Source organism: Nerophis lumbriciformis, linkage group LG20, assembly GCF_033978685.3.
Source record: "Nerophis lumbriciformis linkage group LG20, RoL_Nlum_v2.1, whole genome shotgun sequence".
Taxonomy (NCBI): domain Eukaryota; kingdom Metazoa; phylum Chordata; class Actinopteri; order Syngnathiformes; family Syngnathidae; genus Nerophis; species Nerophis lumbriciformis.
In genome coordinates this window covers 34486684-34612500 of record NC_084567.2, presented here as the reverse complement: position 1 = coordinate 34612500, position 125817 = coordinate 34486684, and the positions used below count along the sequence as shown (strand labels likewise).

Sequence of the window (125817 nt, the reverse complement as noted above, 5' to 3'; positions counted from 1 at the left end):
AATAAACTGGGTTGTTATTTGTCAAAATAATTGTATCTAAGTTATCACAAAACTTTGTGTTGCCATGAGTTCCCGGCGAGAAGACAAAAGCTGTCTTTCATCCTACCAAGAAGAAGGCTTGTAAAACTCCACTGTGTAGGATGGGAAGCGACATGAAGGTGTTCTGTTTCTTTGATGTATTGTAATCCACAGGAAGATTTTGTCTAGACCCAAGATCTACAAAGCGGAGAGGAAGCAGGGCCCAACTTCTTTACAACTGTTTTAATCAAAGGCGATGGCTGTTTACGACCCCTCTCCCTTGGAAACAGCTGTTGCCATGTAATCAGGGAAAGTCAAAAAAAAAGAGGCGTACAGTCTTTCGTCAGAGCGTGGAACACTGTACAAGGGTACAGGTTTACGCGTTTCTTCTCACTGAGCCAATTTTTATTCTGTCTCTGTTTAATTCCTTGCTTCTTGTCTTGTTTAATAGATGTCATCAGTGTTTGAACCTGACATTATTCTTCAATATCTTTATAATAGTTTCATATTCCAGGTATTCCTTATTGTGACATTAGTCCATTTGCATTTTTAATTCATTTTTTCATTAGTTTTAAGAAATTGCAGTTTTTGTATCACAACCCCACTTAATGACCTGAAGCGGTTTCTATGGAATCTTCTATGAACCTTTAATTCAAAGCAACTCTGACTGTCACACTACCCACTATGTTGCTGTGCAAAATGACCTCCTGGGTGGTGAGACTGCTGACATCACATGTGTGAGTGGGATAGTATTGACAGTAGGGTTGTCCCCATACCAATATTTTGGTACCGGCACCGGTACTAAAATGTATTTCGATACTTTTCTAAATAAAGGGGACCACAAAAAATGTCATCATTGGCTTTATTTTAACAAAATGCCTTAGTGTACATTAAACATATGTTTCTTATTGCAATTTTGTTCTAAAATAAAATAGTGAACATACTAGACAACTCGTCATTTAGTAGTAAGTAAACAAACAAAGGCTCCTAATTAGTCTGCTGACGTATGCAGTAACATATTGTGTCATTTATCATTCTATTATTTTGTCAAAATTATCAAGGACAAGCTCTAAAAATGTATTATTAATCTACTTGTTCATTTACTGTTAATATCTGCTTACTTTCTCTTTTAACATGTTCTATCTACACTTCTGTTAAAATGTAACAATCACATATCCTTCTGTTGTTTGGATACTTTACATTAGTTTTGGATGATACCACAAATTTAGGTATCAATACGATACCAAGTAGTTACAGGATCATACATTGGTCATATCCTCATGTGTCCAGGGACGTATTTCCTGAGTTTATAAACATAATATACATTTAAAAAAAAGGAAAAAAGATTTTGTGACGATAAAAAAAATTGTTTAAAAAAAAAATATATATATATATATATATATATATATATATATATATATATATATTTTTTTTTTTTCTTTTTTTTTTTTTTCTTCTCTATCTTTGTTGTTGTTGTTGTTGTTGTTTTTTATCCAATTTGATTTTATTGTTGGGATTTTGTACGGTGTCCTTGAGTGCCCAGAAAGGCGCCTTATAAATAAAATGTATTTTATATATATATATATATATATATATATATATATATATATATATATATATATATATATATATATATATATATATATATATATATATATATATGTGTATTATATATATATTTATATATATATATATATATGTATTATATATATATATGTATATATATATATATATATATATATATATACATAGTATGTATATATATATACATATATATATACGTATATATATATATATATGTATATATATATTTACATATATATATATATATTTACATATATATATATATATATATATATATATATATATATACATACATACATACATACATACATATATACATACTATGTATATATACATATATACATTCATATATATATATAATTTGTTGATTATTTAGTTTTTTTTTAAAGTATCTACTTAAAAAAATAGGTTATTTTAGGGCTGTACATTTTCTGTCGTAAGCGCAGCCACAGCCTAAAAAACATTTAGAAAAATTAATAAATTTAAAAATATGTTTTATATTTGTTAAAAATAAATTCATTCATGAAAATGATCAATTGTTTTATACATACATATATACATACATATATATATTTTTTTGATTATTTTGTTTTTATTAAAGAATTAACTTTTTGAAAAAATTGGTTATTTTAGGGCTGTACATTTTCAAAAGATAAATGATGATACTTTTTGAAAGGTTGAGGGTGTGGGTTTCATTTGCAATCTGGGTACCCCTCCACCAACAAATGGTTTGCAGACATATGCAGAAAGTGGATTTCAAATATGACTGTGGAGCAAAATGTATGCAAAATATACATCAAATCTGAGGTTATCAAATTCTTTGATAAGCTATTGTCCAGAGAGTTCTTGGCCATAAAAGGGTGTTGTAGTTGTAGATTGCATAAGTTCCCTTTAAAGTATGACCAAGACACAACTTTTTGTGACCCAAAGAATAAGTGTCAGCTTGTTAGAAATCTGCCGGCTCCACAGTGTCGCTGCTGGAGGTGGATGTGATGTTTTTTTTCCCCCTGTGGAGGTGGTTCTAAAAATATAGTGTTGTTTTTGTTGGTGTCAATAATGATATGTTCAGGGGGACGAAGGCGTAAGTAGTAGCTTTTGTCATTTAATTACATTAGAATGTGTTTTTTTTTATTGCACATTATCAAAAAGTCCTAAATTACATCTTAATAAATTAGAATATCTGATTTTTGGGGAATTTTGCCTATCATTCACAATCATTATGAAAGGCGGATGGATTTAAAAAAAAAAAGCATTCTAAATATTAAATAAACGAAAATAAAAGTCCCCTTACAGCGGAGCCAATGGGAACTACACTATTTTGCTCATAAAATCCGACAAATAACCATTCAAAAAGCGCCAACAATATTCCATTTACATTTCGTGACTTGATTATTAACCGAGTATTAGTGATATTGTTATTATAAGTGCTGACGCAGACAAACTATTTTGAATGGCGCGGTGATCACTTCCGTGTGTCCCTATGTCAGAATAATTGTATCTAAGTTATATCACAATACTTTGTGTTGAAATGAGTTCCCGGCGAGAAGACAAAAGCTGTCTTTGAACCTACCAAGAAGAAGGCTTGTAAAACTCCACTGTGTAGGATGGGAAGCAACATGAAGGTGTTCTCTGTTTCTTTCATGTATTGTAATCAACAGAAAGATATTGTCTTGACCCAAGAACTACAAAAGCGAAGAGGAAGCAGGACCAGACTGCCCTCCAGGCGCCGCTTCTTTGAACTGTTTTACGACCTTTTCTTTGGAACTGTTCTGTAACCAAAGGCAACGCTGTTTACGACCCACGTCCCTTAGAAACAGCTGTTGCCATGTAATCGGGGAAAGTCCAAAAAAAAAAGAGGTGGCGTACAATCTTTCGCCAGAGCGTGCTGAGACACTGTCCAAGGGTACAGTGTCCAGGCGTCTCTCCTCAAATTGAGCCAAATTGAATTATGTCTCTGTTTAATTCCTTGCTCCTTGTCTCGTTTAATAGATGTCATCAGTGTTTGAACCTGACACCCTATGTTTACATTATCGAGTGTTCTGCTGCTTTCTCGCTTCCCTTTAAGTTTATTTTACATCATACTCTCACTTGAAAAAAAATGGCTGAGGATATAATCCAAGAAGTCGGGACACTTTGACAGCCGTTTCGGACCTGGAACTGACGGGATGACCCTCAGTCTCTTAATTCCCTGTTTCTTCGCGAGTATTTTATGAGACATTTTTAATCTAAATGGGAATATATGAACATCCAAGCAGTGGGCATCCTAATGACAGCAGACCTTGTACAGTAAGTGATGTTTTATTATGTTTGTTGGCTCTCATGAAGTATGCAGTGAGTAATAATCAGTGATGAAGCAAAAAATAAACAAACATTGTGATGCGTTTTAGAAATGAATGGTTAGAATTATCAAAATACGTAAATATTGTTACTATAAATGTGCTTGTTACTACCTTACATATATAATTACAACATGTATATAAAACCTTAATGGAGGTGTTTGGATGTTTTTTAGGCGTATCCGCAGAATTGAAAGGCTCCATTGTAAGCAGACTTTTGATCGCATCTATTTAATTTTTGACGAGTTCAATTCAGACTGAGACCAATTAAACACTGCAAACACAAGATATTTAATGCTCGAACTGAGAAACTAGTTTTTGTTTTTTTGCAAATAATCATTAACTTAGAATTTAATAGCAGCAACACATTGCAAAAAAAATTACCACTGTGTTACATGGCCTTTCCTTTTAACAACACTCAGTAATTGTTTGGGAACTGAGGAGACCAATTTTTTTGATGCAGTATCGCCTGAGGGATCGAAGGTCACGGGCATTCAATGTTGGTTTTCAGCCTTGCCGCTTACGTGCAGTGATTTCTCCAGATTCTCAGAACTCTGCGCCTTGAACAGTCCGGATGGTTCTTTTCCTCTTTGGTCCGGAGGACACGACGTCCACAGTTTCCAAAAACAATTTGAAATGTGTACTCGTCAGACCACAGAACACTTTTCCACTTTGCATCAGTCCATCTTAGATGAGCTCGGGGCCCAGCGAAGCCGGCGGCGTTTCTGGGTGTTGTTGATAAATGGCTTTGGCTTTGCGTAGTAGAGTTTTAACTTGCACTTACAGATGTAGTGACGAACTGTAGTTACTGACAGTGGTTTTCTGAAGTGTTCCTGAGCCCATGTGGTGATATCCTTTACACACTGATGTTGGTTTTTGATGCAGTACCGCCTGAGGGATCGAACATCCCTAATATCATCGCTTACTTGCAATGACTTCTCCAGATTTTCTTAACCTTTAGATGATATTACAGACCGTAGATGGTGAAATCCCTAAATTCTGTCATGTCTGTGTAATCATGTTTTGTTTTGTTTAGGTATTGGACTCTTTAGTTTCTGGCTTTTCACTCCCTTGTCTTGTTTCCATGATTACCCATTAGTTTCACCTGTTCCACGTTTGGACTCATTGTGCACTCTTGTTTGTCACCATAGCAACCCATTAGTTTTCACCTGTCACGTCACGCACCTGTTTCACGTTTTGAGTCACGCACCTGTTTTCGTTAATCATGTCTGTAGTATTTAAGTTCATTGTTTTCAGTTTGTCTTTCTGGTGACATCCCGCATTCATGCTCTGCACATTTCTGACACTTTTTTCATGTCCATCGTTCATGCTGCTCCTTTTGTCCATGCCAAGTAAGTTTTGTTTATTAATGCCACAGTTCGTGTTTTTTGTTGTTGTTCATAGTTTCTGCCTTTGTGCAAGTATTTGTTTTCATAGCCAAGTTGTTTCTCCGCCACTGTGCGCGCTTTTCGTTTGTACTTTTTTATAATTAATTAAATAAATATGTTCTCACATTCCCGTCTCGCTCGAGCCAACTTTCCGTTGCCTTCTAGAAAAACTAAACCCCAGGACCAAGTCATGACAAATTCCTTGCAATAGCTGGTTGAGAAATGTCGTTCTTAAACTGTTTGGACAATTTGCTCACGCATTTGTTGACAAAGTGGTGACCCTCGCCCCGTCCTTGTTTGTGTATGACTGAGCATTTCATGGCAGCTGCTTTTATACCCAATCATGGCACCCACCTGTTCCCAATTAGCCCGTCCACCTGTGGGATGTTCCAAATAAGTGTTTGATGAGCATTCCCCAACTTTCTCAGTCTTTTTTGCCACTTGTGCCAGCTTTTTTAAAACATTGTCGCAGGCGTCAAATTCCAAATGAGCTAATATTTGCTGGTTTTTTTTTTGCAAATAATAATTAACTTAGAATTTCATGGCTGCAACACGTGCCAAAGTAGTTGGGAAAGGGCATGTTCACCACTGTGTTACATGGCCTTTCCTTTTAACAACACTCAGTAAACGTTTGGGAACTGAGGAGACACATTTTTTAAGCTTCTCAGGTGGAATTCTTTCCCATTCTTGCTTGATGTACAGCTTAAGTTGTTCAACAGTCCGGGGGTCTCCGTTGTGGTATTTTAGGCTTCATAATGCGCCACACATTTTCAATGGGAGACAGGTCTGGACTACAGGCAGGCCAGTCTAGTACCCGCACTCTTTTACTATGAAGCCACGTGGCTTGGCATTGTCTTGCTGAAATAAGCAGGGGCGTCCATGGTAACGTTGCTTGGATGGCAACATATGTTGCTCCAAAACCTGTATGTACCTTTCAGCATTAATGGCGCCTTCACAGATGTGTAAGTTACCCATGTCTTGGGCACTAATACACCCCCATACCATCACAGATGCTGGCTTTTCAACTTTGAGCCTATAACAATCCGGATGGTTCTTTTCCTCTTTGGTCCCGAGGACACGACGTCCACAGTTTCCAAAAACAATTTGAAATGTGGACTCCTAAGACCACAGAACACTTTTCCACTTTGTATCAGTCCATCTTAGATGAGCTCAGGCCCAGTGAAGCCGACGGCGTTTCTGGGTGTTGTTGATAAACGGTTTCCGCCTTGCATAGGAGAGTTTTAACTTGTACTTACAGATGTAGCGACCAACTGTAGTTACTGACAGTGGGTTTCTGAAGTGTTCCTGAGCCCATGTGGTGATATCCTTTACACACTGATGTCGCTTGTTGATGCAGTACAGCCTGAGGGATCGAAGGTCACGGGCTTAGCTGCTTACGTGCAGTGATTTCTCCAGATTCTCTGAACCCTTTGATGATAATACGGACCGTAGATGGTGAAATCCCTAAATTCCTTGCAATAGCTGGTTGAGAAAAGGTTTTTCTTAAACTGTTCAACAATTTGCTCACGCATTTGTTGACAAAATGGTGACCCTCGGCCCATCCTTGTTTGTGAATGACTGAGCATTTCATGGAATCTACTTTTATACCCAATCATGTCACCCACCTGTTCCCAATTAGCCCGTTCACCTGTGGGATGTTCCAAATAAGTGTTTGATGAGCATTCCTCAACTTTCTCAGTCTTTTTTGCCACTTGTGCCAGCTTTTTTAAAACATTGTCACAGGCGTCAAATTCCAAAAAATAACAACATTTACCAGTTCGAACGTTAAGTATCTTGTCTTTGCAGTCTATTCAATTGAATATAGGTTGAAAAGGATTTGCAAATCATTGTATTCTGTTTTTATTTACCATTTACACAACGTGCAAAATACTCATTTAAATAAGGCAGTCTGCACCACTTTTTAATTGCACACACAGTCTTAGTAAATCACACGCAACACGCCCACTAGTAGTACAAAGTTATTAGAACAAATATTCACGTATGATGGCTTTTATGGTAAGCATTGTGCTAATTTCCCGTGTTTTAGTCATGAAACCGGAGCACACACAGAAAACACAAGAGCCTCCGGGAGAGTTAATGCCATGCATTTATTTCAGCACTGTGACATACCCCTCACATGATCAGGTTCCATGTCACACCATAAATTATTCACAGAGAGAACCCGGTTTTTCAAAACACACATACATGAAGCTCTAGTTGTTATGCGCACAAAACCTTCGTAGAAACATCATAGAATCTTCGTCTCAACAACACCCGGTTGCATTCTCGCAGCAGATTATCATGGCCGGTGCTTTCACCGCATCGAGGGGATTTCGGCAACGCGATATATGGCATTATATACATGTCACGAACAGGGTCACGTCCTTATTCACACTACATCTGGAAAAAAAACAACTAAGATTTAGTAATGAGAGGATAAGCTGGAATATACAGGAATAAATACAGATTTGTAATGCATTATAATAAATTAGACTAGTTTGTATAGCAGCTCTATTACATATATTTCTGTTTGATATACTGAACGCTTTCTTGCCTGCAAGGTTTGTGTCCTCCCCCGTGCTGAAACGGAATTTGCGTGTGCCTCAGTGTGCTGTGATTAACAAACTCGATAGCAAATAAACACGACGGTAGCAAACAGCTCTCACGGAGACGGAATGAGGCTGTGAAAGAGAGTGATGTACCCGCACGGAGGGGTTAGTTCAACCCGAGGGGGGGCGGGAGGGGGTCGTGGAAACTGGAGTTTGTCGTTTGAAAAGTGCCAGCAGCCCAATAGCTGGTGTGCACCACCTTCCTCCAACTTTACGCCATATTTTTTTCGACTTCTTTCCCTCCTCGTCCGTCCGCTCCGTGCTCGTCAGCTTATTGGCTGCAAGATCCCACGCAGGTGTTTGATCTGCCGCCTTCGGTCCAGCCTCGCTCGCGGTGTCGTCACGTCACTCCCCCCCCCCCCCCCAGACTCGATTGGTTTATCCCTCCTCCGCCCCTTTCTCTGCAGTGCAGTGCAGTGCAGGGTCCTGGACTATAGGGGAAGACGGATGTGCATGGACGGGCTGTTGGGACGCGCGGCCAGAATGTAGATGGCGCTCTCCCTTAGAAAGTCCGCCCACGTCGTCGCCCTATTGGACAGAGAGTATATTAAAAACACAACTCAATTTCACTAGGGGCCGTATCATAGGCGCCGATCTACATTTCTGCCAGTGGGTGCTCGGTGTGTTTGCATTAGTGTTGTCCCGGTACCAATATTTTGGTACTGGTACCTATACCTATACCAGGGGTCGGCAACCCGCGGCTCTCTGATCACTCTGATGCGGCTCAGCAGCTTATTTGCTGAACCCCCCAATTTTCCCGTGAGACTTCCGGATTTCAGTGCCTCTCGCAGACTCCCGGGATTAATATTCACCGATTTTCACCCTTACAGCTATAATAAGGGCGTGCCATGATGGTACGACATTTGGCGCCCTCTACAATCTGTATTAACAGCGTGCCAGCCCAACACTTGTTATACATTGTACGTCTTTTGCTTGCACACGTACGCGACAGCAAGGCATACTTGGTCAACAGCCACACAGGTTACACTGACGGTGACCATATAAAACAACTTTAACACTCTTACTAATAATGCGCCACACTTTGAACCAAAACCAAAACAAGAATGACAAACACATTTCGGGAGAACATCTGCACCGTAACACAACATAAACACAACAGGACAAACACCCAGAATCCCATGCAGCCCTGACTCTTCCGGGCTACATTATACACCCCTGCTACCACCAAACCCCGCCCCCACCCCAAGCCTGCTCCTTCACACATCAACCCCCCCCCCCCCTCTCTGTGCGTCGGTTGAGGTGGGCGGGGTTTGGTAGCGGGGGTGTATAATGTAGCCCGGAAGAGTTAGGGCTGCATGGGATTCTGGGTATTTGTCCTGTTGTGTTTATGTTGTGTTACGGTGCAGATGTCCTCCCGAAATGTGTTTGTCATTCGTGTTTGGTGTGGGTTCACAGTGTGGCGCATTATTACCAAACTCTGGAACGATCTCCCTCTCCATGTGAGACAGGCCCCTTCTTTGGCTATTTTCAAGACCCTTCTTAAAACCCATTTTTATTCACTGGCTTTTAACCCAGCATGAGACTTTGAACTGTTTTTAGCTTTTAACTTTTTGAACTGTTTTTAACTTTTAAACTGTTTTTATCTAACAAACTGTTCTTAGGGTAATTTATATTTGCTTTTTAATTGTGTATTTTTATTTCTGTTTTAAATGTTATTTTTTAGTCTGTCCTTTGCCTCTATTTCTTTGTGGTGTACAGCCCTTTGTTTTTCAACTGTGCTTGTTTTTAAAGGGCTTCATAAATAAAGTTGGTATGGTATGGTATGGTATTAGTAAGAGTGTTAAAGTTTTTTTTTTATACCGCGACCGTCAGTGTAACCTGTGTGGTTGTTGACCAAGTATGCCTTGCTGTCATCTACGTGAGCAAGCGAAAGCCCCACTCAACATGTGGCTGATCAGGCACGCTGATGGTAGAGGGCGCTATATGCTGTACCATCACGGCACGCATGACGCTGACAACCGCTACACATTTAAAACCCGCGTGCCGCACCAGCTTAAAAATTCCGTAAAAAGGTGTGGGCATCGTGTCTGAGACCCCTGATTTATACATAGCACAAAGTAAAAAAAAAAACTTTGTATGCAGTGTTATTTCATTTAACATTTCAAAAAGTTCTGCGGCTCCTGTTGTTTTCTATAATTTGTGAAACTGGTCAAAATGGCTCTTTGACTGGTAAAAGTTGCCGACCCCTGACCTACACCAACACCTATACCAGGGGTCGGCAACCCGCGGCTCCGGAGCCGCATGCGGCTCTTTGACCACTCTGATGCGGCTCAGCTGCATTCTTGCCAACCCTCCCGATTTTTCCGGGAGACTTCCAGATTTCACTGCCTCTCCTAGGGCAAACATTCTCCGATTTTCACCCGGACAACAACCGTGATGGAACTGCATTTTGCGTCCTCTACAACCTGTCGTCGCGTCCGCTTTTTCACCTAAGAAACAGCGTGCCGGCCCAGTCACATTTTGTATGCGGCGTCTGCTCACACACTAAGAGACAGCAAGGCATACTTGTTCAACAGCCATACAGATCACACTGAGGGTGGCCGTATAAACAACTATAACACTCTTACTAATATGCGCCACACTGTGAACCCACACCAAACAAGAATGACAAACACATTTCGGGAGAACATCCACACCGTAACACAACATAAACACAACAGAACAAATACCCAGAATCCCATGCATCCCTAACTACATTACACACCCTGCTACCACCAAACCCCGCCCACCTCAATCTACGCACGGGGGGTGGGGGGATGTTGTTGATGTGTGGGGGGGCAGGGTTGGGGTGGCAGGCTTTGGTGGTAGCGGGGGTGTATAAAGTAGCCCGGAAGAGTCAGGGCTGCATGGGATTCTGGGTGTTTGTTCTGTTGTATTTATGTTGTGTTAAGGTGCAGATGTTCTCCCGAAATGTGTTTGTCATTCTTGTTTGGTTTTGGTTCAAAGTGTGGCGCATTATTAGTAAGAGTGTTAAAGTTGTTTTATATGACCACCGTCAGTGTAACCTGTGTGGCTGTTGACAAAGTATGCCTTGCTGTCACGTACGTGTGCAAGCAGAAGATGTATATTGTATAACAAGTGTTGGGCTGTCACGTTGTTAATACAGATTGTAGAGGGCGCCAAATGTTGTACCATCATGGCACGCCCTTATTATAGCTGTAAGGGTGAAAATTGGTGAATATTAATCCCAAGAGGAACTGAAATCCGGAAGTCTCACGGGAAAATTGGGGGGTTCAGCAAGTAAGCTGCTGAGCCGCATCAGAGTGATCAGAGAGCTGCATGCGGCTCCGGAGCCGCGGGTTGCCGACCCCTGACCTATACCTATACCAACACCTATACCAGGGGTCGGCAACCCGCGGCTCCGGAGCCGCATACGGCTCTTTGACCACTCTGATGCGGCTCAGCTGCATTCTTGCCAACCTTCCCGATTTTTCCGGGAGACTTCCAGATTTCACTGCCTCTCCTAGGGCAAACATTCTCCGATTTTCACCCGGACAACAAAATTGAGGGCGTGCCGTGATGGAACTGCATTTTGCGTCCTCTACAACCTGTCGTCGCGTCCGCTTTTTCACCTAAGAAACAGCGTGCCGGCCCAGTCACATTTTGTATGCGGCGTCTGCTCACACACTAAGTGACAGCAAGGCATACTTGTTCAACAGCCATACAGATCACACTGAGGGTGGCCGTATAAACAACTATAACACTCTTACTAATATGCGCCACACTGTGAACCCACACCAAACAAGAATGACAAACACATTTCGGGAGAACATCCACACCGTAACACAACAGAACAAATACCCAGAATCCCATGCATCCCTAACTACATCACACACCCTGCTACCACCAAACCCCGCCCACCTCAATCTACGCACGGGGGGTGGGAGGGTGTTGTTGATGTGTGGCGGGGGCAGGGTTGGGGTGGCGGGCTTTGGTGGTAGCGGGGGTGTATAACGTAGCCCGGAAGAGTTAGGGATGCATGGGATTCTGGGTATTTGTTCTGTTGTGTTACGGTGCGGATGTTCTCCCGAAATGTGTTTGTCATTCTTGTTTGGTGTGGGTTCACAGTGTGGCGCATATTAGTAAGAGTGTTAAAGTTGTTTATATCGCCACCCTCAGTGTGGTCTGTATGGCTGTTAACCAAGTATGGATTGCATTCACTTATGTGTGTCTGCAGAAGCCTCATATAACACGTAACTGGGCTGGCAAGCTGTTTGTTCAAGCCGTAGAGGGCGCTAAAGGTAGTGACATCACGGCACGCCCTTATTATTGTTGTTGTTTGGGTGAAAATCAGCATACATTCAAGAGAATAGTTTCCATGAAATTCGGGAGTCTACCGGAAAAATCGGAAGGGTTGGCAAGTGTGACGCTGTCAAGTGCCCTTCATATAAAACTCGCGGGCCGCACTAACATTACATTTCCATATTAAGGTGCGGGCCGCGTGTCTGAGACCCCTGGTTTATACATAGCACAAAGCAAAAAAAAACGTTGTATGTAGTGTTATTTCATTTTAAATTTCAAAAGAGTTTTGTGGCTCCCATTGTTTTCTTTAATTTGTGGAAACGGGTCAAAATGGCTCTTTGAGTGGTAAAAGTTGCCGACCCCTGACCTATACCTATACCTATACCAGGGGTCGGTAACCCGCGGTTCTTGCGGCTCTTTAGCGCCGCCCTAGTGGCTCTCTGGAGCTTTTTCAGAAATGTATGAAAAATGGAAAAAGATGAGGGGAAAACAATCTATTTTTTGTTTTAATATGGTTTCTGTAGGAGGACAAACATGACACAAACCTCCCTAATTGTTATAAAGCACACTGTTTATATTAAACATGCTTCACTGATTCGAGTATTTGGCGAGCGCCGTTTTGTCCTACTAATTTTGGTGGTCCTTGAACTCACCGTAGTTTGTTTACATGTATAACTTTCTAGGACGTGTTTTATGCCACTTCTTTTTCTGTCTCATTTTGTCCACCAAACTTTTAAGGTTGTGCATGAAAGGTGAGTTTTGTTGATGTTATTGACTTGTGTGGAGTGCTAATCAGACATATTTGGTCACTGCATGACTGCAAGCTAATCGATGCTAACATGCTATTTAGGCTAGCTATATGTACATATTGCATCATAATGCCTCATTTGTAGCTATATTTGAGGTCATTTAGTTTCCTTTAAGTCCTCTTAATTCAATTTATATCTCATGACACACTATCTGTATGTAATATGGCTTTTAATTTTTTGCGGCTCCAGACACTTTTTTTTTTGTATTTTTGGTCCAATATGGCTCTTTCAACATTTTGGGTTGCCGACCCCTGACCTATACCTATACCTATACCTATACCTATACCTATACCTGCTCAGTGGCCTGAGATCGGTAGGTTGTGAGTTCAAACCCCAGCCGAGTCATACCAAAGACTATAAAAATGGGACCCATTGGCACTCAGCATCAAGGGTTGGAATTGGGGGTTAAATCACGTTTATCAACATAGCAGGAATAGAAACCGGAACCAACCATTTAATGGTGATTTTAGCCAGAGACATACAAAGAATGGGTGATTTTATTTTATTTTTTACCTTTATTAACATTGTTTTCCTGCATTTGTGCATATTCATCTTTAGGTTCTTCAGTTTTCATAGGATTTAATAGCAGCAAAAGCGTCGTGTATGGATCAATCATCAATCAATCAAAGTTTGTTTACATAGACCTTAAAGGGGAACATTATCACAATTTCAGAATGGTTAAAACCATTAAAAATCAGTTCCCAGTGGCTTATTATATTTTTCGAAGTTTTAAAAAATTTTTTTACCCATCCCTAAAAAAAAGCTTCAAAGTGCCTGATTTTAACCATCGTTATATACACCCGTCCATTTTCCTGTGACGTCACATAGTGAAGCCAACACAAACAAACATGGCGGATAGAACAGCAAGCTATAGCGACATTAGCTCGGATTCAGACTCGGATTTCAGCGGCTTAAGCGATTCAACAGATTACGCATGTATTGAAACGGATGGTTGTAGTGTGGAGGCAGGTAGCGAAAACGAAATTGAAGAAGAAACTGAAGCTATTGAGCCATATCGGTTTGAACCGTATACAAGCGAAACCGACAAAAACGACACGACAGCCAGCGACACGGGAGAAAGCGAGGACAAATTCGGCGATTGCCTTCTAACCAACGATTGGTATGTGTTTGTTTGGCATTAAAGGAAACTAACAACTATGAACTAGATTTACAGCATATGAAATACATTTGGCAACAACATGCACTTTGAGAGTGCAGACAGCCCAATTTTCATCAATTAATATATTCTGTAGACATACCCTCATCCGTTCTTTTTTCCTGAAAGCTGATCTGTCCAGTTTTGGAGTTGATGTCAGCAGGCCAGGGAAGCTAGGGTCGATATTCTCTTGATCATCTTCGGTGGCATAAGGGACGGTGTGAGCCAAGACATCCAGGGGGTTTAGCTCGCTCGTCTGCGGGAACAAACTGCCGCCATTGCTTGCCGTGCTACCGAGGTCCTTTGTCCCTGAATTGCTCACACACTCCGGCAGATTCAATGGGGGTCTGGCGGCAGATTTCTTTGACTTTATCGTTGGAAATGCATCTGCTTTGAGTGTCGCAGGATATCCACACATTCTTGCCATCTCTGTCGTAGCATAGCTTTCGTCGGTAAAGTGTGCGGAACAAACGTCCAATTTCTTGCCACTTTCGCATCTTTGGGCCACTGGTGCAACTTGAATCCGTCCCTGTTCGTGTTGTTACACCCTCCGACAACACACCGACGAGGCATGATGTCTCCAAGGTACGGAAAACAGTCGAAAAAACGGAAAATAACAGAGCTGATTTGACTCGGTGTTTGAGAAAATGGCGGATTGCTTCCCGATGACGTCATCGCTCCGAGAGCGAATATTAGAAAGGCGTTTAATTCGCCAAAATTCACCCATTTAGAGTTCGGAAATCGGTTAAAAAAATATACGGTCTTTTTTCTGCAACATCAAGGTATATATTGACGCTTAAATAGGTCTGGTGACAATGTTCCCCTTTAATCACAAGTGTCTCAAAGGGCTGCGCAAGCCACAACGACATCAGATCCCACATCAGGGCGAGAAAAAACTCCACCCGATGGACTACAATGAAGATCTGTGGTGTTGTTCATAGGCTGGGCTTTAGGGGTCTCTTGAGGTTCCTGGTTCCATCCCCAGCTTCTACCAACCTCCTCACAGTTTGAGTACTGTGAGGAGGCGTGGCCGGGCGGACCTGCAGCGAGGCGGGGCACGCCGGGGGCCGGCTCCGAGATGGGCGACAGGTGCGTCGATGGCCCACCTGGGCGCAGTTGTCTCATCGCCTGTCACTGTATAAAAGGGCAGCAGCCGAGAAGGACGTGGTTGGTGAAGTCGGAGTGGATGGCCGAGAACAAACCCGAGACGGAGACGAAGACGTGGGAGGCTGAAAAGCGACCGGAAGAGCGAGACGGGGAGAAGAGGCGAGTGCTGAAAAGCGACCAGAGAAGGAGTTTTATTGAAAAATAAACAAAATCTCCAAACCGTCAAGCCTCTCATGTCCGTCATTGGTGGTCCGAAGAACCCGGAGGAGCAAGACCTCTACAAGTCGAGATGCTATTATTTATTTAGATTATTATATTATTATTTAGATTATTATATTATTATAGATAATTAGAGATGCTACCTCAGTAGAAGCATTTAAGTCCCATCTTAAAACTCATTTGTATACTCTAGCCTTTAAATAGCCCCCCTGTTAGACCAGTTGATCTGCCGTTTCTTTTCTTCTCTCCTCTGCTCCCCTCTATCCCTTGTGGAGGGGGGGTGGGCACAGGTCCGGTGGCCATGGATGAAGTGCTGGCTTGTCCAGAGTCGGGACCCGGGGTGGACCGCTCGCCTGTGCATTGGCTGGGAACATCTCTGCGCTGCTGACCCGTCTCCGCTCGGGATGGTGTCCTGCTGGCCCCACTATGGACTGGACTCTTACTATTATGTTGGATCCACTATGGACTGGACTCTCACAATATTATGTCAGACCCACTCGACATCCATTGCTTTCGGTCTCCCCTAGAGGGGGGGGTGGGGGGGGGGGGGGTTACCCATATATGCGGTCCTCTCCAAGGTTTCTCATAGTCATTCACATCGACGTCCCACTGGGGTGAGTTTTTCCTTGCCCTTATGTGGGCTTTGTACCGAGGATGTCGTTGTGGCTTGTGCAGCCCTTTGAGACACTTGTGATTTAGGGTTATATAAATAAACATTGATTGATTGATTGATTGAAGTCAATCAATCAATGTTTATTTATATAGCCCTAAATCAAGAAGGTAGAAAAGCGCTATACAAGAATAACCCATTTACCATTTACCATTTACCTCTTGCATCCAAGTGTTCACCACGCAAAACCAAAACAAATGCCATAGAAGATCCCCTTATAACTATCTGTTGGCGTCCCGATGGGTAAATTCGTATAATTATACCTGGGCAGCACGGTGGGACAGGGGTTAGTGCGTGTGCCTCACAATAAGAAGGTCCTGGGTTCGATCCCTGGGCTTGAGGTCTTTCTGTGTGGAGTTTGCATATTCTCTGCATGGGTTCCCTCCGGATACTCCGGCTTCCTCCCACCTCCAAAGACATGCACCTGGGGAAAGCTCGGTTGGTAGAGTGGCCGTGCCAGCAACTTGAGGGTTCCAGGTTCGATCCCCGCTTCACTGCCGTTGTGTCCTTGGGCAAGACACTTTACCCACCTGCTCCCAGTACCACCCACACTGGTTTAAATGTAACTTAGATATTGGGTTTCACTATGTAAAAGCGCTTTGAGTCACTAGTCACTACCTACTCAGTGGCCTAGTGGTTAGAGTGTCCGCCCTGAGATCGGTAGGTTGTGAGTTCAAACCCCGGCCGAGTCATACCAAAGACTATAAAAATGGGACCCATTACCTCCCTGCTTGGCACTCAGCATCAAGGGTTGGAATTGGGGGTTAAATCACCAAAATGATTCCCGGGCGCGGCCACCGCTGCTGCCCACTGCTCCCCTCACCTCCCAGGGGGTGATTAAGGGTGATGGGTCAAATGCAGAGAATAATCTCGCCACACCTAGTGTGTGTGTGACAATCATTGGTACTTTAACTTTAACTTTAACTTTTAGAGAAAAAGCGCTATATAAATATAATTCACTTCACTTCACTTCATAGGTTGATTGGCAACACTAAATTGGCCCTAGTGTGTGAATGTTGGCCCCTAGTCTGTCTGTGTTGGCCCTGGTGGCGACTTGTCCAGGGTGCACCCCCTGCCTTCTGCCCGAGTTCAGCTGGGACAGGCTCCAGGATCACCCGTGACCCCCGAAAGGGACAAACGGTAAAAAAAAAATGGATGGAATAATGATACCCACTCATTCCTTCACATCTGTGGTTCCCTTTTCTTCTTTTTCCCAGCTGTGGTCTTTTGAGTTTTCCTTGCTTGTTTGTAAAGCCCTTTGAGACACTTGTGGTTAGGGCTACATAAATAATTTGTAATTAATTAATAGAGGGAAAAAGACAAGTGAGTTAGTTTCTCTGTGTCTTATCTCAGTTGTTCAAAATATTCACATATATCCTGATAGAGGATTACAGCCATAAAATGTGCTGAACACTCAAACAACGGATACCGTCTGTATCGTCAACTCTTTGTATCACGTACGGAATATAATGCTTTTTACACTGTATGGCGGGGCTTTTCAACTACATAATGAAGAGGGCCGCAGTATCAGGAGCACAAGGGCTCAGGGGCCGTACATCAAAATGTGGATGTTTCCTCAAAAAGTGCCTCCACAGTTTAAATTCCTTTGATACTGCATTTACTTAATTACAAGGTAAACACATTGGCTTTCACACTGCACTGTCAATACATTTCCAGCATGTGCAGCTATACAGATAGTTAACAGCATGAAACAGAAGCGCTGTGAGTTTTGTTAAGGATTGATGTTCCCTCTGTTGAATTATATTCCTTTCTAAGTTTTATTTCTTTACACTTCTTCCTTAATTTAGGTTTGTAGGACTGAAAATATAAACATAAAATAAACATTACAAAAGTATGAAGGCTGGAATATACTCTCGCGTCTCGTTGCTTGTGTCACCCCCAACGGCGTCTTGTCTGATTTAGAATTCTTCCTTCTGCAGAGTGCAGCTGGTAGGCTTCAGCCCCCCCGCGACCCAGAGTATGTTGAGCCATTACCCCCTTGTTATGTTGGTTTGAGATGGATAGATAGGTATCTACATACATATCATAAATATATATATATATATATATATATATATATATATATATATATATATATATATATATATATATATATATATATATATATATATATATATATATATATATAAAAATATATATATATATATATTTATATATATATATATATGTATATATTAATATATATTATATATGTATATGTACACATACATATATATACACATACATGCATATGTAATATATATACATACATACATATACATATATAATATATATATATATATATATACACACATATATATATACACATTATTATATACATATATATACACACATTATTATATACATTATAATATATATATATAATATATATATATATATTATATATATATGTATATATTAATATATATCATATATATGTATATGTACACATACATATATACACATACATGCATATGTAATATATATACATACATACATATACATATATAATATATATATATATACACACATATATATATACACATTATTATATACATATACATATATATACACACATTATTATATACATTATATAATATATATATATATATATTATATATGTATATATTAATATATATTATATATACATATATATGTATATGTACACATACATATATATACACATACATGCATATGTAATATATATACATACATACATACATACATATATATAATATATATATATATATTGATATATATTATATATATATGTATATATTAATATATATTATATATATGTATATGTACACATACATATATATATACACATACATGCATATGTAATATATATACATACATACATATACATATATAATATATATGTATACACACACATATATATATATACACATGCATATGTAATATATATACATACATACATATACATATATAATATATATGTATACACACACATATATATATATATACACATTATTATATACATATACATATGTATACACACATTATTATATACATTATTATATATATATATATATATATATATATATATATATATATATATATATATATATATATATATATATATATATATATATATATATACAGTATATACACATATACACATACATATTATAGTGTCTTCAAAGTGTGCAGTTTTTTACTAGAATAGGGACTTACCTGTTGTCGTCGGTCTTGCTTCGTTCACTCCCGGAGCTGACCGGACTGCTCTCACAAATGGGGCCAACATGACTTATACTTGTCCCAAAAAGACAACAACAGACAACACACACACACACACACACACACACACACACACACACACACACACACACACACACACACACACACACACACACACAGATAAGTCATTATTCACTGCCACAATCAATTGGATGAACAAACGTTGTCTCATAATCCAAACAATAAATGCTGACTTTTAATTTTTTATATTTGGAATTCATTTAATTTATTTCTCATTTTTGAGAGAAAAAACCTTGGTGAATGTTGACAAGTGCTCACATCTAGGATAGCTTTTTATTTTGTGTCAGCTTTAGTGTGTAAATCTCTTAATTAATTCAGAATATAACACTTTGCAATATGACACAGGTGTCAAACTCAAGGCCCGGGGGCCAGATGTGGCCAGCCACTTCATTTTAATTTGGCCTTCAAAAGCCTGGAAATAATAAGTTCAATAAAGTACTGTAACTTTTAATACTAAATGTGTTATTTCTTTCTATTTTGGTAGAAAAAAATATATATACTCCATGTAACCACAATATGGCAATATTTATTATGTTAACTTAAATATTGCCTAATTATGCAAAAATATTTATCAAACATTCAAACCATTTTTTAAATAGAAATAAATACTAATAATAATGATTTCAAAGCAAGTTATCCATCAAAATTTGCAATGTAAAAGTAGCAATAGATACTGTGTTTTTTAGGGCATTTTTGTCTAAATAAAAAAAAACAGTACTTTTTTTACTTTAATAAACGGTGGTGCCGTTTTGGCATTTACAGTAATACACTGAAAAATCTACAGTGGTTGATTTGGGGTAAAAAAAATAAAAAATTAAAAAATAAATAAAAATATGGCAGCTCAGGTGACCAAATTTTACTGTAAAATTGCAGGTTTTATTTACAGTAAAAAAACAAATGTAAATTTTACAGTTAAATTATGGCAACTGAGCTGCCTTTTTTAACCATAAAAACAGCAGTACTGTTTTTCCATTGACAGTAATATACACTACATTTTAAGGTGAAATTATTGCAACTTACCATATTTTTTTGACATTTTAGTTTTTAAAAAATCTACTTATAAGATGCATTAAAAAAAATTGTGTAATAATAGTATTCACTGTTAGAAGCGGCCGCCTTTGGCCAAACATAATTGCAATGTGGCCCTCACTGAAAATGACTTTGACACCTCTGCAATATGAGATAGTGAATTTTGAATGAAGGAATTTAAAATGATGAAAACAATTATATTCTATACAAGCTGCCTGTGTCTGCAGGAGCAAAGGTCACCGCCTCTGTCTATGGTGCTGAGGACAGAGCACCATCAGACGGGGGCGTGGCAGTGCTGACGGCGAGACACAGCTGGCAGGTGATTAGATTTCACAGGTGATACGTGTTAATCTAATCATCTGTTGTCTTTATGTAAAAGTAGCAACAGATTTCATGGTAAAATTGTGAAATTTATTGCGGTTTTTACAGCACTTTTGTCTAAATTAAAAAAACAGTACTTTTTTTTTACTGTAATTAACTGCGGTGCCGTTTTGGCATTTACACTAATACACCGAAAAAATGTACAGTTGTTGATTCGGGGTAAAAAAACAAAGAAAAGAACAAACAAACTGGCAGCTCAGGTGCCAAAATTGTACTGTAAAATTGCAGGTTTTTATTTACAGTAAAAAAACAAATGTAAATTTTACAGTAAAATTATGGCAACTGAGCTGCCTTTTTTAACCATAAAAACAGCAGTACTGTTTTTCCATTTACAGTAAATTACACTACATTTTAAGGTGAACTTATTGCAATTTACTATATTTTTTTGACATTTTAGTTAAAAAAAAATCTACTTATAAAATGCATTAAAAAAAATTGTGTAATAATAGTATTCACTGTTAGAAGCGGCCGCCTTTGGCCAAACATAATTGCGATGTGGCCCTCACTGAAAATGACTTTGACACCTCTGCAATATGAGATAGTGAATTTTGAATGAAGGAATTTAAAATGATGAAAACAATTATATTCTATACAAGCTGCCTGTTTCTGCAGGAGCAAAGGTCACCGCCTCTGTCCATGGTGCTGAGGACAGGGCACCATCAAACGGGGGCGTGGCAGTGCTGACGGCGAGACACAGCTGGCAGGTGATTAGATTTCACAGGTGGTACGTGTTAATCTAATCATCTGTTGTCTTTATGTAAAAGTAGCAACAGATTTCATGGTAAAATTGTGAAATTTACTGCGGTTTTTACAGCATTTTTGTCTCAATTAAAAAAACAGTACTTTTTTTTACTGTAATAAACTGCGGTGCCGTTTTGGCATTTACACTAATACACCGAAAAAATGTACAGTTGTTGATTCGGGCTAAAAAAAAAATGAAAAAAACAAACAAACTGGCAGCTCAGGTGCCAAAATTGTACTGTAAAATTGCAGGTTTTTATTTACAGTAAAAAAACAAATGTAAATTTTACAGTAAAATTATGGCAACTGAGCTGCCTTTTTTAACCATAAAAACAGCAGTACTGTTTTTCCATTTACAGTAATATACACTACATTTTAAGGTGAAATTATTGCAATTTACTATATTTTTTTGACATTTTAGTTTTTAAAAAATCTACTTATAAGATGCATTAAAACAATAGTGTAATAATAGTATTCACTGTTAGAAGCGGCCGCCTGGGGCCAAACATACCGTATTTTTCTGACTATGTCGCAGTTTTTTTCATAGTTTGGCCGGGCTCCAGTGCGACTTATATATGTTTTTTTCCTTCTTTATTATGCATTTTCGGCAGGTGCGACTTATACTCCGAAAAATACGGTAATTGCAATGTGGCCCTCAGTAAAAATGACTTTGACACCTCTGCAATATGAGATAGTGAATTTTGAATGAAGGAATTTAAAATGATGAAAACAATTATATTCTATACAAGCTGCCTGTGGGGGGAGATGTGGCCAGCGCTGTCTGCAGGAGCAAAGGTCACCGCCTCTGTCCATGGTGCTGAGGACAGAGCACCATCAGACGGGGGCGTGGCAGTGCTGACGGCGAGACACAGCTGGCAGGTGATTAGATTTCACAGGAGGTACGTGTTAATCTAATCATCTGTTGTCTTTAACAGTAAGCGGCCGGGAGCAGGAGAGGGGAAAGGATACGGACGTGGCTGAAAAGTCGCGTCTTGCTGGAGAGAGGACTTTATTTAAAACCTTGTGATTATTAAAACCTTGTTAAAACCTGCACGCGGGGCTCCTGTGCCGTGTCTGACAGTGGGACTGCGAGGAAGCAACTTCCACACTGCCTTTTGTAGTTTGACATCCTGTGTTAATAACTATTTTACTTCATTTTTTTTTTGTTACTACATTTAACCAGGTTTTATAAACCCAGCAATGCACTGTGAGAAATAGTCTGCCACATCTATATGAGTCAACACTGTCTTGGCATTTTGCAGCCTGAACTGTCTGACCTTAAAAATAACTCAATTTCATGATCAAACTATGGCTCTGTAACGCAGCCATCAAATCAACATTTTTTGACAATTTATTTTCAACTTATGGAGCTTTAATTAAGTTGCAATTTAGTGCGATGTGCACACGCCCTGTCTTGCCTCATAGTGTCTCCTTAAATTAATAAACGGTGTCCAGCAGCAGATCTAATAGGATATAAGAGCAGCTGATAATGTGAAGGGCTCACACTTCATTTCACGTCTGTGTGATTGCAGCATGCTGGTCAAGAGTATAAATGGAAAAGGTTGTCTGAGCGCACTTGAGCACTGCCTGGAGTGGAGGGAGAAGAGACGAGTCATGCACGGTGCTGAGTCACACTCACCCACAACTTAAAGGAGCGCAGAGTCCCATTAGTCTGTGCGGTGGTGGTGGTGGTGGTGGTGGTCAACAGGTGAGCAGCATGGGATGGAATGGCATGTGGAATCATACAGCACAAGATGAATGGAGAGCGTGAAGGTCAGTGGTGAAAAGGGCTCATGCACAGTTAATATGGGGGATTTTACAGAAGCAAAGGATGAGATATGACTTCCACTAGTGACACACAACATACAAACAGAGAGTACTGTATTTTCCGGACCATAAGGCGCACCGGATTATAAACAAACTGCCGATGAGCGGGTCTATTCACGTCTTTTTTCATACAAAGGCACACCGGATTATAAGGCGCATTAAAGGGGTCATATTATGATTTTTTTCTAAATTCAAAACACTATTTTGTGGTCTACATAACATATAGTGGTGGTTATTTGGTCAAAATGTTGCATAGATTATGTTTTACAGATCATCTTCAAGTCGCTTCAGGATGCGGCGTTTTGTGGGCGGTCTTATTTACGTGGCTCACCTTCGACAGCGTCTTCTCCCCCGTCATCTTTGTTGTAGCGGTGTAGCGTGCAAGGACGGGAGTGGAAGAAGTGTCAAAAGATGGCGCTAACTGTTTTAATGACATTCAGACTTCACTTCAATCCAATAACGTCCAATCCGTGGCTCACTAGTGCAACAACAACGCCGGAAATGTGTCCCGTGAAAAAACGTCCGACCGGAGCTCTCTAATAACTAAAGTTCCTTGGGTGAATAATGTAAACTCACTATACCGGTATGTTTTAGTGCTTTCATGGCGAGTTTACTGACAGATATAAGTAAGAACTTTACACTACTTTATATTAGAAATGGCGACAGCGGAGGATGAATGTCCCATAATAAGAAGATAGAGAAAAAGAAGTAGCTTATCGCAGATTTTCAGGACTTATGCAGATCCCAAATACAGATCAGCAGGTACCAGAAGGTAAGAAAGTTGCTTTTGCATATCATTGCAAAACAAAACACCAAATAATATGTCTTACCTTATACACACATCATAATAATACTCGTATGTTGAAGCACAGTACAATTTATCAAGCGGTGCGGCTTCGTAGCTTACCAAAGTCGTACTAAAACATTTTGATAGATTTTTGAGCGCCGTGTGTAATGTTCTATATTTTCTTTTTTTTTTTTTTTTTTTTTTTATGTCCTGTCCAGCTTCTCAGGCAAATCATATAGTTGATGTAGATGCCCATGTCGGCTGTTCAGATTTACTTTACAAAAGAGAAGTGTAGGATACTTCTCTTGTTGCCTTATTTGTATTTGACTTTATTAAATGTATTTATATTATCATTTAGTGCAGCCGGGCCGGAGCAGGAGGGGATAGAAAGAGAAAAAAAAAAGAAGACAGAGGGGGAAATTGTGGGGACAAGAGGGGGATTAGACAGAGAGACAAAAACAACAACAGCAAACAACAACAACAACAACAATAGAGCAACATCAGCAAATATGACATGTACAAATATGATGGTAAAAGTAATAGCAAATAAGCAGTTAGCGAAAAAAAAAAAATAATACAGAAATGACAATGAGCATTATTACACTACAAATGGATCAATACAAATACCAATAGAAATAGCGCTATTGATAATGAACAATACCAATAATTTACCTTTATTATCAACAATACAGTTGTTTAAATGCAACAATACATATACGTAATGATAACTTGAGATACGAAAGAATGCAGAAAAATGGAGGGGGAGAAAGAGAAGCAACCTACATTAACCTTGTAGATTGTTATAGTCACAATAGGTTAAGCTTTGTCAGTGTGCCATGTGTTACACCCAGTTTACCCTAGGGCAACAACGTTAATATATGTTTGATGAAACGTGATTATGTGCATGAGTGTAAGTATGCATATGTACTTGTATATGTACAGAATGTGTATATGTGTTTGTACAATGAATGTATATGTACAGAATGTGTATATGTGTTTGTACAGTGAATGTATATGTACAGTATGTGTATGTGTATGTTTGTATATTGAATGTGCGTGTGGATGTACGAACATTAGGTAGGTAAATATGTACTGTATTTGTGTATGTATGTGGGAGCGTAGGTACCTATGTACGTATGTGAGCATATGTGAATTTGCATGTACAATACATTCGACTCCCAGAGTGCGTGGGAGCCAGAGCACGGCCCCATCACCCCCGAGAGCCCAACCCACAAACAGGAGGCGTGGTGCCCAGGGAACCAGGGACCACCGCCCCCACGCAGCCAAGCCGGCCAGCGACAGGAACCCCAGAGCCCGACCCACCGTACCGCCCACAAGGGCCAGCAGCAGGCCGCAGACAGACGCACCCGGCAGAGGACAGGGCACGAGAAAAGCAGGGGACAGCCAGACCCCAAGCCAGCGAGAGACCACACCCCACACGGGCAGAAAGGCGAGACGCCCCGCCCGAGGGACCCAGAGACTCCCCGCAACCGGACGGGAAGACCGCCCCCGCCCCACCGGCAACCGGGCCCCCACGAGCCCACCCCCCACCCCCGGAGAGCGCGGCGAGGCCAGCCCCCGGCCACCCCACCCAAACCGGCCGCCGCAGGACCACCCAGGCACAGGGCCACGGGAACCACCCACCCCACCCGCAGGGACCCCAACGATGGAGATGGAACAACCAGCAACCGCCCCGCCGAGCCCCCCCCCTGAGGGAGGGGAAAAATTAAAAAATAATATTAATAAAATATATCATCTTCAAGTCGCTTCAGGATGCGCCGTTTTGTGGGCGGTCTTATTAACGTGGCTCACCTTCGTCATCTTTGTTGTAGCTGTGTAGCGTGCAAGGACGGGGGTGGAAGAAGTGTCAAAAGATGGCGCTAACTGTTTTAATGACATTCAGACTTTACTTCAATCCAATAACGTCCAATCCGTGGCTCACTAGTGCAACAACAACGCCGGAAATGTGTCCCGTGAAAAAACGTCCGACCGGAGCTCTCTAATAACTAAAGTTCCTTGGGTGAATAATGTAAACTCACTATACCGGTATGTTTTAGTGCTTTCATGGCGAGTTTACTGACAGATATAAGTAAGAACTTTACACTACTTTATATTAGAAATGGCGACAGCGGAGGATGAATGTCCCATAATAAGAAGATAGAGAAAAAGAAGTAGCTTATCGCAGATTTTCAGGACTTATGCAGATCCCAAATACAGATCAGCAGGTACCAGAAGGTAAGAAAGTTGCTTTTGCATATCATTGCAAAACAAAACACCAAATAATATGTCTTACCTTATACACACATCATAATAATACTTGTATGTTGAAGCACAGTACAATTTATCAAGCGGTGCGGCTTCGTAGCTTACCAAAGTCGTACTAAAACATTTTGATAGATTTTTGAGCGCCGTGTGTAATGTTCTATATTTTCAATGGAACATATAAAATGTTGGTGTTGTTTACTTGAGTCATATTGCAGTCTACACGTATCGCTTAAGTGTGACTGCCATCTACTGGTCACACTTATCATTTCACCATGTACCAAATAAAATAGCTTCGAGGTCGGTAAGCAAAACCAGAATCATTCGGTACATTAGGCGCACCGGGTTAGAAGGCGCACTGTCAAGTTTTGAGAAAAAAAAAAGTGTGGAGGGAGGTGTGGCCAGCGCTGCCTGCAGGAGCAAAGGTCACCGCCTCTGTCCATGTTGCTGAGGACAGAGCACCATCAGACAGGGGCGTGGCAGTGCTGACGGCGAGACACAGCTGGCAGGTGATTAGATTTCACAGGTGGTACGTGTTAACCTAATCATTTGTTGTCTTTAACAGTAAGCGGCCGGGAGCAGGAGGGGAGAGAGGATACGGACGTGGCTGAAAAGTCGCGTCCTGCGGGAGAGAATACTTGTGATAAAAATCTATGTACATTAAAACTTTGTTCAAACTTTGCACGCCTGGCTCCTGTGAAGTGCATGTCAGTGGAACCGCTAGGAAGCGACTTCCACAAAAGGATTTTAAGTGCACCTTATAGTCCGGAAAATACGGTAATATTAATATTGAAGAGTATTGGACTTAGTATAGAACCTTGCGGAACACCTTACACACAACGCTATGGGCTGTGTGGGACTCAAATGGAGGAGAACGACCACCCGTCTCCCGAACCATGCCGTGACAGGCTATGTTTGCAAGCTCTTGGTTTGAGCAAAATAAAGCGCAAAGCAATGAATGAGCGGTTCCAATCTCTCGTGCACGACAGGACAGCTATGCTGAAAAAAATAAATTAGCGAAAAAAACACTTTTCTGTAAATTAGAAATATTGCCACATTTAAATCTTCACACTCCTACTAATCACTCTCAGACAAAAATTACAGATTTCAGCTAAAACGTCTGTGTTTGCTTTTTGTGTGATTTCCTACGTAATTGTCGAATATAACATTATTCACAGACGCATGTGCCTCAAACTGCAGTCACGTTAGCATGCAAACGGCCTTGAAAAGAGAGAAAATGAAAGCGGAGACTGTGGATTAAAGGCTAATTCATAATGGTGAGTCATTTGTAGGAGTCCACAATGTTAATAGCCGAGGTCAGCTCTGTTGTAAATGAATGGCCAATGTCAGAAAAATTGTATGTAAATGATCAAAAAACGTTCCGTTCTCTGAGTTCCCAGTGAACAGACAAGAGGCTGTCTTTGTTGCACCAAGCCAAAGGCTTGGAAAATTCCGCTGTGTACGATGGGAGGAGACGGGAGGGGTTATCTATTTCGATCCAAGACCTGCCCATGCTCGATCCAGGACCAGTCCAAGCCCGAGGCATCTTTTTATTTTGTGTTAATGTGACCGAAAACAATGGCTGTTTACATACCCCCCCATTCCTTTAGAAACAGCTGTTGTTATGTAAACAGGGAAAGTCCAAATAAAAAGAGGTGGCGTACAATCTGTAGACTGTACAAGAGTACAGCCCAGACGTTTCTCCTCAAGTTGAGCCAAATTTAATTCTGTCTCTGTTTGATTCCTTGCTTCTTGTCTCGTTTAATAGATGTCATCAGTGTTTGAACCTGACAGCCACCTTTACACAACAGTTGAAACAGTTTTAAACAATTTAAAGCTATTTCTGTTCAGTCCCATGGGATCGTTTCAGATCTCAGTTTAAGTACAAAGTCTTTTAGTCATTTTAGGTAAAGTCTCATCTGTTTGATTAATGACTATTTTAGCAGAGTGACTGACAATCTTGTTTTAATAACATACAGTAAGTGCCATTTTTTATTTGACCTCTTTTTCAAAGTAATGCACATATTTGAGTTCAGTTTGCATTGCTTCATGAACTATGAACTGTATCCAATATGTAAATTAATTCATTTTATTTATATTTTATGGTCTACCTCCATATGAATGTGATCTGTGGTCAATGATATATATTTTACTACATTTTTGTGCATTATTAACCACATTATTTTCAAGTTATTTTATGCAAAATTCTCACATATTTAAAAATAGAAAAATTAATTGCTTGTTTGATTTATGAATATTATCTTTGTACATAGAAACTTAGCTGGATGTTATGTTAAGGATTAAATTTATTTTTGGTGCAGTCACTGATATTGTAGCTTCCATTTCGAAAATGTATCTTTTTGAGCTAGTTTATAAAAACATGAAATGAAAAAGTAAAATAGTCAATGATGCATCGGCATGCTGTGATGATACTTACTTACTTACTTTATTTGTCGCCATGGAGGCGAGGATTAGTGATTTAGAAGTAGCTAAAACACTGCCAACTGCGGATGGCTTTTAGCTGCGAGCTCGGTATCCATGTCTTAAAGTGAAGTGATGTGAATTATATTTATATAGCGCTTTTCTCTAGTGACTCAAAGCGCTATTACATAGTGAAACCCAATATCTAAGTTCCATTTAAACCAGTGTGGGTGGCACTGGGAGCAGGTGGGTAAAGTGTCTTGCCCAAGGACACAACGGCAGTGACTCGGATGGTGGAAGAGGGGATCGAACCTGGAACCCTCAAGTTGCTGGCACGGACACTCTACCAACCGAGCCATGCCGCCCCAAGCACCTCTTCCTGAGGGTGTTTCAGTGTTATAACTTCACCTTTATCTTTAGTTTTTAGGCCAAAATGCGTCCGTTCTCCCTCTTCTGTCTACACACTGTTTGTAAGTACTCCGTGATTTTGCGCTGCCGAACATGCTCCTCTGCTTGTAAACGACGCGCTGTCATGCCCGTTAAAATTGTTTAAAATAAATACATATGGGTAACCGGTACTTTTCAAACAGAGTATAGTACCGTTTTTGATTCATTAGTACCGCGATACTATACTAGTACCGGTATACCGTACAACCCTAGTTTAAATTGACCGTAATGTAGCACGTGTATTCAATTAATATAGGAAGCTGGTTTTAGATTCATTTTTCAGTGTAAACAACATTGAAGTACAATAACTAATAGAAAGCATGTTGAAAATTAGTCATCATTAATGCTAACTCCTTTGTCACAAATTCAATATTTAAAGTACAGTATTTTTCGGACTATAAGTCGCAGTTTTTTTCATAGTTTGGCCGGGGGTGCGACTTATACTCAGGAGCGACTTATGTGTGAAATTATTAACACATTACCGTAAAATATCAAATAATATTATTTAGCTCATTCACGTAAGAGACTAGACCAGGGGTCGGCAACCCGCAGCTCCGGAGCCGCATGCGGCTCTTTGATCACTCTGATGCGGCTCAGCAGCTTACTTGCCGAACCCCCCGATTTTCCCGTGAGACTTCCGGAATTCAGTGACTCTCGCAGAAAACTCCCGGGATTAATATTCACCCTTACATCTATAATAAGGGCGTGCCATGATGGTACAACATTTGACGCCCTCTACAAACTGTATTAATAGTGTGCCAGCCCAACCACTTGTTATACAGTATGCATCTTCTGCTTGCACACGTACGTGACAGCAATGCATACTTGGTCAACAGCCACACAGGTTACACTGACGGTGACCATATATAACAACTTTAACACTCTTACTAATAATGCGCCGCACTGTGAACCCACACCAAACAAGAATGACAAACACATTTCGGGAGAACATCTGCACCGTAACACAACATAAACACAACAGGACAAATACCCAGAATCCCATGCAGCCCTGACTCTTCCGGGCTACATTATACACCCCTGCTACCACCAAACCCCGCCCCCACCCCAACCCTGCTCCCTCACACATCAACCCCCCCCCCCCCCTCTCTGTGCGTCGGTTGAGGTGGGCGGGGTTTGGTAGCGGGGGGTGTATAATGTATCCCGGAAGAGTTAGGGCTGCATGGGATTCTGGGTATTTGTCCTGTTGTGTTTATGTTGTGTTACGGTGCAGATGTTCTCCCGAAATTTGTTTGTCATTCTTGTTTGGTGTGGGTTCACAGAGTGGCGCATTATTAGTAAGAGTGTTAAAGTTTTTTTTTTTATACCGCCACCGTCAGTGTGAGCTGTGTGGTTGTTGACCAAGCATGCCTTGCTGTTATCTACGTGAGCTAAGCGGAAGCCTCATACATATATGCTGTACCAACACGGCACGAATGACGCTGACAAGCGCCATTCATTTAGAATCCGTGGGCCGCACCAGCTTTCAAATTCCACATAAAGGTGTGGGCAGCGTGTCTGAGACACCTGGTTTATACATAGCACAAAGCAAAAAAAAACTTCGTATGCAGTGTTATTTCATTTAAAATTTCAAAAAAATTTTGCGGCTCCCATTGTTTTCTATAATTTGTGAAACTGGTCAAAATGGCTCTTTGACTGGTAAAGGTTGCCGACCCCTGGACTAGACGTATAAGATTTCATGGGATTTAGCGATTAGGAGTGACAGATTGTTTGGTAAACGTATAGCATGTTCTATATGTTATAGTTATTTGAATGACTCTTACCATAATATGTTACGTTAACATACCAGGCACGTTCTCAGTTGGTTATTTATGCCTCATATAACGTACACTTATTCAGCCTGTTGTTCACTATTCTTTATTTATTTTAAATTGCCTTTCAAATGTCTCTTCTTGGTGTTGGGTTTTATCAAATAAATTTCCCCAAAAAATGCGACATATACTCCAGTGCGACTTATATATGTTTTTTTCCTTCTTTATTATGCATTTTCGGCCGGTGCGACTTATACTCAGGAGCGACTTATAGTCCGAAAAATACGGTAGCTTTGCTTTAAAGGTAAATGAGCTCTCAAAAGCCAACTATTTACCTTCTTTGTTTTCCAACTAGTTTGCATCTTTATGAATGAGAACGTGCACGTAATGTATGTATTGTGTTGCCTTCAAAATGAAAGACTCACCTCACATTGCAGGACTGCGAATCTTTGTTGAGCTTGTTGAACCATGATTGTTGGGCCTGGCGACATTCTGCTCTTGTGATCAACCCATCCTCATCCAAGTCCAGGCCCAGGAACACTGACCGAGCGGTGTCTCTTTCCTTGGCGGTCAGCAGGCGCACCAGTGAGTTCTACAAAAATCAGAACCTGTCTGTAATTAGTTCCTTATTGACCGAAGATATAAAACAACATCATTTTAAACACTAACACTTAAGGTGTGACTAGATTGTTTAAAAAAGGACTTTGCAAATTGCATTGAAACACAAAATGAACCTGGTGCTGACAATCAGCAAGGGCACCACTGAACTGAGCACAATACATCAATCACATTGAATTTGGTAACATCAGTAGGACTACTGTGTTGACAATTGTCCTTTTGTGGTGAATTATACCATGTACCATTTTCTTATATGATTGTGAGCTGGCATGTGTTTGTATTTGGTCACAGAATCCTTTAGAGGATTATTCTACTAAGGTCAAAAGTGCACATGTCCATCACAAACTCTCCAGAGAATGGTGGCCTTTGCCCCCAGGAAATTGCAATCCGACAGGAATGCAGGTTTGGATTTTAGGAGGAAGTGCAAAGACATTAGGAACATCTGGTAGGAAGCCCTCACAAGTAGGAGTAGAGGATAGGGGTCGGAGGTCACCCGACTCAAACCGATCACAGGAAATAGGTTGACTGACCGGCCCCAAGGCTAGAGCAACAAAGAGTAACTGTCTTCGTGTAAAATGTATTTAAGGACAGTTGTCCAAGAAGACAGCAGAGGAGTGATCAGGCCCATACTCTATCTCCTGGAATCTGTAGTTCCAGTCTGAGGCTCACTGAAACAAATAAAGCTTTTTGTTCGACGATTCCTCGTTGGCGTTTTCTTGGCTCATCACCCATCACACGACCATTAAATATACATCACCTTGAAAGTTGCAAGTAGATTTGTTGAACATTGTGTCTGGTGCAGAACTAAAAACAAGTGCGTGGGGCGGAGAGTGCACACAAGAAAATACTATCTGGGTTTTCTGTGAACAATTGGACAGTTGGAGCAGGCTCGAATAAGTACTTCAGCCCTTCATTCTAGATTTCATCCTCTACCTCAGTGCAAAACTTCCTCAAAACATAAAACAACATCATCTTAAACTCAGTATGGTGTTACCATAGAGCAAAAATCGCTAACTGGCAGACCATGATCCAAGTACGAACCCAGACAGGCCATCCGATTCAGACCTGGACCTATAGTCAATTATTTAGGTACTTCAAGTTTTGACGGAACACTTCTATTTTAATCGGTGCAGTTTCGTAGACTTTGTGGCACTGGGTTATCGGATCAGGAAATTCACTGACCAATTGCATGCGAGTTAAAACCAGCCCACATGATACTGCACAGCCAATGAAATCTGTGCATTCAAGGCGGTAAACCAGATTTTTGCATTAAGAAATGTTCTGTATCTGGACCGGATTGAACTTAAGTTAAACTGATCACAGTAAATAGGTTGACTGACCAAGGCTAGAACAACCTAAGACCCGGGGTGGACCGCTCATCTGTCAATCAGTTGGGGACGTCTCTGTGCTGCTGACCGCTTGGGATGGTATCCTGCTGGCCCTACTATGGACTGGACTCTCACTATTATGTTAGATCCACTATGGACTGGACTCTCACAATATTATGCTAGATCTACTCGACGTCCATTGTACCGGTCGCCCAGATTTTTGCAGTAAGAAATGTTCTATATCTGGACCAAATTGAACAGGAAATAGGTTGACTGACCGGCCAAGGCTAGAACAACAAAGAGTAACTGTCTTCGTGTAAAAGGTATTTAAGGACAGTTGTCCAAGAAGACAGCAGAGGAGTGATCAGGCCCATACTCTATCTCCTGGAATCTGCAGTTCCAGTCTGAGGCTCGCTGAAACAAATAAAGCTTTTTATTTGACGATTCCTCATTGGGGTCTTCTTGGCTCATCACTCATTACACGACCATCAAATATACAACACCTTGAAAGTTACAAGTAGATTTGTTGAACATTGTGGCTGGTGCAGAACTGAAAACAAGTGTGTGGGGCGAAGAGTACACACAAGAAAATATTATCTTGGTTTTCTGTGAACAATTGGACAGTTGGAGCAGGCTCGAATAAGTACTTCAGCCCTTCATTCTAGATTGCATCCTCTACCTCAGTGCAAAACTTCCTCAAAACATAAAACAACATCATCTTAAACTCAGTATGGTGTTACCATAGAGCAAAAATCGCTAACTGGCAGACCATGATCCAAGTACGAACCCAGACAAGCCATCCGATTCAGACCTGGACCTATAGTCAATTATTTAGGTACTTCAGGTTTTGACGGAACACTTCGATTTTAATCGGTGCAGTTTCGTAGACTTTGTGGCACTGGGTTATCGGATCGGGAAATTCACTGACCAATTGCATGCGAGTTAAAACCAGCCCACATGATACTGCACAGCCAATGAAATCTGTGCATTCAAGGCGGTAAACCAGATTTTTGCATTAAGAAATGTTCTGTATCTGGACCGGATTGAACTTAAGTTAAACTAATCACAGGAAATAGGTTGACTGACCAAGGCTAGAACAACCTAAGACCCGGGGTGGACCGCTCATCTGTCAAACAGTTGGGGACGTCTCTGTGCTGCTGACCTGTCTCCGCTCGGGATGGTCTCCTGCTGGCCCTACTATGGACTGGAGTCTCACTATTATGTTAGATCCACTATGGACTGGACTCTCACAATATTATGCTAGATCCACTCGACGTCCATTGCACCGGTCGCCCAGATTTTTGCAGTAAGAAATGTTCTATATCTGGACCAAATTGAACAGGAAATAGGTTGACTGACCGGCCAAGGCTAGAACAACAAAGAGTAACTGTCTTCGTGTAAAAGGTATTTAAGGACAGTTGTCCAAGAAGACAGCAGAGGAGCGATCAGGCCCATACTCTATCTCCTGGAATCTACAGTTCCAGTCTGAGGCTTGCTGAAACAAATAAAGCTTTCTGTTCGACGATTCCTCATTGGCGTCTTCTTGGCTCATCACTCATTACACGACCATCAAATATACAACACCTTGAAAGTTACAAGTAGATTTGTTGAACATTGTGTCTGGTGCAGAGCTAAAAACAAGTGCATGGGGCGAAGAGTGCAATAAAATACTATCTTGGTTTTCTGGAAACAATTGGCAATAAGTACTTCAGCCCCTCATTCCACATTTCATCCTTTACCTCTGTGCGAAACTTCTTCAAAACTGCCAGGGACTCAAAGTAGAGAAAGTCGGGCCACTCAATGTGACCCTTCTTGTCAGGATCCAGGGCTGCAAACTGAGAGAGGACCTCCTCCTCCTGCTCATCGGTCAGATCCTTATCAAACTGCTGCTTGGATACAAAGTGGTGGTACTGCAGCAACTCGTCCGACACCAGGCATGACTCTACAGCGACAGGGAACAATTCATCACATCCAACCTTGTTAGTCACACAAAGCATTTCTCCAGTTATAATTAACTTCTGGTGACATGTTTCATATAAAAGAAAGACCATCTCCCACGGGTCTATCGAATAATACCTCGGGTCCTTAAGAGCCAAGTAATATTGCCAGCTGTTATACCTATACACATGAGCAATCTTCACCATTATTTATTATTCTAGCAATTGCAGTTACAGCTGATCTTTGTGTCATTAAATGACTCACCTGGGATGAGCTTACACTGCTTAAAGGTCTCCATAAGGCTATACATTTCTTCTTCTGTTAGCAGGAGGTTCAAATTATCCTGCAATAAAAGAAAAGGTAGGATTTGGGGTAATTATGTCACCTCCTTTAGAGCTCAAAGCAATATAAACACAGACAAAAGGATTATAATAAGACCAGGACTAATAATATTCCAGGCTCTATTTAAAGAAAAAGGGTGTATGTTATATTTAGAGATATCAGAGCCTTCACACTGGCTGTCCACATGGTTCAGAACAATGTTTTATACACAAACAGTCTAAAAATCAATTCAAAGAACACTGAACAAGACGTGACATATTCTCGCCTTCTCATTCAAGTCTGTACCTGAGCGGAAAATCAACTGTTTTTTGGAAGCCTGGACAAAAAAAGCTTTAGAATCAGATAGATAATAAAGGTGTCAAAGAGAATAACGCACCTCTTCAAAGATATTTTGAAGAATGTTACTCCCATATCTTAATTATTGTGTTGAAATCTGGGGTAACAATTAGTTAGTTTATCATTTCTTCGGTCAATGGTCAACAAAATAAACAAACAGTTTTACATAAACAAACAGATGTACATTCATAAACAAGCACATTCATAAATTAAAAAAAAAAATGTTGCAGACCGAACAGGTTTAGGCTGAAGTTGAACACGTATTGCGCCTAACCCTATAAACAAAGTTAAGTACAAGATGAGCTTCCAAAAAAAAAAAGAAATTTCCTTTTCACATTATCTTATAAATACACATTGTACACAACATAAATACTGTTCAATTATATACACAGTAAAGGCATGTGAAATATCCTTGTACACGTGTTAGTTAAACCTTTGCACCAATTATATACTATATACAAACAATTCCATTATATTTATATCCCACATTTAGTTTTTAATTAACATTGATCATAGTATTAACTACTGTGTTGATTCAAGAGTGATATATTTTTCCAAGACATTGGTCTTAAAGTGGTTTTTAAATGTGTGAATGGAACTGGAACATTTGAAGGAATCATCCAAGCTGTTCCACAGATGAACCCCCCTGACAGAAACACATCTACTTTTTAAAGGGGAACATTATCACAATTTCAGAAGGGTTAAAACCATTAAAAATCAGTTCCCAGTGGCTTATTTTATTTTTCGAAGTTTTTTTCAAAATTTTACCCATCACGCAATATCCCTAAAAAAAGCTTCAAAGTGCCTGATTTTAATCATCGTTATATACACCCGTCCATTTTCCTGTGACGTCACATAGTGATGCCAACACAAACAAACATGGCGCATAGAACAGCAAGCTATAGCGACATTAGCTCGGATTCAGACTCGGATTTCAGCGGCTTAAGCGATTCAACAGATTACGCATGTATTGAAACGGATGGTTGTAGTGTGGAGGCAGGTAGCGAAAACGAAATTGAAGAAGAAACTGAAGCTATTGAGCCATATCGGTTTGAACCATATGCAAGCGAAACCGACGAAAACGACACCACAGCCAGCGACACGGGAGAAAGCGAGGACGAATTCAGCGATCGCCTTCTAACCAACGATTGGTATGTGTTTGTTTGGCATTAAAGGAAACTAACAACTATGAACTAAGTTTACAGCATATGAAATACATTTGGCAACAACATGCACTTTGAGAGTGCAGACAGCCCAATTTTCATCAATTAATATATTCTGTAGACATACCCTCATCCGCTCTCTTTTCCTGAAAGCTGATCTGTCCAGTTTTGGAGTTGATGTCAGCAGGCCAGGGAAGCTAGGGTCGATATTCTTCTCTTGATCATCTTCGGTGGCATAAGGGACGGTGTGAGCCAAGACATCCAGGGGGTTTAGCTCGCTCGTCTGCGGGAACAAACTGCCGCCATTGCTTGCCGTGCTACCGAGGTCCTTTGTCCCTGAATTGCTCACACACTCCGGCAGATTCAATGGGGGTCTGGCGGCAGATTTCTTTGACTTTATCGTTGGAAATGCATCTGCTTTGAGTGTCGCAGGATATCCACACATTCTTGCCATCTCTGTCGTAGCATAGCTTTCGTCGGTAAAGTGTGCGGAACAAACGTCCAATTTCTTGCCACTTTCGCATCTTTGAGCCACTGGTGCAACTTGAATCCGTTCCTGTTCGTGTTGTTACACCCTCCGACAACACACCGACAAGGCAAGATGTCTCCAAGGTACGGAAAACAGTCGAAAAAACGGAAAATAACAGAGCTGATTTGACTCGGTGTTTGAGAAAATGGCGGATTGCTTCCCGATGTGACGTTACGTTGTGACGTCATCGCTCCGAGAGCGAGCCAAAATTCACCCATTTAGAGTTCGGAAATCGGTTAAAAAAATATATGGTCTTTTTTCTGCAACATCAAGGTATATATTGACGCTTACATAGGTCTGGTGATAATGTTCCCCTTTAAGCTCGTTCTTATGTTTGCTTTCTGAAAGACAGCTGAACCTCTGAAGTCATAGGGACTCTCCATAGGTTTGAACCTCTCCTGTAGACACCCAGGCAGCATGTGGTTATGAGCTTTATACGTCACAAGAGCAGTGTTGAGGTCAACAAGATCGTGCAGTTTTAATGTTTTTAATTTAATAAACAGAGCATTGGTATGGTCATGATAATCCGCATAATTTACAATTGTAATCGCTTTCTTTTGAAGTGAGAACATAGAATTGATGTTTGATTTGTAATTGTTACCCCAGATTTCAACACAATAATTAAGATATGGGAGTACGAATGATTTATATAATATGTTAAGAGCCTTTTGATTTACAGCGTTTTTAATTTTATGTAACATAGCAATATTTTTTGCCATCTTTGTCTTGAGTATATTTATGTACACTTTCCAATTTAATTAATCATCTATATAGATTCCCCAAAATTTTGTTGAATACACCCTTTCTATCTCCATCTCATCAATTTGTATATGACACTGTATGTTATTTTTCCTATTTCCAAAAATTATATATTTCGTTTTATTTAGGTTGATTGATAGTTTATTGGCATCAAACCATTGCTTTAGTATGTGGAGTTCACTCTCTACAGTCTCTAGGAGTTGGCCAAGGTCTTGCCCAGAACAGTACAGACTTGTATCATCAGCAAAGAGAATACAGTTGAGTTTTTTAAAGATTTTACAGATATCATTAATATACAATAAAAACTATTTTGGTCGCAGTACAGAACCTTGGGGTACTCCATGTGTTATAATCTTTTTATCTGAATCTACATTGTTCATATGCACATACTGTTATCTGCCACCAAGATAACTTTTCAACCAATCATGAGCAAGACCTCTGACACCATACCTCTGCATTTTGTTTAAAAGTAATGTGTGATCGATGGTGTCAAAGGCCTTGCTCAGGTCAATAAAAACGCCAACAGCAAACTCCTTATCAATTGCAGTGGTTAACTGCAAATCAAACATCAACTCTATGTTCTTACTTCAAATGAAAGCGATTAGAATTGTAAATTATGCGAATTATCATGACCATACCAATGCTCTGTTTATTAAATTAAAAACATTAAAACTGCACAATCTTCTTGACCTCAACACTGCTATTGTGACGTATAAAGCTCATAACCACATGCTGCCTCGGTGTCTACAGGAGAGGTTCAAACCTAGGGAGAGTCCCTATGACCTAAGAGGTTCCGCTGTCTTTCAGAAAGCAAACATAAGAACGAGCTTAAAAAGTAGATGTGTTTCTGTCAGGGGGGTTCATCTGTGGAACAGCTTGGATGATTCTTTCAAATGTTCCAGTTCCATTCACACATTTAAAAAACACTTTAAAGGGGAACATTATCACCAGACCTATGTAAGCGTCAATATATACCTTGATGTTGCAGAAAAAAGACCATATATTTTTTTAACCGATTTCCGAACTCTAAATGGGTGAATTTTGGCGAATTAAACGCCTTTCTATTATTCGCAACGTGACGTCACATCGGGAAGCAATCCGCCATTTTCTCAAACACATTACAAACACCGAGTCAAATCAGCTCTGTTATTTTCCGTTTTTTCGACTGTTTTCCGTACCTTGGAGACATCATGCCTCGTCGGTGTGTTGTCGGAGGGTGTAACAACACGAACAGGGACGGATTCAAGTTGCACCAGTGGCCCAAAGATGCGAAAGTGGCAAGAAATTGGACGTTTGTTCCGCACACTTTACCGACGAAAGCTATGCTACGACAGAGATGGCAAGAATGTGTGGATATCCTGCGACACTCAAAGCAGATGCATTTCCAACGATAAAGTCAAAGAAATCTGCCGCCAGACCCCCATTGAATCTGCCGGAGTGTGTGAGCAATTCAGGGACAAAGGACCTCGGTAGCACGGCAAGCAATGGCGGCAGTTTGTTCCCGCAGACGAGCGAGCTAAACCCCCTGGATGTCTTGGCTCACACCGTCCCTTATGCCACCAAAGATGATCAGGAGAAGAATATCGACCCTAGCTTCCCTGGCCTGCTAACATCAACTCCAAAACTGGACAGATCGGCTTTCAGGAAAAGAGCGCGGATGAGGGTATGTCTACAGAATATTGATGAAAATTGGGCTGTCTGCACTCTCAAAGTGCATGTTGTTGCCAAATGTATTTCATATGCTGTAAACCTAGTTCATAGTTGTTAGTTTCCTTTAATGCCAAACAAACACATACCAATCGTTGGTTGGAAGGCGATCACCGAATTTGTCCTCGCTTTCTCCCGTGTCGCTGGCTGTCGTGTCGTTTTCGTCGGTTTCGCGTGCATACGGTTCAAACCGATATGGCTCAATAGCTTCAGTTTCTTCTTCAATTTCGTTTTCGCTACCTGCCTCCACACTACAACCATCCGTTTCAATACATGCGTAATCTGTTGAATCGCTTAAGCCGCTAAATTACGAGTCTGAATCCGAGCTAATGTCGCTATATCTTGCTGTTCTATGCGCCATGTTTGTTTGTGTTGGCATCACTATGTGACGTCACAGGAAAATGGACGGGTGTATATAACGATGGTTAAAATCAGGCACTTTGAAGCTTTTTTCAGGGATATTGCGTGATGGGTAAAATTTTGAAAAAAACTTCGAAAAATAAAATAAGCCACTGGGAACTGATTTTTTATGGTTTTAACCCTTCTGAAATTGTGATAATGTTCCCCTTTAAGACCAATGTCTTGGAAAAATATATCACTCTTGAATCAACACAGTAGTTAATACTATGATCATGTGGGATACAAATAATAATAGAAGTATAATTGTTTGTATATAGTATATAATTGGTACAAAGGTTTAACTAACACGTATACAAGGATATTTCACACTGTGTATATAATTGAACAGTGTTTATGTTGTGTACAATGTGTATTTATAATATGTTGTGCAAAGGAAATTTCATAATTTTTGGAAGCTCATCTTGTATTTGACATTGTTTATAGGGTTAGCCTACACCCTGTCGGTCTGCAACATTTTCAATTTATGAATGTACAACTGTTTGTTTATGTAAAACTGTTTGTTTATTTTGTTGACCACTGACCGAAGAAATAATAATAAACTAAATAAGCAGATTTAAATCGTAGTTTGGAGCAAACACTCTTTACATACCGGCTCTGAATAAACTATTGCTACATTTATAGTGGGCTGAGTTGTGTGAATCAGTCCTTGACCGCGGTGTCTCCGTAAATAACCCTTGTAGCACCTTGCAATGTATTGGCTTGTTTGGAGAAATGACTATTGATGTGTCACAATAAGAAAGATCAGGATAAATCTGTTCGAAATGTTCCACTGTGATCATTCATGCTAACATAATGCTGGTTCTCTTGGTATACAAGCAAGCAAAAGGATTACAATCCACCGTCTTGTGAAATGAATGACAACTGAGGAGGTTTAGGTTTTAAATTTCAACGTACCGTATTTTTCGGAGTATAAGTCGCACTGGAGTATAAGTCGCACCTGCCGAAAATGCATAATAATAAAAGAAAAAAACATATATAAGTCGCACTGGAGCCCGGCCAAACTATGAAAAAAACTGCGACTTATAGTCCGAAAAATACGGTACTTAATCTTCTTAAATGAAATTCTTGAATAGACATTCAATTGCAAAGCTGTCATCCCATTGTGATTTTGAATGATCCTACCATTAAAGCCCACTTTTACTACTGCATCTACCTGTATTTTATAGGATGTTATTTAAAGTGTCATGTACTCAAAAGTTTACTACCTTCTTAAAGAAAATACTTCATTTTCCGGACCACTGCCGATGAATGGTCTATTTTCGATCTTATTTCATGTATAAGGCGCACTGGATTATAGGGCGCATTAAAGGAGTAATATACATATATTATTTCTAAATGTAAAACACTTCTTTGTGGTCTACATAACATGTAATGGTGGTTCTTTGGTCAAAATGTTGCATGGATTATGTTTTACAGATCCTCTTCAAGTCGCTTTCTGACAGTCGCTTCAGGATGCGCCGTTTTGTGGGCGGTCTTATTTACGTGGCTCACCTTCGGCAGCGTCTTCTCACCGCCATCTTTGTTGTAGCGGTGTAGCATGCAAGGACGGGGGTGGAAGAAGTGTCAAAAGATGGAGCTAACTTTACTTAAATCAATAACGGAGCAGCATGTCCTCATCCGCCAGAAATGTGTCCGACCCAAACTCTAATAACTAAAGTTCCTTGGGTGAATAATGTAAACTCACTACACCGGTATGTTTTAGCGCTTTCGTGGGGAGTTTACTGACAGATATAAGTAAGAACTTTACACTACTTTATATTAGAAATGGCATCAGCAGAGGATGAATGTCCCATAACAAAAAGATAGAGAAAAATAAGAAGCTTATCGACTACGGCGTCGCACGGACTACAAAGGCGGACACACAACATTTTTCAAGACTTATGCAGATCCCAAATATAGATCAGCAGGTATCAGAAGGTAAGAAAAGTTGCTTTTGCATAAAATTGCAAAACAAAACGCCAGATAGTATGTCTTACCTTATACACACACCATAATAATACTCGCATGTTGAAGCACAGTACAATCCATCAAGCGGTGCGGCTTCACAGCTTACCTAAGTCGTACTAAAACATTGTGATAGATTCTTGAGCGCCGTGTGTAATGTTCTATATTTTCAATGGAATTCATAAAATGTTGGTGTTGTTTACCTGAGTCATATTGCAGTCTACACGTATCTCTTATGTGTGACTGCCATTACATTGCAGTCTACATGTCTCTCTTATGTTTGACTGCCATCTACTGGTCACACTTATTGTTACACCATGTACCAAATAAAATAGCTTCGAGGTCGATAAGCAAAACCAGAATTATTCCGTACATTAGGCGCACCGGGTTATAAGGCGCACTGTTGAGTTTTTAGGGAAAAAAAGGATTTTAAGGGCGCCTTATAGTCCAGAAAATACGGTAACGGTGTATTATCTCTCTCTTTGTTGCGGGTCCCAAACTCTGGAACGATCTCCCTCTCCATGTGAGACAGGCCCCTTCTTTGGCTACTTTTAAGAACCTTCTTAAAACCCATTTTTATTCACTGGCTTTTAACCCAGCATGTGACTTTAAACTGTTTTTTAGCTTTTAACTTTTTTAACTGTTTTTAACTTTTAAACTGTTTTTTGTCATGTCTGTGTGATTATGTTTTTGTTTTGGTCATGTTCGGTTTTGTTTTTGGACTTTTTGTGCACTTTTGTTTTGTCACCATAGCAACCATTAGTTTTCACCCGTCACGTCACGCACATGTTTCACATTTTGAGTCACGCACCTGTTTTTGTTAATCATGTCTATAGTATTTAAGTTCATCGTTTTCAGTTTGTCGTTCTGACGACATCTCTACATTTATGCTCTGCACATTTCTGACTCTTTTTTCATGTCCATCGTTCACGCTGCTCCTTTTTGTCCATGCCAAGTAAGTTTTGTTTATTATTGCCACAGTTAGTGTTTTTTTGTTGTTCATAGTTTTTGCCTTTGTGCAAGTGTTTGGTTTCATAGTTTGTTCTCCGCCATTGTGCGCACCTTTTGTTTACTTCCTTGTTTTGTATTTATAGTGTTTAAATAAAAATGTACCTTCACTCCCGTCTCGCCCGAGCCAACTTTCCGTTGCATCCCGGAAAAGCAAACACCCAGGACCAAGTCATGACATTTTTTATCTAACAAATTGTTCTTAGGGTAATTTATATTTGCTTTTCAATGTGTATTTTTATTTCTGTTTTAAATGTTATTTTTTAGTCTGTCCTTTGCCTCTATGTTTTTATGGTGTACATCCCTATGTTTTTCAACTGTACTTGTTTTTAAAGGGCTTTATAAATAAAGTTGGTATGGTATGGTATTATGCTATGAACATTATTTGGGAACTGCTTTCCTTTTTGATTTACCAGACTTTCTCATGTATAATATGAAGAGTGATCAAAATAACAAACTGTGAGTGCAAGTGAAATGGTGTCTGCATAACAGTATAAAAATATCAGTCCCAAATAATTCACAGTTTTGTATATCAAACACATTTCTCTATCCAATATTTGATTCATTTTCAATTCTGACCCTAAAAAGTGTAACGCAGTATTTGGTCTGGCCCAAAGGGATGAAGTGCAATAACATCATATAATTTTTTAATCCTACCCTAGCAGCTCAGTGAAATGACACATCACATTTCTGCCAAACATATATTTTTTGGCTGTATTTATTATCTTCTTCTGTTGACATTTTCTTAACCGGTTTAATTCATATGAAAATAAAAAGCATTATACTGGATATCAAATTGGAATGTTACTGCAACAAGGGCAAGACGTGAGAGAAAGACAAGTATGAGCCCCTCTTTTTCGAAAATTGTCAGTTTTCACAACTCCAAACAAACACCGATCTCCTGCTGATGAGACAACTAAAGGCGATGCAGTGGAAAAGTGTGTCTCCCCATCTGAGAACAACACAACACCTCAATGGAGCACAAGGTGTCTTTTGGGAGTGGAAATCTTAAGGCACCTCGCATATCGAATACAAGTCAGGGGCTATGATTGAATTATAAATCACTTATTGATGCATCTTTAATTATTATATGGTATAATATAAAGATGTCCGACAATATCGGACTGCCGATACCATCGGCCGATTAATGCTTTAAAATGTAATATCGGAAATTATCGGTATCGGTTTAAAAAAGTAAAACGTATGACTTTTTAAAACGCCGCTGTGTACACGGACGTAGGGAGAGGTACAGAGCGCCAATAAACCTTAAAGGCACTGCCTTTGCGTGCCGCTACGGCGTTTCACACACACAAGTGAATGCAAGCATACTTGGTCAACAGCCATACAGGTCACACTGAGGGTGGCCGTATAAACAACTTTAACACTGTTACAAATATGCGCCACACTGTGAACCCACACCAAACAAGAATGACAAACACATTTCGGGAGAACATCCCCACCGTAACACAACAGAACAAATACCCAGAACCCCTTGCAGCACTACCTCTTCCGGGACGCCACAATATACACCCCCGCTACCCCCCACGCCCCCACCTCAACCCCCCCCCCCCCCAAACCTCGCCCACCTCAGCCTCCTCATGCTCTCTCAGGGAGAGCATGTCCCAAATTCCAAGCTGCTGTTTTGAGGCATGTTAAAAAAAAGAATGCACTTTGTGACTTCAATAATAAATAATGCAGTGCCATGTTGGCACTTTTTTCCATAACTTGAGTTGATTTATTTTGGAAAACCTTGTTACATTGTTTAATGAATCCAGCGGGGCATCACAACAAAATGAGGCACAATAATGTGTTAATTCCACGACTGTATATATCGGTATCGGTTGATATCGGAATCGGTAATGAAGAGTTGGACAATATCGGAATATCGGATATCGGCAAAAAAGCCATTATCAGACATCTCTATTATAATATTTATGAGTTGTTATAATATTTATTATGAACACTACCTATAAAGCTTCACATAATGTGTGAAGTGAAGTGAAGTGAATTACATATATATAGCGCTTTTTCTCAAGTGACTCAAAGCGCTTTACATAGTGAAAGCCAATATCTAAGTTACATTTAAACCAGTGTGGGTGGCACTGGGAGCAGGTGGGTAAAGTGTCTTGCCCAAGGACACAACGGCGGACACTCTAACCACTATTGCAGTCTACACGTATCCCTTATGTGTGACTGCCATCACATTGCAGTCTATACGTATCTCTTATGTATGACTGCCATCTACTGGTTACACTTATCATTTCACCATGTGCCAAATAAAATAGCTTCGAGGTCGGTAAGCACAACCAAAATGATTCCGTACATTAGATGCACCGGGTTAAAATGTGCACTGTCGAGTTTTGAGAAAATGAAAGGATTTTAAGTGCGCCTTATAGTCAGAAAAATACGGTATATTGACCTGCATTGAATTTGTTTTAGTATCTTAATTGCAAAAAAATGATCACTAACACAGGCGCACACGCACATGCACAATCACATCCTTCTATCAGTCCTTTAAGTGGGACAAAGCTTATGATAGTGCTTTGCCCACATCCTGAGGAAGACCGAGGCATACAGTAGGATAAACATTACAGTGGAGCTGTATCATGGGTTGTATGAACAGTCTTTCACACAGCAGTCTACTTTGAGGACTTACTGTAAATCCACATTTGAGGAAATCCTGTGTAAAGGAATTAAAGGGGAACATTATCACCAGACCTATGTAAGCATCAATATATACCTTGATGTTGCAGAAAAAAGACCATATATTTTTTTAACCGATTTCCGAACTCTAAATGGGTGAATTTTGGCGAATTAAACGCCTTTCTAATATTCGCTCTCGGAGCGATGACGTCACAACGTGACGTCACATCGGGAAGCAATCCGCCATTTTCTCAAACACCGAGTCAAATCAGCTCTGTTATTTTCCATTTTTTTCGACCGTTTTCCGTACCTTGGAGACATCATGCCTCGTCGGTGTGTTGTCGGAGGGTGTAACAACACGAACAGGGACGGATTCAAGTTGCACCAGTGGCCCAAAGATGCCAAAGTGGCAAGAAATTGGACGTTTGTTCCGCACACTTTACCGACGAATGCTATGCTACGACAGAGATGGCAAGAATGTGCCGGAGTGTGTGAGCAATTCAGGGACAAAGGACCTCGGTAGCACGGCAAGCAATGGCGGCAGTTTGTTCCCGCAGACAAGCGAGCTAAACCGCCTATCGACCCTAGCTTCCCTGGCCTGCTGACATCAACTCCAAAACTGGACAGATCAGCTTTCAGGAAAAGAGCGCGGATGAGGGTATGTCTACAGAATATATTAATTGATGAAAATTGGGCTGTCTGCACTCTCAAAGTGCATGTTGTTGCCAAATGTATTTCATATGCTGTAAACCTAGTTCATAGTTGTTAGTTTCCTTTAATGCCAAACAAACACATACCAATCGTTGGTTAGAAGGCGATCGCCGAATTCGTCCTCGCTTTCTCCCGTGTCGCCGGCTGTCGTGTCGTTTTCGTCGGTTTCGCTTGCATACGGTTCAAACCGATATGGCTCAATAGCTTCAGTTTCTTCTTCAATTTCGTTTTCGCTACCTGCCTCCACAGTACAACCATCCGTTTCAATACATTCGTAATCTGTTGAATCGCTTAAGCCGCTGAAATCCGAGTCTGAATCCGAGCTAATGTCGCTATAGCTTGCTGTTCTTTCCGCCATGTTTGTTTGTGTTGGCTTCACTATGTGACGTCACAGGAAAATGGACGGGTGTTTATAACGATGGTTAAAATCAGGCACTTTGAAGCTTTTTTTAGGGATATTGCGTGATGGGTAAAAATTTTTAAAAAACTTCGAAAAATATAATAAGCCACTGGGAACTGATTTTTAATGGTTTTAACAATTCTGAAATTGTGATAATGTTCCCCTTTAAATGCTACACCAGGGATGTCTTTATGTAACAGCTGACAATCATGAGTGAACACACACAACTTTCTCGTTCTCTGTCTGGTCCACATTTCCCATCCCGGTGAAGGATGCAACAATAGACAGAGGTCCTTTTCTCAAGAGTGGTTGAAAGCCATAGCCCCCCCCCCCCCATCCTATCCCATCCCATCCCATCCCGTCTCTCTGAGTGTGTTTGGCATTTGGTTTAATTTCCCAGTGCTGATGAAGCACAGTGAAGCCTCTACTTTACAGTGTAGGGTTCTCCAGCTAAAGCACTCGTCAGCTGCAAGAAGACTGCATTGTGCTTCTTGCAGGGGCATGATAAGAAGAGGCATCCGGGTGACTATTTGTTTTTAAAAAATACAACATAAAGTCCTTTAAAATGTTACTTCAGAAGTTTGGTGTCTTTGTTTTAATAAGCTAAAGCAAACATTCTAAATCTAAAGTGATTACAAATGATATTGACCTATCAAATTTTCCGGACTATAAGGCACACTTAAAATCCTTTTTTTCCCCTCAAAACTCGACAGCGCGTCTTATAACCCGGTGCGCCTAATGTACGGAATATATTTGGTTTTACTTACCGACCTCGAAGCAATTTTATTTGGTACATGGTGTAATGATAAGTGTGACCAGTAGATGGCAGTCAAACATAAGAGATAAGTGTAGACTGCAATATGATGGCAATATGACTCAAGTAAACAACACCAACATTTTCTATGTGCTATTGAAAATAAAGAACATTACACACGGCGCTCAAGAATCTATCAAAATGTTTTAGTACGACTTTGGTAAGCTATGAAGCCGCACCACTTGATGGATTGTCGGCGCATTAAACATATGAGTATTATTATGGTGTGTGTATAAGGTAAGACATTATCTGGTGTTTTGTTTTGCAATATTATGCAAAAGCAACTTTTCTTACATTCTGGTACCTGCTGATCTGTATTTGGGATCTGCATAAATCCTGAAAAATTGCCTGTGTCCGCCTTTGTAGTCCATGCCGACACCGTAGTCGATAAGCTTCTTCTTTTTCTCTTCTTCTTGTTATGGGACATTCATCCTCCGCTGTTGCCATTTCTAATATAAAGTAGTGTAAAGTCCTTACCTATATCTAGGGATGTCCGATAATGGCTTTTTTGCCGATATCCGATATTTCGATAACTCTTAATTACCGATACCAATATCAACCGATACCGATATATACAGTCGTGGAATTAACACATTATTATGCCTAATTTGGACAACCAGGTATGGTGAAGATAAGGTCCTTTTTAAAAAAATTAATAAAATAAAATAAGATAAATAAATTAAAAACATTTCTTGAATAAAAAAGAAAGTAAAACAATATAAAAACAGTTACATAGAAACTAGTAATTAATGAAAATGAGTAAAATTAACTGTTAAATGTTAGTACTATTAGTGTGCTTACGGACTGTATCCCTTGCAGACTGTATTGATATATATTGATATATAATGTAGGAACCAGAATATTAATAACAGAAAGAAACAACCCTTTTGTGTGAATGAGTGTGAATGGGGGAGGGAGGTTTTTTGGGTTGGTGCACTAATTGTAAGTGTATCTTGTGTTTTTTATGTTGATTAATAAATAAATAAATAAATAAATTTGAAAAAAAAACGATACCGATAATAAAAAAAACGATACCGATAATTTCCGATATTACATTTTAAAGCATTTATCGTCCGATAATATGGGCAGGCCGATATTATCGGACATATCTACTTATATCTGTCAGTAAACTCGCCATGAAAGCACTAAAACATACCGGTGTAGTGAGTTTACATTATCCACCCAAGGAACTTTAGTTATTAGAGAGTTCCGGTCGGACGGTTTTTCACGGGACACATTTTCAGCGTTGTTGTTGCACTAGTGAGCCACGGATGAGGAGATGCTGCTCCGTTATTGATTGAAGTAAAGTCTGAATGTCATTAAAACAGTTAGCTCCATCTTTTGACACTTCTTCCACTCCCGTCCTTGCACGCTACACCGCTACAACAAAGATGACGGGGAGAAGACGCTGCCAAAGGTGAGCCACGTAAATAAGACCGCCCAAAAAATGGCGCATCCTGAAGCGACTGTCAGAAAGTGGCTTGAAGATGATCTGTAAAACATCATCTATGCAACATTTTGACCAAAGAACCACCATTACATGTTATGTAGACAACAAGGAAATGTTTTACATTTAGAAAAAATAATAATATGGCCCCTTTAATGCGCCCTATAATCTGGTGTGCCTTATATATGAAAAAAGATCGAAAATAGACCATTCATTGGCAGTGCACTTTATAATCCGGTGCGCCCTATGGTCCGGAAAATAAGGTAGAAATGATATTGACCTATTCAGAAGACTAAAATGTTTAATTATCTATTAACTTTCCATACTAGTCCGTCTGTATTTTGCCACTAAAATATGTCATAGACTTAAAATCAGGCCACTATATGACGCCATGAAAGACCAATGCTGGTTCCTGGAAAACAAAAGCACCAACCTTTGCAAGATGTCCAAACAAGGAGAATAGACCAAGTGGGAGTGAAGTGAATTAATTAACTCATATTATGTTTTTTACAACAAAGTTTTAAAGCTTAGTGATGTATCAGATACAGTATATCAGATCATATTTTGCTGTGTTTGTTGCATTTATGTTGCGTTTCGCTTGATTGTAAAATATGTCGATCGAGAGGGGGTGTGACGTTCACATGTTGTCAATATTCAGTGTTTTATCGTTCATAGTTAATATTGTAAACCCCACATTCTTTATTTTCATGTACATTCTGGGTGTCTCATTCATTAAAAAAATTTAAAATACCATTCTGTTTTTTTAAGGCGATCTATCATAACGTTTTTAGCATTCAATCAGACATTATTGTGAGGTTTTGTATTTGTGATCCTAAATATAGATGTACCGGCCCCCAGACACATTTTTCTTCTCTATATTTGGCCCCCTGGGTCAAAATAATTGCCCAGGCCTGCAGTATACAGTACGACAAATAATAATATGTTTGCCTCTCTCTTAAAAAAATGCCACAGATCCGATTCATCATAGAATATGGGCAAAATCTAACGAATCAGATTCGCCTATTAAAACCTTAAATCAAAAACAGCCCTAGTAGACACTACCAAGTGTAAGCGGTGCCAGAAGAGAGGCACCCTGAAACACATCTTGCTGGAAAACGCTAGGGTAGGAGCTGTACAGCTGGTGCCTTGATCAAGTGTTAAGAGCTCTGGCAGTCCAAAACACTCCATGACACCCTACGAGCCCAGGCTCTACAATAATGACGTGTCCAATTAGCGCCAGAAGGTGCATTCAAACCATGTTGCTACTGTATGTAAAACAGGAATTTGGCTCTGAACTGGCAGATGCACACTGATAACAACCTCTAGTTACCTCCACCAAGTTGCACACTTCCATACCAATACAAAAATATCTTGTTGAGTATAGTGTGCATACATATATATATATATACATATATATATATATATATACATATATATATACATATATGTATGTGTGGGGAAAAAAATCACAAGACTACTTCATCTCTACAGGCCTGTTTCATGAGGGGTTCCCTCAATCATCAGGAGCACTATTTTTTTGATAACCTTATTAAGACATATATATATACATATATATATATATATATGTCTTAATTAGATTATACAAAAAATAGTGCTCGATACCGTGATAGAGCGTAATATATGTATGTGTGGGAAAAAAAATCCCAAGACTACTTCATCTCTACAGGCCTGTTTCATGAGGGGTTCCCTCAATCATCAGGAGATTTTTCCTGATGATTGATATATATATATATATATATATATATATATAAACACATATGTACAAATATACACACATCTATATACACATTTATATACACATATATATATATACACATATATATACACACACATACCGTATTTTTCGGACTATAAATCACAATTTTTTTCATAGTTTGGCCGGGCTCCAGTGCGACTTATATATGTTTTTTTCCTTCTTTATTATGCATTTTCGACAGGTGCGACTTATACTCCGGTGCGACTTATACTCCGAAAAATACGGTGTATATATATACACATATATATATATATATACACACATATATATACACATGTATATACATATAAATATATATATACATATATTTATATATACAAATATATATACATACATACACACATATGTATATATATAATAAATATATAAATAAAAAAATAAAAAAATAAACAAATAAACAAATTTTAAAAAAAAAATATATATATATATATATATACATATATATATATATATATATATATATATATATATATATATATATATATATATATATATATATATATATTTTTTTTTTTTTTTTTTTTTTTAACTTTGGACTTCCCGCGGGCCGGATTTTGGACCCTGGAGGGCCGGATCCGGCCCGCGGGCCGTAGTTTGGGGACCCCTGCATTAGAACCTTAGTTTTGGTACTTGGCTGACTAATCCAGATGGCCTTAACAATAACGTCTTCATTTTTCTTTTGTATTATTATCTACTGTACTTTCCTGCTGACAGGTATTAGGATTCTCCATTTGAGGAGGGTAGAGTCCTCCCAGATCCTTTTATTCTAAGGTTGTCTAAAATGAAGAGGCACTAGAACTGAAGTTGGATTAAGTACAAACAGCAGAGATGGAGAGAGTGAACAAGCATCTCCTTTTGTTTAGTCATAAAACTGAAAGTGAAACTTAATTAAACCTGTGTGCTAACCTCACATACATTCTCCTCCATTGTTTTTTTTTTATTTTACAGGCCTGTACCTCACAACATCATTAATAATGATATATGTGTGTGTGGGTGCGAAGATAAAAACACAGGGTATATTCATTATGTTTATCTGCCTTTAGCAGAATGAAGGCCACATTCTTATTCTGCCAACAAAGAAGGGAAATCTTCCCTCACACAGGCAACATTAAGAACACATTCCTGTCATTGAGTCATTTGAATGAAAAAACAGTATGTAATTATGCAGTATGTAATTATGCAATAATAGTGCATACTTTATACCAATTATACATAATAACACATAGCAGGGGTCCTAAGAAACAACATCTTGATGTTCTAATGGCATGGAACAGTAATTATGAATGGCAAACAGGATGTGATTATAAGATGTAAAAAAAATATGTTTAGGATGAAGGAGCCATTTAATTAGGAGGTGACTTAGAAAGCGGATCCAGGTGAAGTATTCATTAAAACCAACCAAATTGATTGTTGTTCTCAATTCAATACACTATTTATATTCACTGTATGTCTACTAATAGTCAACATGAGGTTGTATTTTTATCAAGCAATACTCAACCAAGATACAAACTACTGGAATGACTCTGGTTGTGTGAGTGTATGTGGCATGGCACTGATCATGGAGGTCCAGGTCAAACTCCAAACATATTTAATATCATGCAAAAGTTCATTCATGCAATTCAACTTCAAAGGCGAAACTGATATTTGATATAAAAGTCATTACATGCAAAGTGAGACAGGTCAAGCCTTTATTTTGTCTGAGGGATGTCTTGTCTTGTTTTTTTTGTCTTGTAACTTGCATGTTTTACTTTGAAAAGTAACTCCTCTCGTGTGAGATCACTTGCTCTTCCTTTTGTGTCATCAGTCTGACGTCATCCCTGACCCCTGATTGTTTCCACCTGTTCCCCAGTACCCTCATGTGTTTTATGAGCCCACGCCTCAGCGCGCCTTGCATGGCAGCTCCCTCCATCAGTGTGTGAATGTGTGTGTGAATGGGTAAATGTGGAAGTAGTGTCAAAGCGCTTTGAGTACCTTGAAGGTAGAAAAGCGCTATACAAGTACAACCCATTTGTTCTGTGCCAGTTTGTCTCGATTATTCGTGCCTCTCTAGCATCCATGTCCATGCCTTGCCTCGTCTCACGTTTGTATACCTTGATCCTGAATTCCTTTGTTGCTATTTTGAGTTTTCTTTTTCTCCCCCTCAGCAGAGTGATTTTGTGTTATTTAGTTTTACAACCGAAGTGGTTAGCTTTCAGTTTTTCTTATAGTTCTTTCTTCCTCAAATTTTTGAGTGACATTTTTTGTTAACATTTATTAGATTAGAGAAAGTGTAGAAATTTCATAGCCATTGTTTCTTCCTCCTATTGGAGCGTTTTGTGTTATATAAATTTCATAGAATATACGTCGCCTATTATAGTTCGTCATTGTTTTTTTTTGTTGTGGTTTCCTCCTGTGGGAGTGATTTTCGGTTGTTCCTTTTTTTTGGAACTATTGTAGATTTTGAATTGCCCTGTTTTTGGAGGTGAAAGGAAGCTTTCAAAATAAAAGCCTGCTGATATATTCCCTACTCTGCATCTGAGTCCTTTTCTTTTGACCAAGCCTGACATATTTGTTATATGTTTGATGATCATGGCTTACAGTTAGAGATGTCCGATAATATCAAGCTGCCGATACTATCGGCCGATAAATGCTTTAAAATGTAATATCGGTTTCAAAAAGTAAAATGTATGACTTTTTAAAACGCCGCTGTACGGAGTGGTACACGGACGTAGGGAGAAGTACAGAGCGCCAATAAACCTTAAAGGCACTGCCTTTGCGTGCCGGCCCAATCACATAATATCTACGGCTTTTCACGAGCGAATGCAATGCATACTTGGTCAACAGCCATACAGGTCACACTGAGGGTGGCCGTATAAACAACTTTAACACTGTTACAAATATGCGCCACACTGTGAACCCACACCATACAAGAATGACAAACACATTTTGGGAGAACATACGCACCGTAACTGTCATGTCTGTGTAATCATGTTTTGTTTTAGTCATGTTTTGTTTTGTTTAGTTATTGGACTCTTTAGTTTCTGGCTTTTCACTCCCTTGTCTTGTTTCCATAGTTACCCATTAGTTTCACCTGTTCCACGTTTGGACTCATTGTGCACTCTTGTTTGTCACCATAGCAACCCATTAGTTTTCACCTGTCACGTCACGCACCTGTTTCACGTTTTGAGTCACGCACTTGTTTTCACTAATCATGTCTGTAGTATTTAAGTTCATTGTTTTCAGTTTGTCTTGCTGGCGACACCCGGATTCATACCCCTGTCACACTCTGTTTACCTCTGCGTACTTCATGCCCTGTCCAGGTAAGTTTTTTCGATTCATGCCACAGTTAGCGACTTTTGTTCATGTCCTTAGTTTTTTGCCCACGTGCAAGTATTGGTTTCATTTGTCAAGTTTGTACTTCCGCCTTGTGCGCACCTTTAGTTTGTTCTTTTTGTTATAGTAAAATTAAATATGTCTTCACCTTCATGCCACGTCTGATCCAAATGTTCATTTGCACCACGGGAGAACAAACCACGCTATAGTCCAAGTCTTGACAGTAACACAACATAAACACAACAGAACAAATACCCAGAACCCCTTGCAGCACTAACTCTTCCGGGACGCTACAATATACACCCCCCGCTACCCCTAAGTTGTCTACTATGTTCACTATTTTATTTAAGGACAAAATTGTTCTTTGATTGCAATAACAAACATATGTTTAATGTATCCTAAGATTTTTTTGTTAAAATAAAACCAATAATGCCATTTTTTGTGGTCCCCTTTAGAAAAGTATCGAAAGGTATCGAAAAGTATCGAAGTACATTTTGGTACCGGTACAACATATTGGTATTGGGACAACCCTAATATGGTGGTCCATGTACATGTAAATTTATGACAATCGATCAATTTTGACAAACTTACAAAAATTAATGTTCTCTAAGTATTATTCTATAGAATTCGAACAAATGGCCAGAAGATAGCATTTTGGTCCAAAATGCAAAAGGTATATTTTTCAGCAACGTTAGTCCATGCCAACAGACGTCTGAACTACACTTTTATTTAAAGTTAAAGTACCAATGATTGTCACACACACACTAAGTGTGGTGAAATTTGTCCTCTGCATTTGACTCATCCCTTTGATCACCCCCTGGGAGGTGAGGGGAGCAGTGGGCAGCAGCAGTGCCGCGCCCGGGAATCATTTTGGTGATTTAACCCCCAATTCTAAGCCTTGATGCTGAGTGCCAAGCAGGGAGGTAATGGCTCCCATTTTTATAGTCTTTGGTATGACTCGGCCGGGGTTTGAACTCACGACCTACCGATCTCAGGGCAGACACTCTAACCACTAGGCCACTGAGTAGGTGGTGTTCTTTGTTGGTTGGCAGTTTCAGTCATATTTTGGCAGAGGCCTACAAGCCTACACCATGAAGTAATTGGTATACCAGTATTCTTGCATTTACAGTCAGAATTTCAGACCAAAAAAAGTGAGGGTGCTTACACAATAGTAGCAGCTCCAGCCGGTCACGGTGTGAGCCGTGTCCCGCATCTCCTGCAGGGCCTCGGCACGCAGGTAGCCCAACTCGCTCAGGCAGCCGTCGTGGAACACCCGGGTGCAGATCTTGCACGGGTACAGGTGGTCGGCCGTCCACACCTCGCATACGTCGCACATCTCATCACTTGGAGGCTGAGACAAAAAATAATTGTGAATACAACTGTTATTGAAGTTGTTGGTTCATCTTTATTAAAGGGGAACATTATCACAATTTCAGAATGGTTAAAACCATTTAAAATCAGTTCCCAGTGGCTTATTATATTTTTCGAAGTTTTTTTCAAAATTTTACCCATCACGCAGTATCCCTAAAAAAAGCTTCAAAGTGCCTGATTTTAACCATCGTTATAAACACCCGTCCATTTTCCTGTGACTTCAACACAAACAAACATGGCGGAAAGAACAGCAAGCTATAGCGACATTAGCTCGGATTCAGACTCGGATTTCAGCGGCTTAAGCGATCCAACAGATTACGAATGTATTGAAACGGATGGTTGTAGTGTGGAGGCAGGTAGCGAAAACGAAATTGAAGAAGAAACTGAAGCTATTGAGCCATATCGGTTTGAACCGTATGCAAGCGAAACCGACGAAAACGACACGACAGCCAGCGACACGGGAGAAAGCGAGGACGAATTCGGCGATCGCCTTCTAACCAACGATTGGTATGTGTTTGTTTGGCATTAAAGGAAACTAACAACTATGAACTAGGTTTACAGCATATGAAATACATTTGGCAACAACATGCACTTTGAGAGTGCAGACAGCCCAATTTTCATCAATTAATATATTCTGTAGACATACCCTCATCCCCGCTCTTTTCCTGAAAGCTGATCTGTCCAGTTTTGGAGTTGATGTCAGCAGGCCAGGGAAGCTAGGGTCGATAGGGGGTTTAGCTCGCTCGTCTGCGGGAACAAACTGCCGCCATTGCTTGCCGTGCTAGTGAGGTCCTTTGTCCCTAAATTGCTCACACACTCCGGCAGATTCAATTGGGGTCTGGCGGCAGATTTCTTTGACTTTATCGTTGGAAATGCATCTGCTTTGAGTGTCGCAGGATATCCACACATTCTTGCCATCTCTGTCGTAGCATAGCTTTCGTCGGTAAAGTGTGCGGAACAAACGTCCAATTTCTTGCCACTTTCGCATCTTTGGGCCACTGGTGCAACTTGAATCCGTCCCTGTTCGTGTTGTTACACCCTCCGACAACTCACCGACGAGGCATGATGTCTCCAAGGTACGGAAAACGGTCGAAAAAACGGAAAATAACAGAGCTGATTTGACTCGGTGTTTGAGAAAATGGCGGATTGCTTCCCGATGTGACGCCACGTTGTGACGTCATCGCTCCGAGAGTGAATATTAGAAAGGCGTTTTATTTGCCAAAATTCACCCATTTAGAGTTCGGAAATCGGTTAAAAAAATATATGGTCTTTTTTCTGCAACATCAAGGTATATATTGACGCTTACATAGGTCTGGTGATAATGTTCCCCTTTAATAATAAAAGACATCAGATGAGTCGAGTACTGTATTTTCTGGACCACAGGGCGCACCGGATTATAAGGTGCATTAAAGGGATCATATTATGATTTTTTTCTGAATTTAAAACATAAAATAACATGTAATTGTGGTTCTTTGGTCAAAATGTTGCATAGATGATGTTTTACAGATCAGTTTCAAGTCGCTTTCTGACAGTCGCTTCAGGATGTGCCGCTTTGTGGGCGGTCTTATTGACGTGGCTCACCTTCGACGGCGTCTTCTCCCCGTCATCTTTGTTGTAGCGGTGTAGCGTGCAAGGACGGGAGTGGAAGAAGTGTCAAAAGATGGAGCTAACTGTTTTAATGACATTCAGACTTTACTTCAATCAATAATGGAGCAGCATCTTCTCATCCGTGTAATAACAACGCCCGAAATGTGTCCCGTGAAAAACCATTCGACCAGAACTCTCTAATAACTAAAGTTCCTTGGGTGAATAATGTAAACTCACTACACCGGTATGTTTTAGCGCTTTCATGGCGAGTTTACTGACAGATATAAGTAAGAACTTTACACTACTTTATATTAGAAATGGATGAATGTCCCATAACAAGAAGATAGAGAAAAAGAAGAAACTTATCGACTACGGTGTCAAAACGGACTACAAAGGCGGACACGCGCAAATTTTCAGGACTCGTGCAGATCCCAAATACAGATCAGCAGGTACCAGAAGGTAAGAAAAGTTGCTTTTGCATAATATTGTGAAACAAAACACAGATAAAATCAATCAATGTTGACTTATATAGCCCTAAATCACGAGTGTCTCAAAGGGCTGCACAAGCCACAACGACATCCTCGGCTCAGATCCCACATCAGGGCAAGGAAAAACTCAACCCAATGGGAAAATTTTACCATGAATTGATTAACGTGGACGCCGACTTGAACAAGTTGAAAAACTTATTCGGGTGTTACCATTTAGTGGTCAATTGTACGGAATATGTACTGTACTGTGCAATCTTCTAATAAAAGTTTCAATCAAAAACAATGAGAAACCTTGGAAGGGACCGCAGATGTGGGGACCCCCCACTGGGCGACCGGAAATGTCTGCTAATAGGTGCCATTTTGCGGTCCTTATACACACACACCATACTAATACTCGTATGTTGAAGAGTGCGTCTGATTACTGTCGCCGTAACGCGCCGACAATCCATCAAGCGGTGCGACTTCATAGCTTTTTGAGCCCCGTGTGTAATGTTCTATATTCTCAAGGGAACATTTAAAGTTTTGGTGACATCTATCAAAATTAGGGTGGTGCCAAAAAGGAGGGATTTTTCAAATTGACTGTGTGTCGGTTTTAAAAGTGCTCCCCCTCTGGTCAACACATGAAATAACAAGTGTGTGTAAAAATTTGAAGTGCTCCCTCTCTGGCCAACATATGTAATAACAAGTGTGTGTAAGAAATTGAAATGTGCCCCCTTGCCAAAAACTAATAAAAAATAAAAAATCTGCACTATATTTAGAGACATACTGTAATAACTTGAAGTAAATAATGAAGATTAAAAAACAATTACAAACAAAACATTTTAAAAAATGATTATAATGAACTAAAAGCAGTCTTTTTCTCACAATGTGTCAACTTTTTTCTTATAAAATTGGGAACAATGTCTCATATTCTTTATTTTTCTGTAATATTGCAATATTTTCTCGTAAAATGATTACTTTTTTATGTAAAATTATTACTTTTTAATGCAAAATGGTGACATTTGTCATATAAAATTGTGACTTGTATCACAATATTGTTTTGTAAAATAGTAAACATTTTTGAGTAAAATTATGACTTGTGTCATCAATTTTGCCAAGTAAAATCCAGATTGTTATTATAACATTGCCAACATTTTAAAGTGTTCTTATAAAATTGTGACTTTTGTCCAGTAAAATTACGACTCTTACATGAAAATACGAAATTGCCAAAATGTTAAACGTTTCTTATAAAATTGTGACTGTAATTGTGTAAATTTCAAACTTGTATTATAACATTGCACAAATGTTCAGTTTTGCTTGTAAAATTACGACTTCTATAATAATACTTAAAAAAAAAAAAAAAAGTGTTTCTTGTGAAATTGTGACGTTTTTCTTGTGAAATTCCAACTAATTTTTCACAACAAGCTTTTTTATATTGGAATAGTTTGTATATATTATTAATGTTGTAAATACAAATATGTATATATCTAGAAAGGGTGGTCCTAAAGAGGTAGGCATTTTTTTGATGTCTCAAAAAGGTAACACATTCAAGAATTTGTGTGTGTGTGTGTGTGTGTGTGTGTGTGTGTGTGTGTGTGTGTGTGTGTGTGTGTGTGTGTGTGTGTGTGTGTGTGTGTGTGTGTGTGTGTGTGTGTGTGTGTGCGTGTTTGTTTTCTTCTCTTCCTTTTTTTTTGTTGCGTAAAGCACTTTGTGTTGCCACTAGCCTGCGCATAACACGTGCTATATAAATACATTTTGGTTGAATGATTGATGTATTGAAGTTATTTTGATGGGTTGGCGACAACATCCAAGTGTCATCACCTGACCTGCTTGAATTATAGTGAGCCAGGTGTAGAAGATTAGTTAAGATCATGTTGTTGACTAATTAGAAAGTAATTATATGTTCCTACTGCCTTCATTAACATCCTCGAGGCACTCAGCTGTTTTATTAATGAAAATAACCACATGACGCTTGACTGATTAACGCCAGCAAAAAAAAACGCCTCAGACACGACTGTGTTTTATCTTTTTTTCAAGGCCGCATGACCAATTTTAGAACTCAACGATGACACTCTACCCCTTCTCTCCTTATTGTGACATTAACCGAAAAAATACCACCCACTTTCTTCATTAAAATGACATTAAGGTCTTGTAATTTTACAGGAGCCGATTTAACACGAAGCATGAATGCAAATATCATTTGTCACCATGGGAACGCACATGCCAATCGATATTTGAGCATGGGGACTTCGTCTGAGTGAAGAGCCAGTCAAGCTACGGAGGGAAGGTGTTGTGTTTTGTATCCTGTTGTGGTGTTTGGAAGAGTTTCTCAGTAATCGTCTTAAAAATAAACCTCATTTCCAACTCTACATGACGTTGATTTGCAGCTGAATTGTACAAATATGGAGTGGCAATAGCTTACACTGTCAGGACTTGGCTGGAAGTGCTTGCTTTGAGTAATGGACGGTGTCCAACTCAAGACACACTAAAGGTCACGCAATTTCGGGTATTGGAATTTAATTGATAGAAAGACCATTTCCTAATGAGACATGTGAGGAGCTGCATCATTTTCTTGACCTGTTTTGAAGAGACTGTCCTCCAAGCATAGTGACAGAATTGTACAGTTAACGAAGGTTTAATGTTGGCTAGTGATCATTTCTCTTTACTGCAAGACAAGCCTGGGCAATTAATTTGACTCGGGGGGCCAAATTTACAGAACAAATGTGTCTTGGGGCCGGTAAATATATATATATATATATATATATATATATATATATATATATATATATATATATTAGAGATGTCCGATAATATAAATGCGTTAAAATGTAATATCGGAAATTATCGGTATAGTTTTTTTTAGTATCGGTACCGTTTTTTTGTTGTTGTTTTTTTTTTATTAAATCAACATAAAAAACACAAGATACACTTACAATTAGTGCACCAACCCAAAAAACCTCCCTCCCCCATTTACACTCATTCACACAAAAGGGTTGTTTCTTTCTGTTATTAATATTCTGGTTCCTACATTATATATCAATATATATCAATACAGTCTGCAAGGGATACAGTCCGTAAGCACACATGATTGTGCGTGCTGCTGGTCCACTAATAGTACTAACCTTTAACAGTTCATTTTACTCATTTTCATTAATTACTAGTTTCTATGTAACTGTTTTTATATTGTTTTACTTCCTTTTTTATTCAAGGAGTTTTTATTTATTTATCTTATTTTATTTTTTTTATTTTTTTTTAAAGTACCTTATCTTCACCATACCTGCTTGTCCAAATTAGGCATAATAATGTGTTAATTCCACGACTGTATATATCGGTTGATATCGGTATCAGTTGATATCGGTATCGGTAATTAAAGAGTTGGACAATATCGGAATATCGGCGCAAAAAGCCATTATCGGACATCCCTAATATACACATATATACTGTACATATATATACATATATACATATATATATATATATATATATATATATATATATATATATATATATATATATATATATATTAGAGATGCGCGGATAGGCAATTATTTCATCCGCAACCGCATCAGAAAGTCGTCAACCATCCATAATCCACCCGATCTAACATTTGATCAGAACCGCATCCGCCCGCCATCCGCCCGCACCCGCCCGTTGTTATATATCTAATATAGACGATGCAAGGCATTAGTGAGGTTATAAAGCTTTTGCCTGTTAAAGAAAGGAGACTGATCCAATGCAGCACAGACATTCGCGTGCCACGCTGTCACGACCCAGACGCACACCAGTGCGCAATCATATGGGAGCCGCGCTGAGCGCACCTCCAAGCGCGTCTCGCTGCCGGCGACGGCCGGGTATATGGGCCCGACGCTCCAGCGCCATCCATTTTCAGGGCTAGTTGATTCGGCAGGTGGGTTGTTACACACTCCTTAGCGGGTTACAACTTCCATGGCCACCGTCCTAGCTGCTGTCTATATCAACCAGGGTGAGCCCCACCCCTTTCGTGAGCGCACTGCGCGCGGAGTGACCCCTGTTACGCCCCCCAACAGGGGGTGGCGGGCAGGTAAGCTGCTTACCTGCTGCGCGTGACGCCGGCCGCGGCGAATGCGGACGAGGCGGGGTGTCGGTGCGGTGGTGACCCTGGACGTGCGTCGGGTCCTTCTCGCGGATCGCCTCAGCTACGGCTCCCGGTGGGGCCCTCTCGGGGGAAGGGGCCTCGGTCCCGGACCCCGGCGAGGCGTCCCTTCTCCGCTCCGTAAAAGTGTCCATCTCTTTTCTTTTCTTCTGTTGTGGCACATGCAGCAGGTGCCTGCTCGTTTTTCGTATGTGGGTAACAACATTTAACTATGTATATATATTTCCGAATTGGTTTAACTGCCACCCGCCTGAATCTATTTAAAATCTAATTTTTTTTAATAATTTGAACCACCCGACCTGACCCGACCCGCGGATAAAATCTAATTTTTTTTAATTTCATCCGCCCGATCCGCGGATAATCCGCGGACTCCGCGGTTGTGCCCGCAAACCGCGCATCTCTAATATATATACATATACATATACATGTATATATATATATATATATATATATATATATATATATATATGTATGTATGTGTTGGGTTGCTGTTCTTGGGGAGAAAAAAAAAAAAAGAGAAACTACATTTCTATCCTTTCCAGTATTTTATTGAAAAAAAACAGCATACTGGCACCATACTTATTTTGATTATTGTTTCTCAGCTGTTTGTACATGTTGCAGTTTATAAATAAAGGTTTATAAAAAAAAATAAAATAATAAAATAAAATAAATTAAATAAAAAAATTAAATAAAATAAATTTCTCTGCGCATAGCATAGATCCAACGAATCGATGACTAAATTAATCGCCAACTATTTTTATAATTGATTAGTTGTTGCAGCCCTAATATATATATATATATATATATATATATACGGTATATATATATTGTGGTACCTGATTCTCACCAAGACACAGGATTGGGTTTGTAGCAAGCCGAAAAGGGCATTTATTGTACAAGTCTTTTTAGGAAGGGCGGGGTGTGGAAGTAGCAAACTTAAAAGTGTCCATTAATAAACATATATATCTCCCATCTGGGGCTCTCAGTCCTTCACACAGCACACTTCTCTAAAGGTCAAAGGTTATTGCCTATAAAACAAGAGAAACACAATATAAGTCAAACATTTCACCAGTAATGTCTTTAGTGGGGAAATAGTGGATGTCTCACTCACCGCCTGATGCACCTGCCTTGACACAGAGGAGAGCCAGACCTGAATGAGGCAGAGTTAAGTATGGTTTGTAGCTGGGCCCCACCTGGCCGCACAGCTGGTGTCACTTCAGGCTGATTGAGCAGGTACAGGCTGGGGCGTTGTCTTCCGTGTTCCACTCTGCCTCCATTCCCTGGCTCCTCCCCTGTGAGGTGCCTACCTGTCAGGCGGTGCTTGAGCGAGACTCCACAATATATATATATATATATATATATATATATATATATATATATATATATATATATATATATATATATATATATATATATATACACACACATACATACATACATACATATATATGTATGTAAGCTGTGAAAATCTGCTGTGGTATGTGTGTTTGAGTCCTATTTTTAGGAACACTAATACAAAACATCACAATAATGTCTAAAATAATGCTAAAAGCGTTATGACAGAGCGCCTTAAAAAACAGAATGGAATGTTACATTTATTTACTGAATGAGACACCCAGAATGTCCATGTAAATAAAGAATGTGGGATTTACAATATTAACTATGAATGATAAAACACTGAATATTGACGACGTATGAACGTCACACCCCCTCTCGATCGACATATTTTACAATCAAGCGAAACGCAACAAAAATGCAACAAACAGCGAGATATGAACACAAAGGGTAAAAAAAAAACCATCTACAATCTGATATATCTGATATATCACTAAACTTTAGAACTTTGTTGTAAAAATCTCCTTCCGCGTCTGTCCCTGTACTATGTAACAATCACTTACTGTATCATGTCTGCTCTCACTGGGATGCTGACTGATGGGATGTTTATAACTTCCCATTTAGAAGAAGAATTAATCATAATCCTCAGGTAGGTAAAAAAAAATATATATTAATAATAATAAATAAAGGTGGCCGCAAACGAGCATCTTTTTGTGTCTTTTGTGCCATCTCGGGGATAAGATGAATGTCAAAGTTGCACTGTGCCTGGTAGCTACCCACCTCAACCTCCTCATGCTCTCTCAGGGAGAGCATGTCCCAAATTCCAAGCTGCTGTTTTGAGGCATGTTCAAAAAAATAATGCACTTTGTGACTTCAATAATAAATATGGCAGTGCCACGTTGGCATTTTTTGTCCATAACTTGAGTTGATTTATTTTGGAAAACCTTGTTACATTGTTTAATGCATCCAGCGGGGCATCACAACAAAATTAGGCATAATAATGTGTTAATTCCACGACTGTATATATCGGTATCGGTTAGAGATGCTCGGATAGGCAATTATTTCATCCGCAACCGCATCACAAAAGTCGTCAACCATCCGCATCCACCCGAACTAACATTTAATCAAAACCGCACCCGCCCGCACCCGCCCGTTGTTATATATCTAATATAGACGATGCAAGGCATTAGTGAGGTTATAAAGCTTTTGCCTGTTAAAGAAAGGAGACTGATCCAATGCCGCAGAGACATTCAATGCGTGCCACGCTGTAACGGCCCAGACGCACACCAGTGCGCAATCATCTGGGAGCCGCGCTGAGCGCACCTCCAAGAGCGCTCGCGCCACTCAAACTGCTGCAGGCAGCTGCGTTCTATCTTGTTTTAACATCCTGTGGCACTCTTCTGGGATCACGGCGGACGAAACTGCTCATGCTCAGGGTGTTTGTGGAGATTCGGGGTTTTGCACAAATGTGATGCAACCATGTTAGATGTCCCGGTTTTGTGACTGTCGTAGACATAAACAGCGTCGCAGCTCTTGCAAATCACGTAGCCAGCATTACTATCATCCTGATTTACAACCTCATAAAAACGAGTCCACGCTGAACTTTTCTGGCCTTTTTTTCCCCTGGTCTTTAGTATTCCCTTTTTTAGTTTGTCGCGTACCACGTTTGCTGCCGGCGTTGCCATCTCTTTTTTTTCTCTTCTTCTGTTGTGGCATATGCTGCAGGTGCCTGCTCGTTTTTCGTATGTGGGTAACAACATTTAACTATGTATATATATTTCCGAATTGGTTTAACAATCACCCGCCTGAATCTATTTAAAATCAAATTTTTTTTTATTTCAACCGCCCGACCCGACCCGCGGATAAAATCACATTTTTTTTTATTTCAACCGCCCGACCCGCGGATAATCCGCGGACTCCGCGGTTGTGTCCGCAAACCGCGCATCTCTAGTATCGGTTGATATCGGAATCGGTAATTAAGAGTTGGACAATATCGGAATATCGGCAAAAAAGCCATTATCGGACATCTCTAATTAGAATGCATTAAAAAAAAGTATGTGTTCTTATCTTACAGAAGGATTGGGAATGATAGTGTATTTTCCTCTTGGGAAGAAAAAAGCCCTCTGAACGGCTTGGAACTTAGTCGAGGAAACCAGATCATTGGCTGCCGTTGCCATGGAGACTGACATCTTGCAAATACCTCTTTAATCCTACGCCTGGGGGGGGCTTATTATTATGTGTGTAAACCAAAGTCATTCTGCTTGTCTCTTCTCTTAATTGTTACTAATTGTACGTGCTACGATCGAGTGTTACCTGTTCTTTCTTTGCCAAGTCCACCTCCGAAGGTTGGTCGTCATCGGCCTCCCTCTTGGGCCGCACAAAAGCCGGCGGTGTGAGCTGGTGGCTCTTCTCGAGATCTTCCGGCTCCACGCCTTTTCCGTCACGTAACCTGGACCAGGCCTCCTGGTTGACCTTGCACTCCTCCCGAGGAGCCTGCTGGGAGGTGGACGGGCTTTCCGCTTCCCCTCCCTCTCCATCCTCGGCGGTCTTCTCCTCAGGACCGGTTGAGGTTTTCGCCGGCACGCTACTGTCCTCTGCTTCTCCGTCTGCCGGCTTGACGAAGGCCGGGCGATCCTTGATGCCGGCCTGGAAGGCTGAGACCACGGCAGTGCACCTCTGCACCTTGTCCACCGGCTGCTTCTTTGACATGAGCACACCCATGACTGCACACAGACACAGCAGGGAAGTAACAACATGTTATGAGTAGGCTAGTAAATCCTTTTATCTCATCAAAACATACGTTTCCATATCATCCACGCACTATGGAAGTATACTTCTTTATCTTTACTTTTCAGCACTGTGCCTGGGAACTGCGAGCCATTTTCTGATGTTAAAAGCAAACAAAAAGGAATAATACATTCAAGCCCAGATTAGATTGTCCTGCACTCTTGTCTGGGGATGGGAATCAAAAACCGGGTGTTGCTGAGTGTTTCGATGTTATCAATTCCAGTGCCGAAGTTTCTGTAATTTCTAGGGCTGTCTACAACTAAGGAGTTTCATAGTCAAATCCAAGTCGTCTGATTTTGCCCAGTCAAATTGATGGTGTTTTTTTTAAAGAGACCTAAACAGATAGTGATATGTAGCAGTAATAATCACTTATTCTTCTGTTGTTTGATACTTTTGTTAGAATAATTATGTATATATTATAGGGATGTCCCGATCCAGGTTTTTGCACTTCCGATCCGATACCGATATTGTTTTTGCATTTCCGATCCGATACCAATACTGACCGATACCGATACTGACCGATACTGGCCTATCCGAGCATGTATTAAAGTTTACAGTTATTTAGCCTACTTAGTTGTCAGAATCATGTTGAAAAGGGTTTTAGTACTCTTGATAACAACTAGCCAGCTGAATTAGGGGAGTTTGAATAATACACAATGGTTGGTAACAAGAAACTGACCTGTTCATTCAAGGATAAACACAAAATAGACAAAATTATACATGACAAACAGAAATGGCATCATTGAAACTAGGGCTGGGTGATATGGCCTTTTTTTAATATTGCGATATTTTAAGGCCATATTGCGATACACAATATATATCTCGATATTTTGCCTTAGCCTTGAATGAACACTTGATGCATATAATCACAGCAGTATGATGATTCTATGTGTTTTGATTGATTGATTGAGACTTTTATTAGTAGGTTGCACAGTGAAGTACATATTCCGTACAATTGACCACTAAATGGTAACACCCCAATAAGTTTTTCAACTTGTTTAAGTCGGGGTCCACTTAAATTGATTCATGATACAGATATATACTATCAGATATATACTATCATCATAATACAGTCATCACACAAGATAATCACATTGAATTATTTACATTATTTATAATCCAGGGTGTGGAGGGGGGCGTCGGATGTAAGTGTCAAAAAGACAGCCAAAAGAGTTTGATATGAGAATAAATCTAAAGTTAAAATATAGGGTAGAAATGCACCCATTTGCAGGAAATGTAGTCTTGATTTTCAAAATTTTCTTTCAAGGCTTGCATGTCTACATTAAAACATTCTTCTTCATACTGCATTAATATATGCTACTTTTAAACTTTCATGCAGAGAAGGAAATCACAACTAAAAAAATCACTAATTTTTTCATACGGTGTTGATGTGGAAATTTTTGCCACAGCATTTTGATGGTGTGGGCGTGTGGCACCGAATGGAGATAAGCGTCTCGACAGACGTCACAATATTTGAACAATGATGACAAAAACTGTTTTCTCTGTCGTGTTCGTGTGTCGAAAATTGTTATGCGCTTATTTTTTTATTAGATTTTGTGCGTGGCACAGATTTGCTATGCGCAGAGGACGCTTAAACAGTGCGCAATTGCACAGGCGAGCATCTTAGAGGGAGCGTTGTTCGCACGGCTGCGCTAGCATCACAGCTAACGTTAGCCATGCTGCTACCTCTCTGCTCGGGGAGAACGTATACGTATGTGACGTATGACATGACAGTATGTGACGTGTGTCGTGACAGTATGTGACATGTGTAAGAAGGTGCGCTGCTGTCTGTGAGAGGGAGACACAGAAAAGAGTGAGAAGAGCCTGTCGTGTAATGCCAGCAGCTAAAAGCAACTGCATGAGAATCCACAGACCTGTGGATGTGTTGAAGGTGTGCTGGAAAATGCGGAACGGAAATTACGGAGCAGCAGAAAAATGGAATGTATTATTTAAATCGGTGCGTTGGAAAACACGGACCGGAGTTTTTTTTTGAACTGGATCTGGATCGGCATTTTCCCATGCCTTGCCGATACGCAATTTTTGGCAAATATCGGCAGCCGATCCGATCCAAATATCGGATCGGGACATCCCTAATATATTATCACACAACTTTAGTATGCTTAAAGTCCGTTGCTATAGTTATTAGCTATTGTGCTCAAGCTGTACTTTTTCTATTTGTGCAAGGACAAAACTTATTGTCTGGGTGGCCTAAGCCGCAGATGTTATCTTTGTTTTAGCCCGCTAACAGCCAAGGACTTCAAGGACCTCAACAAAGATAAGACGACAGCACACAGACGAAGCCGAGACAAGGCGAAATCACAAGGCCCCCAGCACATTCCGTCACGTATTGTGCGTACTGGAGCTGCTTTGCATGATACATGTGACCACTCCTTTTAGAGGCGGCCTCAGTGATGTTGACTGGGGAACTCCTGAATAAATAGAGGGACGCGGGAGCTGTACCTTAGAGCAGTGGTTCTCAAATGGGGGTACGCGTACCCCTGGGGGTACTTGAAGGTATGCCAAGGGGTACGTGAGATTTTTTTTAAATATTCTAAAAATATCAACAATTTAAAAATCCTTTATAAATATAAATAAAAACCTATCTTTTTTTCCAAATAGTTCAAGAAAGACCACTACAAATGAGCAATGTTTTGCACTGTTATACAATTTAATAAATCAGAAACTGATGACAGTGCTGTATTTTACTTTTTTATCTCTTTTTTTCAACCAAAAATGCTTTGCTCTGATTAGGGGGTACTTGAATTAAAAAAAAATTCACAGGGGGTACATCACTGAAAAAAGGTTGAGAACCACTGCCTTAGAGTGTAGGGCGAGACTGTGACTAAGTGTGCAGCTCCATGCGTTCTCCTCATGAGCTAAATTGAACTCTGTCTCTGCATGATTCCTTGCTTCTTGTCTGTTTAATAGATGTCCTCAGTGTTTGAACCTGACAACTTTACATTAGTTTTGGATGATACCACGAATAAGGGTATCAATCCGATACCAAGTAGTTACAGGATCATACATTGCACTAGGGTTGTCCCGATACCAATATTTTAGTACCGGTACCGGTATCAAAATGGACTTCGATACTTTTCGATACAATCATACGGACCGGTACTTTTCAGAGGCGGTATAGTACCGAAAATGATTCATTAGTATCGCGGTACTATACTAATACCGGTATACCGTACAACCCTATTGGAGAGTACAGTTTTTTCTGAGGTGCTATTTCTCTGAGAATAAATGTTGGCATTCACTTTGATAATGCTCCAAGATGTAGTCTTTGAGATGACTGCCTTTGGCAAAATAAAAAGTGGAAAAAGTGAACTGCTGACAATGAACACGGTTATCGCTCTTCGAGCTTTGAAGATTAAGACACAACAAAGATGCCACGACTTGGACTATGGCTTGGTTTGTTCTCCCGAGGTGCAAGTGATTTGGACCAGGCATGGCGTGAAGATGAGTACATGATTTATTTTAACACTATATATCAAAAAGGAACAAACGAAAAGCGCGCACAATGGCGGAGGTACAAAACTAGGCTATTAAAAACAAAACTTGCACATAGGTAGAAACTGTGAACAATTAAACAAAAACACTAACTGTGGCATTAATAAACAAAAAACTTACTTGGCATGGACTACGAAGTGCGCAGAGGTAAGAGTGTGACAGGGGTATGAAACCGGATGTCGCCAGAACGACACACTGAAAACAATGAACTTAAATACTACAGACATGATTAACGAAAACAGGTGCGTGACTCAAAACGTGAAACAGGTGCGCGACGTGACAGGTGAAAACTAATGGGTTGCTATGGTGACAAACAAGAGTGCACAATGAGTCCAAACGTGGAACAGGTGAAACTAATGGGTAACCATGGAAACAAGACAAGGGAGTGAAAAGCCAGAAACTAAAGAGTCCAATAACTAAACAAAACAAAACATGACTAATACAAAACATGGTCACACAGACATGACAAAAGATGACGGGGAGAAGACGCTGCCAAAGGTGAGCCACGTAAATAAGACCGCCCGCAAAACGGCGCATCAGAAAGCTACCTGAAGATGATCTGTAAAACATAATCTATGCTTGTTATGTAGACCACAAGGAAGTGTTTTAAATTTAGAACAAAAATCATAATATGACCCCTTTAATGCGCCCTATAAACCGGTGCACCTTTTGTATGAAAATAGACCTGAATAGTGCGCCCTTAGGTTTGAAAAATACGGTAAATCTCATTAGATTTGCATATTAATTTGCAACCTTTATCAGATTATTATATTGGAGCAACATGCAGCCGTCCCTAGTTACTAGGGAGAGCTTACTGTTACTATTGCAACTGCGTTATAAAAAAAAAGGTGATGTCCAAATCTTGTTGACCCTGACCCGGTCGAATGGAAACCGATGTTATTCAGGTGGATTATTCAGTCGCGTATTCTCATTTCTACTTTTGTGAGACCACAAATTCCCTTATTGAACAAAAAGGCGCCGTCGTGGATTCAAGTTGATTACATGTAGTTAGGGGACATGTTTCTTTGCTTTGAAATTCAATCCCATCCATTTTCACTCCCTGTAAGTGCTTGTATGAAATTGTATCTCATCTATCAGGAGTGAAATGGGAGTCATTCTCGCTCTCTTCCTCCCGAGCTACTCTAATAGCCTGTAGGCCCTTTATTTGGTCCGAAGCCGCCTGAACTCTTGTGCTTCAAGGACGATGCGTACTGGAGACAACACTCATCTGTATCAAAGATATATATGTGTACAGGTGTCGGTCGGTTCCATACAAAAAAGGCACTCATTTGAAATACTCTACAATGACTCAAAGGTATCTGGTAAAATTAACTATAAAAGAAAAATATGTGTTGTTGTATGTAGAGATGTCCGCCGATATTATCAGACGATAAATGCTTTAAAATGGAATATCGGAAATTATCGGTATCGGTTTCAAAAAGTAAAATGTATGACTTTTTAAAAAGCCGCTGTACGGAGTGGTACACGGACGTAGGGAGAAGTACAGAGCAGTTGCGTCTCCCAGTCATACTTGCAAACCCTCACGATTTTCCCGGGAGACTCCCGAATTTCAGTGCCCCTCCTGAAAAATCTCCCGGGGCAACCATTATTCCGAATTTCTCCCGATTTCCACCCAAACAACAGTATTGGGGGCGTGCCTTAAAGGCACTGCCTTTGCGTGCCGGCCCAATCACATAATATCTACGGCTTTTCACACACACAAGTGAATGCAATGCATACTTGGTCAACAGCCATATAGGTCACACTGAGGGTGGCCGTATAAACAACTTTAAGACTGTTACAAATATGCGCCACATTGTGAACCCACACCAAACAAGAATGACAAACACATTTCGGGAGAACATCCGCACCGTAACACAACATAAACACAACAGAACAAATACCCAGAACCCCTTGCAGCACGAACTCTTCCGGGACGCTACAATATACACCCCCCGCTACCCCTAAGTTGTCTAGTATGTTCACTATTTTATTTAAGGACAAAATTGTTTTTCGATTGCAATAATAAACATATGTTTAATGTATCCTAAGATTTTTTTGTTAAAATAAAACCAATAATGCCATTTTTTGTGGTCCCCTTTAGAAAAGTATCGAAAGGTATCGAAAAGTATCGAAGTACATTTTGGTACCGGTACAAAATATTGGTATCGGGACAACCCTGATATGGTGGTCCATGTACATGTAAATTTATGACAATCGACAATCCGCCCACCTCAACCTCCTCATGCTCTCTCAGCGAGAGCATGTCCCAAATTCCAAGCTACTGTTTTGAGGCGTGTTCAAAAAAATAATGCACTTTGTGACTTCAATAATAAATATGGCAGTGGCATGTTGGCATTTTTTTCCATAACTTGAGTTGATTTATTTTGGAAAACCTTGTTACATTGTTTAATGCATCCAGCGGGGCATCACAACAAAATGAGGCATAATAATGTGTTAATTCCACGACTGTATGTATCGGTATCGGTTGATATCAGAAACAGTATTTAAGAGTTGGACAATATCGGAAAATCGGATATCGGCAAAAAAGCCATTATCGGACATCTCTAGTTGTATGTGTTGTTTTCTGCACAATAGAGTCAACCTATAGTCCTGCTGACAAACAAAAGGATTAATCGATCAACGGACTGACCAACCTCTTATCCTACTAACAAACAAACAAGCGAGCCAAACAACTAATTCTGCTACGGATTGAACTAAACAACTGTCCGACCAATATTCCGACAAACCACCAAGCCAACACACAGACCAACCAACTTTACGCAATTGACCGTGGTGTTTTTTGTTTTTTTTTACATAAAAACACATTAAAGTAATATAATGTAATGTGGTCCACGTCCTGGTCGTGGAACTGTGAACCAGCTCTATACTCTCGGCAGAGTCCTTGAGGGTGCATGGGAGTTTGCCCAACCAGTCTACATGTGCTTTGTGGACTTGGAGAAGGCATTTGACCGTGTAGCCCGGGAAATCCTGTGGGGAGTGCTCAGAGAGTATGGGGTATCGGACTGTCTGATTGTGTATGATCAGTGTCAGAGCTTGGTCCGCATTGCCGGCAGTAAGTCGGACCCGTTTCCAGTGAGGGTTGGACAGAATTTCTAGGCGCAGTCAAGGCGTTGAGGGGATCTGGTTTGGTGGCTGCAGGATTAGGTCTCTGCTTTTTGCAGATGATGTGGTCCTGATGGCTTTATCTGGCCAGGATCTTCAGCTCTCACTGGATCGGTTCGCAGCCGAGTGTGAAGCAACTTGGATGGGAATCAGCACCTCCAAGTCTGAGTCCATGGTTCTCGCCCGGAAAAGGGTGGAGTGCCATCTCCGGGTTGGGGAGGAGATCTTTCCCCAAGAGTTCAAGTACCTCGGAGTCTTGTTCACGAGTGAGGGAAGAGTGGATCGTGAGATCGACAGGCGGATCGGTGCGGCGTCTTCAGTAATGCGGACGCTGTATCGATCCGTTGTGGTGAAGAAGGAGCTGAGCTGTTCAATCTACGTTCCCATCCTGGTCATGAGCTTTGCGTTATGACCAAAAGGACAAGATCACGGGTACAAGCGGCTGAAATGAGTTTCCTCCGCCGGGTGGCGGGGCTCTCCGTTAGAGATAGGGTGAGAAGCTCTGTCATCCGGGAGGAGCTCAAAGTAAAGCCGCTGCTCCTCCTCATCGAGAGGAGCCAGATAAGGTGGTTCGGGCATCTGGTCAGGATGCCACCCGAACACCTAGGAGGTGTTTCGGGCACGTCCAACTGGTAGGAGGCCACGTGGAAGACCCAGGACACGTTGGGAAGACTATGTCTCCCAACGGAGACTATGTCTCCATTGGGAGACTATGTCTGGAGCGGGCTTGTGAACGCCTTGGGATCCCCCGGGAGGAGCTGGACGAAGTGGCTAGGGAGAGGGAAGTCTGGGTTTCTCTGCTTAGGCTGCTGCCCTCGCGACCCGACCTGGGATAAGCGGAAGAATATGGATGGATAGTCCAGAAGAAGTCACACAAAGTTCTCGTTTGAACTTTAATTGCCAATCTTATGCTGACAACATGTCCAATTCCACCACGCATTCCCCCCGTGCAAGCACAGTCGTCTCAGTGCTTCGCTCACAGATACACAACACTTTCTCATTCTCCGCCAACATGGTGTGTTCACAACCATGAACATGAATCACACATGAAACTTTGACACCAGCAGGTCATTACAGTATATATGGATAGCCTATTATTTGCATATAACTAAAGTCCAACAGAGAGCCAGCAGTTGCATAGAGTAGCCCGCATCCAGCCAATTTGAGCCTCCACGGATGAAGTAGCGCTTCAGCAGCTTCTGTCTGAGCGTGGGAAGAATGTAAACATGCAAAAAAAAAAATTCAACAAAAAGTACGGCGACAAATTGCTAACAACACCATCTGTAATGAGATGAGTAATGAATCAGGTTTCTGAATCTTAAAGGGGAACATTATCACAATTTCAGAATGGTTAAAACCATTAAAAATCAGTTCCCAGTGGCTTATTTTATTTTTCGAAGTTTTTTTCAAAATTTTACCCATCACACAATATCCTTAAAAAAAGCTTCAAAGTGCCTGATTTTAACCATCGTTATAAACACCCGTCCATTTTCCTGTGACGTCACATAGTGATGCCAACACAAACAAACATGGCGGAAAGAACAGCAAGCTATAGCGACATTAGCTCGGATTCAGACTCGGATTTCAGCGGCTTAAGCGATTCAACAGATTACGAATGTATTGAAACGGATGGTTGTAGTGTGGAGGCAGGTAGCGAAAACGAAATTGAAGAAGAAACTGAAGCTAATGAGCCATATCGGTTTGAACCGTATGCAAGCGAAACCGACGAAAACAACACGACAGCCAGCGACACGGGAGAAAGCGAGGACGAATTCGGCGATCGCCTTCTAACCAACGATTGGTATGTGTTTGTTTGGCATTAAAGGAAACTATGAACTAGGTTTACAGCATATGAAATACATTTGGCAACAACATGCACTTTGAGAGTGCAGACAGCCCAATTGTCATCAATTAATATATTCTGTAGACATACCCTCATCCGCGCTCTTTTCCTGAAAACTGATCTGTCCAGTTTTGGAGTTGATGTCAGCAGGCCAGGGAAGCTAGGGTCGATATTCTTCTCTTGATCATCTTCGGTGGCATAAGGGACGGTGTGAGCCAAGACATCCAGGGGGTTTAGCTCGCTCATCTGCAAGAACAAACTGCCGCCATTTCTTGCCGTGCTACCGAGGTCCTTTGTCCTTGAATTGCTCACACACTCCGGCAGATTCAATGGGGGTCTGGCGGCAGATTTCTTTGACTTTATCGTTGGAAATGCATCTGCTTTGAGTGTCGCAGGATATCCACACATTCTTGCCATCTCTGTCGTAGCATAGCTTTCGTCGGTAAAGTGTGCGGAACAAACGTCCAATTTCTTGCCACTTTCGCATCTTTGGGCCACTGGTGCAACTTGAATCCGTCCCTGTTCGTGTTGTTACACCCTCCGACAACACACCGACGAGGCATGATGTCTCCAAGGTACGGAAAACAGTCAAAAAAACGGAAAATAACAGAGCTGATTTGACTCGGTGTTTGAGAAAATGGCGGATTGCTTCCCGATGTGACGTCACAACGTGACGTCATCGCTCTGAGAGCGAATATTAGAAAGGCATTTAATTCGCCAAAATTCACCCATTTAGAGTTCGGAAATCGGTTAAAAAAATATATGGTCTTTTTTCTGCAACATCAAGGTATATATTGACGCTTACATAGGTCTGCTGATAATGTTCCCCTTTAAAGTTGAGTTAAAGTTAAAGTACCAATGATTGTCACACACACACTATGTGTGGTGAAATGTGTCCTCTGCATGTGACCCATCCCCTGGGAGGTGAGGGGAGCAGTGGGCAGCAGCGGTGGCCGCGCCCGGGAATCATTTTTGGTGATTTAACCCCCAATTCCAACCCTTGACGCTGAGTGCCAAGCAGGAATGGGTCCCATTTTTATAGTCTTTGGTATGACTCGGCCAGGGTTTGAACTCACAACCTACCGATCTCAGGACGGACAGTCTAACCACTAGCCCACTGAGTGGTATTTGAAAAGTGTTACCAAACATTAGCTTACTATCAGTAAAGGTATGTACAGAACATGAATGAGAGCAAGATGCATGTTTACACAGGAAGAATCTTGGATAATAATAATTTTGCTCCATTAAATCATATACATTTTTAAGTGAAATCCAGTGCTTTGTGTCCATTTTAAAGTGTCATGTTAATCTTTTTTGAAATTTCCTTTACACAACATATTACAAATACACCTTGTACACAGTATAAACACTGTTAAAAAATACACAGTAAAGACATCGACCAATAATTATGATGTATGGGTGGCGTGGCTCAGTTGGTGTGGGCGGCGTGGCTTGGTTTATAGAGGAGCCAACAATCTGAGGGTTCCAGGTTCGATCCCCGCTTCCGCCATCCCAGTCACTGCCGTTGTGTCCTTGGGCAAGACACTTTACCCACCTGATCCCAGTGCCACCCACACTGGTTTAAATGTAACTTAGATATTGGGTTTCACTATGTAAAAGCGCTTTGAGTCACTAGAGAAAAGCGGTGTATAAATATAATTCACTTCACTTCGCGTCACTGCTGCTTTTTCTGGCAACATAAAACTAGTCACGTGATGTCTCAAGCTCTATTGTGACTTTTTTTTGCAGAACAGTTTTTGATTAGAGCATACACCAGTTATTTAACCCTTGTGTAATGTTCATATTGTTGTTACTCAGCCAGCGTTTGTGGGTCTGATGGACCCGTTGCATTTTGTGGCTTTTAATGCCTCACAATCAAACACGTTTATGTCAAAAATACTGAACAGATGTTTACCTTATCCCAATAAACATCTGTTCAGTATTTTAACATAAAAGTGTTTGATTGTGAAGCATTAAAAGCCACAAAATGCAACGGGTCCATCAGACCCACAAACGCTGGCTGAGTAACAACAATATGAACGTTGCACGGAAAATTTCTCTGCCAGTTTCTGCATCCCACAGGGATTCTTCTTTTGTGTTTCTGCACCTGCGGTTCCCACATAAGGTTGCAACATTCTTTGTCAACACTGTCTGCTCTCATTTTCTCGCACATTTGACCCTCTGATGTTGTGTGTACCTACACTCTGTCCTCCTCCTGTCTAGGCCTGCTGTGTGCGTGTGTGTGTGTGTGTGTGTGTGTGTGTGTGTGTGTGTGTGTGTGTGTGTGTGTGTGTGTGTGTGTGTGTGTGTGTGGTACACAGAACATCAATTTCCACACTTCTATTAGCCCCGGGTCCAGTGGACCCCGACATCTTATATGTAATATAAATGTGTAGGTGGGGTGTATGGTGTGTGGTCATTAAATATGTATTCTGATATATGTTCTTCACAGAAAATGATCCAAAGTCAGTGAGTCTCAGTTTGAAAAATTAATTAATTGCATAATTTTTCTTTTAATAAAAAATGAAAACGGGTCCCACAGACCCAAACACCACACAAGGGTTTGTTTTATTTTTATGAGACTGAATTTGTTTTTTTTAAGCTCTAAACAAGAATCCATCCATTTTCTACCGCTTATTCCCTTCGGGGTCGCTCGCGGGGGGCGCTGGAGCCTATCTCAGCTACAATCGGGCGGAAGGCGCGGTACACCCTGGACAAGTCGCCACCAGTGACGTGCGGTGAGGTTGATGGCTGGTGAGGCACTGACTTCATCACAGTCAGATTTACAAACATATGAACCCTAAAGAGTATCTTATTCACCATTTGATTGGCAGCAGTTAACGGGTTATGTTTAAAAGCTCATACCAGCATTCTTCCCTGCTTGGCACTCAGCATCAAGGGTTGGAATTGGGGGTTAAATCACCAAAAATGATTCCCAGGCGCGGCGCCGCTGCTGCCCACTGCTCCCCTCACCTCCCAGGGGGTGATCAAGGGGATGGGTCAAATGCAGAGGACAAATTTCATTACACCTAGTGTGTGTGTGACAATCATTGGTACTTTAACTTAACTTTAACTTTACACATACAAACTGTAGCACACAAAAAAGCACATTTAATAAAAAAAACGTTATTATGGTCTTACCTTTACTTAGAAATTAAGTCCATGCGCCGCAACTAAAGCCCTCACTTAAACTTTCCACGTGCAAGATTGAATCTATTTAAAAAAATGTAACCGAGGGTTTATAAATGTCGCCTATACTGTATGAAACTACAAAATAACAAACACGGAGGCTCCAGTTTACACGAGGACCACTTTATTTACCTTCTTTCAAAAACCTCCGCAACGTGACATCACTTCCGCTCTTAGCGCCTTCAAAATAAGAGCTCAAGGCATATACTGTATAACAGCGCATAACAGGAACTTAACATCACAAAGAGGAAAGCCCATGAAAATAGGTTACAAAAATTATTTAATAAGAAGCCAAAAAGTGCAAAAACAATAATGTTCGTGTTGGAGGAGTTGTGAATTAGGTACACCTGCAGTCTGCAGGTGTATATAATGTTGTGTCCCTGCAGTCATTCACAACTCCTCCAACACCAACATTATTGTTTTTGCACTTTTTGGCTTCTTATGAAATATTTTTTTTAAATAGATTCAATCTTGCACGTGGAAAGTTTAAGTGTGGGCTTTAGTTGATATAACAATTCTACGGCGGGGGTGCAGGAGGCGAGCCTCAGCCAGTGCGTCTTTTGCAGCCGTTTTATGATCGCTCAGCACAAGAAATACTTTACACACATACAGTTGTTGACAAAATACACTGTACATTATATACCTCAGCTAACTAAACTATGGAAATGTATAATATAGTTCATATAGCAATACGGTCTCACTGCACAGCAGGCCAGCAGTTAGCTGAGTCATTGCGCAATCCATGTTGCGGCACTGAGTGACGTGCCTCAACTGGCTGCTGTTCGCCGCACCGTCTCTTCTCAGTATTCGAACGGCAAATGTGAAAATTCAGCGATTTTGAATAAAAATAATCTAAAACTGGTGAAGTTAAATGGAAAATAACTTTATAGTATAATCACTGGATACATATAACAATTTAATTTTTTTTTTTTCTTTTTACATTTTTTTTCTTTCCATGATGGCAGGTGAGGCCCCGCCTCATATATCATATATTTTTAAAAAAATACTTCTTGAAATGTTTCACTCTGTTTGAAGTGATGACCAATATGGGTTTCCAATTATTACGAGGTGATGGTGGGTGGCGTGGCCGAACCAGTTAAGAACCACGAAGTCAAGATGATTAAAAATGACAGGCATGAAACCATTGCCTCTTCGGTTAATTAACTTCACAATGACAAAAACTTCATCTATTTTCTCCTCCGACCTCAGGTCATGTGCCTTCTCTTGCTGCAGCCTCAACTGGCTGTCAAGTCCAACAATACGATGTGCAACACACAGCTGGTCACCCTCAAGGACAGTCACGCCATAAAGAGGTCGGTCTTTGCAGTTAGGACACACTCCTGGAGACTAATAAATGACAATGACATGCTGAGACTTGTAACACTACAGATGTGGGACCTCAGGAACACTCAGTCGTGAGATATGACACATTAGAGAATTCCCTTCAGGATCCGTAAAATGCTACTTAACCGTGCGTACCCCACATGAAACACCCTTGAAATACTTGTTTTTTTCTAATGCTGTTAATGAATCAATACATGGTGTTGTATCACCTTGACGAGTACATAATATGCAGTGGTATTGAAATATCTCTTTTTGCACGTTCTTTCATAATAGACGCAACCCCCCAATCGCACGGTGCCCCCCCCAGGAGGGCCCGCCCCACTATTTGAGAAGGACTGTGTTAAGATGACAGCAGACAATATCTAATTTGACTTTTAACTAGAGATGTCCGATAATATCGGCCGATAAATGCTTTAAAATGTAATACTGGAAATTACCGGCATCGGTTTCAAAAAGTAAAATGTATGACTTTTTAAAACGCCGCTGTGTACACGGGCGTAGGGAGAAGTAAAGAGCGCCAATAAACCTTAAAGGCACTGCCTTTGCGTGCCGGCACATAATATCTACGGCTTTTCACACACTCAAGTATACTTGGTCAACAGCCATACAGGTCACACTGAGGGTGGCCGTATAAACAACTTTAACACTGTTACAAATATGCGCCACACTGTGAACCCACACCAAACAAGAATGACAAACACATTTCGGGAGAACATCCGCACCGTAACACAACATAAACACAACAGAACAAATACCCAGAATCCCTTGCAGCACTAACTCTTCCGGGACGCTACAATATACAACCCACGCTACAAAACCCCAACCCCGCCCACCTCAACCTCCTCATGCTCTCTCAGGGAGAGCATGTCCCAAATTCCAAGCTGCTGTTTTGAGGCCTGTTCAAAAAAATAATGCACTTTGTGACTTCAATAATAAATATGGCAGTGCCATTTTGGCATTTTTTTTTCCATAACTTGAGTTGATTTATTTTGGAAAACCTTGTTACATTGTTTAATGCAGTGGTTCTCAACCTTTTTTCAGTGATGTACGACCTGTGAATTTTTTTTATATTCAACTACCCCTTAATCAGAGCAAAGCATTTTTGGTTGAAAAAAAGAGATAAAGAAGTAAAATACAGCACTATGTCATCCGTTTCTGATTTATTAAATTGTATAACAGTGCAAAATATTGCTCATTTGTAGTGAACTATTTGGAAAAAAAGATATAAAAATAACTAAAAACTTGTTGAAAAATAAACAAGTGATTCAATTATAAATAAAGATTTCTACACATAGAAGTAATCATCAACTTAAAGTGCCCTCTTTGGGGATTGTAATAGAGATCCATCTGGATTCATGAACTTAATTCTAAACATTTCTTCACAAAAAAAGAAATCTTTAACGTCAATATTTATGGAACATGTCCACAACAAATCTATCTGTCAACACTGAAAATTGCATTGTTGCATTGTTGCATAATGAATGGAATAGCCTACTTGATTTGATGTTCAGTTTATGAACTTACATTTATATATTGTTGAAGTATTATTCAATAAACATATTTATAAAGGATTTTTGAATTTTTGCTATTTTTAGAATATTTAAAAAAAAATCTCACGTACCCCTTGGCATACCTTCAAGTACCCCCAGGGGTACGCGTTACCCCCATTTGAGAACCACTGGTTTAATGCACCCAGCGGGGCATCACAACAAAATTAGGCATAATAATGTGTTAATTCCACGACTGTATATATCGGTATCGGTTGATATCGGAATCGGTAATTAAGAGTTGGACAATATCGGAATATCGGATATCGGCAAAAAAGCCATTATCGGACATCTCTACTTTTAACCATAAACATATTCATCATAATCCCAATAACATTTTTAAAAGTGGGCCCAGAATAACGTACTTCTCTAGGGATGTAACGATAAACGATCTTGATAATACTCCAAACAGTTATCATTACTGCTGTAAATTAAAATGATCATAAAACTGTGATTGATAAACTCACAGACAAATGATATTAATGCTGATGGCAGGCGAGCTAGCTTCAATGTGAACATTATTACAAGAGACATTAACATCTTTCTACATTACGAACGTCATATTTTAACCTAAATTTGTATAAAAAAAAAACATTTATCAATTAATTTAGTAATCCAACAATCTTTTGATTACCGTATTTTCCGGACCATAGGGCATACTTGCCAACCTTGAGACCTCCGATTTCGGGAGGTGGGGGGAGGGGGGCGTGGTTGGGGGCGGGGCGTGGTTGGGGGCGTGGTTAAGAGGGGAGGAGTATATTTACAGCTAGAATTCACTTAGTCAAGTATTTCATATTATATATATATATATATATATATATATATATATATATGTATATATATATATATATATATATATATATATATATATACATACATATATATATATATACAAGAAATACTTGACTTTCAGTGAATTCTAGCTATAAATATATATATATTTTATTATATATATATATATATATATATATATATATATATATATATATACATACATATATATATACAAGAAATACTTGACTTTCAGTGAATTCTAGCTATAAATATATATTTATTTTATTATATATATATATATATATAAATATATATATATATATATATATATATATATATATATATATATATATATATATATATAATAAATACTTGAATTTCAGTGTTCATTTATTTACACATATACACACACATAACACTCATCTACTCATTGTTGAGTTAAGGGTTGAATTGTCCATCCTTGTTCTATTCTCGGTCACTATTTTTCTAACCATGCTGATGATGCATTGCTGTGTGACACGCACAAAAGTGCTTTCATCAAATGCACTAGATGGCAGTATTGTCCTGTTTAAGAGTGTCACAACATTGCTGTTTACCGCAGACAAACTGCTTTACGGTAGACGTGACTGCTGTTGTTGTGTGTGGTTACTGCGCTGGGAGGACGTTAATGAAACTGCCTAACAATAAACCCACATAAGAAACCAAGAACTCGCCCTCGATCATTCTACAGGTATAACGTGATTGGGCAGGTACGCTGTTTATTTTGTGGGAAAGCGGACTCAGGTCCTGCGGACCTGAGTCCGCCTGAATTTCGGGAGATTTTCGGGAGAAATTTTGTCCCGGGAGGTTTTCGGGAGAGGCGCTGAATTTCGGGAGTCTCCCGGGAAATCCGGGAGGGTTGGCAAGTATGCCATAGGGCGCACCGGATTATAAGGCACACTGCCGATGAGCGTGTCGAGTCAGGTTATATTTTCATACAAAAGGCGCATTAAAGGGGTCATATTATTATTTTATTTTTTTCTAAATGTAAAACACTTCCTTGTGGTCTACATAACATGTAATGGTGGTTCTATGGTCAAAATGTTGCATAGATTATGTTTTACAGATCATCTTCAAGCCGCTTTCTGACAGTCGCTTCAGGATGCGCCGTTTTGTGGGCGGTCTTATTTTCGTGGCTCACCTTCAACAGCGTCTTCTCCCCGTCATCTTTGTTGTAGTGGTGTAGCGTGCAAGGACGGGAGTGGAAGAAGTGTCAAAAGATGGCGCTAACTGTTTTAATGACATTCAGACTTTACTTCAATCAATAACGGAGCAGCATCTCCTCATCCGTGGCTCACTAGTGCAATAACAACGCCGGAAATGTGTCCCGTGAAAAACTGTCCGACCGGAACTGTCTAGCAACTAAAGTTCCTTGGGTGAATAATGTAAACTCACTACACCGGTATGTTTTAGCGCTTTCATGCCGAGTTTACTGACAGATATAAGTAAGAACTTTACACTACTTTATATTAGAAATGCGGTCCTTATCTTCCATAACAGGAAGATAGAGAAAAAGAAGAAGCTTATCGACCACAAAGGCGGACGCACGCACATTTTCAGGATTAATGCAGATCCCAAATACAGATCAGCAGATACCAGAAGGTAAGAAAAGTTGCTTTTGCATAACATTGCAAAACAAAACACCAGATAATATGTCTTACCTTATACACACACACCATAATAATACTCGTATGTTGAAGCACAGTACAATCCATCAAGTGGTGCTGCTTCATAGCTTACCAAAGTTGTACTAAAACATGTTGATCGATTTTTGAGCACCGTGTGGAATGTTCTTTATTTTCAATGGAACATATAACATTTTGGTGTTGTTTACTTGAGTCATATTGCAGTCTACACGTACCTCGAATGTGTGACTGCCATCTACTGGTCACACTTATCATTACACCATGTACCAAATAAAATAGCTTCGAGGTCGGTAAGCACAACCGGAATTATTCCGTACATTGGGCACACCGTGTTATAAGGCGCACTGTCGAGTTTTGAGAAAATGAGTGCGCCTTACAGTCCGAAAAATATGTTCGATTAAACAAGCAATCGGATAAAACGCGTTTTATAGCATAAATGCGTATTCTAGTATCTTATATTTGATCTTAGAAACCTATCTTGGACGGCCAGAATTACACAGCCTTGCTTTGAATTACAACCCCTGAACTTGGCTACATTGGCCGTCTGTGTGCTATCATTTAAAAAAAATCAATACGGTTCCAGGTCGGTCACTGGGAATATAACATTTAAAGATCTGTTAGGAATTGATAGTGACTCTATAAAGATTGCTTTCTACACAGATACTCTACCGTCTATACAGTTGTATGAAAGGTTCTTATTCAAAGTATACCAAAGTATTAGGGCTGCAACAACTAATCGATTAAATCGATTAAAATCAATTATAAAAATAGTTGGCGATTAATTTAGTAATCGATTCGTTGGATCTATGCTATGCGCATGCGCAGAGGCAATTTTTTTTATTTTTTTATTTATTTTTTTTTTATAAACATTTATTTATAAACTGCCAGAGGTGGGTAGTAACGCGCTACAGTTACTCCGTTACAACTACTTGAGTAACTTTTGGGATAAATTGTACTTCTAAGAGTAGTTTTAATGCAACATACTCTTACTTTTACTTGAGTATATTTATAGAGAAAAAACGCTACTTTTACTCCGCTACTTTTATCTACATTCAGCTCGCTACTAATTTTTATCGATCTGTTAATGCACGCTTTGTTTGTTTTGGTCTGTCAGACAGACCTTCATAGTGCCTGCGTTTCACCAAATGCAGTCACTGGTGACGTTCACTCCGTTCCACCAATCAGATGCAGTCACTGGTGACGTTGGACCAATCAAACAGAGTCAGGGGTCACATGACCTGACTTAAACAAGTTGAAAAACTTATTCGGGTGTTACCATTTAGTGGTCAATTGTACGGAATATGTACTGTACTGTGCAATCTACTAATAAAAGTTCCAATCAATCAATCAAAACTGTGAAGGAAAAAAGACCATTTTTTATTTCAACCGTACATCCCGTCAAAAGCCTAAAGACTGACTGCACAGTTCCTGTCTTCACAATAAAAGTGCCGCTCCATTGCGCCTGCGCTTTCAAAATAAGAGTCTCCGAAAGCCAGCGCAAACAAGCTAGCAAGCTACGGAGTTTGCCGCCAATGTATTTCTTGTAAAGTGTATAAAAACGAATATGGAAGCTGGACAAATAAGATGCCAAAAACCAACCACTTTCATGTGGTATTAGACAGGAAGGAGTAACTTTTTTTCTCCTCCATTTGAAAATGTGGACGTTATCAGCACTACTGTCTGATTACAATCAATGCAAGTCATCAGAATCAGGTAATACACCAACTTATATTCTTGTCTTCATGAAAGAAAGGAATCTATATGTGTTGAACATGCATGTATATTCATTAAAACACCTTTAACATGTAAACAAAAACGGCAAAATAAATAAATATAAATTATATACTGTATATATCATTGTATGTATATATATATATATATATATATATATATATATATATATATATATATATATGTGTGTGTGTGTGTGTGTGTGTATATATATATGTGTGTATATATATATATATATATATATATCAATATATATATATATATATATATATATATATATATATATATATATATATATATATATATATATATATATATATATATATATATATATATATATATATATATATTGATATGTGTGTGTATGTTACTCATCAGTTACTCAGTACTTGAGTAGTTTTTTCACAACATACTTGTTACTTTTACTCAAGTAAATATTTGGGTGACTACTCCTTACTTTTACTTGAGTAATAAATCTCTAAAGTAACAGTGCTCTTACTTGAGTACAATTTCTGGCTACTCTACCCACCTCTGTAAACTGCAACATGTACAAACAGTTGAGAAACATTAATCAAAATAAGTATAATGCCAGTATGCTGTTTATTTTTTCAATCAAATACTAGAAAGGATAGAAATGTAGTTTGTCTCTTTTATCCGATTATTAATCGATTAATCGAAGTAATAATTGACAGATTAATCGATTATCAAATTAGTTGTTAGTTGCAGCCCTACAAAGGATATCAAGCTTTATGACTGACTGGTATGTTGTATGCCACCTGAGCCAAGCGAAGGATTAGTTGGCATTCAAAGGGCCACGGCCCACAAGTCAAAATGTAGTCAGCGTTTAATGAGGGAAGGTAGACCTATTCTAGCGCACAAGTTGGCCAATAAAAAACATCCACAATAAACACACACTTGCCACAGTGATAATTATAAGGACTCCCTTTAAAGGCACTTTTTTCAGACAGGCTGAAAGCAACCTTGGCAACAGTACTGGAAAGAGACAATAAAGATGTCTGCAGGGGGAAGCTCATCAACAACCTCCTCTTCCTTGAGAGAAAAAGAAGAATGCATGCAACACTTGCAATACATTATGGAAATATAAACGCACAAGTTTAGTTTTTGTTCCCATTTTTTCACGAGCTGAATTCAGTAGTATTTTTGTCAAATATTGTTGACAAATCTGTCACAATATGTGTTAGCCGGGATAATCTATCCCCCTCACAGGTGTGGCATGTCGAGATGCTGATTAGACAGTATGATTTCTTGCGCAGGTGTGCCTTGGGCTGGCAACGATAAACGGCAACTCCGACATGTGCAGTTTTGTCACAGCACGGTGCCAGAAATGTCGCAAGTGCTGAGGAAGCATGAGTTTAGCATACTGACTGCACTGGAACTGACGTCCATAAATTAAATGGTAATTTCTCTACCATATGCCGTCTCCAATGGTGTTGTAAAAAAAATGCATATGCATTTATTATTTTATTATATTTTTTATATTTATTTAAAAAAAAGCACACAATAACAAAATATACAGCTTTTTTTTTGCTTTTTTTTTTTTAGAGAATATGGCATTATATCCACAAACCACGAGTTGAGCTTATAAAAGACGGGAGAGAAAATAGTGTTTTCTGGTCTGCCTTAGACTATTAATTAGAAAACTTTGCAGGTATAGAAGTTCATAGGAAAAAAAAATCCGTACCACAAAAGGCAAGCTAAGTAAATATGTGTGTCGTGATCTGTGGTGTGGATCATGTTTTTTGTTATTTTCTGTTAGTTTAAGACTCTATAGTTCCTGTTTTTGTGCACCCTTGTTTGTTTAAGTTCCCATGACGACCTATGATTTTCACCTGCCTCTTGCATTCGGGACACACCTGTGTCTAATCAAGAGACAACTATTTAAGTCTGCCTTTATTGATCACTCGTTCTGGCTTCATTGTTTGCGTCACACCTTTGCCAAGTAAGTTTTTGTTCCATGCCATAGTTTATGCTATGTCTAAGCTTTACGTATGTTAGGCACGCTTGCCTTTTTGTTGTTTGCTGGATGCTGTGGACTGCCTGTATTTTGGTAGTTGGGTGATTTATATTAAATAAATCTAATCCTATAGGTCGGACACGTTTCCAGTGAGGGTTGGACTCGGCCAAGGCTGCCCTTTGTCACCGATTCTGTTCATAACTTTTATGGACAGAATTTCTAGGCGCAGTCAAGGCGTTGAGGGGATCCGGTTTGGTGGATGCAGGATTAGGTCTCTGCTTTTTGCGGATGATGTGGTCCTGATGGCTTCATCTGGCCAGGATCTTCAGCTCTCGCTGGATCGGTTCGTAGCCGAGTGTGAAGCGACTGGGATGAGAATCAGCACCTCCAAGTCCGAGTCCATGGTTCTCGCCCGGAAAAGGGTGGAGTGCCATCTCCGGGTTGGGGAGGAGACCCTGCCCCAAGTGGAGGAGTTCAAGTACCTAGGAGTCTTGTTCACGAGTGGGGGAAGAGTGGATCGTGAGATCGACAGGCGGATCGGTGCGGCATTTACAGTAATGCGGACGCTGTATCGATTCGTTGTGGTGAAGAAGGAGCTGAGCCGGAAGGCAAAGCTCTCAATTTACCAGTCGATCTACGTTCCCATCCTCACCTATGGTCATGAGCTTTGGGTTATGACCGAAAGGACAAGATCACGGGTACAAGCGGCCGAAATGAGTTTCCTTCCCGGCTGGCCTGGGAACGCCTCGGGATCCCCCGGGAAGAGCTGGACGAAGTGGCTGGGGAGAGGAAAGTCGGGGCTTCCCTGCTTAGGCTGCTGCCCCCGCGACCCGACCTCGGATAAGCGGAAGAAGATGGATGGATGGAAATCTAATCCTACCTTCACGACTTTGTCCGGAGCCGTCAGTCTTCCATTCCGGTAGAACTCGCCGTGACAGGGTGTATTATTTTAGGGATGGGTGATATGGCCTAAAACACTGTTTTTTAACCAGAGTGCCGGGGGCCCATTATTGGGCGGCGGGTGCCCATTATAGCAGGCCTGGGCAATTATTTTGCCTCGGGGGGCCAAATTTATAAAAAAAAATCTGTCTGGGGGGCCGGTATATCTATTTTTACATACAAAAACCTCACAATAATGTCTGAATGCTAAAAACGTTATGACAGACCGCCTTAAAGGGGAACATTATCACCAGACCTATGTAAGCGTCAATATATACCTTGATGTTGCAGAAAAAAGACCATATATTTTTTTAACCGATTTCCGAACTCTAAATGGGTGAATTTTGGCGAATTAAACGCCTTTCTATTATTTGCTCTCGGAGCACATCGGGAAGCAATTCGCCATTTTCTCACTTTCGTCGGTGTGTTGTCGGAGGGTGTAACAACACGAACAGGGACGGATTCAAGTTGCACCAGTGGCCCAAAGATGCGAAAGTGGCAAGAAATTGGACGAAATTTGTTCAAAATACGAGGGTGTGGGGAAAGCCGACGAAATGGTCAGTCGTTTGTTCAGCACACTTTACCGACGAAAGCTATGCTACGACAGAGATGGCAAGAATGTGTGGATATCCTGCGACACTCAAAGCAGATGCATTTCCAACGATAAAGTCAAAGAAATCTGCCGCCAGACCCCCACTGAATCTGCCGGAGTGTGTGAGCTATTCAGGGACAAAGGACCTCGGTAGCACGGCAAGCAATGGCGGCAGTTTGTTCCCGCAGACGAGCGAGCTAAACCCCCTGGATGTCTTGGCTCACACCGTCCCTTATGCCACCGAAGATGATCAAGAGAAGAATATCGACCCTAGCTTCCCTGGCCTGCTGACATCAACTCCAAAACTGGACAGATCAGCTTTCAGGAAAAGAGAGCGGATGAGGGTATGTCTACAGAATATATTAATTGATGAAAATTGTATTCATTACTCGCGGTTTTACGTAAATTATTATACATAAACTGTGTTTACCAATAATTTAGCTTAAAAACATTTATTTTTTTCAATCATTCGAGTACATTCGGGTAGTCTTGTGTAATGCAGTATTTTGTGTCTATTTAGGTATGGTTAATCTGAGTGCTGAAATCGTGGAAACATATATGTTCTTAGCGCGCCTGAAATGGGCTGTCTGCACTCTCAAAGTGCATGTTGTTGCCAAATGTATTTCATATGCTGTAAACCTAGTTCATAGTTGTTAGTAATTATCTTATCAGGCAGTGTTAAGCCGCTGAAATCCGAGTCTGAATCCGAGCTAATGTCTCTATACCTTGCTGTTTGTTTGTATTGGCATCACTGTGTGACCTCACAGGAAAATGGACGGGTGTATATAACGATGATTAAAATCAGGCACTTTGAAGCTTTTTTTAGGGATATTGCGTGATGGGTAAAATTTTGAAAAAAAAACTTCGAAAAATAAAATAAGCCACTGGGAACTGATTTTTAATGGTTTTAACCCTTCTGAAATTGTGATAATGTTCCCCTATAAAAAACGGAATGGAATTTAAAAAATTTTTACTGAATGAGACACCCAGAATGTACATGAAAAAAAAGAATGCGGGATTTACAATATTAACTATGAACGATAAAACACTGAATATTGACAACAAATGAACGTCACCCACCCTCTCGATAGACATATTTTACAATCAAGTGAAACGCAACAAACACAGCAAAATATGTGTTTGTTGTTGTTGCTAGAAGGTCTTGAAGGTGGCGCTGATCATCAGGCGCACGGCAAAGGGAAGATTCTCCATCATGACCGCCGCCCCCAGGACCAGCATGTTGGGGATGGTGACCACGTCGGACTCGTTCCCAGACGAGATGTCTGGTTCGAAGTAGTAGCTCCGGTATTCGCGGTAAGACACCGTGTTGTTGGCGTGGAACGTGACGTTCTCCTTCTGAATGCGCTTCCTGTACGTAGGGTAAAAAAAACCTACAATCTGATATATCACTAAGCTTTAGAACTTTGTTATAAAAATCTCTTTCCGCGTCTGTCCCTGACACCCGCATTTCAGGCTGACACTCTGTGGAAACGCTCCCCACCCACACTGCTTGGTATCTCGTCTGAGCTGCTGTGACTGTGTCATATGGATCCACCCACCCCTGTTTACATTCAAGAGCTCTAGCTTAGTGGTTAGCATGTCCCCAAAAGTGTGTAGTGTAGCATGCTTCGCTATTCCTTGTCCTGTAGTCCTCCAGTGATATTTGCAGATCCAGATTATTCGCCGGCATGCAGGCGAAGATTAGTGACTTGCTCTGCAGAGGGAAGTTAGCCACTAGCTTGCTAGCGAGGACGCAACCTTTCGTTAAGGACGTGGTCATTCGTTTGTCGCTGTCAAATTTGCGGCACACAGCTAGAATGTCATCAGCATGCATTATCACGATACGACAATAGAAACAAAAGTTATATCGTCAGCCAAATTGATATCGTATATCGTCTATATCGCACAACCCTAGTGTGTATGATGTAATAACAATGAACTGAGATGCAAAATTACACCGAAAGTAAAACAAAACAAGCCCAAAAAGACAGCAAGCACCGTATTTTCCGGACCATAGGGCGCACCGGTTTATAAGGCGCACTGCCGATGAGCGGGTCTATTCAGGTCTATACAAAAGGTGCATTACAGGGGTCACATTATGATTTTTTTCCTAATTGTAAAATACTTCCTTGTGGTCTACATAACATGTAATGGTGGTTCTTTAGTCAAAATGTTGCTGTGGAAGTCGCTTCCTAGTGGTCTTGCTGACAGACACGGCACCGGAGCCAAGCGTGCAGGTTTAACAAGGTTTTAATTATATTGATCAACAAAAGTTCTCTCTCCTAATAGAATGTGACTTTTCAGTCCCATCCATATCCTCTCTCCCCCTCTGCTCCCGGCCGCTTACTGTTAAAGACGACAGATGATTAGATTAACACGTACCACCTGTGATATCTAATCGCCTGCCAGCTGTGTCTCGCCGTCAGCACATGCCCCGCCCCTGCCCCGCCCCTGCCCTCAGCACCCCGGACAGCGCCGGTGACTTTTGCTCCCACAGGCAGCGCTGACTACACCTCTCCCCACAGTTGCTTAGATTGTGTTTTACAGATCATCTTCAAGTTTCTTTCAATGCGCCGTTTTGTGGGCGGTCTTATTTACGTGGCTCACCTTCGGCAGCCTTTTTTTCTCCGTCATCTTTGTTGTAGCGGTGTAGCGTGCAAGGACGGGAGTGGAAGAAGTGTCAAAAGATGGAGCTAACTGTTTTAATGACATTCAGACTTTACTTCAATCAATAACGGAGCATCATCTTTTCATCCGTGGCTCACTAGTGCAAAAACGTCCGACGAGAACTCTCTAATAACTAAAGTTCCTTTGGTGAATTATGTAAACTCACTACACCGGTAGTTTTTAGCGCTTCCATAGCGAGATATAAGTTAGAACTTTACACTACTTTGTAGTAGAAATGGCAACAGCAGAGGATGAATGTCCCATAACAAGAATATGGAGACAAAGAAGAAGCTTATCGACTATGTAATCGGCACGGAATACAGTGGCGGAGGTGCGTACATTTTCAGGACCTATGCAGATCTCAAATACACATCAGCAGGTACCAGAAGGTAAGAAAAGTTGCTATTGCATAATCATACTTGTCAACCTTGAGACCTCCGATTTCGGGAGGTGGGGGGTGGGGGCGTGGCCGGGGGTGGGGCAGGGCGTGGTTGGGGGCGTGGTTAAGAGGGGAGGAGTATATTGACAACTAGAATTCACCAAGTCAAGTATTTCATATATATATATATATATATATATATATATATATATATATATCCTGAAAATATGCAAACAAAACTGTGTTCAGATAATTGATACTTCAAACTTGCATAAATAAATATTAAGGAATATAACATAACTTGGCTTCTGAGAGCTTCAAAATGTAATGAATAAAATGCTAAAGTTGTTGATAAACAAGCAATTATTTTAACAATTAAATATGGTCATTTTAAATGAATTATTATGATAATTTAAAATTAAATTAATTATTTCAAATATGTTTATTTTAATGTATAATTCTATGGCTGGATGTAATAAGGAGTCAGAAAAAATACAATTAAAATACAATTAATTTTGATGTTTTTAGCAAAATATAGTAAAAATGTATTTAGTTTTTTTTTTTTTAATTAATAAATATATTTATTTTTAGGTAAGATAAACATAATAATACAATTTATCTCTAGTCTGGATGATTTATTTCTTGTCACCCTGCTGTCCTCCCATCGTGAAAAAAGGCTGTCCTCACTCAGGTCCGCATGGAGCTGGAGGGGGCGTGGCCTCCAGCCTCGGCTGAAAATCGGGAGATTTTCGGGAGAATATTTGTCCCGGGAGGTTTTCGGGAGAGGCGCTGAATTTCGGGAGTCTCCCGGAAAATTCGGGAGGGTTGGCAAGTATGTGCATAATATTGCGAAACAAAACGCCAGATAATAAGTCTACTAATGGGTGCCATTTTGCGGTCCTTATACACACACCATAGTAATACTTGTATCTCTGACAACGGTAGCCGTAATGGGCCGACAATCCATCAAGCGGTGCGGCTTCAAAGTCATACTACAACATTTTGACAGTTTTTTGAGTGCCGTGTGAAAGGTTCTATATTCTCAATGGAACATTTAACGTTTTGGTGTTGTTTACTGGCGTCATATTGCTGTCCACACGTATCTCTTATGTGTGACTGCCATCTACTGGTCACACTTATCATTACACCATGTACCAAATAAAATGGCTTTGAGGTGGGTAAGCACAACCAGAATTATGCCGTACATTAGGCACACCGGGTTATAAGGCGCAATGTCAATTTTTGATTAAATTAAAGGATTTTAAGTGCGCCTTATAATTAAAAAAAAAAACTACTTGCCAAATTAACTGGTCGCATCTTAAAAATGCGACCAGTTAAAAATGTTCATTCTAATGAACAAAAAAATCATGGTATATTTTATTCTAAGTTGTTTTTTAAGAAAATAATGATAAGATCAAGTCAGAAGTCATTGGTATTCTCCACACAGAACAGAAAGACGAGCAGATGATGGAAGTATCTGATAATAAAATAACCTTGTCATTATAGAGTAACTTCTCAATATTAACCGGGACGTTTTGTTTAGTTCTGTTTTGTTCTTTTCTGCCGTCATGCAAAGTGGATTCTGACACAAATAGGCCAGCGCCTGGGTTTGATACTTCAGCTTAAAAGAGTTTAGTAACCTGACGGTTTGTCACCTCTCAAGCATGATGTCCAAATGCGTTCTCAATGTGCCTGTCTCACAGCTGGCTTGTGCAGCTCAGTTACAGCATGCAGATTATAGTTTTCTCACTATGATGCCATTCTAGTTCATATATTACAATAATAAATGTTGATTAGCATGAAAATGTGTTTAGTAGAACTATGACTATCTCAACTGATAATGATATTTAGTGTTAGTTTTCTTAGTTTGACCACTAAAACCTTTTCAGTTATTGACCAAAGTATGTAGATATAATTTAGTCAGCTACTCCACACTGTAGCTAAAGCAATGCTTCTCAATTATTTTCTGTTACTAGGAGGAAGAAAACCACCCTTACTCTCTGCAGGCAACTACACATGTTATCGATTGTCTTATAAGTACACCTCTGCATAGTAACCTTATCAACATTAAAGAGAAACAAATGAATAAATATAGATCACCTTAGAAACACTAACATTATTAACATTGGGTTAGTCTGTAACAGAAAAGATTTTAAGTGCATTAATTTGCCGGAAATTTAAATAAATATATTGTGGAGGGGGGCGTGGCCTGCGGGCCTGCAGCGAAGCGGGGTGTGCCAGGACCGGCCTTGTAGTCAGCGACAGGTGCATAGATGGCCAACCTGGGCCTTGTTATCTAATCACCTGTCACTCTGTATAAGCAGCAAACCGAGAGGAGAGACGTGGTTGGAGCTGGAGCAAGAGGGCGAGCGAGAGCGAGAGCACGGACTGAGAGAGAAAAAGGGACAGACTTTGTGCTGGAAAGCAGAATGATGGAAAACACGGACAATAAAACAGTATTACATCCAGAAACCCGGGCTATCATGTCGGTACTTGGTGATCAGAAGAACCCCCTGGAGGGCAACCTCTACATCAGTGGTTCTTAACCTGGGTTCGATCGAACCCTACGGGTTCGGTGAGTCAGGCTCAGGGGTTCGGCACAGGTCAAGACACACCCGACTCATCGTGTAAATAAAAACTTTTCCCTATCGGCGTATTACGGATACGGCAACAGCAGAAGTCAGACTGATTTGCAGGTGTGTAATTTGTTGTGAGTTTATGCACTGTGTTGGTTTTGTTCTTTGAACAAGGTGATGTTCATGCACGGTTCATTTTGTGCACCAGTAAAAAAACATGGTAACACTTTAGTATGGGGAACATATTCACCATTAATTAGTTGCTTATTAACATGCAAATTGGTAACATATTGGCTCTTAACTAGTCATTATTAAGTACTCATTAAAGCCTTATTCTGCATGGCCTCATTATAACCCTAACCCTCTAACCCTAACCCTTTTTTTGATTGATTGATTGAAACTTTTATTAGTAGATTGCACAGTACAGTACATATTCTGTACAATTGACCACTAAATGGTAACACCCGAATAAGTTTTTCAACTTGTTTAAGTCGGGGTCCCTAACCAAATAACTCTAAATTAAGTCTTTGTTACTTAGAATATGTTCCCCATACTAAAGTGTTACCAAAAACATATAACTTTGTCTTGAATTTGAAATAAAACAACATTTTATTTTTCACTAAAGAAGGGTTCGGTGAATGCGCATATGAAACTGGTGGGGTTCGGTTCCTTCAACAAGGTCCTCCAAATCTAAACATCAGACACTGAATTGATCAGCTGGACTTTCGACTCAATTGACAAAATCTTTTTGACGAGGAAAAGAGGTTCGGGGGAGCCTGGCTGCCCTGATGGAACCATTACTGCGGGGTACATGAGAGATCCCTGGGACAAATGGAGAATCATGTGCCTCTCAGTCCTTTCCACCGAGGACGTGGAAGACATCTACCTATTTGGAACCGTGATCGCGGGGCACCTGCTGATTGGGCTGGGCATTGCTCTGGTGTATCGTCAAATTCGTAAGACGGTGGCAGCCACTCAAGGAGCCCAAAGGCTGTTCGTCGCAATGGAAGGATTGGGTCGGGCTGTGGGATCACAGTCTGGGGCGATTTCTGAACTGAATCGCAAGATGGATCACATCATGGAGAAGCTTGTTGAAAGGGAAAAATTGGATATGAGAGCCAACATGGACGAATAGAACAGATAAGCCATTGTAATGTCTGCTCGCGGAAAAACAAAAATCCTAATCTACGATTTGACTCCCTCGAATGGCCTTGACGTTGCAACAACAGGAGCAGGCTGTTCTGTAAACATCCCCGAGGACTCTTAAAGATGGACGCTTTTGACCTCCCTCCCTCCTCAACAACACCTGGAAGTCCAACTTTGCTTGCATTGCATGCAGAACAGCCCCGGGCCTATGGACACAACACCACTACACCCAAAGACAATGGGCATATACACAAACACACACCCCACTCCCACCCAACGCTTTCACCACCGCTTGATTCCCCTACGGGGTGATGGACGGCTGAGTAGCGCTTTATAGCAGCAGGCCGGCCTCCAGGGCCCCAACTCCCCCCCTCTGTTGCGAGTTGTTGTGATTATATGTAACTTGTTTATGTGTGCTATGGCAAATTAGTTTTTTCCCTTGGACTCAGTCTGGACCCCATACCGAGGGTCCAGCCTTTGACTGATATTTTTTACTCTTCCCCCCTTTCCCAATATCACCTTTTTCCCACCTTTTTTAAAGGGGAACATTATCACAATTTCAGAATGGTTAAAACCATCAAAAATCAGTTCCCAGTGGCTTATTATATTTTTTGAAGTTTTTTTCAAAATTTTACCCATCACGCAATATCCCTAAAAAAAAGCTTCAAAGTGCCTGATTTTAACCATCGTTATAAACACCCCTCCATTTTCCTGTGACGTCACATAGTGAAGCCAACACAAACAAACATGGCGGAAAGAACAGCAAGTTATAGCGACATTAGCTCGGATTCAAACTCGGATTTCAGCGGCTTAAGCGATTCAACAGATTACGAATGTATTGAAACGGATGGTTGTAGTGTGGAGGCAGGTAGCGAAAATGAAATTGAAGAAGAAACTGAAGCTATTGAGCCATATCGGTTTGAACCGTATGCAAGCGAAACCGACCAAAACAACACGACAGCCAGCGACACGGGAGAAAGCGAGGACGAATTTGGCGATCACCTTCTAACCAACGATTGGTATGTGTTTGTTTGGCATTAAAGGAAACTAACAACTATGAACTAGGTTTACAGCATATGAAATACATTTGGCAACAACATGCACTTTGAGAGTGCAGACAGCCCAATTTTCATCAATTAATATATTCTGTAGACATACCCTCATCCACGCTCTTTTCCTGAAAGCTGATCTGTCCAGTTTTGGAGTTGATGTCAGCAGGCCAGGGAAGCTAGGGTCGATGTGAGCCAAGACATCCAGGGGGTTTAGCTCGCTCGTCTGCGGGAACAAACTGCCGCCATTGCTTGCCGTGCAACCGAGGTCCTTTGTCCCTGAATTGCTCACACACTCCGGCAGATTCAATGGGGGTCTGGCGGCAGATTTATTTGACTTTATCATTGGAAATGCATCTGCTTTGAGTGTCGCAGGATATCCACACATTCTTGCCATCTCTGTCGTAGCATAGCTTTCGTCGGTAAAGTGTGTGGAACAAACGTCCAATTTCTTGCCACTTTCGCATCTTTGGGCCACTGGTGCAACTTGAATCCGTCCCTGTTCGTGTTGTTACACCCTCCGACAACACACCGACGAGGCATGATGTCTCCAAGGTACGGAAAACAGTCGAAAAACGGAAAATAACAGAGCTGATTTGACTCGGTGTTTGAGAAAATGGCGGATTGCTTCCCGATGTGACGCCACGTTGTGACGTCATCGCTCCGAGAGCGAATATTAGAAAGGCGTTTAATTCGCCAAAATTCACCCATTTAGAGTTCGGAAATCGGTTAAAAAAATATATGGTCTTTTTTCTGCAACATCAAGGTATATATTGACGCTTACATAGGTCTGGTGATAATGTTCCCCTTTAAGGAGTGCCGTAAGTGGCTGATCCGTTGGCGGTCCCGTCTTGTCTCCCTGTAATGTATGTCTGCTCTTAGTGGGACTGTGCCGAAAATGTAATGTCAGTTCTTATATGTCTTGTACATGTTAAAGAATGGACAATAATAAAGCATCCTCATCGTTTTTGCTTTGCTACAGGCCGGATTCAGAGACAGAATGTTTTAATAAGGACAAACCCCAAGAAATGCAACATGGAGGTGAAAAGTACAAGCACTTTTGGAAAGGTTAAATGCACAAAAGTCATTGATCCTGCACCGTCTGATTAGTGATCCCTCCCAGGTGTGACTCGATCACTAGTCCGTTGCAAGAGTCATGACAGTTTCATTACAAATGTTGTGATTTTAACGATGACATCACGGTATTTACATTTTTCACGGCCACAGTCCACTTGCATCGGAGCATATGGTGAAGTGACTAATTAGGATCCGGCAGATGGGCTGGAGGTGGAACAGCAGTGTCAGATGTCAGAGTGCTAATCCAGTCTATTTGTGCTCAAAATTCTCACACTCGCTTTATTTCTCTCCAAGCATTTTTTCCTTCACATCGTTATTGCTTGACATTTTGGAATGATTAAGTTTACAAGTAAATGATACACAAAACGAAGAGGAGGAGGAGGAAATAGAGGAGTGTCAGGAAACTACACTTTCTATTCTAGTCTAACCTAATCCTAGTTCAAGGCAGAATACATGTAATATATATTATTGTAAATTCTTCTTTGAGTGAAAGAAGAAAAGCCCATTTTTGTTTTCTTTCTTTAGTTTATTTCGAACATGAACACACTTACAGTATAATACATCACACAATTTCATATCATTTCACTTTACTTCATGTCCGAAAAGGAGTAGGAAGAAGCAAAACGTATTTAATCCTACCCCTTTTAATCTTCTAAAATTGTCCTTTAACCTCTTAAGGCTCAAGCTGTTTGTTTACATGCTTTTTTTTTTATTTCTCTTTGCTATTTGGGCTTATTGGACCCTAATTAGAATAAAAACTAAGAATCATGTTTTGATATGATGTACTTAGTGTCATGACTTGGTCCTGGGTGTTTGCTTTTCCGGGATGCAACGGAAAGTTGGCTCGGGCGACACGGGAATGTAAGTACATTTTTATTTAAACTACAAAAACAGGAAGTAAACAAAAGGCGCGCACAATGGCAGAGAACAAACTATGAAACCAAATACTTGCACAAAGGCAAAAACTATGAACAACAAAAAACACTAACTGTGGCAATAATAAACAAAACTTACTTGGCATGGACAAAAAGGAGCAACGTGAACGATGGACATGAAAAAATAGCAGCAAGGGTCTTAAGGCTGTGTGGAGAGTGTGCAGAAGCATAAATGTGGAGATGTCGTCAGAACGACAAACTGAAAACAATGAACTTAAATACTATAGACATGATTAACGAAGACAGGTGCGTGACTCAAAATGTGAAACAGGTGCGTGACGTGACAGGTGAAAACTAATGGTTGCTATGGTGACAAAACAAAAGTGCACAAAAAGTCCAAAAACCAAAACGAACATGACCAAAACAAAAACATGATCACACAGACATGACACTTAGTCCATAAGTACACAATCGTGTACTTCATGTGTAGTGACATGCTAATTTTTATTTTTACACTTTTTTTTCCCAAATTCCATTGTATGTTATACTCTTCTGACGCCACCAGATGGCAGTATAAGTGTCCATATGTCGGCATAAGACCCCAATTCAGTAGTGTACACAATTTTGGAAATACGAGCTAAAAGGTGCTGTCCACGCATGTGGCCACTAAGGCCTTTAGAGGTTAAGTGGAGTAAGAAACATATGCTCAATGTATTGTAAGAGGTTTTTCTCACGTCGGGGTTGCATGTTATTGCTCGGATCATTTTCCCAGGATGAAGACGGAACTCCGGAGGCAAAGTGCAGGTAAGACCATGATTTATTTACCATAAATCAGTCAAAATCCAAAAATACAGGAAAATGCACACAAACACAAGAAAAGTGTGCCGATTGCACGGGAAGCTAAGGAACTAGCTAACAGGACGATTTAGCATTGAATCGGGAATCAAATAGTATACCGACGTAACTAAGTATGGCAAAAAAGCAGGAATAAGTAGCAAAACATGATCCGTTGCCCGGATCATGTTTTGTTTAGTTAAAGACTACCTTTGTTCTGTTTCAACACCCGTGGGTTTGTGTGTTCTTGGTTGCCATGGGTGCTGATTATTTTCACCTGTCTCTGATTAACCTACTCAGTGGCCTAGTGGTTGGAGTGTCCAACCTGAGATCGGTAGGTTGTGAGTTCAAACCCTGGCTGAGTCAGACCAAAGACTATAAAAATGGGACCCATGACCTCCCTGCTTGGCACTCAGCATCAAGGGTTGGAATTGGGGGTTAAATCACCAAATATGACTCACGGGCGCGGCCAGCGCTGCTGCTCACTGCTCCCCTCACCTACCAAGGGGGTGATCAAGGGTGATGGGTCAAATGCAGAGAATAATTTCGCCACACCTAGTGTGTGTGTGACAATCATTGGTACTTTAACTTTAACTTTTATTAGTGTTCGGGGCTCTCACCTGCTCCCGGGCACTAATCAGAGAGCTATTTATTCCTGCTTTTCGCCACACTCAGTCTGGCTGTCTTGTTTGCGCTATGCAACAAGTTATGTTTTTGATTCCTGTTTCTATACTAAGTGTTCCTGTTAGCTATTTCCTTAGCTTCCCGTGCAATCGACATGCTTTTATTGTGTTTGTTTGCATTTTGGGATTTTGACTGATTTATGGTAAATACATCATTGTTAAAGTACCAATGACTTAAAGTACCAATGATTGTCACACACACACTAGGTGTGGCGAAATTATCCTCTGCATTTGACCCATCACCCTTGATCACCCCCTGGCAGGTGAGGGGAGCAGTGGGCAGCAGCGGTGGCCGCGCCCTGGAATCATTTTTGGTGATGTAACCCCCAATTCCAACCCTTGATTCTGAGTGCCAAGCAGGGAAGCAATGGGTCCCATTTTTTGTAGTCTTTGGTATGACCAGGCCGGGGTTTGAACTCACAACTTCCCAGTCTCAAGGCGGACACTCTAACCACAAGACCACTGAGCTGGTTGAGTTGTATTTATCTTTGGCTGACGTAATTGTACTTAGCATGACAGAATATCCTCTTTTTTTTTTCATACTTTTTTATTTGAAAAATGTTAAATAATTTACTTATTTTCTGCGATGAGGTGACAACTTGTCCAGGTTGTACCCCGCCTTCCACCCGAATGCAGCTGGGATAGGACAAGCAGTAGAAAATGGATGGATGTTATTTTTGTGTGTAATTATCATCTGTCAGATAATAATTGATGTTGTATTTTGTTTATTACTACAGTAGAATATTGGTTTCATATTACATTATAGTTGTTTTCAATACATTTTTTTTCCTGCACCCCATCGAGGCTGTGGATCTTTTAACACCTAACTGTTGTGTTTGTATACTCATGTTTGTTTTTTTTCTAAACTAAACAAAGTTGATGCAATTTGGAGCGACATATGTTGTCATCCAAGCAACGTTATCATGGACGCCCCTGCTTATTTCAGCAAGACAATGCCAAGTCACGTGTTTCAACAGCGTGGCTTCATGGTAAAAGAGTGCGGGTACTAGACAGGCCTGCCTGTAGTCCAGACCTGTCTCCCATTGAAAATGTGTGGCGCAATATGAAGCCTAAAATACCACAACAGAGACCCCGGACTGTTGAACAACTTAAGCTGTACATCAAGCAAGAATGGGAAAGAATTCCACCTAAAAAGCTTCAAAAATTGGAACCCTGCGCCTTATACAAAACTCAAAACCCAGTCCCCAAACGTTTACAGAGTGTTGTTAAAAGGAAAGGCCATGTAACACAGTGGTAAAAATGCCCCTGTGCCAATTTTGTTGCTGCCATTAAATTCTAAGTTAATGATTATTTGCCAAAAAAAAATAAGTTTCTCAGTTCGAACATTGAATATATTGTCTTTGTAGTCTATTCAATTGAATATAAGTTGAAAAGGATTTGCAAATCATTGTTGTGGAAGTCTTCCTCCCGTGGGTTCACCTGATGCCGACAAACCTCCACGATAGCCCGGATGTCTGGTGTTTGCAATGTATTTTTATTTGGCAGCGCACACAAACCCAACTTTTCAGTTTCTCTGGTCTTTCTTTTCTCTCGCAATGCTCAGCAACTCCAACTCCAACAACTGTGTCTCGGCCCGGCTGCTGCTAATAAGCATGGCAGGTGATTGGATTACCCAGCTGGGGCTGATCATCCAATCACCTGCCAGCTGTGCTTCGAGGCCGGTCCTTACACACCCCGCTCTGCGGCAGGCCCGCAGACCACGCCCCCCTCCACGATTGTATTCTGTTTTTATATACAAATGACACAATGTGCCAACTTCACTGGTTTTGGGTTTTGTATTAATACTTTGTCCGTCATATTTTTAATACTTTACTGCATATCATACTGTATATTGTCTATCGCGCAACCCAAAGTGACATGGGTAATAAAACTTGAGTCATCTAAACAATATAAAATATCTCGAGAAGAAGGTAAATGTCTCTGAAGCTTCACTGCACCCCTGCGTGGAGCCGGAGGCCACAATTCTCTTTCTGTCCCAGATGCCTCTGAATGATTTACATGCCCGAGGTTATAAAAAGGTTCAGACTAAAGGGAGTAAAGCCAATCCTTCATGCACATAGGTCCTGACATATATTGCGTAGGGGAATGTTATTTTCAAAACCTCATTCGGAATATTGGTTTACTTTGACACTGGATCAACACTTTCTGAAAATAAGATCTGTAAGTCCAGTGTGAACATGTGTGCAGCCTTCTGTGGGAGGAATCTTCAAAAAGAAGTGCGAGTGGCGGTTCAATACACATTCCGTGATGGCTGCAATGCTCACAAAAGCATCTTCATTTAATTAATTATTGATAATTCAGAAGGGAGGGGTGACCAAAATATCCTTTATTTTTTTTCTGCTCTTTCGAAAACTATTTCTGTAGTCTCTCCACTCTCCAATTCAATAGTAATATAGCTTGGTGAAGGGATTGCATATTATGATTAAACAGGAAATGAAATTTGATGCTAAATTTTTTTTTTTTTCATTATGTGACACAACCCCACAAGGCACATTAATGTCTGTGTTACTGCCAGCCTCCAGTCAATCATGCACAGGGACCTTACTGGAATCAGCTCTTATAACAGACAAGTAGACCACTAGGGAAATAATCATACAGAGAAAATATTTATAGCAATGAAATAAGGAGAAGTTATGCGTGAAAGTCCACACTCTACAGCAGGGGTGTCCAAACTTCTTGACTTGGGGGCCGCATTGAGCTAAAAGATTGGCCAGGGGCCGACAGCTGACTGCATGTAAAGTAACAACAAATACAAACCCCAAAACCAGTGAAGTTGGCACGTTGTGTAAATGGTAAATAAAAACAGAATACAATGATTTGCAAATCCTTTACAACCTATATCCAATTGAATAGACTGCAAAGACAAGATACTTAACGTTCAAACTGAGAAACGTTATATTTTTGCAATTATTAGCTCATTTGGAATTTGATGCCTGCAACATGTTACAAAAAAGCTGGCACAAGTGGCAAAAAAGACTGAGAAATTTGAGGAATGTTAATCAAACACTTATTTGGAACATCCCACGGGTGAACAGACGCACGTCCAGGGTCACCACCGCGCCCACCGCACCGACACCCTGCCTCGTCCGCCTTCGCCGCGGCCGGCGTCACGCGCAGCAGGTAAGCAGCTTACCTGCCCGCCACCCCCGTGGCCGGGGGCTCGTAACAGGGGTCACTCCGCGCGCTCCGACCGCGCAGCTTACCTGCCCGCCACCCCTGTTGCCGGGGGCGCGTAACAGGGGTCACTCCGCGCGCAGTGCGCTCACGAAAGGGGTGGGGCTCACCCTGGTTGATACAGACAGCAGCTAGGACGGTGGCCATGGAAGTTGGAACCCGCTAAGGAGTGTGTAACAACCCACCTGCCGAATCAACTAGCCCTGAAAATGGATGGCGCTGGAGCGTCGGGCCCATATACCCGGCCGTCGCCTGCAGCGAGACGCGCTTGGAGGTGCGCTCAGCGCGGCTCCCATATGATTGCGCACTGGTGTGCGTCTGGGTCGTGACAGCGTGGCACGCAAATGTCTGTGCTGCATTGCATCAGTCTCCTTTCTTTAACAGGCAAAAGCTTTATAACCTCACTAATGCCTTGCATCGTCTATATTAGATATATAACAACGGGCGGATGCGGGCGGATGCGGGCGGATGCGGGCGGATGCGGGCGGATGCGGGCGGATGCGGTTCTGATCAAATGTTAGATCGGGTGGGTTGCGGATGGTTGACGACTTTCTGATGCGGTTGCGGATGAAATAATTGCCTATCCGCGCATCTCTAATATATATATATATATATATATAGATATATATATATATATATATATATATATATATATATAAAACATCTAAATACATTTGATATCGAGATCACTACACAAGCTTAAATTTTTTTATGTTGTTATTTATTCCAACTCTGTGAGCAGTCTCATCAGAGTGTCTGTGGGCTCAAGTTTACACAGCTGTTGTTTTTTTTACACGTAATTGGCCATCGCAAAGATTTATGTCTACATATTAATTTAATACCACATTGAAGAGGGACGTTTGCCAAACATGTAAGAATACAGTACAACCTGCGATAAAGCCCTATTTTCATTTCAAGGGGAATTGCCAATACGGTGTCATATAGACACGGGTGCAAATACACTCACTCACACACATACACAAATTGACACACAACACTGTAACAACGCTCATTTGCACAAAAATAAGGAATGTAGGATTTAAATTATCAGGAAATTCTCAGAGACATTTCGGTTTGCATTGATTTAAGTAAGCTATTGCCGACCGACTAAACAACACATAACTAACTGTAATTACTGTAACACCACCCCTCCCACATCAGACCCTGACGACACTACAATATGAAGTGTAAAAGATCAGATATGGACTCTTAAGAGTATGTGAAAGTTTGATTCTGATCCCATTTACTTCCGTAAAGACCACCTAAAATGTTGTTCTCTATCAGAAATATCAACCAGCTAAATGCGGCACACATGGATAAGTGTGGAGAGTTTTGCGTATTTCCCATAGTGCATTGTGGAGGGTTTTTATGGGTGTAATCTAGAATTATGTATAGTGCTTGGACATTTCTTTATAATGTCCACAAAGTTCAGTGAGCAGGTTGTGTTATGTGTGTTGAATGTCTGTGTTGGTCACGTTTTATTTGCACCATGAGTGAGAAAGGTTGGATGGATTGGATCATATCAATAATGCCGCGCTCAGAGCGTTTCAAAGTAAAAATCATAGTCATTGACAACAATACGCTGGTAAATTAGCAGCAAAATTGCCACAATTACTTGGATTTTCATGATGTCCCATCCGAGGTGGTCAAGCTAGCTCTGTACTCAATGGGGACTAGGCGCCATTAAGCCTTTCTCGAAGAATAATATCATATGCTTGTGTCGAACCTCGGATTCAGGAGGAACAGTGTGGTTTTCGTCCTGGTCGTGGAACTGTGGACCAGCTCTATACTCTCGGCAGGGTCCTTGAGGGTGCATGGGAGTTTGCCCAACCAGTCTACATGTGCTTTGTGGACTTGGAGAAGGCATTCCACCGTGTCCCTCGGGAAGTCCTGTGGGGAGTGCTCAGAGAGTATGGGGTATCAGACTGTCTGATTGTGGTGTCAGAGCTTGGTCCGCATTGCCGGCAGTAAGTCGGACACGTTTCCAGTGAGGGTTGGACTCCGCCAAGGCTGCCCTTTGTCACCGATTCTGTTCATAACTTTTATGGACAGAGTTTCTAGGCGCAGTCAAGGCGTTGAGGGGATCCGGTTTGGTGGCTGCTGGATTAGGTCCCTGCTTTTTGCAGATGATGTGGTCCTGATGGCTTCATCTGGCCAGGATCTTCAGCTCTCACTGGATCGGTTCGCAGCCGAGTGTGAAGCGACTGAGACGAGAATCAGCACCATCAAGTCCGAGTCCACGGTTCTCGCCCGGAAAAGGGTGGAGTGCCATCTCGGGGTTGGGGAGGAGATCTTGCCCCAAGTGGAGGAGTTCAAGTACCTCGGAGTCTTGTTCACGAGTGAGGTAAGAGTGGATCGTGAGATCGACCAGCGGATCGGTGCGGCGTCTTCAGTAATGCGGACGCTGTATCGATCCGTTGTGGTGAAGAAGAAGCTGAGCCGGAAGGCAAAGCTCTCAATTTACCGGTCGATGTACGTTCCTATCCTTATCTATGGTCATGAGCTTTGGGTTATGACCGAAAGGACAAGATCACGGGTACAAGCGGCCGAAATGAGTTTCCTCCGCCGGGTGGCGGGGCTCTCCCTTAGAGATAGGGTGAGAAGCTCTGCCATCCGGGGGGAGCTCAAAGTAAAGCCGCTGCTCCTCCACATCAAGAGGAGCCAGATGAGGTGGTTCGGGCATCTGGTCAGGATGCCACCCAAATGCCTCCCTAGGGAAGTCCTGTGGGGAGTGCTCAGAGAGTATGGGGTATGGGACTGTCTTGATTGTGGCGGTCCGCTCCCTGTACGATCAGTGTCAGAGCTTGGGCCGCATTGCCGGCAGTAAGTCGGACACGTTTCCAGTGAGGGTTGGACTCCGCCAAGGCTGCCCTTTTTTCACCGATTCTGTTCATAACTTTTATGGATAGAATTTCTAGGCACAGTCAAGGCATTGAGGGGATCCGGTTTGGTGGCTGCTGGATTAGGTCTCTGCTTTTTGCAGATGATGTGGTCCTGATGGCTTCATCTGGCCAGGATCTTCAGCTCTCACTGGATCGGTTCGCAACTGAGTGTGAAGCGACTGGGATGAGAATCAGCACCTCCAAGTCCGAGTCCATGCCATCTCCGGGTTGGGGAGGAGATCTTGCCCCAAGTGGAGGAGTTCAGGTTGCACCATGAGTGAGAAAGGTTGTATGGATTGGATCATATGCTTTGTGGACTTGGAGAAGGCATTCGACCGTGTCCCTCGGGAAGTCCTGTGGGGAGTTCTCAGAGAGTATGGGGTATCGGACTGTCTGATTGTGGCGGTCCGCTCTCTGTACGATCAGTGTCAGAGCTTGGTCCGCATTGCCGGCAGTAAGTCGGACACGTTTCCAGTGAGGGTTGGACTCCGCCAAGGCTGCCCTTTGTCACCGATTCTGTTCATAACTTTTATGGACAGAGTTTCTAGGCCCAGTCAAGGCGTTGAGGGGATCCGGTTTGGTGGCTGCTGGATTAGGTCCCTGCTTTTTGCAGATGATGTGGTCCTGATGGCTTCATCCGGCCAGGATCTTCAGCTCTCACTGGATCGGTTCGCAGCTGATTGTGAAGCGACTAGGATGAGAATCAGCACCTCCAAGTCCGAGTCCTTGCCATCTCCGGGTTGGGGAGGAGATCTTGCCCCAAGTGGAGGAGTTCAAGTACCTCAGAGTATTGTTCACGAGTGAGGGAAGAGTGGATCGTGAGATCGACCGGCGGATCGGTGCGGCGTCATCAGTAATGCGGACGCTGTATCGATCCGTTGTGGTGAAAAAGGAGCTGAGCCGGAAGGCAAAGCTCTCAATTTACCAGTCAATGTACGTTCCCATCCTTATCTATGGTCATGAGCTTTGGGTTATGACCGAAAGGACAAGATCACGGCTACAAGCGGCCGAAATGAGTTTCCTCCGCCGGGTGGCGGGGCTCTCCCTTAGAGATAGGGTGAGAAGCTCTGCCATCCGGGAGGAGCCAGATGAGGTGGTTCGGGCATCTGGTCAGGATGCCACCCAATCGCCTCCCTAGGGAGGTGTTTAGGGCATGTCCGACCGGTAGGAGGCCACGGGGAAGACCCAGGACACGTTGGGAAGACTATGTCTCCCGGCTGGCCTGGGAACACCTCGGGATCCCCCGGGAGGAGCTGGACGAAGTGGCTGGGGAGAGGAAAGTCTGGGCTTGCCTGCTTAGGCTGCTGCCCCCGCGACCCGACCTCAGATAAGTGGAAGAAGATGGATGGATGGATGGATGGATGTTATTTTGGGCTGTACGGACTGAGGATAAGCCGATAAGGTGAGAAGGAAGCAAAAAGTTGGTATTTAAGGGACACCTTTCATCACAAATATGTGAGTATTACAGCATTCACAATGGTAAATTGTCATTTTACCTTGCTACACATTGTTCCAATTATTATATTTCTGACCACCAAAGTTAACACCAAACATTACCACTGAGTGTTTTATTGCTCTTTGACATACATATATTAAATTATGTTTCAATCAGTAAGACTTCTGTTAACAAAGGAGAAGGGCAAAAGATTGTTTGACATTTTAGAAGGGGGAAGGGAGTAAAAGTGGATTATGCAGTTTAAAGTTAGTACTCATTTGCATAACCATTAAGTTCAAGGTTAGACTGCTGGTGGGGATGATAAAGCAGCAAGTGATTTTCCTGATGTGTTGGCTGAGATTATAAAAGAGATCAGAGAAAGGAATTGTCCTCTTTTTGAATTGCTGTTTCATTTAGTTATAGCATTTAGTGTATTTGATGTCTTTCATGTACAGTGTGAGTGAATTACGGTTCCCTCCTACACAATAATTCAACTGTGTCAAAAGTCTCATTGGAACAAAACTCGTTAGTAACCCGAGAATCACCTGTTTTGTTTTTGTAAAGTGGATAAAGCGCTCTGGATGAATCAATATGGTGCCGACATTTTTGCAAAGTGTCTACATAATTCTTGTTAATTAGTTGAATTTAAGTGTTACCGGGACACAAACAAAAATGCTGTACAGGGTCAACATTGCCATGTTTTAAGTTTCAATAGGGCATCGTCGACTGTACTCAATCAAAATGTTCCTATTTTATAGTTTACACATAAAGTTGGCGCCCATTGGTGTCCCTTAAACTACCGTATAATCCATATTCCACACTAACATACTGCATATTACCTGTCAGGCTTGCCCCTGACAGTTTGGTTGTGTTTTAGTTTTTCATCTGTGTGTGTAGTATTTCCTGTCAGCGCTCTTGTTTTGGTTCTGTTTCCTGTTTGTCTCCCTGAGTGCTGTGTCCCCTCAGCTGTGGCTGATTGGCACCTGGCCACACCTGGTGTCAATCAGCCAGCTGCTATTTAAAGCTATTTTTGTTTCTTGTCCACAGTTAGCCTTTGTGCTATTTTAGTTCATAGCCAAGTTTGTTCTCCGCCTTGTGCGCGCCTTTTGTTTGTACCCTTTTGTTTGTTTTTTTGCTTTAGTGTTAAATTAAATCATGTTTTCTTGTACCAAGCCATCCGCCATCTCTGCATCTTGGGGTTCGTCACCGACAAACTCTGACATTACCAGGGCCAAAAATTGTTTAAGTGTAAAAAAGCAGTACCGCTGAGTAGGGCTGCAGCGACTAATCGATTAAATCGAAAAATTAGATATATATTCTATTGCTTCGTTAATCGTTTAATGAGTGGAACTACAAACCCCAAAACCAGTGAAGTTGGCCCGTTGTGTAAATGGTAAATAAAAACAGAATACAATGATTTGCAAATACTTTTCAACTTATATTCAATTGAATAGACTGCAAAGACAAGATATTTAATGTTCGAAGTGGCAAACGTAGTTATTTTTTGCAAATATTAGCTCATTTGGAATTTGATGCCTGCAACATGTTTCAAAAAAGCTGGCACAAGTGGCAAAAAAGGCTGAGAAAGCTGAAGAATGCGCATCAAACACTTATTTGGAACATCCCACAGGTGAAGAGGCTAATTGGGAACAGGTGGGTGCCATGATTGGGTATAAAAGCAGCTTCCATGAAATGCTCGGTCATTCACAAACAAGGATGGGGCGAGGGTCACCACTTTGTGAACAAATGCGTGAGCAAATTGTCCAACAGTTTAGGAACAACATTTCTCAACGAGCTAATGCAAGGAATTTAGGGATTTCACCATCTACGGTGGGCAGCACAGTGGTACAGAGGTGGGTGCATGTACCTCACAATACGAAGGTCCTAAATTCAATACCGGGCTCGGGATCTTTCTATGTGGAGTTTGCATGTTCTTCCCGTGAGTACGTGGGTTCCCTCTGGGTACTCCGGCTTCCTCCCACCTCCAAAAACATGCACCTGGGGATAGTTTGATTGGCAACACTAAATTGGCCCTAGTGTGTGAATGTGAGTGTGAATGTTGTCTATCTGCTTTGGCCCTGTGATGAGGTGGCGACTTGTCCAGGGTGTACCCCGCCTTCCACCCGATTGTAACTGAGATAGGCTCCAGCACCCCCCACAACCCCGAAAGGGACAAGCGGTAGAAAATGGATGGATGGATGGACCATCTATGGTCCGTAATATCATCAAAAGGTTCAGAGAAATCTGGAGAAATCACTGCGCGTAAGCGGCAAGGCCAAAAACCAACATTGAATGCCTGTGACCTTCGATCCGTCAGGCGTTACTGCATCAAAAACCGACATCAGTCTGTAAAGGATATCACCACATGGGCTCAGGAACACTTCAGAAAACCACTGTCAGTAACTACAGTTCGTCACTACATCTGTAAGTGCAAGTTAAAACTCTACTATGCAAAGCGCTGCTGGCTTCGCTGGACCTGAGCTCATCTAAGATGGACTGATGCAAAGTGGAAAAGTCTTATGTGGTCTGACGGGTCCACATTTCAAATTGTTTTTGGAAACTGTGGACGTCGTGTCCTCCGGACCAAAGAGGAAAAGAACCATCCGGACTGTTATAGGCGCAAAGTTGAAAAGCCAGCATCTGTGATGGTATGGGGGTGTATTAGTGCCCAAGGCATGGGTAACTTACACATATGTGTAAGTAATGCTGAAAGGTACATACAGGTTTTGGAGCAACATATGTTGCCATCCAAGCAACGTTACCATGGACGCCCCTGCTTATTTCAGCAAGACAATGCCAAGCCACGTGTTACATCAACGTGGCTTCATAGTAAAAGAGTGCGGGTACTAGACTGGCCTGCCTGTAGTCCAGACCTGTCTCCCATTGAAAATGTGTGGCGCATTATGAAGCCTAAAATACCACAACGGAGACCCCCGGACGGTTGAACAACTTAAGCTGTACATCAAGCAAGAATGGGAAAGAACTCCACCTGAGAAGCTTAAAAAATGTGTCTCCTCAGTTCCCAAACGTTTACTGAGTGTTGTTAAAAGGAAAGGCCATGTAACACAGTGGTGAACATGCCCTTTCCCAACTACTTTGGCATGTGTTGCAGCCATGATATTCTAAGTTAATTATTATTTGCAAAAAAAAAATAAAGTTTATGAGTTTGAACATCAAATATGTTCTCTTTATAGTGCATTCAATTGAATATGGGTTGAAAAGGATTTGCAAATCATTGTATTCCGTTTATATTTACATCTAACACAATTTCCCAACTCATATGGAAATGGGGTTTGTATCATTAAACCGCTTATGTCAGGCTTGTCCCTGACAGTTTGACTGTGTTTTAGTTTTTCCTCTGCGTTTGTCTTAGTTTTCTGTCAGCGCTTTTATTTTGTCTTCATTTCCTGATTGTCTCCCTGAGTGCTGCTTCCCCTCAGCTGTGGCTGATTGGCACCTGGCCACACCTGGTGTCAATCAGCCAGCTGCTATCTAAACCTGCCTTCCCCTCCAGTCAGTGCTGGATTATTGTCTTTCCTACTTGTCGATGCCAGTGCAGCTGTAAGCGGTAGCGGTAAGCTATTTATTGTAGATGTTTGTAGCTTGCTGTCTTTTTGTTTCTCGTCTTCCAGTTCCTGTTTTCCTGGCATCCTGTTTCCTGTTCCTAGTTTGTGTTTTTTCCTTTATTTTATGAACATTAAATCTTGTTTTCCCGCACAATGCCTTCCACCTTCTCTGCATCTTGGGGTTCGTGTCCTACAAACTCTGACAGCTTATTGTTACATCCCTCGTCCATTAACAAGTAAAAAGTCACGGCATGTTCTTGCCGCCGATGTCAATTTTTTAGGGCATTGCGGCAAATGACTAGAGCGGTTAAATTCGAGCCCTGGATAGCTGGAGCCCTACCTTTTGAATGAGACCACACGGCATGTTTGAGAGTGTAGGTTGCAGTAGCATTGATCAGTCATTAGTAGTCTTGACCTGCTCTGTTTGCACAAACAGATCCAGTTTTCCACAAGGAAAAGGACAAGTCAGAAAGTAGGGCAAAGAAAGTTGTCCATTTATCACATGTTAGATTTAAATTGTTTTCATTCATAGTTCAATTTAAAGGATGTTTTTGCAAGAAAGCATTTTTGTTCTGAAGACATTAAAAACTAACAACTTTGCTTGATTCAGTTCATGGTATGGACTACTGCTCTGACTTCTTAGTTATGACTCATTCAGTCCTTTCCCAAAGCTGTTGGATGCCACTGGTATGTGCTGATTAGAATCCCAACCAGCGCTCCCATTCATTGCTCGCCTCAAGAGAGAGGGGGACAATTTTTAGATTTTGAATGGAATCCCCCACAAAAGCCTAGCTCTTCATGGGAAAGAATCCGCCCCCCTTTAGCTGCAGAACTGACCCACGGACCAGGGACGCGGAGCCCTGGAACTAATTACACTAATGAGTTTAGCCATTGAGTTAGTGAGTGGAATCACTCTCAAACATTTAAAACACGCAGATGTACGTGCATTCGGACATGCGGCGCCCAATCAATGGAATTAAAGACTTGGTTTCAGTTATCAAATCCACAAGAACATGACAAAAGTAACAATGCTATGCATTCCATGTAGCAGAAAAACATGCGCATGAACGATGGCGGAATTTAAATCTCAATGCATTTGTAGACTAAGAGACGTCACGTTGGCGCTGCCAGCGCAGAGGAGTGCGAGTGTGCCAGCTCGTAGAAAGTCCAACAATACGCAGCGGAAAGGCGGCTCACACTGCGGGGATCTGTCACACACTAAGGAGCCGGATTCAGCCCCGCGTTTTTTAGGGAAATTGGCTCATTTGTGCACCAACTCGGGCAAAAAGATAACAAAAAGGGAGTCCCGGACAAAGACAGATGAGAGGGGGAAAGTAAACAAGGCAATCTCAGCTACTCAGCACCAGTGATGTAAGAGACATCTTCCATTTGTACAACTTAGAAAGGGTTATCCGTAGTGCAGCTCTGGGAGTAATTGTGCTTGTTTGTGTATTGGAGAAATTTAATTCAAAAACATGAGGGAAATATATAAAAAAAGGCACGCTATGAAAGGAAAAAGCTGTTAATACGAATAACTAACTAGAAAAGCACCCTGAGAGCTCAGACTTCCACCAGGCCCTACCTCCCAATGGTGAAAAAAGTCCTGAATCTAGATCAGACCTGGGCAAATTAAGGCCCGTTAAGCTTTTCAATCTGGCCCGCCAGACATTCCCAAATCATTTTTTTTAGATCTTTAAGATGGAAACTGTAGCTGCCCTTATGATATGCAGTGATGTTTTCTAATGACCGTAAGTCTTGAACTACGTATACAAAGTAGAGATGTCCGATAATGGCTTTTTTGCCGATATTCCGACAATGTCCAACTCTTAATTACCGATTCCGATATCAACCGATACCGATATATACAGTCGTGGAATTAACACATAATTATGCCTACTTTTGTTGTGATGCCCCGCTGGATGCATTAAACAATGTAACAAGGTTTTTTCAAAATAAATCAACTCAAGTTATGGAAAAAAAATGCCAACATGGCACTGCCATATTTATTATTGAAGTCACAAAGTGAGTTATTTGTTTTAACATGCCTCAAAACAGCAGCTTGGAATTTGGGGCATGCTCTCCCTGAGAGAGCATGAGGAGGTTGAGGTGGGCGGGGTTGAGGTGGGGGGGTATATTGCATACTTGCCAACCTTGAGACCTCCGATTTCGGGAGGTGGGGGGTGGGGTTGGGGGGCGTGGTTGGGGGTGGGGCGTGGCGTGGTTGGGGGCATGGGGAGGAGTATATTGACAGCTAGATTTCACCAAGTCAAGTATTTCATACATACATACATACATACATATATATATATATATATATATATATATATATATATATATATATATATATATATATATATATATATATATATATATATATATATATATATATATTTATTTATTTATTTATGCAAGTTTGAAGTATCAATTATCTAAACACAGTTTTGTTTGCATATTTTCAGGATATATATATATATATATATATATATATATATATATATATATATATATATATATATATATAAAACTGTGTTTAGATCATTGATACTTCAAACTTGCATAAATAAATCGTAAGGAATATAACATAACTTGGCTTCTGAGAGCTTCAAAATGTAATGAATAAAATGCTAAAGTTGTTGATAAACAAGCAATTATTTTAATGATTAAATATGGTCATTTTAAATGAATTATTATGATAATTGAAAATTAATTATTTCAAATATGTTTATTTTAATGTATAATTCTATGGCTGGATGTAATAAGGAGTCAGAACAAATACAAATAAAAAGACAATTAATTTTGATGTTTTTAGCAAAATATATTAAAAATGTATTTAGTTTTTTTTGGTTTTTTTAAATTAATAAACATATTTATTTTTAGGTAAGATAAACATAATAATACAATGTATCTCTAGTCTGGATGATTTAGTTCTTGTCACCCTGTTGTCCTCCCGTCATGAAAAAAGGCTGTCCTCACTCAGGTGCGCATGGAGCTGGAGGGGGCGTGGCCTCCAGCTCCGGCTGAAAATCGGGAGATTTTCGGGAGAATATTTGTCCCGGGAGGTTTTCGGGTGAGGCGCTGAATTTCGGGAGTCTCCCGGAAAATTCGGGAGGGTTGGCAAGTATAGTATATTGTAGCGTCCCGGAAGAGTTAGTGCTGCAAGGGGTTCTGGGTATTTGTTCTGTTGTGTTTATGTTGTGTTACGGTGCGGATGTTCTCCCGGAATGTGTTTGTCATTCTTGTTTGGTGTGGGTTCACAGTGTGTCGCATATTTGTAACAGTGTTAAAGTTGTTTATACGGCCACCCTCAATTGGACCTCTTTGGCTGTTGACCAAGTATGCTTGGCATTCACTTGTGTGTGTGAAAAAGCCATAGATATGTGACTGGGCCGGCACGCAAAAGAAGTGCCTTTAAGGTTTATTGGCGCTCTGTACTTCTCCCTACGTCCATGTACACAGTGAAGTTTTAAAAAGTCATGAATTTTACTTTTTGAAACAGATACCGATAATTTTGAAACCGATACCGAACATTTACATTTTAAAGCATTTATCGGCCGATAATATCCGCAGTCCAATATTATCGGACATCCCTAATACAAAGTATTTCAATGGTTGGAATCTGCGCTTTTGCATGATATACTAGTTACTATGGTAATCGAATTAGTTACTATGGTAATCTAAGTCACAGCAGCTCAGACGAGGCACCAAGCAGTGTGGGTGGGGAGCGTTTCCACAGAGTGTTTCCAGAGCGGCCAGCCTGAAATGCGGGTGTCATGGACAGACGCGGAAGGAGATTTTTACAACAAAGTTCTAAAGCTAAGTGATGAATAAGATGTATCAGATTGTAGGTGATTTTTTTTATTCATATTTCACTGTTTTTGTTGCATTTGTTTTGCGTTTTGCTTGATTGTAAAATATGTCGATCGAGAGGGGGGGTGACGTTAACATGTTGTCAATATTCAGTGTTTTATCGTTCATAGTTAATATTGTATATCCCACATTATTTATTTTCATGTACATTCTGGGTGTTTCATTCAGTAAAAATGTTTTAATTCCATTCCATTTTTTAAGGCGGTCTGTCATAACGTTTTTAGCATTCAATCAGGCATTATTGAGAGGTTTAGTATTAGTGTTCCTAAAAATAGATTGTGGAAGGAAGTGTGTCAGCGCGCCCGCAGGAGCAAAGGTCTTGCCGAGGGCGGAGCACCATCAGCTAGGGGCGGGGTATGTGCGGGACGGCGAGACACAGCTGGCAGGTGATTAGATTTCACAGGTGGTACGTGTTGATATAATCATCTGTTGTCTTTAACAGTAAGCGGCCGGCCGGGAGCAGAGGAGAGAGAGGATTGGGAGTGACGGCAACGTCACAACATGCCGAAAGACATTTGGAAAATCTTGTTAAAGAACATTAAAACTTTGTTAAACCTGCACGCTTGGCTCTTGTGCCGTGTCTACAGTGGAGCTGCTAGGAAGCGACTTCCACATAGATATAGACACTTTTTTTTCTCTAAATTTGGCCTCCGATTCAAAATAATTACACAGGCCGCACCCCCCCCCAAAATGTACTTGAAAAATCTAATTTGGTAAGGACGGTGCATATTGATCACCATATGAACAGAAGCATGACAGTAAATATGAAAGAATTGGCTACAATAGCTCAATTTAATCTGTTGTCCTAAGTAGGCACCATAAAAACAAACAAGACCACCTACAATAAATATTACCGTGTTTTCCGGACTATAAGGCGCACTTAAAATCCTTTAATTTTCTCAAAAATCGACGGTGCGCCTTATAGCCGGTGCGCCTAATGTACGGAATAATTTTGGTTGTGCTTACCGACCTCAAATTTTATTTGGTACATGGTGAAATGATAAGTGTGACCAGTAGATGGCAGTCACACATAAGAGATATGTGTAAACTGCAAGATGACGCCAGTAAACAACACCAAAACTTTAAATGTTCCATTGAGAATATAGAACATTACACACGGCGCTCAACAATCCATCAAAATGTTTTTTGTAAGACTTTGGTAAGCTATGAAGCCGCACCGCTTGATGGATTATCGGCGCATTAAAAATACGAGTATTATTATGGTGTGTGTATAAGAACAGCAAAATAGCACCTATAGGCAGACATATTATCTGGCCTTTTGTTTGGCAAAATGATCAAAAACCAACTTTTCTTACCTTCTGGTACCTGCTGATGTGTATTTGGAATCTGCATAAGTCCTGAAAATGCGCGTGCGTCTGCCACTGTAGTCCGTGCAAATGATAAATGTATGCATTATCCTGTTATATCTCACATTCTATATTGTGTTTTGGAAAAAGGTTGTCACAAACGTTACTTAATTCATAAAAAAAACATGTTTTTATGCATAAGTAAATGTATTCAGTTATAAACATTCATTCACTTTCTTCTTTCCTACATGGATCCAAACCAGGGGTATCAAACGTACGGCCCGCGGGCCTGAACAGATTTTCCGGCCAATACTGTAATTTCATTTTGATATTATTTTTTTATCTCCATAAATTTGAAAATTAACACCATCGAGTTTACTGATGAACATTATCACATAATTTATTCAGAAAATCTAAATAACGACAAATAAAAATAAAATACTATTAACCGCAACATGTAAATGTAAAAAATAAATAAATAAATAACATTATGATTTCAGAATGTGCTTGTTCTATTTTTAAACAAAGAAAACAATCTGAAGTTGTCTTTATTTTTAAGTTATCGTGCCGTGATTTTACCAGTCCGGCTCACTTGGGAGTAGATTTTTCTCCATGTGGCCCCCGTTCTAAAATGAGTTTGAAACACCCCTGATCTAAAATTTACCGCTGCCGGTATATATATATATTTTTTTATTGTAATATTTTCAGAATGTGCTTGTTCTATTTTTAAACAAAGAAAACAATCTGGAGTTGTCTTTATTTTTAAGTTATCGCGCCGTGATTTTACCAGTCCGGCCCACTTGGGAGTAGATTTTTCTCCATGTGGCCCCCCATCTAAAATGAGTTTGACACCTGTTGCGTCGACCAGCTCTTCCTCCCAGGGAATCTAAGTTACTGTTCAATCCAAGTTCTTTCGATGACATACAGTATATGCTGAGTAAGAAGGACCATCAAGACAGAATTGGAATATTTTCAAGTTTTACTAAAGCTTTAGGAGGTCAACTTGGGACGGCGTGGCGAAGTTGGTAGAGTGGCCATGCCAGCAATCGGAGGGTTGCTGGTTACTGGGGTTCAATCCCCAACTTCTACCATCCTAGTCATGTCCGTTGTGTCCTTGGGCAAGACTTCACCCCTTGCTCCTGATGGCTGCTGGTTAGCGCCTTGCATGGCAGCTCCCGCCATCAGTGTGTGAATGTGTGTGTGAATGGGTGAATGTGGAAATACTGTCAAAGCGCTTTGAGTACCTTGTAGGTAGAAAAGCGCTATACAAGTATAACCCATTTATCATTTATCATTTAACTTAACCAATACATTCATATCGGCTACTCTAGTTGATCTGGCATTCCAACGGAAAAGCCAACTCCTTTGCACACAAAGAAAACCCCCATATCTCCCCCTCGCAACACTGATAAGGAAAGAGTGCGTGTTGTATTTCACATTCCAAGGTTTAAGACACTAAACAGACAAACTGAAGACAAAGAAAGACTGGTAGAATATACAAAGGAAAAGTACTAGATGCTCAAACATGGCTATGAATAGAGAAATAACTCTTAAACATATACGCATCCTCCACACACCACAGATCTAAACTTTACCGCTGCCGGTATATATATTTTTTTTTTTATGTAATATTTTCAGAATGTGCTTGTTCTATTTTTCAACAAAGAAAACAATCTGAAGTTGTCTTTATTTTTAAGGTATTGTGCCGTGATTTTACCAGTCCGGCCCACTTGGGAGTAGATTTTTCCTCATGTCAAAATCTGGCCCCCGACCTAAAAGATCGGGGGCCAGATTTTGGACGCTGGCGGGCCGAATCCGGCCCGCGGGCCGTAGTTTGGGGACCCCTGGTCTTGCTGAACCGCAGCTTCCCAGTGCCTGGGGCACTCATGCAGCCCCAGACCGTGACGTTACACTACCACCAAGACATGACACAATTATGTTGCCAACTCTTTAGCCTCTAAAAATACATCCTGCGATACAAGCTGTTCACTGACTACTCTAAAAGTACATATAAGTTTAATTTCTATTAGATATACTGTAATACAACAAAAATGGTTGCTGCTAGTGGGAATGAGGCGTTCAGGGACCAACCTGGACTAGCTTGTAACAGTTGTATGTTGATCACCTCCAACCCTCTACGAGTGCGTGTTATGTAACGTGTTTAAAGAGGTGCGTGGGAGAGTTTGAGGAATCCCGTCTGGACTCACCGTTGAAGGGTAAAAAAAAAAAAAAAAAAAATCTGACGATCAATTCGGACTGGATCTCCTGGGTGTCCTCAAACTGGGCCGTCCAGCATGGCAGGACTTTGCAACTCCCTCCTTTCCTTCTCGGACTTCTTCTCCTTCCTCCGGGGTCAAAAGGGGTGTAACGGACAGCTCCAGTGCTGAAATGTGGACGGCTTCTGTCCGTGGGCTGCTTCGAGTCCTGTGTGCCTGAGAGCGGCCACGCAGCGCCGCGCCACTCGCGTCAAGTAGGAGAGACCTTGGCGCTGCTGACTCACAGGCAGCCAATCAGCGCTCGACTTCCGCGGTCCCGATGTATGACGTCACTAGCGTCACCCCTCCCCTCTCCCCTCGCCAGTCGAAAAACTTGCGGGAGCCCCGCCCCTCTGGAGCTTCACCTACGAATGACTTGTGATTGGGTGGATCGATCCAATATCGATACCAAGGGTAGTATCAGTATTGGATTTTTAGTTCCCTTCTATGTTGGGTTTCACAAGTATCTACACATGGAGTTTTTTTTTTGTTTACCTATGTTTTAAAAACCAAAAATAAATAAAATGGCATGTTTTCCCCATTCCACCTAATTGGGGCCATTTGTTTGTTGTAACTCAAAATATTAAAAAAAAATTCATAATAATTTTATGAAAATTCTGTACTCAAAATGCGTATTGATAATAATAATAATAATAATAGTAGATTTTATTTGTAAAAAGCACTTTACATTGAGTAAACAATCTCAAAGGGCTACAGTGTATTAAAAAAAATAAAAAATACAAATAAAAAGATAAGAAGAAATATAATAAAATTAAAAACTAGAACAGCCAAATAGCTAAAACTAGTATGCATACATCTAAAAAAAGTTTTTTTTAAAAAGAAGGTCTTTTTTTAAGCATTTTTTAAAAGTATCCACAGTCTGTGGTACCCTCAGGTGGTCAGGGAGAGCGCTCCACAGACTGGGAGCGGCGGAGCAGAAAGCCAGGTCTCCCATTGACCCATCTTAAGCAACCTTATTTCCGTTTCTACAAGCTTCTTGTGGTTTCTATGTCTACACATGGAGTTTTTTTTTTTTTTTAGGGAATAAGCGGTAGAAAATGGATGGATGGATATGTTTTAAAAACCAAAAATAAATAAAATGGCGTTTTTGCCCCATTCCACCTAATTGGGGCCATTTGTTTGTTGTAACTGAAAATATACCAATTTTTTTCATAAGAATTTTATGAAAAGTCTGTACTCAAAATGCGTATTGATAATAATAATAATAAGAAGAAGAAGAAGAAGAATAATAATAATAATAATAATAATAATAATAATAATAATAATAGATTTTATTTGTAAAAAGCACTTTACATTGAGTAAACAATCTCAAAGTGCTACAGTGTATTAAAAAAATAAATAAATAAAAAATAAAAAGATAAGAAAAAATATAATAAAATTAAAAACTAGAACAGCCAAATAGCTAAAACTAGTATGCATACATCTAAAAAAAGTTTTTTTTTAAAAGAAGGTCTTTTTTTAAGCCTTTTTTAAAAGTATCCACAGTCTGTGGTACCCTCAGGTGGTCAGGGAGAGCGTTCCACAGACTGGGAGCGGCGGAGCAGAAAGCCAGATCTCCCATTGACCCATCTTAAGCAACTTTATTTCCGTTTCTACAAGCTTCTTGTGGTTTCTATGTCTACACGTGGAGTTTTTTTTTTTTTTTAATCTATGTTTTAAAAACCAAAAATAGATAAAATGGCGTTTTTGCCCCATTCCACCTAATTGGGGCCATTTGTTTGTTGTAACTGAAAATATACCAAATTTTTTCATAAGAATTTTATGAAAATTCTGTACTCAAAATGCGTATTGATAATAATAATAATAATAATAATAATAATAGATTTTATTTGTAAAAAGCACTTTACATTAGGTAAACAACCTCAAAGTGCTACGTATATTTAAAAAAAAAAAAAAAAAAAAAAAAAAAGATAAGAAAAAATAAATACAATTAAAAACTAGAACAGTCAAATAGCTAAAACTAGTATGCATGTATCTAAAAAAAAAAGCTTTTTTTGAAAGAAGGTTTTTTAAGCCTTTTTTAAAAGCGTTTGTGGTGCTCTCAGGTGGTCAGGGAGAGCGTTCCACAGACTGGGAGCGGCGGAGCAGAAAGCCCCGTCTCCCATTGACCCATCTTAAGCAACTTTATTTCCCTTTCTACAAGCTTCTTGTGGTTTCTATGTCCGATCATTAAAGTTTGTCTATGTCTACACATGGAGTTTTTTTTATTTTTTTATCTATGTTTTAAAAACCAAAAATAAATAAAATGGCGTTTTTGCTCCATTCCACCTAATTGGGGCCATTTGTTTGTTGTAACTGAAAATATACCAAATTTTTTCATAAGAATTTTATGAAAATTCTGTACTCAAAATGCGTATTGATAATAATAATAATAATAATAATAGATTTTACTTGTAAAAAGCACTTTACATTGAGTAAACAACCTCAATGTGCTACAGTATATTAAAAAAATAAAAAATAAAATAAAATAAAAAGATAAGAAAAAATAAATAAAATTAAAAAATAGAACAGTCAAATAGCTAAAACTAGTATGCATGTATCTTAAAAAAATGCTTTTTTTAAAAGAAGGTTTTTTAAGCCTTTTTTAAAAGCGTCTGTGGTGCCCTCAGGTGGTCAGGGAGAGCGTTCCACAGACTGGGAGCGGCGGAGCAGAAAGACCGGTCTCCCATTGACCCATCTTAAGCAATTTTATTTCCCTTTCTACAAGTTTCTTGTGGTTTCTATGTCCAATCATTAAAGTTTGTCTATGTCTAACTCTAAATCTTACTTAATCCGCCCCCTTTTCCGTTTCATAGAAATTTCAAACAAATTTGTTTGTTCACTTCCTGTGCTCAATCTGCAACACAAACATATAGATTAATAATGCATAAATAAGTAAACACAGTAGGAAGGGAATTAATATGGGCCCGTTCGTCACGGTTTACCTGACACATGAAATGTGACAAATGGGGGTGAGGGTGCCCTATCCACTTTAACCGCTAGATGGCAGTAGAACCAAACCTTGCTTGATGTAAAGCTTAAGTTGTTTAACAGTACGGGGTATTTGACGTACCACACATTTTCAATGGGAGACAGGTCTGGACTACAGGCAGGCCAGTCTAGTACCCGCACTCTTTTACTATGAAGCCACGCTGTTGTAACATGTGGCTTGGCGTTGTCTTGCTGAAATAAGCAGGGGCGTCCATGATAACATTGCTTCGATGGCAACTTATGTTGCTCCAAAACCTGTATGTATCTTTCAGCATTAATGGTGCCTTCACATATGTGTAAGCTACCCATGCATTGGGCACTAATACACCCCCATACCATCACAGATGCTGGCTTTTGAACGTTGCGCCTATAACAATCCGGATGGTTCTTTTCCTCTTTGTTCCGTAGGACACAACATCCACAGTTTCCAAAAACAATTTCAAATGTGGACTGGTCAGACCACAGAACACTTTTCCACTTTGCATCAGTCCATCTTAGATGAGCTCGGGCCCAGCGAAGCCGGCGGCGTTTCTGGGTGTTGTTGATAAATGGCTTTCGCGTTGCATAGTAGAGTTTTAACTTGCACTTACAGATGTAGCGACAGACTGTAGTTACTGACAGTGGTTTTCTGAAGTGTTCCTGAGCCCATGTGGTGATATCCTTTACACACTGATGTCGCTTTTTGATGCAGTACCGCCTGGCGGATCGAAGGTCACAGGCATTCAATGTTGGTTTTCAGCCTTGCTGCTTACTTGCAGTGTTTTCTCCAGATTCTTTGAACCTTTTGATGATATTACGGACCGTAGATGGTGAAATCCCCAAATTCCTTGCAGTAGCTCGTTGAGAAATGTTGTTCTTAAACTGTTCGACAATTTGCTCACGCATTTGTTCACAAAGTGGTGACCCTCGCCCCATCCTTGTTTGTGAATGACTGAGCAGTTCATGGAATCTACTTTTATACCCAATCATGGCACCCACCTGTTCCCAATTAGCCTGCACACTTGTGGGATGTTCCAAATAAGTGTTTGATGAGCATTCCTCAACTTTTTCAGTATTTTTTGCCAGTTGTGCCAGCTTTTTGCAACATGTTGCAGGTATCAAATTCCAAATGAGCTAATATTTGCAAAAAATAACGTTTTCCCAGTTCGAACATTAAATATCTTGTCTATTCAATTGAATATAAGTTGAAAAGGATTTGCAAATCATTGTATTCTGCGTTTATTTACTATTTACACAACGTGCCAACTTCACTGGTTTTGGGTTTGTAGTTGAAAACTAGATTTTTTAAATCATTTTGCAATGCAGTCTGCTGAAAGTGATAGAAAGTGCCACTCATAGCAACTGACGCTGTAGTCAAAATTGGAAATGCAACACAAAACACATTTTAAGATATTCATCACTCTACTGCCATTTGGCGGCTGAAGTGGATAAGCGCGCCCCTCAATACGTCACATTTCATGTGTCAGGTAAACCGTGACGAATGGGGGCCACGTGAATCCACCTTCCTACCGTAACTTTGTCCGATGCCGACACAAATAGATTTGTGATGTCTTTACCTTTTTTTTTCTATCACCTCATTCTGGTTCCCAAATGTTGGGACATCATTTAAAGATCTTGAGAAATTCCAAGTAAGAAGTAAGAGTAACACTGTATGTATCGGTGTCGGGATAGGCGACCTCGAGAGGGACAAGCGGTAGAAAAAGATACCAACATTGGTAGTATCGTCCAGTATGTCAGTGATGTTGGGTAAAAAGCATTCTCAGCAGGCATTAAATGTACAATCCCAGGTTCAAATCCAGTCACTGGACACATCATTAGGTACATACTCCCTGCAGCCTCAATAACAGAGAAGTATGAAAATACCAGCGGACAATTTCAGTCAGTGTGTACCAGACTGGTTCCTTCTTCCATCCATGCATCCATTTTCTATGCCCCGTGTCCTTATTGAGGTTACGGGTGCGCTGGAGCCTCTCTCAGCTGACTTCAGGCGAGAAATGACCATAAGCCGATCAGAGAGCACATATGGCCAAACAAACATTCACACTTATTGACAATTTAGAATCATCATAGTGATCAATGCATTGCTTTCCTGCAGATTTAAGGTTGGCAATAGTTCCTCAGCAAATGTATGTTACTTTATAATTGTATTATTGTGGTGTTGGGTACTGTCAGGTTCAAACACTGTTGACATCTATTAAACGAGACAAGAAGCTAGGAATTAAACAGAGACAGAATTACATTTGGCTCAATTTGAGGAGAAACGTCCGGGCTGTACTCTTGCACAGTCTCCAGCACGCTCTGGCGAAAGATTGTATCGCCTTCTCTTTTATTTGCACTAGGCCTACTCAGTGGCCTAGTGGTTAGAGTGTCCGTCCTGAGATCGGTAGGTTGGGAGTTCAAACCCCGGCCGAGTCATACCAAAGACTATAAAAATGGGACCCATTACCTCCCTGCTTGGCACTCAGCATCAAGGGTTGGAATTGGGGGTTAAATCACCAAAATGATTCCCGGGCGCAGCCACCGCTGCTGCCCACTGCTCCCCTCACCTCCCAGGGGGTGATCAAGGGTGATGGGTCAAATGCAGAGAATAATTTCGCCACACCTAGTGTGTGTGTGACAATCATTGGTACTTTAACTTTTTTTAACTTTAACTTTTCCCCGATTACATGGCAACAGCTGTTTCTAAGGGAGGGGGGTCGTAAACAGCCATCGCCTTTGGTTACAGAACAGTTCAAAGAAAAGGTCGTAAAAGAGTAATAAAAAGAGGTCGTAAAAGAAGAGGTGTCTGGAACTTGGGCAGATCCTGCTTTCTCTCCGCTTTGTAGTTCTTGGGTCAAAACAATATATTTCTGTTGATTACAATACATGAAAGAAACAGAACACCTTCATGTTGCTTCCCATCCTACACAGTGGAGTTTTACAAGCCTCCTGCTTGGTAGGATTGAAGACAGCTTTTGCGAGCTGAACTCAATGTAACACAAAGTTTTGTGATAACTTAGATGCAATTATTCTAACAGGTACTCTCACTATGATAATTGATATATTTTCAACTACTTACCCCAATTTGGATTCTTCATTACGGCTGAATTGACGCCATTGCCAAACAGGAAATGTAACGTCTATTGAATTATCTGAATAAAATATACCAATGAAGTACCTTTTGGCTCAGCGCTTGTAATCAATATTAATGCTAATGGTGGCCACTTTATATTTAGCTTGACCATCATTCCATAAAGAAGACAGGATGCCGGAATTCAGGACTCGACAAGAATATTGCTGTGAAGGTTATTTATTTACAATGATTTGCAAATCCTTTTCAACTTATATTCAATTGAATAGACTGCGAAGACAAGATATTTAATGTTCGAACTGGGAAACTTAATTTTTTTTTGGCAAATAATCATTAACTTAGAATTTAATGGCAGCAACATATTGCAAAAAAGTTGGCACAGGGGCATTTTTACCACTGTGTTACATGACCTTTCCTTTTAACAACACTCAGTAAACGTTTGGGAACTGAGGAGACCAATTTTTGAAGCTTTTCAGGTGGAATTCTTTCCCATTCTTGCTTGATGTACAGCTTAAGTTGTTCAACCGTCCGGGGGTCTCCGTTGTGGTATTTTAGGCTTCATAATGCGCCACACATTTTCGATGGGAGACAGGTCTGGACTACAGGCAGGCCAGTCTAGTACCCGCACTCTTTTACTATGAAGCCACGTTGATGTAACACGTGGCTTGGCATTGTCTTGCTGAAATAAGCAGGGGCGTCCATGATAACGTTGCTTGGATGGCAACATATGTTGCTCCAAAACCTGTATGTACCTTTCAGCATTAATGGCGCCTTCACAGATGTGTAAGTTACCCATGTCTTGGGCACTAATACACCCCCATGCCATCACAGATGCTGGCTTTTCAACTTTGCGCCTATAACAATCCGGATGGTTATTTTGTAAGAACAACTTAAGCTGTACATCAAGCAAGAATGGGAAAGAATTCCACCTGAGAAGCTTAAAAAATGTGTCTCCTGAGTTCCCAAACATTTACTGAGTGTTGTTAAAAGGAAAGGCCATGTAACACAGTGGTGAACATGCCCTTTCCCAACTACTTTGGCACGTGTTGCAGCCATGAAATTCTAAGTTAATTATTATTTGCAAAAAAAAAAAAATTAAGTTTATGAGTCTGAACATCAAATATCTTGTCTTTGTAGTGCAATCAACTGAATATGGGTTGAAAATGATTTGCAAATCATTGTATTCCGTTTATATTTACATCTAACACAATTTCCCAACTCATATGGAAACAGGGTTTGTACTTTGGTTGTTGTCCTCAAATGATTTTTTTTCCTCAGTTTGTAAACCAGGGCACTAATTATGCAAAACCAACTTTTCTTACCTATTGGTACCTGTTTTTGTGTATTTGTGATCTGAAATGAATCCTGCTATGGTCCGACTGTGCAAAATACCTAATACACCAAAACATTTGATAAAGTCAAATACAAAATATATGGAAGATACGGTACGTCCACGGATTTTGTCTTTGATATTGTAAAAATCTGGTGTTATACGGGTGATTTGGATGAGCTATTGGCATGCTGCATGAAGGATGTGGCACCCTAGTTTTTTTTGCCGACACACCCACTGCAAGCTGGATGGTTTATGTATGACCAGCTGCACGCCATCAGCCCTGACGTGTCGATCCCAAGCTTGCTGGTTTAAATGGAGCGGCCATGCATTTTTAATGGAGACGTACTGTAAGTGCACGCTGACCTACCGGCCTTGAGGTTTTGTTTTTGTTT

General features: G+C 40.6%; 1 protein-coding gene across 2 annotated transcripts; it reads right to left on the bottom strand.

Moving 5' to 3' along the window:
* Positions 1–7415: 7415 nt before the first annotated feature.
* phf24 (PHD finger protein 24) lies at positions 7416–118254 on the bottom strand. 2 transcript variants are annotated; one of them, XM_061980855.2, is made up of 9 exons: positions 117984–118254; positions 65507–65916; positions 55467–55652; positions 35254–35332; positions 34791–34993; positions 31531–31697; positions 23232–23264; positions 19358–19435; positions 7416–8463 (listed from the first exon to the last, which is right to left on the bottom strand). In XM_061980855.2, the coding sequence occupies exons 2-9, from the start codon at positions 65912–65914 to the stop codon at positions 8367–8369; spliced, it is 1251 nt and encodes a 416-aa protein (XP_061836839.2). In that variant the 5' UTR covers positions 65915–65916; positions 117984–118254; the 3' UTR covers positions 7416–8366. The 2 variants fall into 2 exon arrangements, with proteins under 2 accessions (XP_061836839.2, XP_061836840.2); XM_061980856.2 differs by lacking the exon at positions 23232–23264 and having other exon boundaries at positions 117984–118252.
* Positions 118255–125817: the final 7563 nt, after the last annotated feature.

Bases quoted from the DNA above. Each gene is read 5' to 3' on its own strand.
- phf24 (XM_061980855.2), bottom strand. From the start codon at position 65,914: ATGGGTGTGCTCATGTCAAAGAAGCAGCCGGTGGACAAGGTGCAGAGG. The intron at 35,333-55,466 runs GTAAGCACCCTC...CTTTTATTGCAG, and splicing joins GCTGGAGCTGCTACTATTGT to GATAATTTGAACCTCCTGCT. The intron at 31,698-34,790 runs GTAAAGGATGAA...TGATTTTTGTAG, and splicing joins TGAAGAAGTTTCGCACAGAG to AACTCACTGGTGCGCCTGCT.